Source organism: Wolffia australiana, chromosome 6 (assembly GCF_029677425.1).
Source record: "Wolffia australiana isolate 7733 chromosome 6, ASM2967742v1".
In the NCBI taxonomy this organism is placed as follows: Eukaryota; Viridiplantae; Streptophyta; class Magnoliopsida; order Alismatales; family Araceae; genus Wolffia; species Wolffia australiana.
Window position 1 is genome coordinate 1,931,425 of NC_135840.1, and position 138,576 is coordinate 2,070,000.

The following is a 138,576-nucleotide window of genomic DNA, read 5'->3' on the forward strand; positions in this document are numbered from 1 at the left end:
CACCATGTTCTTTAGAAGGTGCAAAGGACTATGTGAACTATTTCATAGAACCTTATTGTTACCGGTTATCGTGCATGTACAATCCATCATTTTCACTAGACTCCCCGCATGGATTTAGGTATGTAAAACCATAAAACCCTATACAATCATTCTACCTTTTACTGATGGGTGAATAAATCACCAGAGAACAAAATTTTTTGATATTTGAAATACTTTGTCCTTGGATTTAGCTAAATTGTGTTCCTTGACTCAATCTCCTCTTATACCGAGGGAAGATAACCTCGCCTTGAGAAAAAAAAACTTCGTGGACTTGTTGCTGCATCGATGCTAAGTATATATGGAATACCATGATTAGGTACTTGTAGGTCATACTCAAATCAGAATCATCTGTCCACTAGATGTCTTTGGTGTCTCCATCTAATGACCACTTACACAACCATGACATGAACCAACATGATTGATAGTTAGGAATAAAAGCATTTGGGGATTTATACAGATGACCCATCCTCAATTAACTGTACTTCTTTTCCATAATGATCACCCACTATCTATCATTTATGTCTCCACACTAACAGCTACAGGATCCACCATACTTGTCATATGATTGAGACTTGATAGTGATATTCTATCTTTGAAGTATCCTTTATACAGGAATATTTATAACACACATTTAAAGATTAGTCATAAGTGTATTATGATCTCATCAAAATTTTGTTATTCACTTCATGTATTCATGGACTTCATTAATAATATCAAACAAGAATAATGATCAATATGACTTTATTTCAATGAACTTAAAATAAGGCATAAATGTGATACGCTTGTCAGCCATCAAAATCCATCAAAAGACCCATGAAACCCACTCCTTGAGCTCCACCACCTCTCTCCTCTCCTTTGGTACCCTTATCCCAGGGCATGACGGTGAATGGAGGGAAGATATGTAATGATCTGTGATACTACTAATCAGGAATAAGAAGAGATCTACCACGCCAAGGGCTGTCTAGGTGTTTCTAGAGTCTAGGCCTTTGTGTATAATGAAATAAATAAATCAAAAAAATTGCGGGGCATCTGGTTTTTGCACAAGATGATATTACCATTATTTTTTTGTTTGAGTTTATGCAAAATATCTGATTAATCTGTTCTTATTTCCACTCCTGGAATTCTATTCAGAAATCAATCATAGATAACCCAATAACTTTTTTGGTTCTTAATTCTTATAGCATCAATTTAAAATCATAAATTAGTTAGAAACTATATGAAAATAATATATTAATTATCCATTTCTCGAATTTCTACTATTTTGATATTACAAAATCATAGGCAGTTAAAAGACCTTTAACATCATTTTCATAATATGTTCCTTTGTGTAGCCTATTGGTCAGAGACGTGTTCAATCTGTCTGCACCATCAACATTGACTTTTCTAGAAAGATTATGCAAAAAATGTGATTTTTACAAATCATTATGTTGATTAATTCTAGATATCTCAGTAAGGCCCTTTAAAACCAATCTAAATATACATCTCAGCCCTTGATTTTCTAGGGGACCAAACCTTTACCAAACTATTGTCTTCCTAGTTTTCATTTTTATCCTAGCTATTTTTTGATTAAATAAGAACAAGGATCAACTAATCAAGGGTAACATGTAATTCTTATCTGCAATTTTATTTGCCAACTACTACCTTACAAATTATTCCTACTTCTATGGCTCTCCTTTGAAATGCCCTCTATTTTCATCCCGAAGACAAAAACCGTCCCGTCCAGAGCCTCGTACGTTGGACGAGACAGATATTTCTCCCGTGACAGTTTTTTTTCTTTTCGGGACGAAAAAACCGTCCTGTCCTCAGGCCTTGGATGGAATGCGGGACGAATGTCCTATATTTTCATTTTATGATTTTTTTAATGAGATTTTAAAATTTCTATGAATTAGAAAAGACAGTTCTTGAAGGAGCAGTTTTAGGACGGGACGGTTTGGGACGGGACGAAAACCGTCCCAAACCGTCCAAAAAATGGTACACTGTCTTAGTTTTAAAGAAACTCTCTATTTTTAATTTTGAACCACAAAAATTAACGATAGGTCCCTGCCGACGCTCTCTTGTATACAAAATGGTCACATCCTTAATAATATTACAAACAGGGTATGCTAGTAAAAATATTTGTTCATTTAAAGTCGTTGCCTTGTGTCAAGTTTCCATGCTCTCTCTCTCTCTACTTCTCTCTCTAGCTCTCTCTATCGATCGATCGATTGATCTCGAGAGAGTTCAATCTCTGAGCTATGGATCGGAATGTGATTGTGTTGTTGTTGATCGTTCTCGCAACGATTGTATTGGGCGGAGTTGAGGCATCGATCCATGTTTACGGCGGAGATGTGTTTAGAGAAGTCGGTAATGCATACCTTCTTGCTGGGGGCAGCGAGGGGATCTTTGTGTCGACAGTGGCAAATCCAGGCGGAGAAGACGTTCCAGCCGGAGTAAATGATGGAAGGGCTTTTATTAGGTACTGACAAAAATTGTTACTATTTTTCTGTTTTTTTTTTGTTTTTCGCTGTGATACAGATCAAATTGTTGCTCTTTTTCTCTTTTTCTCTCTAGGTATATCGATTTGTTCATTTATTTTTTGGGACTTGGATGATGGCCATAATTTCGTTGTTTTTTATGCTTTGGGTTCATGAATCGTGGGTTATTTATCTGGGATTCTTTTTCGTGATTCGTTTCATGGTTCAGATGCTGGGTTTATGGTAAAATTCATGAATCGGCAACGGAAAGGGTCAGGAATTGGGACCTTTTCGTGGATTGGAAGCTTTTGAATCTGGATGCGGGGCAAAAACCACCCAGATCAAAGATATTTTAATTTGAATGGTCTCACTTCAACATTTAATTGAACTGAATCTCGCTGTACTGACGTTTCGATTCCAAATATCTCCTCTTCAATGTGGGTAAGGACTCTGGACAATCAATTCTGTTCTCGTTTCCACAAGAAAAAAAAAAGCAAATACAAATTCATCTAGAAATCTATCACGCATTGATATCATTTTTTTGTTTGTCACCTTGAGCTCCATTTTTCTTCCATAATTTTCTATCTTTAGAACCATTAAGTTAATGTTCTGGCCTGAATCCAGTGATCATTTCCCAGGTTTGAGCACGTTACCTTTTCAAGGAGCAAGGAAGCTTCCTCTAAATATTTGCCAATGGAACACAGTACAGGATTGGTACAAGCCATTATTTTTGAAGCTGGTGATAGGGATAACATTGGGGGATCTCTATATGGGGGCCAAAAGGCCATTTGCTGTACCCCTGATCTTTCTAAATTTGAAGGCTGCCATCCAGGGGAAGTACTGAGGAAGCCTTCTTCTGTTGACTCGGCATGGCCATACGTCATTTACACATACTTCAGCGCTAATCTCTCATCAACAGAGATGGAGGAAACAGTTGTAGACATCACTAGAACAGGAATGTACAATCTCTTCTTCATCACCTGCGATCCGAGACTAAGGGGATTGAGAATGAGCGGCAAGACTGTGTGGAAGAACCCGACGGGCTATCTCCCTGGCAGAATGGCTCCATTGATGAGATTTTATATCTTCATGCTTCTGGCCTACGTTAGTCTTACTGTTGTATGGTCTGCACAGTGCTTTAGATTTTGGAAGGACATGCTTCAGATTCAGTATTATATAAGTATTATTATTGGTCTGGGTTTGCTTGAAATGTGTCTCTGGTACTTTGAGTACTTAAACTTTAACGTTGGCGGCACAAGGCCTGTGGGAATCACTCTGTGTGTTGTGACTGTTGGGGCTTTGAGGAAGACTATCTCCCGAATTCTGATTCTGACTGTGTCCATGGGGTATGGGGTGGTTCTTCCGACTCTTGGTGGGCTCACTTCAAAGGTGCTTCTCCTTGGGGTAACTTATTTTTTGGCGACTGAAGCACTTGATATTGTGGAGAATGTTGGGGCAATCAATGAGATTTCTGGGAAAGCTAGGCTTTTTCTTGTCCTTCCAGCTGCATGTTTGGACGCATTTTTAATCCTTTGGATTTTCACATCTTTGTCACGTACCCTTGAAAAGTTGCAGGTAAATTCAGTTCAGATTACGTCCTCCGTTGTTTACTGTATTTTGTTTTCTTCAATTTTTTTCTTTTTTATGCACAGGCAAGGAGAAGTTCTGCAAAGTTGGACGTTTATAGAAAGTTTACCAATGCTCTAGCAGTGTCAGTTATTGCCTCAGTCGCCTGGATAGGATATGAGGTGACAATATGCTTATGTTCTATTAGTTTTGTCGATGAGAATTTTTGTGTCATTAACAGACATGAAAGTTTCGCAAGATTTTTCATTTTATTGTGTCTTTCTATCGTCCTTCTTAATCTATTAGTTTGATCTTTATTCCTTTTTTGAGTGGTATAGGAATATGTCTCATAGGGTTCATTTATTTTTTACTAAAAATTGAGTTATGCTAAATAAAAATTATTCCATTGAAGTTCTATGGAAGGAATTTATTTATTTATTATCTTATCTAATTAAAATAAAAATAATTAAATTTAATCTTTTTTACTACTTTTAAATAAAATAAAGAATTGCCTCTCATTTATTGCCCTGTTAATTGATTTGAATCGCATTTGTCACCTTTTTTTCATTGTTTTACAAGGATAGTTCAGTAATTCGAGAATCTCTTGCTCTATAGTAGATGACTGAAATTGGCCAATTTTTTAGATTATTTTTTTTCCCTTTGGTGTTGAAATACCTGGGTATCGGTATTCCTTGTTCCCCTGATAACAAAATTTTGCCTCTATTTACTATCCTCTTCATTGATTTTGACTCATCTTTATTCCTCATTTTTTCATATGTTATTAAGGAACTCAGTAATTGGAGTAGTTACATATCTAGCAAATAATGTGGTGGTGGAAAATCAGATTTATCTCTCTATCACTTCCTACAAATGGATAAAGAATTTAGGAAAAACCACTTTCCTTTCTCTCTGTCAATTCATGAGGTGAAAACATGGTTATGATCAAAACCTCTCTATTTTTCTCTCTCTATCTTCAGGTTATATTCCATAATGAATGCATATTTTTCTACCAAAAGAAATTGACAAAAAAGTCTCAATTTTTAGGTTTATTTCAAAGCGACAGATGTCTTTAGTGAGAGGTGGGAGAGCGCGTGGATCATCACTGCATTCTGGGACATCCTTGCATTCTTTCTCCTCTGCGTCATCAGCTATCTGTGGGGCCCATCTCAAAATTCCCGAAGGTCCTTTCTCAAATCCATTTAACTCTGACATCCAAAGGAAAGGCTGTTATAATATTATTATTTACAAGTGTATTTCCCAAAAAATTGTGCATAAATTTGTGGTTTTGGTGCAGATATGCCTATTCTCATGAACTTGGGGAAGATGCCGACAATGAAGAGACGCAGCTGTTGACCAGTGAGCAGCCACGAGCAGAGGTCGGGATGGTCAATCAGGAGAGAAAAGAAATCAAATCTGATGACAATGACGTCTTCACTCTTGAAGATGAACCAGAAGAAGACAAAAGAGAATGATCTCAACCGGATGATCTAAAAAGCAAAAGGAAAAGGATTCTGGTTCAATTAGGTGAATCCAATTTTTTTTGTTTTACTTGTTTTTCGTTGGGATTTTGATTGGCATTTTGAGATTTTGTACATAAATATTTCAACCATATTTTGTCTACCATTTTTATGATATATGTTTTTTCTCTCTATCTTGCTTCCGTGATGAGAGCAGGGTAAACATTTGTCGAAACAAAATTGATGTTCTCTTTTTTATTCATGGAGATTTTCTCCGAATGTTTAGATCATCTGGCCCTGTTTTTTCTCTCTCTAGTTGAGGGGGAGCGACCCTTTATTTTTCTCTTTTTTCAATGGTCAGACTTTCGTTGCTATTCTTGGATTTTGTGTGCATAAGAGATAGTTTCTCTCTCTATGATGCACATGCCATTAGAAATGGGTAAACCTTGTTGAACACTATGGATATTCAAGCCTTTGACATTTTATTGATGGAGTTTTTCTGTAAGTTTGGATGAGCAATCCACTGTTTTTGTTTTTGTTTTTGAAGTTTTGGTTTACATTTTTGTTAAATTGAACATGGAAAATACTGCTCTCAAGTCTATATCATTTTCATCATCTATTTTCTCTCATTATGATACTTCTGCGGTGAGGGCTGAGTCTATGCTCACTGGGAAATAGGGAAATTCGATTATGTTTTCTCGTACTCAAGGATTTTTTCTCAGGATTATTGGATGATCTTGCACAATTGTCTCTATTTTTACCTGAGGTTTTGCTACTAACATTTTATTTTCGTTCTTATGGTTGTGAATTTGGTTTTGGATGTATATCATATTTAACGGTTGTTGAACAAAAAGTGGGTTTAAGTAGAGATTTTTCAATATGATGTTCTAGGGTGTTTAATATTCTTAAAAAAGAGTTCTAAATATGAAACCCTTCTTATAGGTGGTATATTTAGATAGAAAATCCCTATGGAGATCTTAACAAGTACTGTTATCCTCTTTTTATTATTCTTATGGTCTTAAAACTTCTCAAAAACATCCTTCTCATAAACACTTTACATGATTTTCTAGCTATGGATCATTATAAATTCTCTACTACACTACTTGGGAAGTGTCAATGGAAAATTCTCGAAAGATATTTATAAATGGAGCAGAAGGATCGAACATAATGATAAATGAACAAATTAAGCTGGTGAGAGGTAGTTCTACTATATATGATAAGGGTTCTCACTTTGGGAGTTGACTTAGGTCCTTAGTTCTCTATCTATCTCTTGCATGTTCTTTCTAAGCTAAATACCTTCTACTTGTGTACAAAAGCATAAATATGTATAGGCAAGTTAATGGAGGTAGAAAGAATGAATTTTGTGGTTGATCTTTTCCTACAGATTGCATCTAGGCTCTAATACTGTCTTTAGTGGTTCCCTTTCCCACAGCCTCTACAAGCTTCCATCAATAGTATTGGACACAAAGCTTTGCCCTTGTTAATGTGGGATGATAAAACTTTGGGGTTTTATGATAAGTGGTAAGTGAATCTACCAGGACATCTACAGTCATTTTCTCTATATTACTGAACTCATTTTTTGCGATCTTCATGCTCAATTCTTGTAAAGGTGAACTCAATTATTTTTGTTGATATCAAAATGAGAATTCGATCCATTCTGCCCATCATTTCTTTCTCCTTCTCCAAACTTGGTCATAAAGGTAGAACTAGACATCTTTACCATTAATGTTCCGACATGAATCTTGGATTTTTTGATGTCTTTTTGATATTGTTATGTGCCAACAACATTTCATACTCTTAATTGCACCATAAAACACAAATTGATATTAGTTACCCTTAATTTCTATTGACTATCTACCTCTAGTTTCTGAACAACCTTACAAATCCCCATGACAAACAATTTCATGTTATCTCTTATAGATATTTTGTAATAAAGATTCTGTAAAACAAAATCAGACTACTAGATGCTAATTTAATAATTAATTTGAATATGAAGGATTTTTTAAATTTTATAACTGAAAGTAATTAGAATTGGTTGAAAAATGTTTGGCTGGAGCTTGGGAGACAGATTTTGCAAGCAACTTTGCTCTCTGGGGCCGAATTTGTGGGCGATGGCCAGACAGCAGGCAACATATTTGGGCAATGGCATGTGGTTGACAAAAAATGTTGTAACTTTTGCTCCATGAGATTCTAAGAAAGTCTCAAAAGAGGCTCCAAAAATACAATAATCATCCATAAAAATGTCTAGAGAATCACCTCTTAAATAAAGAAAACATGGGATTCATACATCTATGAAATTTGGCAGGAGCATTACATAATCCAAAAACCATTATTTATAAAGTGTAGGTTCCTCTTAGTTCTATATATATCATGAGGATGAATACTACTCTGATTATAACGTGAATAAAAAATAAAAAAATAAAATAATACTTGTATGAAGAGGATTCAATCTCCTTTGAATCTCTCTTGATGACCTGATTCCATCTTCAACCAAAAATCTATGTTCATATATGTGATAAGGAACTCATTTAATAGATAAAAGGTAGATCCTATAGGTGATTTAAGCATCTTCAAAATATTTAAGAGATCATTTTGTTTAAGGGTTAAATAAATAGAAGTAACACCAAGCCAGAGAATGCATACTTCAAAGACAAAGGCAAAGGTTTAAAATCTTCCATTTTGTTTGAAAATGATTCAGGAAATTCGTTTTTTTCTTTAGTTGACTGCTAAACAAAATAAATTTCTACTACAACATTGCAGAACGAAACTCTTTACTGTTCACATGGGGATACTCCACGAGTTTGGCTATATTTACATTTGATGTTTCATCCCCTGCTTTTAATTCCACAATTACTTGTGTCCCAATCTTTACTTGCTTGAGCTGTGACAAGGAATTTTGGGCCAAAATTATACCAGGACTGCCCAAATTTTTGGTCTCCTTGTTATCCGCCACAATGAAGTCCATTAGAAGTCTGCAATTTCGAACTAAAGTAATCATATATTCTAATTTCTCACGAGAGTGGCTAATTGATCCATACACCATTTGCAATTATAGAACTATATATTTTAAATATAAAGTTTAAAATTTATCAATTAGGGATTTTGGCATGATATTTTCACTTGCACTGAATCATTTATAGATCATAAAAAATATCTTGCTTTCCATTTCACATTTAATAAAATGAAACCCTGGATACCTTTTTTATTTTCAGGGGACCGATCCTTGAGAACAGAGCTAACATTTGGAGACAATGTCAGCCTTTTTTCCCACTAGCCGTCCATATTTCTTTCACATAATTACAATCATTAATAAATTTAATTTCATATTCAACAGGTATGGAATTAGAGGCTTCTTTAAAATAAATTAGAAGTCAGTGGTTTAGAACATGAGGTTTTGAAATATTTAAGGCATCAGGAAGGGGAACATGAGTTTGATTATCTATAGGGTATGGTTTTTTTGTTTATTTATCGCTTCATTTTCATCAATAATCTCATTTTCATTTTCTAAGTTATTTTCAAACGGGTAAGAGAGCTCTTTTAAATTTCTTAATTTAGCTGTAACAAGGATTTCAGCATGATTTTCACTAGCAGAGGGCATGGAAGTGAATTCAATATAAATGGAAACATACCTTTTGGCTGGAAATTGGCCTCTTTGGGAGTCTATCTTAACTCCCTTACCCCTTATCTGATCATACTAGAGTTGGCTATAGTTTTAAATTTTTATATGCATCTTTATTTCTGCTTCATCATTTATTTTATTATATGTTTCCTAGATCTAAAAAATCTTTGGTTAGTCTCACGAGTAGATTGAAATTTAGGTTGAGACAAAGATTGAGCTTGAAAGTTTGAGAATTGTGACTGGTGCTGAAATGGAGGTTGATGTCAAAGCTTGAAGTTGGTATACCGTTGATTCCCTCTAACATTTCATTGTTTTTAAAGTTGATCAAAATGCATGACATTCACCACTTCAACCTCCTAGCATTCTCCATCCACAGTATCATCATGTAAGCAAACAGTAAAGATGGATAATTTTGCACGTTAGAAACATTTGATCTACTCATACAATTTTGCATCTACTCAGTCAGTTTCTCTATTTATTTTTCCAATTTACTGGTGATTCTCTTCATCCCATCTATAATGAAGGCAAACTACATTGTTAATTTTACTGTTGTTGTAAATTAATTTGCCCAAATAAAAAATGAAATTATGTAAACTCAATGAAATATGTGTATAATGGAAGTGAGGTCATCTCCACAAGGACTGAACTTTAGAGTTTAATCTAATTATTTATTTAGGATAATGGAAAATTTAAGATGATAATAAGGGTAGTTAAAGAAATTAGATTGGGGTTGATTAGAAGAAGTGATAATAAGAATAATAAAGATAGTGAAAAGGTGAAGATAAGTATAAACTAGTAGATAGTAGTAGTGAAAAGAAGAAGTGAGATAGTTATAAGTGAGAATGTTAACTATACAATTTATTAGGATTACTATTTCTGTGTATGTTTGATTTAGTAATTAAGATGAAGTTTATTTATAGTAGAATGAATGAATATATTATGATAGGTACTGGAAGATGAAATAAGATTAGAAAGCTAGAGAGAATAATAATGTAAAATTCTTTGTAGAAGATATGAAGGTTATTTATTTAATTAATTAATATTAATTTATGTTTCTGATATAATATATATATATATATATAGTAATGATGGGCTATTTACTTATAGGTAGATTAAAGGGATAAAAAGATATAGATGCAATTATAGCTTAAGGGAGATAGATGAGAGAATAGGTGCAGTCCAATTTTGAAAGAATTATTTAGTTAGATAGAGAGGCTATATTTTAATATTAAAATAGTTTAATTAAGTTAACTGGATAGAGATAGGGGTTAAGAGAAGAAAAAATGATAAAGAAGATTAATTATGAGAAATGTAAATGTGTGTTTTTAGTATTTTATGTTCATGATTATCTTAGAATAATAGAAATTTTATTTATATAGGTAAATATATTTACTAGATATTTTTTATAAGAGAAAGCCGAGGAAAGCTTCAAAGGCTCAATTAGGCCGGTTTATTAAATCTATGTGACATCCAACTCGATGTGTGATATTATAAAAAATAATGTAAACTAACATGTTATATGACACATTATCATCCAGATTGAATTGCAGGGAGGTACTAGATCTGCCCTGATTTAGGCCAGCAGGGGTAAGGGTGTCGTTCACCATCCCCTATCGTCGGTATGTGTCATTGGTCATCTTCCTCTGTGCTGGTGCTCATCTGGGTCTTCCCCAATTCTTCCTGGTGACATCCTGAGAGGTTGAAGCCATTAGAGAAGTGTCACACTCCTCGTTTCACTTGCCCCACTTCCATAAGGGTCCACCATCCTAGCTGTCACTCATGCGATGTGAGATGTCCAATTAGGCATGCAAAATTAGCTTTTAAGGGTCAAGAGAGAAGTTCTCTCGACCCTCTACTAAATAGCCCTGACCCAACAGCTCTTCCAAACTGTTGGATTGATTGATATATGGTCCCCCCATCGTGGGCTTCCACCTGTCCACAAACAGGGATGATGGTTGGTGGGTAGCGAAGGACAGGTCAACCCTCCGACCATTTGATCTCCAAGAATATTAATCATATTAATCATCTTTATTAAAATTTTAAATTTTATTAAAATTTAAATATTAATCATAGCCATACATCCTTTCGCTATGGTGCACTTATCATTGCCACATCATTGGCCATGTCATCAGCTCTGTCAGCCAACCTCGTCAGCGCATCGTGCCCTGATTCGATGTTCTCTGGTCCCACCATCTGTGTTAGTGGCTGAAGCCAATTATATATCTGAAAAGAAAAAGAAACAAAATTTAATAGAATGAGAAGGATCTCACCGATCGATATGCCTTAATAAAATCAGATGACTGAGATTATATCCACTCACTTAAAGCTGCCTGATATGACACGAGCCTTGGGCCAAGTCAGCTCGAAGCCGGGTTATAATTTCTCTTTAATTTATTAAGGTCATGGCGCAATGCACCGCAATCCATTTCGTTGTTTACCGGCCTAGCCTGATAAAATGCTGATAGAGGTTATCCCATATTGATAAGCTTTAAAGTTGAGACAATATTTAAATGCCGAGTGGAATATGTATTGAATAAATCAAATACTTCCCCTCTCACGAGTGTGCATGGGCCATGACTTCGTGGAGATCGGGCCTCTTGAATTTGGGCCTTCAATGGCTCCTAGTGCAACCTTTGAGGCCTCATTGTGCAGCTCCGTGCGCTGACAAGGGGCTGTCTTGAGCGCTCCTCACTCATCGTCTTTCAACTGGCTTGAGTATTGCTAGAGCCTGGCTCAGTTGTTGTCTCTTGGCCTCTTAAAAACCATTTATTTAATTTTACTTTTAATTCAATTTCTGCCCTGCAAAATGTACGACCCACCTTATCTACTTATTTCTCAAAAAAAGACTCTATAAATAGTTGCACTCTGGATCAACTGTGTTGGCTATCTGGAAATTGCTGGAACATCTAGAGCTAAGGCCAAATTCCTGTTTGAAGTTTCAAAAATAGTTTAATTGGTGTGAGAAAGCTTTTTACCTACATAACTGTTTTTTATCCTTGATCAGTAACTCTGTCAGTGTTTCGGTTTTTTGGAAATGCATGTTCAGTGAGAAAATTAAATAGTAAGAATTATTTTTCTAAAAGAACAGGAACAATGTCAGAGTTATGAAAAACTTCCTATTTATTTATTATTTGAAAATTTTCCCTGTAAATTCTTGAGATGTAAAGTTTTCCTTGGATTCACCCTATTTTATTATTCATATATTTATACCCTAATTATGCTTATTATCTCATATTTATTAAAAAATTGAACGCAAAGCTTCTCCTGATGTAGAGTTTTTTATCATACCTTAACTTCCACCCATGTGACTCTTACCTAAGGTTTAGTTCTTGAGATTCTTGATATAATTATAATTTCCTCCAACATGAAAATCATTTTTCAAAAAGTAGTAAAAGAAAAAGTAAGGTTTAGTTCTTGAGATCCATATATAACCCAAGGGGATTTCACCTGGTATTTTTTTCATTTTTATTCCAATTTAAAGTCTAATAATTTTATTCATACTATTTTATTGAGTTTCAGGGTCTTATGTATCAACATAAAAAACTAACTCTCAAGACATGTTGCATTCATTAGATCACTATCTCAGGGATAAATTATAATTTTTCAAAATATATAAATTTAAATAATGTATAAATGATAGTTTAATGATATGAAAATTGAAACAATATTTTTGCATAGTATAAATGATATAAGTTTTTCCTTTCATCGTAGTAATTTTATAAAAATAGAAAAATATTTCGATAATTCATATGGTTCATTTGCATTATTTATAGACCCAGGCTAAATAAATTGTAAACCATAAAATATTTATTATTAAGTCATTATTTCCATTTACAAGAAATAATTGAGTTTTTGGGAAACTCTATCTCTTCCAATATACTAAGTTATCCTACTCTTTGAAATGGTTGAAACGTATGTATACCAGATCTAAATAAGATTCACAAAGGAATTTATAATAATGGATAGATATCTAAAACATAAACGAGAAAACATTCCAACTTCCTCTCAAAATTTGAAGATTAGGATATTCAGTAGGACATCGAATTGAGAAAGCATAAAATTATCAGGGAATGTGAATTATTCATACTTAAATCAAAAGAGTTAATATATTATTAATTAAATTAATTAATCAAAAAACAACGTTGTTTAACTTTAGATGTACGAATACTCTGTTTGCTACATGATAAAGCTAGGTATATTAAACATTTCAATCCTGATGACCCACCAGTTTTTTAATATCTAGTTTATTTATATTTGTAATCTTAGGAAATATTATAATTTAATGAAATTCATAAAATTGCTTCTAAAGAAAGAACGTTTCATTTTTAGTGAATGTGTCAGAAGATACCTGAATTTCTTATTTCTTGTCTTTCTTTCTATTATAACCCTGAAAGTTCCAATATTGTAGAAATGCCCATATGAGATCTATCTTATTCGATCCATCGTATTGGGTCCCTGAGACCCAATAACATTTTAACCCAATATAAATAATGGAGTTCTAGGATTAAAACAAAGAAGAAGTTTTTTGGTGTTTTGACTCTGGCGGCTAGGGTTTAGACAGGTGGATCAAGGGGAGTGTTTGAAGTCAACATGGTATTAGAGCTCTGGTGAGAGTGATATTTCCCTACTATCTCCAACCACCTTGTTGTCTCCAACCAGCTCAACATCTCCAGATTGCTCTCCCATTCCGCATAGTCCAAACTCTAACTATGTTGGGTCTTGAAGGAGAGATATTGTGGGTGGAGTATCTGAGGTCTACAATGGGAGACAGAGAAGATAGAAGACAACCTGGGAAGAGTCAAAGCAGTCGTAGGAGCCAAGAGGCCCACCAGGTGTATGATAATACAACTCAGATAGTTTTCCCAGGTATTCCAGATCCATTTAGGTATGATGGCCTTAATATTATAAACTTACTCTGAAAGGAAAGGATATTTTGGATAACATTTATACTATTTGTGATCCAATGGAAGAGGGCTCCAAGGTTTGGAAGAGGAAGATGCTCTGATTCGAGCTTGACTCTTGGGTTGCAGGGCTGGAGAGGAGTATCAAAACTTCTTTCTCCTGAAGACTGCTAAGGAGATATGGGATCATGCTCATAAAGGAAGTTCCAAAGGATGAGATTGGCGCATTTACAGCCTGGTAACAAAAGCAGCTAACCTGCTGCAAGGAGAGAAGGCTGTAGCTGCATATGCCAACCAAATGCAAGCCATTTGGAGAGAAATCAATCACTATTGTCCTATTAAAAATCCAAATTTGGAGGAGAAAGGCTATGTTATGAAAGACAGGCTCTACAAGTTTCTGATGGGCCTGAATATGGAATATGAAGCAGTGAGAAACCAACTTCTGAATAGAGAGAAGGTGCCCTACATAGAAGAAGCGATCAAACATATGTGTGAAGAAGAAGGCAGATTGAGAGTTGTGTCAGAACCATCTGCACGGGAGAATGGAACAGGCCTAATGACCAAAACTGTGCTACAGAAGCTGTCAAAGCAAGCACTGTCCTAAGTAGATCAAAAGTCTAAAAAATGGCAACCTAGAGACATACTTTTCTACAAGTACTGTAAGAAGAGGAACCACAACATCGATTAGTGCTGGAAGTTGCAAGGAAAGTCATCTCGTTTAGTCCAAGCGAACACAACTACTTCCCAAGATATGGGCTCTGATGTGCAGAGACAATGTGTGAAGAATCCAGGGGATGAGATAGAAAGTCTCAGGGAGGAAATTGAAAGGCTCAAGAATATGCTTGGTTCTACATCACTTGTTAAATCAGGTGAACATTTAATATCATATGTCTTCTTATCATCATCTCATTTGAGAATGGACTGGGTAATTGACACTGGCAAAACTTACCATATGACTCCTCACCGGTTGGTCTTCTTTCATTATTTGATATGTGATTCCATGCGAAAATGATTACTACAGGGGGAGAAATACTTCCTGTTGTTGGAATTGGCTCTATCTTTATTAGACCGCTTGGATTTCTAAAAGATGTTTTACATGTGCCAAATCTTAAGGCACAACTTATACCACCTCATTAATACTAAATTCCGATGGTTGTTTTATATTGACAAGGTCCTCAACCGAAGGACTGGATTAGTTAAGCTGAGATATGGGCTTCTCCGAATTGAAGATGATCCTGGTGGTGCCATGTTGGTGGGAAGCCCAGAACCAGGGCTTGAAGAAAACAAAGAACCTGAGAAGTTGAAGCTGATCAAGTTGTTGCATTTTCATTTAGGACATCCATCCTTTGACATTTTGGGGAAAATAATCCATCTTTTGTTAAACATTCTGATGCTACCCAGATGTTTTGTGATGCATGCCAAATGAAAGCATAGAAGGGTATATTTTCGTGGGATCAATGAGCGAAGTACCTCACCCTTTATGCTTGTCCATAGTGACATATGGGGGCCATGCAGGACTCCCTCTATCACGGGAAAAAGGAGGTTCTTAATTTTGGCAGATGACTACACAAGGACCTCATGTTTTCATTTGTTCAAAAATAAGTCAGAAGTGCCCAGGTTAATTCAGGACTTTGTCCTTATGATCAAGAATCAATATGGAGTCTCAATCAATAAATTCCGCTCAAACAACTCCAAGGACTTTTTCAACATTGTATTGGCCAGATCCTTTTTGGACCATGGCATTATAAATGAATCGTCATGTTTAAACACCCCCTAGCAAAATGGAGTTGCAGAGAGAAAAATTGGACATATAGTGTCTACAGCCGGGACTCTTTTATTTCATGGTCATGTTCCTACTCATTTCTAGGCAGATGCTCTGCTTACCTTAGTATATCTTATCAAGTGGCTGCCTTCTAAGAGATTGGAATTGCAAAGTCCGACATAGCTAATGGCTAGATATTTTCCAGAATCGAATGTGCACTCAAGCCTCCCTCTCAAGATATTTGGGTGTACAACATATGTGCATGTTTAAAGTCCAGGAAGAAAAAATTCTCCTATGTCTCTCAAGTGTATCGTCCTTGGTTATTTTCCAACCCAGAAAGGGTTCAAATGTTATCACCCTAGAGTGGGACATTCTTTATTTCTGCTGATGTTCTTTCTAAGAAGAAGAGATGTATTATATTTCATTCCAGGAAAGTAATGTACCAGTGCTGAGGGAATTTGATACACAGCTAGAAATCACACTGTTGAGGGACACCTCTAAAGAAGACAGAGTACCAGAGATATCTGATTCTATTGATGTAAGCCCAGAACCTAATAGCTCCCGGGAAAATCCTAACAGCTTCAGACAGCAGCAGATACAAAAGTATTGCACCAAATGATTCCTCTATAGGGCCACCAAACTTAGACGATGATGGACAGGGGGAAAACTAGATACAAGATGATGGTTTGGGCTAACCAATAGTCTTGATGAAGGGCAAGAGATCATGCACCCAAAGCAGCAGCTTTCCAATATCTTATGTTGCTAGTTATGAGAAACTCACTCCTTCATATCAAGCATTTATCTCCCATCTGGATGAGGATGTTATTCTGAGATCTGTAGAAGAGGGTATGAAAGATGAAGTGGAAAGTAGCAATGGACCTGGAAATGGAAGCATTGGAGTGAAATTATACCTAGGAAGTGGTTCCAGTACCACAAAACAGGAAAAAAAATTGGTGTAAATGGGTGTATACCATCAAGTCCCATTCAAATGGGTCACTAGAATGCCATAAAGCCAGCTAGAGGCCAAGGGTGATATTAATCCCATTCAAATGGGTTACACCCAATCATACAAAATTAATTATGGTGAGACATTTGCCCGAGTAGCAAAATTGAACACAGTGCGTATATTGATAGTAGTGGCAGCAAAATCAGATGGCAGTTACGAGAGTTTGATGTAAAGAATGTTTTTCTTCTTGGTGAACTAAAGGAAGAGATCTTCATGGAGCTACCATGAGGGTATCTCCCTCATACAATGGATTAGAAGGTATGCCAGTTGAAGAAAGCACTATACGGTCTGAACCAGTCTCCGCGCACATGGTTTGGCAAATTCTCTCTAGCTATGAAAGATCTGGGATATAAAAAAAATAATCGGGATCATACTCTCTTTCTTAGGCATATCACTTCAGGGGGGGTTGTAGCACTGCTAGTGTATGTTGATGATATTATCATCACTAGCAATGACGAGGTAAAGATCCATAATTTGAGCACTTAGTTTTCAAATTTGTTCGACATCAAGTCTCTCTGCCTATTGTAAACCAACCGCTATTTCTATTGACCCAAATATGAAACTTGGAAGCTATGAAGATGGCAGTAGTGTGAACAGAGATCAATATCAAAGGTTGATTGGAAAACTCATATATCTAAGCCCTACGAGGCCAGATATCTCTTTTGTTGTGGGGACCCTAAGCCAGTTCATGCAAAACCCAAAAGCTGCTCACCGAGTACCAGCCTACTTGAAAGGTATAGTGTGACAAGGCATGCTACTCAAGAAAGAAGGTGACATTTCTCTAGAAGTGTACACTGATGCAGACTATGGAGGGTCTGTCGTGGACCCGAAATCAACATTAGGATATTGCTCATTCATTGGGGGAAGCTTGGTAACTTGGAGAAGTAAGAAGCAAGATGTGGTTGCAAGGTCCTGCGCCGAAGCATAATTCTGAGCAGTTGCCAAAGGGATTTGTGAAGCTTTGTAGATTAGGGGAATCCTTACAAATTTAAGATTATCCCAAGACAACCCTATCATACTACATAGTGACAGAAAGGCTGCTTTGACGTTGCCTACAATCATGTTCAATATGATCGTACCAAAAATGTTGAGATAGATAAGCACTTTATTCGTGAGAAGATTGACAAGGGTATGTGAAGATACAGTTTGTGCCATCAACCAATCAAGTGGCTGATATCTTTACAAAGGGATTGGCTGCGAGCACATTTCACAGGCTAGTTGGCAAGCTGGGACTTCATAATATTACCTCCCAGCTTGAGGGCGGGTGTTAGAAGATACCTGAATTTCTTATTTCTTATCTTTTTTTCTATTATAACCCTGAAACTTCCAATATTGTAGAACTGCCCTTATGAGATCTATCTTATTGGATCCATCTTATTGGGTCCCTGAGACCCAATAACATTTTAACCCAATATAGATATTGGGGTTCTAGGATTAAAAGAAAGAAGAAGTTATTTGGTGTTTTGACTCTAGCGGCTAGGGTTTAGACAGGTGGATCAAGGGGAGTGTTTGAAGTCAACAGTATGCCATGAATTTATCAAATGAATGATTATGTCTTGGATTTAGACCAAGTGATGTTATGCTCCATTATCCTACATTCAGCCTTCTGAAGATTCTTTCCAATGCAGTTTTGAGCATGAATTGTTTGACTGAAATTTTTATTTATAAGGCCAGTCTCAGGTAAGGAGAAATCCAAGTACTTCTACAAAAATAAGGATAGGGTGCCATATAGGTTTATTCCTTCAAGAAATACTTCAGAATGGGTGTTCACTACAATTGTGTCTGCTCATTGATAAACTCAAATTTAGGATTAAAATTACGTAGTTGAGAATTTGAGTCTAATCATTATTTTTATAAACCTTTACTCACGAATAATTTGGCTAGTCAATGATGAGCAAGGTTTGTCTCCACAGGGAAAAAATTGTGGGCAAAAATTTTCTCTTTAGGGTGAAGTTGAGGGGGCAAGAAGGGGTATGTATAGTGTAAGAGGTACTGCTAGGATGAATATAATGGTCAAAGAAGGCATAAAAATGATTTAAGAAGAATGAGACGAGTTTTATACAAGTGGTAGATAGTGGATTGTAAGTGAAGCTAGTGAAAACAAAAGGTTATGATGAAGGAGGATGTGAAAGGGTAACAATAAGACGAGATGGAAACTAATGATAAGAACTATCTGATTTAGGGTTTATTAAAAGATTCAAGGATGTCAAAGCGAGGTGGGATGCCTGAAATGTGGCGATGAAAGTGGTCCAAGTACGAATAGAGTGATGAATGAAATGGAGGAAGATGGTGGCGTCAATATTCTTAGATAAATAAAGGGTGGAACACCTGATCAAATTGTGATGGGATAGGTGATACGTGAGGTGAATGGTAGATGATGATATATAGGGATGGATGATGGATGATGAGAGATAGTGATGATGAGTAGGATCTATCTAAATGAATGTGTTGAAGAATAATCAATGTACGACGAGAGGCTAATCTTAGATATGTATGCAGATTGGCCAGCCCAATTCTCTGTTGATCTTCTTCAAGCACTCAAGATGGCAAGACTTTCTTGATGGACCAACAAATTTTCACTTTCTCCAATCTGCCTCTATAGGAAAAAGTGAGCTTAAATATTTTTCTAAAAAATATTGGCGGCTCAATTTATTGATCCAACCATATGGATGGATAGAGGACAGAAAAACATGTATAAAGCCTCAAAGTTGGACAATTCTCACGTGTCAATTTAATACAAATATTTATCTCTCCTCATCATCGTTGTCACTGTTGCCACACCACGTCTAGGGTTTTAATGCTGGAAAATTCTCATACTTCTTTAAATGTTGGCATTTAATTCAATTATTTGCCCACATTCTTCCTCATCATTCTTGATTAATGGCTCCCATTGTGCCACATGTTACCTCTTGGAAAAGACAAAATAAGAATATAACGGTTTAATATTATAATATTTCTATTAATAAAAACCTAAGCATCTGACATGGTGGGTTGTCATCACATGCTACATCAGTACACTTCCTTTAAAAACTAAGGAATAGGAGACATGCGTGCCATGTGTACATGTTTGCGCTTCATGTACACGTGGGACCATGTGTCTCAGGACACATTAGACAGCGCCATCACTGTTGACCAGTCCAAGTATTGAAAAATCAATATTTTAAATTTTAGAGCATCAATCTATGCATTGCATTTATCACAAAGAAATGTGCTTCTTTGGGCGACGCGACCCCTTTGATAAAAAATAGATTTATTAGCAATCAGTGCCATTATGGCATCGCTAATTTTGATATCACAATGGTTTGCATTTAATGATTGGCTGACTCCAATCATTAGCGAGAGTGAATGATTGTATGACTCTGATCATTGGTGAGGGTTAATGATTGGTTGTCACCAATCATTAACCATAATCATTAGTTGTAACCATTCGCTGAATCAAACAGTGACCCGTGGCATGATAGAAATAAAAACCTAGAAATGTCTTAAAATTTATATAAAATTACTTATAAACCCTTAAAATATAAATTAATATGTATTTTGACTTAGGAAAATCATATCTTTATGTATAAAATGTCTAACAATTCAGAAAAATCATATGGTGACTCAAAAAATTAGTTTCTTTCTTGTAAAAAAAAATTCCTCAAAATACTTTAAAAAATCACAAAGTTAAAAATATCATTTTAAAATTGGATTTGATTATTTTAAGCTTGATAACATGCATATATAACTAATTTAATTTGAATAAATGTAAAAATATCATCCTATTAACCTATTAATATTGTGTGTTATCAGACCCCCCAACTTAAATCATTGCTAGTCCTTTAGCACTGGCATCTAAAGTCACGTGGATAATCCATTCTACAAGTCAACCTAAAAACATGAGCATGAAATCATTAAGTTATCAACCATGCCTCTAAGTATTATTATACACATGTAATGCTAGAGTGCACATTTAAGAGTACACATGCCTTATGCTTTTAGAAAGCACTAGTGTTCATGTGGAGTCAAGCCTAATTCTCTCTAGGTATGATACTATATTCTAAGTGATGCCCTCTCTTGTCTCTTCATATCCATATCAATCACCTAAAAGTGGTGGTTCCCCACTAACTTTCCACCCACTGAAAGTAAAAAATGGTCATTCTTCTCTTCTTAACCAAGCACAGAATATTAACCCTGTATCAAGGAAACATGTGTGGCGAGGCTCCTAACCTAACTATATGTAAAGACAACAGAATGATGGATGACTCAAAATAATGGATGAAGGGCATGTAAAGTATCAAGGATGGGCTTATAATACTCAGATAGCTTACTCCCATGATGGACGAAATAAAAAGTAGAAGACACCTAAATGGTGTGAGAAGAGTAGTGAAGAAGAAAATCCAAATTTCAAAGTAGTGCATATAATAGTGTGCACCTAAGCGTGGATGATTAATTGATCAGAAGGTCATCAAGGGAAACATTACATGCTTCCAAAGACAAGAAACCCCAATATATATTTTTTCTTCCATTTAATTTTATTTCCTTTTCCCCTTTTTTTTACCGACGGTAAACATGAATGGAAGCTTACTATAAGAATAAATAAGTGTTGATCAAATACACATTATCACATTCATCCCTTGCTATTATGGAAAAGATGAAATAAGGCGAGAAGACGTAGACAAAAACAAAGAGGGGGGACAAGGAAAAGATATTATGAAATAATGATATCACACAGGGGAATAAGAGAATGAAACTTAGGAATAGGAATATCATAATGATTAACGGGGGATAGATGGGTACCTTTGGGATTGAGAGACAATGGGTCAAATGGTGAGAACTAAGCTAAGAAAATGGATGAAGAAGATACCACATAAGTTTCAAAGATGGCTCAGAGTGGCTCAAGGAAGGTTGATTACATGCTTAAGAAATGAATATTTTTACCCCAAGAAGGATTCAGTTAGCGGAGATTATAACTCTAGACTTGATTCACACATTGAAGGGTGAAGGATGTGTGGCCTCACTTAGCATTCCTCTAAGCTGATAGTACTTCAACCCTTTGATTTTCATGTCTTTTCCACGTCCTACCAGATATAGCCACTTGGAAGAAAAACACATGAATCTAGAATATGGTTCATACCATTAAGAGATGTACTTGATCTGCTACACTAACCTAACTTCTATACGCATATTGGTAAGATATGGGTTGAGGCATTCTCCAAGATGTCGATGATTAAATGTATATTAGAGAATGCCATGCGCCAACTTAAAATGATGCAAGGAATACAAATTTTTGGAACCCAAATTTTCCTCCCTTCGTACTTAAAACATGCATTGTCCCTAATGCAATCAAATTAGGGAAAGATAAAATGAAACACAAACCATGGTTCCATAGTCATTTGGCTTGGAATGAGTTGGTACTTGCATTTCTTGTAAATCCTCCTGATGTTCAGCTGGTTCTTACCTTGTTGGAGCCCTATCAATATTAGACTTTCTAGAGAGAAGGTCATCGAAGATATGTATATGATAGCCAGTTATTGAATATGAAAATAAAAGCAATAGCAAGATAGCTTTGAAGGTAAATGTCAAGTTTAAATGTTCAGAAGCAAATCTAGTAATTAGGATGATTGACCATTGTGAGATCATGTCACAAGCTCATGGTGTAGGTCCACTATAACTTCCTTAGGTTGAGGCTCACGCTCCAGGTATGGCTTCAATCTCTAACCATTTACTTTGAATTGCAAACCTATATTTGGATCTGACAAAACAGCTCCATAACCAAACAGTTTTGTCTGACTTATTTTGCTGTCACAAAAATCCTTCCTTTTTTATTTATAAACCAGTGAGCTTCTGGAGTTTGACATAAAAAATTTTACGATTTCTAATTGGTTTTAACAGCATAGCATCATTCTTTTTACGCTTCACCATAGATTGACATTTTTAAAAAACTCTTACATAAATCAAATGAATCTCTAATTAGTATTGGCCACAAGAAATCACATTGAAGAACCTTAGGAGCTATAATTTTAATAGAGATAAATATCCGCCACAAAATGGTTAATGACAAAATTAATTGATGATTCTATGTTCTTATTCAGGCACACATCTCGTGAATATTTGGTCCACAACTATGTGAAAAAGTTCAGGATGCTACCAGGAATTTCTTTTTCTCTTGCTCATTCCATTGATGGGGGTGGAGGGGTTTGTACTGAAAATAAATAATTGACTATATGTGTATGGTTTGTGTGTTAATCCTAATTATATGTTCATCGAGATAATTTTCATAAATAGGTGTTGCAGTGTTGATGTGTAATCTAGATAAGTGATCGTCAAGAAATTTTTTTCAATCCACATCTGTCTTTTATTTCATTATCAAATCCTTGCATTAATAAAATATATCTAAATAACCTAGGTTTTACTTATTTCTTATTCATCAAATATCAATTGGATACATGATTAAAAAAGACAACTATTTCACTTCCTAACAAATACAATCTAAAATTATCTAAAGCAAAAACAATACCTAGCAGTTCCTATTCAGCTGCGGTGAAATGTACCTGAGTATTCACTAAGGTCTTGCTAGCATAATAGAAGGCTATCGGAATCCTTTTGATTTGACGATGAAGAACTGCACACATCACAAAGTTGAAAGCATCGTACATAAGCTCAAAGGGAAGACTCGAGTTAGGGGCTTGTAGATTTGGATGTTTCACTAGAGACTCCTTGATGTGCATGAAAGCTTGCTTCCCAACATTGTTAATATGAAAGTGTACATCCTTCACTAATAAATTGGCCAAGGGCTTAGACATTATAGCAAAGTCTTTAATGAATTGTCTTAGAAGCCTGCGTGGTTAAGGAATCCTATACGTTCTTTGGTGTCAATGGAAGTGGAAGATTCAGGATCACTTTTGCTTGGGCCTTGCCCAGCTCTAGGCTACAGCTACGGACTTGATGCCCCAATACTTTCCCTCTTGAACCATGAAGTGGGAATTAGGAAAGGTCATGCGGTCCGGTCCAATTTTTTCGGCCGGTGTGCAATTTTTCTGATTGCACAGAAGCACAGATCGATGTGCGGTCTGAATTAGTGCGACAAAATCGAACATCTGAATGTAAAGGGACGGTGCATGATTTTATTTATAGATTTCCCCTCCACTTCTCTCTCCTCCATATTTCCCTAAGGAAAAACCATAGGAGAAATGAAATTAACTGGATAAGACCCTTTAAATATTTTTTGAAATTTATTTTTTATTTGAAATATATCCGGAAAAAAATTAAAAATTCAAGAAAAATAAAAAAAATTCAGTAATTTATCCCCACATTATTTAAAATTAATTTTTGTTTTCTAAACTACGATTTTGATTTAAGAAGAGTTATTCCAAGCTTCAATAAATTCCATAAAATTCAAAAAAGAACATAAAAGTTATAATGAAATCTGAATTAACTTGGACTAATGATTAACATGTAACTAAAATCCATAAAATGGTTTAAAATGTGTTAATTACTTGAATTAAACACCGAATTTAGGGAGTTATCAGCTTTACAATCACTGAATTTGTACAACCCTTCAAGTAATGAATGAGAAAATGAAATTATGATAATTCATTAACTCTATTTGAAACTAGAGAACAATTATCATGGGTGTAAAGCTAAGGACATTATGCTAAGAATTTTAGGAACATTGTTCATTGGGTGTTGGGTGGGCTTATTATTAAGAGAAGTAATATGATTTTGAAATTAAATTGCTCATTAGTCAATTGGATCCTAAAGTAGATAAAAAAATATAATGATTGTAACGCTTAGTCCATTATGTTAAAATTTTAATTTTATCTGAAACTAGACAATAAATGTTGTCCTTGTAAATCTAAGCAATTTTTGTTATTAGGTGTAAAGTGGGCTTATTATTAGGGAAAAGAATATGATTTCGAGATTAAATTGCTAGTATGAGGAAAAATAATGCTTGTAAATCTTAAGGCATTATGTTGAAAATTATGAATTGTTTACAGAAATGAAGTCAAAATGCCACTGCATGTCACCAAAAAGGGTACAACACATTGTTCCAATATGTCATCATGCTAATCAACCTTTGGATCCTCCTTGTCGTCTTCGTCATCTCTGTTGCTACCATCATTGACATCCTCCTCCGCTCGCCACCAACACTTCAGTGTCATGAGTAGCTAGATGCTTTCCGCTGTCAACCTTGTTCGCTTGTAGTTGATGATGGCACGAGGGCGCACTTGTCGCCGAGACTGATAAGAACTCCTTTGCATTTACTGATAAACCAGGATACGAGTGCTCACCTCTGACCTTCCACTAGTGTAACGATTTCATCCTCCTAATAGGAGGTGAAGTAATGTAGACATCTAGCTTGTGCAGTGGATCAGAAGTTGGAGTGTGATCATTATCTAGCAACAATTCATCAAGTGCTTTGCTGAAAAAAGCTGTCGTTGTCCAAGCGGGACGAAAACACCTAGAGGGAGCTGAATCAGTCATAGATTGATCATTTCTGTTGTCAGGTGTAGCTAATAAATTCCTTACATAACTGATGACTTTGTCTCATCAGTCACAGTCGATTAACCGTCCCTTCATGGATGGATCAATGAGCGCAGCAACGGTGAAGGCCTGGCTACGAGTGAGGATGGTTAAATATTTATTCAGCTTGGTATTCATCACTTGACAAGCATTGTAGACAGAAGTCTATTGGCGCGATGATATAACACTATTCACTTGAAACAAGGTTGATTCTCAGATTCCTTGCATGATACTATCAAGATGTTTTGTTATCGCTCTGAGGATGAAAATTGCTTCATTTGCAGTTGGTGACTTAGATTGACAAGCTAGGGACGCGGCCATCACAAGGGGCTGCAGTATCCCTGCAAAATCTTTGATCATTTACCAGTCTTCATCAACCAGCATAGGCTTCTTCAAGACATTTACCGCCATTACATCAAGAATATCCCTCTTTTCGATGCTTGCGACAACCATTTCATACGTTAAATTCCACCTTGTCGTGCAATCTAAGGGGCTCTTCTTATGGTTCGATAATCCAAACTGCTTGCATAGTGATACAAAGCACTCGGCGCGTTATGTTGACCCACGTATTGCAGTCACAATGTCCCTCAAGCGGAGCATTGTGTCACCCAGAGTGGATGAACCGAAGTCATCAATTAGGGTGCACTCGTCACTATCATTGGCGTCAAGAATATAACTATCATCCAGAATGACTTTCTCACATGGTGCCTCCGTAACCTGTAGCGAGCTGAGCCTGGCCTGGACTACAAGGTTGATTACGTGTGCCACACATAATACGTGCCTAGTTGCAGTGAAATGATGGTTCCCTTGCTTCAATTCATCTTCTAGAGTAGCCATCATCTTCTTGTTATTTGATGCATTGTATGCGGTCACTGCGCACACCTGCGTTAAAAATACATCAGGAATGTGAGAATGTCACAGCAGAAACTATTATTGATTACATTGTTATGCATACATTTGACTTTAAGCCAAACTCTGCCAAGATTTGGAGGAGAGTTGCGCTAAGGTTTTCCCCAGTGTGCGGTCCTTTCAATTGGCGTATCCCAAGTACACGCTCACACAGTTTCTGCTCCTTGTCCACCCAATGCACAGTCACCCCTAAGAATGCAACGTTGTTTTCAAAAGTCCACGCATCCAATGTTAGTGATATATGAGCAACGTCAGCCAGTTTTTGTCATATGGTTTTTTTTCATATCTTTGTAAAGAGTATGTGCTTTGGCTTTGACAGCCCTTATAGATGGGATATATATCTCTTCTTGTGCGATGTAACGGAGAAGTCTTATGGAGTACTTCTTCCTAACAATCGCCCACGGTGAATCAGATAGACATATGAAGCGCACAAGTTCTTCCTTTGTATTCTCTATCATACGACCAATATACTATTGTTTCTTACTACCTCTTGCATCAAAATATTCAGCCACTGACCTCTCCCTTCCCACGATGTTCCTCTTGTCCTTCAAGGATGCTAAAACCTTTGGATGAAATTTTTCCAGATGTCTCCACAAAGGAGTGCTGCTCAGATATTTGCTGTGGTCGACAATTACAGTACATCTGTTGCATCTGAATTTTTGTTTTCCCTGAGATGTGAAGTACCTCAATGCATCGCATCTATTAACACGGGGCTTCTTATAATCTCTGTTTGCGCCACTATTTGATGACTCATCCTCCACAAACATAACTGTGAATTCTAGGCCGTGTGATGATTCATTGTCTTCCATCCTAATATTTAAAAGGAAGGTGACATGGATAAAACATCTGCCAAGTGGTCAGTTCAGGTTCTCTTTTCCCGAAGCTTTGTTATCCACAGAGGAGGGGGCAAATCCTCCTCAGTGATGCTTCTTTTATGAGGGGTAACTCTTTCCCCACTAGATATCTAGTAAGGGAAGAGATGAGAGTGAGTCAATAACAAATAACCGCATACCCAAATAGCGAATCCAATGAATAATCTTGTTCCCTTGGGGCACCACCACAAGGGCACTTGTGACATTACTAAGATGTAAGGTTTTAAAAGCAAGATATGAGAAAGAGAGGAGTAAGAGAGTCATATAGAGGAAGAGAGTGAGAAATAGGGGTAATAGATAGTGGGAGTAATTGTGAGAAAGAGAGTGTGTGTGAGAGAGAGAGTGAGTAATTGAGAGAAAGAGAATGAAGGAGAGTAAGAGAGTCATTGAGAGAGTAAGAGAGTGAGAAGTGATGGATATTATGTGGCCGTCAAGCCAATCACACTACCATGATTATTTAAGTTCATTGAATAAATTATTTGCATTCATTATTATTCTGTGTGATGTTTATAATGAAGTCCATGAATACGTGCAATGACAAAGTGGATTATGATGAGATCATAATACAGTGATCACTAGTCTTTAAACATGTATTCTAAATATTCCTATTCGAGGATAGTCGAGATGGACATCGAATTATCCGGGTAGAATAGCACTAGCTGATCCTACTTATTCGATAAGTATAGCTGATCCTGTGGCTATTAGTGTGGAGACACTAAGGACAGATAGTGGGTGCTCTTTAGAGAAAGAGTTCACTGAATTGATCCGTATGAATCCCTGAATGGTATTATACCTAAACGTCAATCAGGTTGATTCAAGTCACGGTTGTATAAGTGATCCACTGACCTGAGACACCAAGGACATCTCGTAAGCGGACGACTACATTTTGACTGTGATATATGAGTCTCTAATCATGGGATTCAAATAAGTTATAGATTGGATGTAGTAAGAAGCTTACGGAGATGATTGAGTGGTCAAGACGGGATCATCCGCCCTCGGTATAAGAGGAGATTGACTCGAGGAAGACGATGCAAGAAAAATCCCTGGCCAGGGTAGTAAGGATATTGAAGAAGGCGTTCTCCAATGATCCCCGTTACGCATCAGTACTAATCGAATGACGGATTAGAGTTTGACGATAAACCATGCTCTAAGTCGTTCGAGAGTCTCGCGTGGATGATAGATTATACATATACGGAAACCGATGACGATAAAGGTTCCATGAGAGAGTTCGAGACTACTCGGTATCTTCTAGAGCACGAGGTGTAGCTTGGCACCCCACGGGCTGGAAACTTAAACTATCGATTGGGTTAAATCGATCCTTATTTAGTTAATCTATATGTTGATATAGTTAATTAATAAGGTTGGTCAATAAATGTTATTGGGCCATTTAAGTTATTAACTAGAATGATACATGGGCCTAGAGGGTCACACGCACAAGGTCATAAGGGCATTGGTGGATATATTTTTCTTTGGAGGGTTTTTTGAGAAAAACCTTAAGTGAAATATAAAGGGGGAAAAGGGTCTCATTTTAGATACCCATGCAAGTTTAATTTGAGAACCCCTCCCCTCTCCACTCTCTTCTGCACTTCCAAGGAAGAGTGTCTTCATGGTGAGGAGATCTTCAAGGTTCTCAAGAAGAACTGAAGAAGAAGAGGTGGAGATCCAAGCTCCGAGTGATCGCGTGGATACTTCTAGAGGCTGGACGCGTGAACGGCTTCAGAATGATCTCAGAACGACAAAGTCAAGGGTGGAACGTGTTCCCCAAAAGGTACTACAACGTTTTGTTTTATAGATCGATTGAGAATCGATCGACCGTGCTTCCGCATCCATGGAATGTGTTTTTCATGGATGAACCAAACTACATAACCCAACAAGAAGTAGGGGTAAGAGGGATTAAGAGAGTGAGAAACAGGGGTCAGCGGGAATAAGAGAGTGAGAAATAGGGGTAAGAGGGAGTAAGAAAGTGAGCAATAGGGGTTAGAGATAGTGGGAGTATTTGAGAGAAAGAGAGTGAGAGAGAGGGAGTAATTGAGAGAAAGAGAGTAAGATATAATAGGGAGTAATTAAGACAATGAGAGAGAGTGAGAGTGTCATTGAGGGAGTAAGAGAGTGAGAAATAGGGGTAAGAGGGAGTAAGAAAGTGAGATATAGGGGTAAGAGGGAGTAATAAAGTGAGAAATAGGGGTAAGAGATAGTGGGAGTACTTGGGAGAAAGAGAATGAGAGAGAGAGGGAGTAATTGAGAGAAAGAGAGTACGAGAGAGTAGGGAGTAATTGAGAGAAAGAGAATGAGAGAGAGGAGTAAGAGATTCAGAAATAGGGTGAGAAACAGGAGTTAGAGATAGTGGGAAAATTTGAGAGTAACAGAGTGAGAGAGAGAGAGGAGCAAGAGAGTAATTGATAAAAATAGAGTGAGAAATAGGGGTAAGAGAGAGTAGGGAGTAATTGAGAGAAAGAGAGTAACAAGACAAAAGATAAAATGAAACTAATCTTGGTTATTTTTCAGGAACCAATCTACAATTCTCCATTTTTCAGAAACTAAACTAACCCAATAATAATGAAAAAATATGATAATTTACCATTGAGGCGTCTGTGGATCCTGAAACTCATCTCCATGACGTACCCAATACGTATGCAAAAACATGATACTTTATCAATTACCATTGAGGTGTCTATGCTTCATTGAGAAGCCAAGAGATAAAATAAAAATGATAGATGTTTTTCTCACGCAGGTATGTGATCTAAATCATTATCGGGATGAAATAAATATCTGATCTAGTATGAGATAGCTGGATTGTGTGAAGTATATACATGATACCTTGCAATGGAGGCAATTTTGGCCCAAAATTTTTGGGAGTGAAGAGGGAATCCAAACTTCAGTCTTCAGTCTTCAGTCTTCAGCCGGAGGCCCAGAGCAATGGTCAGAAACTCAGAATGAGAGTGAGAGAGAGAGTAGGGAGTAATTGAGAGGAAGAGAGTGAGAGAGAGAGAGGAGGCCCGACGGCGGCCGACGGAGACTAACGGAGGCCCGACGGAGATTGACGGGGGGAAGTCTTCACAGTCTTCAACGAATGCCCGAGTGACTCTTCAGCCCGAGACCCCAAATGCCTGATGTCCTGACGGCCGCTACAGCTCAAAGACCCTTACTCAAATTTTTTAAAAGAAACCGGCCAAAATCGCAAAATCGCACCGCACACGACCGTGGCCGATGTGTGGTGCAATTTACTGTAACTCTGTCTGATGTGCGGTTCGAAACATCGAACCGGACTTCACACCGGCCTAAAATAGCACCGATCGCACCAAAGGACCAACCCTAGTGGGAATTTTCCCAACTAAGCACTTGTTTATTTTCACGCATATCTCCAAAATAAAACTAAGAATATATGGTAGAATTCTCAGGATTTTGATTGGAAATATGGAAGTCTCATGAATGAGATAGGGTAAGTGTTAACACTTTGTTGAATTTATGGTCAAAGAAAGGCGGTGCTACCTGAGATAACCTACTCCTAAGATTTTAGAAGAAGTGGAGGATATCGAAAAGATGTGACCAATATGATGATACATACATGTAGAACAATATGACCATGAAGGGAATATTAACAGAAGAAATTCATACACGTCCAAACCCCCCTTTTTTTCAATATATCATTTTTTCTTCTTTTTTTTACTAGAAGAAGGGCATGACAGAAAACACCTTCATCCTATAAATGGTTTCTAAACATCTTATCACAACTAGCAATGAATGACATAACAATCACATTGGTCAAGAAAGAAGGGACAGGAGAATAAGATTGACATAATGCATAGTGAAGCATGGACAAAAAAAGATGCGAAGAGGCGATATTGGAGTGATATCGTGGAAAGGAAGATAGACGTACTTGGGAGATAGATATATCCTCGGTAGTGGAAGTAAGTTGATGATGGGTAAGACTTAAAGTATGTGGGAACAATGAGATCATGGAAGACGATGTATTCTGTGCATAGGAATTGGAGAATGACTCACTCCTATCTTGAAATATGAGTAGGCTAATGGTGAGAAAAATACTTAAGTGGGGTCGGTTACTTTGATCTGGTGGAATGGGGGACCTCAATTCACTCATCACTCTACCAATGGAGCATAGAGCTTCTACCCTTTGACTTTGCATCATCAAATCACCCACTAGAATCTCTCCCCAATTTGAAATTGAACCCACATTGCTCAAAATCAAACATTGCTACACCTGAAACATGCTCTTAATCAGCTCTAAGAGCTTAACTTCTCTACACATGTTCCCAAACCAACGGATGAAAAATTTATTGAGGGTTGATTATGGTTATGAGCAGGTTCAATTCATGTAATATTCCCCAAAATTAATTGCATAAATCACAGTTTGCCATATAAAATGAACTATCTTTCCTATCCCCCACCCCCAACTAGAGCAAGCATGGTCCTCAATGCATAATTGAACATATAACCGAAAGGAAAGTCGAGGGAGAGGATCGCAAACAGTGGGGATGGAAGTTGTAGCATGCCATTGAGAGGATAAAAGTAAAGATCCGTGAATGCGTTGTGGCTGCATCATATGTCATAAGTGCTTCAACTTGGTCAATATTCAAGACTGATAGAGGCTCCACATGAACAAAATATTCCAAATTTTTAAAGAGCGAGAAAATTGAGAGGGAAATTAGGTTGAGGACTTAGGTCGTAAAAGATCAGGTCGTGGATAGCTCTTCCAACCCACTCCTCCTTATGGCATGGTTGCATCCCTCAATTCCTCCTTCATGTGAGTGTGACCTACTTGTTATGATAGCTAAAGAAAATACAATAAAATACATGAAGGGGAACTGGAAAAGCATCCCAGTTCCCATTAGGGAAAGGAAAATAAATCAAGCTAAGGATTATATAAGAGCATAAGGCTACATTCAAAGCATCATGTATGAGAAACTCAATGCCCATGTGTATGTACCAATATTTAAGAATGGGTTGCCTTGTAATTTTGGCCCACAAAAGTAAAACATTAAAGGAATCTGACATAAAGAAATCCACGCTAACAAGTTGCCAATTCCACTCAAAGAAATAATTATGCCAAATGTAAAAAGAATTTTGCACAAAAGGGTTCAACCTCTGCTTCATTACAAAAAAGAACTACCCTTGTCCTAGGTTGAATTTTGAATAATTCATTAGGGGTACTGCAAAAATCCCTTTCAATTTTCATCGTCATGATCCTCATTGAAGCCTTCTCATAGCTGTTTTCTTTCACACGATTTATATCATCAAGAAACAACATGTAAAGATCAGATATTATTTCATTTAGTTCTTCCATTGAGAAACTTGATTCCCCAAAATTATTCCTCCATAATTTAATGAAAGAATTATATCTTGAAAATTCAATCATCTCTTCTCCACTCATGTAGTATGCGGGTTTATGTGCAATTCCATTATTCAGTGCTTCTGGAAAAGGAATAGGAGGTTGATAGTCTTAAAGATGAGGATGGGTGTGTTCAGCCTGACCTTCCTTATCTCTACTCACATTTTCTTCCATATCATCCTGAAACATTAAATCAGAAGCAGTATAGCATTGTGATTATGATTCCTCATACAATTGTACTTCATCCTCATGAAAATATACATTAAATATTTCAACAATCTCCAAATTGATAGTTTGAATTTTTCTGACAAAATAATCTTCCTCAAGGGGACCGCTTTCTGCTAATAAATCTTTCAAATATTTACAAACATCTTTCTTCATATGGAAAATTCTTGAGAAGTATTCTCCCATTTCCCGTAAATCATTTTTTCTAGTAGGAAATCCTCTAATCATATTATGGGGTATCATCATGCGGGAAATTATGGTGAAGCTGAGAAATTTTCTCTTGAATCGTTTCAAAGTCATGAACAAACACATGATGCTCTTTGGAAAATGAAGCTGAAGCGTTTTATGATGAACTTGCAGAGGAAGTTCCTAATGATGGTGATTGCCCTCACTCAGAGTGTGGATGTTCCAAAGGGGGAATGGCATGAGTGTGGAAGCCATGATCATGGTTATTATAGGAAGAAAATTTAAGGGTTGTTGCCTCTGTAGATTTCAGATAATACGACTGCCCATGAAAATTGGGGACAGCATCGTGTAAATGTTCACAATCATAAATATAAGCACTGCTATCATTATTTAATTTTTCACCATGATATAAGGAATCTTTATGATTAGGAAAATATTTGGATTGAGAACTTTCATAGAAACAATTTTGATGCAATTCATGATACCGACAACTATGCCCATAATAGTAAGACATAATTGCTTCATATACTTAGAAATGATTGTCTATTATAAGAAATAAAATGTGGTGCAAGAATATATTAGACTAATAATTAGCACTTTCTAAATAATTAAATCAAGATTTTGAAATACGTCCTACAACACTCAATTGATATAAATGAAAACCACTTGAACTTCCTTAGCGTTGCTTCCCCGGAAACGGTGCCAATTGATAAGCCAAAAATAGGGATAAATTATCCAATTAAAATCCCTTATCCTTGTTAATTTTAGCTTACACAATAAAATTTATAAAACCCTAAAGTAAGATGTATAATGATAAGTATGGATATCGTCAAAGGGAAGCTAGTAAGGCAGTTCAAATACTTATCCAATTAAGTTAACCGACCCTAAAGAGGGTTAATTCAATCTTCAATGAAGATTAAATTAACCTAATTATATAAAGAATTTAGAAAGGAGAGTAGAAGAGATGGGAAGGATAGAAGAATTTGGGATCTCTAAATTGACTTTTTTGATCCAAGAAAAAGTACTAAATGAGTCAAGTAGAGGGATTAAGAAGAAAATTTGGTTTTAATTTGTTTTGTGGAGACTGGGAATCCAAACTACTAACTACTATCTTATAACTATAATTCAATCTTTCCAATAAATTAAACTTTTTTAATATTATTTTTTGTTCTTAATTTTGCAAGTGGAATAGTTTGATCAATTTAATAATCTCTGTTCTAAATCCTAGCAAGGGCTTGTACATGCTGCTCAAGCCAAGCGATTTAGAAGTTCACACCAAGATCAACAAGAAAATTCACAAATTTCACTCACAAATAATTCAAATCACAGTAAAATTCACATCCAATGAAGTGAAATACCAAATTCAGATGATCCAGGCTTGTTCTCCTCTCTGTCTTGTAGCTGTGAAAGAGCCCCTCTAGAATAGCCTCCTCAACTTGAATTTCAGATTTTATACTTAGGTTAACTGGTAAAAATTACCATTTTACCCCCAATACGTAATTAATTTTTTATCGATGTAGGCTTGATCTGAATTATCCAATCATATAGATAGAAAGAGGAGGTCGAGATGAGCAAACCTATAAAACTTGAGCTCAGTCTGCCTTCAGGATTAAAAGTTATTGATAAATCAATATTGACCAATCAGAGCTGTTGGATCAATATTCATTTATTTAATTTAAATTTTATTTAATTTAAAATCATGTTGATCCTTGATTGCTTGATGAATTTTAAAGGCGTTTTGGCGCATCCTCTCTTGGCGCACCACGTACCCTTGTCCTGAATTGAAAAGAAAGAAAAAATAACAGAGAAACATTTTAAAACACACTTGTGCCTTTTCCTAGCGCCGACCACTCACAAGCTGCCATGTCACCTCCCGTGCATGCGCTTTGTATGCGCAGCACGAGCAGTGCACTTACTACCCAGAAACTATGCATATGCGGATAGCATTTAGGTCGTCCAATTCTCTTATGGCGCCCGAGATTTGGCCACATGGCCCAGCAAAATCAAGTTCTTAGAGTTTTGCACAAAATTCTCTGATTTAATTCGCACGCAAACAGACGCAGCCCAAAGTATTTGTACATATGCCCATCTTCTTTCTCTCTCCCCCATATTTCCCTTAAAAAACAGAGAAAGACTCAGATTATTTTGATAAAAATCTCAAAATATTTTATATTGGATCTTTACACTTGCAATGTGTGACAGAGAGCTGTTTTAAGGGCATATTTGCAACCAAAATTTCAGAAAAGTCCCTCCAGCTTTAGAAATTGATTTAAAATACTATTTTTCTTGTAATTATATCCTTTTCTATTTAAAAAATAATTTCTCCTTCAAATAAATTTTAAAAAATTCAATAAAAATCTAGAAATTTCAGTAATTCATCCCCACATTACTTAGCATTAAATTTAATTTTTAAATCTTCCATTTCCATTTAAAAAGAGTTATTCCATGCCTACAAAAAATTCATAAAATTCATAAATTAATAGAAAAGTTATAATAAAATCAGAATTCACTTGAAATAGAGTTAACATGTAAATATTTAATCCTACTTTAAAATCTTTAAATGGATAAAATTGTGCTAATTATTTGAATAAAACACCGAATTTAGGGTGTTATCACCATCTCCAAGACCTTCTATATGTTAGCCAAAAGTGCATCAAAATCGTGACCAGAAACAGAAAAGTCATGTATAAAAATCTCTAAGTGATCTCCTACTAGATCTGAGAACAATGCAGGCATTCATCACTAAAATGTGGTGGGAACATTACATAATCCTAGCAGTATTCTCCTAAATGCACATGTTCTAAATTGAGAGGTAAAAGTAGTCTTCTCTTGATCTTTGGGTGAGTTTCTATTTGATTATACCCTGAATATGCAGCTAGAAAACAGGAAATTCATGATTTAATCCTATGAATGTGTATTTCAACGTGGATGGCAATGGTTTCAAATCAATCTTCGAATCAATGATAAAAAACTATACTAAAAAGTGAAACCATCATGTGAATTATGTGATGAGGAACATGTAACATCATAATCAAAGTCATCATTAGAATCAACCAAGAAAATATCTGCACAAGCCTTTTCTGGATATTTCATTAAGATACAAATTTATTTCCATGTTTTATTTCCCAACCTTGAATTCAACAATCTTTTTTCTCAATTTGTGTTTTCCCTAGGTGTGGCTAAGAAAGGTAGATCTAAGATAATAGGGGCATTCCTAGGATCTTCGGTGTCAGCCCCTATAAAGTCCACCAGAAAATGACAGTGTTCAATCATTACCATTACATCTTCCAACAATCCATGAGGTTTCCTAATAGATCCATCCTCTAATTGAATTTCCATAAATATGGGTTAGAAATCTCAAAATTGAAAATTATCGTATAAGGCCTTAGGCAAAATATTAACTATTGCTCTTGAATCAAGCAGTGATTTGGAGAAAATCATTCCCCCTATATCTCACTTAATTAAGGGAGCTGGGGATCCCTACTTTTGCCAAGAGGGTTTTGTAGACTGGAAATCAGATTTTAAGATAATTGGATCCTTTTCTGCTTCCTACTAGGTGTGCACAATTTTTTTAAAAAATTGAGCATACGTGGGACTATGTTGAATTGCTTTAGTCAAAGGAATCTTAAGGTAACTTACTTTAAAAAATTCAAGAAGGTGCTCACCATTAGCACTCTATTCAGCCTTAGAAATTTTCAAAGCATCCAATAATGGAATGGTTGGCACATATACTTTAGAATCAGGTTCATTCCTATTATTTTATATATCCTCATGACATCATTCTAGTTCCTCTACGTCTTCAAAAATATCAGGACGCACTTTTTCATTTCTCAACTTAGAAATTGCATGCATGGTTTCATGATTATTTTGACTTGATATGACTATCAATAGAATATAAATTTATAAGATTCAATTTCAGACTGAGTTGGGAGTCGACCTTGTTCTTGGTTGTGGGAACCATTTTTTGTCCAATTTACCTTTTAGTTTATAGTTCGTCCTTGGCGCTTGCTCTTTTCTCATCTTCTTTATCTTCTTGTTGAATTCTTGCATCATTCCTGACATTTGAGCTTGCATTTTTTGCATATTGTCTTGTTTTTCCTGCACATTCCTATGTAGCTCATCATACGATGGGTTAGTGTTGGACTGAAAGAGTTTTGTGAACCTTTTGGGTAAAAATTCCTTTCTTCTTGATGTTGAAAATATGACTTTAGCTTCTTCTTTAAGGGTAAAGGTACGTGAACGGGTCTCGAGCCCCTTTAACTTTAGGGTGATGCCCCGAGGTGGAACCTAAGGGTTCCACTAGAGGGGTCGAACAGGAGGAGTACGCCATGCTAATGTGCCTTGGATGATCCACATCTCCGGGTCAGACGCTGATGAGCGCATTGAACTATCCATGTGGCTGAGAGCCCTCACATCCCAGGCACAACGACACAATTATCAGGGGCGCGCTCTACACTGAGCTAAAATCCCGTCATGCGGGCCTGGCTAATTTCATCGTGAAACGGCTGATTTTAGACAGTCGTTATCACTATGTCTAAAATCCTGGTTATAAGGGGTGTTTTGTTCTTACGGAACCTTTCCTGTATGTCTATTATACGTGGGGGTACATGGGTTGTGAACACACTTAATATCTGTTCTCATAAAATTTTCTATTCTATTTGACCTCTATTAAGTGTATTTTTTGCATAAGAAGTCATTTGCATTTTAGGTCAATTGTATGCATTATCACTATCATTCCAAGAATTTTAAACCATAGGTCTATTCATCCTTGACCTACCAATAGCAATAACTTGTTCATGTTAAGGAAAATCTACCTCAACATGATCTTGTTGAGATGGTTGAGGTGCATCATGAGTGCTCATCTTATCTAATTCTATCGTTAAATCAGAAACTGCTTTAACTAATTGATCAATCTGTAAATCTGGTTCAACTTCACTTACCTCAATCATTCCACCTCTTCTGGCAATTGTGTTTCTTCCATGACGGTTGAGGGCCACATAATAGCCTTCAATTTCTTAAAGGGTTTATAGAATCTTGATAGCTTCATCTAGATATTTATGCATAAAAGTATCTCGACTACCGCATCGATCATATTCCAATCTGGGTCTCTTAACCCTGCGTAAAAGGTTCAGATGATCTCCCATTCTTCTATACCATGATTTGGACATTCTTGTGTTAATTCCCATAATTTCTCCCATGCTTCTCTCAAGGATTCATTGGGTCCACAGCTGAACCCATCCTATACATGTTAGTTTTTTCAACGACATAATATTTATTCAAGAAAGCAAGCTCCATTTATTTACAACTATCAAAACTTATAGACAAGGAAGTAAACTAACCATGAGCTTTATCACGAAGACTGACTGGAAATAATTTCATTTTGATTACTTCGTTAGTGATGTTGCAGAAATAAAAAGTTCGACAAATGACGGTGAATTCTTCTAAATGTTTATAAGGTTTCTCTTGGGATAAACCATGAAAAATTGGAAGGGATTGAACCATATAATGATGCATCTTCAAATCTGATCCTTCAGCAATTATAGAATTCATTTGTGTAAGAGGTTCATACCCTAGAGGAGTTGAATATTCTTTTAATCATTGTCTTCTATTTACCAGCCCTATGTTTTCACCAATCATGAACCATAATCAATGGTTGGTGGCCGTTCAACAAATCAAATGGTGGCACGCCACATGACTTAAAATTTAAAATTTATATAAAACTTTACAATTAACTATAAAACCTAAAAATATAAATGAATATGTATTTTGACTTAGAAAAATCATATCTTTGTGATTATAATGTCTAAAAATTCAGAAAAAATAATATTTTGACTCAAAAAAATATCTTCTTTCAGAATATTTTGTTAGAAAAATCCCTAAAATTACTTTAAAAATCACAAAATTCAAAATATCATTCTAAAAATGGATAAAGCTATTCAATATCATAAATATAATTGATCATAAACATTAGCCTATTCCATGAACTGTTCATTTTTCTAATAGTAAAAGACTTAATTGCATGCTTTAATAGTTTATTATTGAAGATATGTTCTATTAAAACTAAGAGTAAAGCCAAACCTTATCACTAACAGGGGTTTCCTATAGATGGATCACATTCACCATAGGACTATGAATAAATATATGAAATATTGACATATGATCTATGAGGAACAAATGTGAGATAATGGGAAGGAGAAGGACTGAGCTATGAAATCGAGTTAAATACAATAAAAGCAGAACAAAATTTTTAGGAATATTATGTAATATGATTTTTTAATTTTCATAAGAGTGGAGAATGATATAATTTATTTATAGAGTTTCTATTATATCTATTTGACTCCATAAAATATAGAAATTTAACTTGAGATCAAATACAGGACAGGTTCCACGGAAAATGAGGAGGGCGATGTCTCTCTCTCTGAGGATTCAGACGTGGATGCTTCTCCCCCTCCAGGACATTGTTCAGATGCCTCCCATACACGCCGCATATACAACACCCGATCGAGGGTGCGTCACGTGAGCCGGTAGTTTTATGATTCCAAGTCTTGTTTAGAATTGTAGAGGGATTGGTAATCCTCTAACCCAATCACATCTCCTCTCACTAATAAAAAAGTACAACTTAGGGATAGTTGGGCTTATCGAACCAATGACAACATCGGATCATTCCCAATCTATAGCGAGAAAACTCGGAATGGATCATGTTCATTGTCATTCCTCAAATAAGCTCTGGCTTCTTTGGAAGCGAGATTATTGGTTGGTGCTACTGGCTGAAGGGACCAGCTACGTCACCTTTGACGTACCGTACTCCCCGAAGGCTTACTCGTATACAGTCATTTACGCACTGAATAGACAACTAGAGCAAGAGACCCTCTAGGAGGAACTCGCCTACATGCCCATTCCCACTCACGGCTTGTTGATCTCCCTTGGTTTATAGCTGGGGATTTCAACTGCATACGAGCAGTTAGAGAGCATTAGGGGGGCCGCCCACCTCGGTCACGATATATGCAAATGTTTAACGACTTTATCCATCAGGCGTCACTAGTGGATCGCCTACCATAGGTGAGCAGTAGACCTGATGTAATGAACGTCAGGCGGATGTGCGTATGTACGAACGGCTCGACATTGTTTTACCAATAGTACCGCAGTGATGCATTGCACCACCACGATTGAGATCCTATCGCAATATTACTCGGACCACTTGCGGATCCTCCTTCTCCCAGACTTCAGCAACCGAGTCCACTGCCCTCCATTCCGATTCCAAGCCATGTGGTTAGAGCATACCGACTTCCATCGTTATGTACGAAGCCATTCGCATGGAACGATCTCTACATCACCTATGGAGAACTTCAGTTACAAACTGAGGAATCTCAAGTTCCACCTTAAATGGTGGAACTGACATGTCTTTGGAGACGTACACGCACTGGTCGAAGCACTCAAGCGGAACTAGCTGCTATTGAGTGACAATTGCAAGATGGTTGGACGGACGACGTGGGAGAGCACTAACTTCACCTTAGAGAGCAGCTTGAGGACGCTATGGGGCGCTAGGAGATTTTCTATCTCCAGAAGTTGCGTGTCCAATAGCTACGAGAAGGTGATAGAAACACACGTTTCTTTCATGCTTCGATCCGTCATAGAGTCCATCTTAATTATACGACACTATTAGAGACGTATAGTCCGGACCCCACCCAACTAGCAGCTGTAGGAGTGGAGTATTATCATTCACTCCTCTCCTCACAATCAACTGTTTTGAGTGAGGACATCCTTGCCTCTATCCCTCACTTGGTGACCGACCAAGATAGTTCACTTCTCACAGCCCTTCCTACCCGAGTAGAGATCAAGGAGGTCGTTTTTTCCTTGGGTAGGAACAAGGCCCCAGAACCGGATGGATTTTCCGCAGAATTCTATACTGCATGCTGGGATATCGTAGGCACTGACTTGGTGCTTGCTATCAATGAGGTGTTGACGCGCAAAGTCTTCCCGCAAAGTTGGAAATCCACTTTTCTGGTGCTCATTCCAAAAGTGGACACTCCAATTTCCTTCCGAGACTTTCGACCCTTTTGTCTTTGTAATGTATGCTACAAAGTTGCATCCAATATCATTAAAAATCGACTAGGGCACTTCCTCGATAGACTTATCTCGCCTGAACAGTGTGGTTTTCTCAGGGGTCGACAGATCCATGACAATGTCATGCTAGTTCACGAACTAGCCGAGTCACTAGACGCTCATATTCGGGGCTCAAATGTCATCATCAAACTAGATATGGAGAAGGCCTTCGATCGAGTCAAGTGGGATTTTCTCACCCAAGTGTTACATCACTTTAAGTTCAGCGATGCGTCCATCGATCTGATCGATGCATGCATTCGAGAGAATCATTTCTCTCTCTTGATGGATGGAAATTCCACTGGCTTCTTCACGGCCACGAGAGGTCTACGGCAAGGTGATCCTATCTCACCCACCCTTTTTATATTGATGGAGGAGGTCTTTAGTCGATCGCTCACACGTGCGATCGATCGTGGCCTAATCCAACCATATTTTACGAAAAGGGGATGCCCAATCCTCTCGCACTCACTCTTTGCGAATGATGCCATCCTTTTCCTTAATGGATCCGAAAAATCCATTACGGAATTTATGAGCGTCCTCACTGCGTACGAGCAAGCCTCAGGCCAGCTCGTCAATGCCTCAAAGAGTAGCTTTATAGTTGGTCCTTCCACCACTACAAAGCGCTCTCAGATAATCCAATACTCTACCCATTACTCACGAGGATGCCTCCCTTTTGACTGACTATCTTGGATGTCCTATCTTTCTCGGACACGTTAGACATCATTATTTTGATGCCCTTCTGGCCAAATTGAGAAACAAACTTGAGGGATGGAAACTCCATTTTATCTCTCCTCGAGGACATATCCAACTTATTCGAGATGTCCTCATGAGTATCCCGCTGCATACCCTTGCGGTTCATTCACTATCTGTCACAATCCTCCGCTCAATGGAACGACTATGTGCACGTTTCTTATGGTCCGGTCACCTCGAGGGTGAGATCGCCATCATTGGGTCTCTTAGGAGAAAGCATGTCAGCCGACGACTAAGGGGGGTTTAGGGATCAGACGCCTCTCAGACATCCAGGACATGCTTCAAAAGAAACTCGTATGGCGCATGCGCACCACACACTCCCTATTGGGAAGTTTTATTTTCGCAAGTCAGGCGAGTGGGCCCGTCGAGAGATGGATATCCGGGGCCATCGGAGATGGCAGATGTGGCAGCGATAGTGGCTTGAGATTGCCCAGGTCACATGTTGGCGTATAGGCCGAGGTACGATTAGCGCCTGGTTTGACACTTGGCACGCTGACGAGCCTTTCGCTCGCCATCCCCACTTTGTACCACATCGAGTGCAACTCACAGTGGCCCAGCTGCTTATGGGCAACACGCCCCACCTATGGGAGCAACATGGCCTCCCGTGCGCCATGTTACCCCAGGTCTAGAATACTTCAATCGGGTCCACTCCCGACCGTGCTATTTGGACGCTCACACTCGATGACGCATACTTGTGCAGTTCTTCTGAGGAGTATTTCCGTGAGAAATCCCCCATCCAGCACTGGGGTCGTCCCATCTGGCACCCGGCGATCCTTACGCGCGTCTCTTTTTTCCTCTGGAGACTCCTACACCGTGGCCTCCCAACTGATGATCGGGTGATCCATCTAGGCCACTCTCTCGCCTCACGTTGCAATTGATGTCCCGCATTTCTACATATAGAGAGTATGGAACATCTTTTTTCCATAGTGAGACAGCCATAGAATGTTGGCGCCAAATCATGCACCTTTGGCGCCCACTCCTTCATATTCCACTGACCCCGTTGGAGTGTTTTGGCAAGATATTTCTCTTCCCAATATGCTCTAAATGGAGCCCCATCCTACACATCACCATAGCTTATTTACTATGGGAGATATGGAAGGGGAAAAATTCTTCTCGTTTTTCAAGGACTCCCATGCGCGCCGTGGATATCATGTGTCGTATCAAGTTGTGGATATGATGCACCCACCATCTCATCCCCACTCGCGACCACAGCTCAGCACTCGGATGCGATCTCCTTCATGTTTGGGGCATCCCAGTGACCCTTGCCCCTATCTGCATTCAGCTACAGGTCATCCATTGGCACCCACTGCCAATTGGCAGCCTCAAACTGAATGTGGATGGTGCGTCCAAAGGGAACCCGGAGCTAACAGGGGGAGGTGGTACCCTCCGGGATCACACAGGGAGTATCCTCTTTGCTTTTCCTCTTTCTATGGCGTACAAACTAACAAAGTACCCAAAGCTATGGCGGTACGTGATGGTTTACTCCTCTGCGAGGAACAAAACCTTCATAATATCGTCGTAGAATCGAACTCACAGGTGTTAGTCGACATGCTTCATGCAGGTACATGCTCCTAATGGCGACTACACCGTGTATGGCAGGACATCATGTGGTGCCGCCCTCGCATAACTAGCGTTCATCATCAGCTGCGAGAAGGCAACCAGACAGCAGATGCCCTCGCCAACCACGCGATACACACACAACTCCCTTCCTCCCTTTTCCTTACTTGGCAAGTGCTCCCTCCAACTGCTAGGGATGTTATCGCATCGGACGTCTCATCTTGCCAAACCTCCGCACGCACCGCACACTTTTGAAAGAGGCCCCGAGGGAGTGGCGGATCACGTGGAGCACTCGAGGTGGGAGCGCTCACACCTGATCCGACGATCATGACAGCGGGGTGGACTATGCCCACTTCGAATGAGGTCCTCGCCACACACTTCATCGATGCACTTGTTAAAGGCGGGACAGCTCCACTATCTCTCCACCATCATCATACGGAGGGCTCGTGTGAGGCATCGACGCAAGCACTTCTCGGAGCACCTGCAAGGTATCACTTATGTATCGTTTCCTTTCCTGCACAAGGACGTGGACGAGTGGGATCCGAGTGTAATTGGGATATTTATACTCGCTCCACGCCTATAAACATTGATAAACACTTCACTTTATAAATAAAATCCCCCTGGGTGGCGTCTAGGGTACGGATGGATCGGTCTACGGGCACAACCGTAGGGTTGGCCGTACTCGGCACCATGTTTTTTGCCAAGAAAAAATACAGGACAGCTTAATTTTTTCCCCAAAACTTTAGCTCTTCCTTGATCTAAGACTATCCTTTTGCCAAGTAATTCATGCGGTGATTAACCAAAAAACAGGGAGAAAATTTACTTTGAGGTCTGTTATTTATTCAAAGAAATATATAAATTGTTTCCTTAACATAGGGTGAGTAGGCGTTGAACCACAAGGGCCAGGTAATAGAATATAAAATTTCAGTTCAAATATATTGTTTTATGATTTTTTATAGGATTTAGGATTTGAATTTAAGTAAATCGAAAAAATAAAATTAAACTATTTATTTAGACATTTTCAGGATTTAAAATTTATGGTTTAAAACTAAACTAATTAAATGATAAAAGTATTAATTATATTGTAAAATTTTATTTTCTATATTTCATAGATATTTATGATTACTTTCATGTCAATGAAGTAAAAATGAACAAAAATGACATCTTTTGGTGCTTCTCAATGGTTTGGCACCGGTGGCTCATTGAGATAGCGCTAGCAGTGCGTGAATGTCGGTGGATTAGGCAATTGGTGCGTAAACACAGGGGCTCCCTTGATGAACTTCTGGATTTTTCTAATTTGTGGGCTGCATTTGGGTGCTAGGGGGGTGGCGGTTGTAGGCACTTTTTCTGTGACATCTAGATGAGGTGAGTTGTGGCAGCAGGCAATGAGGTACCTGGATGTAAATTTTGCAACATGTGGACTTTTTGACCTAGAATCTACATGATCCACTAGAAAAATAAACCAATGAAAGAGGCTATGAAAAAAAAGAAAGATCATACAACCCATCAGGTCATGTGGTGTTTTTTCCTCATGACTCTTGATCAAATATTTGAATCTCACACTCTCAGTCTTGTTAGATAAGAATGTAATATTAGAAAGTTCTACTTGACTCAATGGAGTTAAATGGCGGTAGTCTCATAAATCAATAATTAATGTATGTTTTTTATTTTACTATTTTAACCATAAATTATGGTTAATATGTGTGCCTAGTCGAACACTATTATGATTAATATAAAATTTGCGCATAATAGCTATCAATTAAAAGTAGTTATTAGAAGTAAAGGGAAAAAAATTAGGTATTTTAATTAAATTTCTTATTTAGTATTCATATCACTAACTTATTTTTCTGGTATGAAATTCTGAACTTCTGCAGGGCTGGGGCATTGGTGTAGCAGTGTTCCCCCCTCATTTCCCGGCCCAAGCCCATGTGGGCCTAGCTTTATGAACCTTTATAGACCCTCTATACTCATGCGTATCTAGAATAATAGTAATGATAATGAGGACATGAAAGACGATATAATTATGCAGAGAGCCTTCATTATTTGCAGGGGTATAAATATATTAGACAAAAATTCTAAATACATCTTTGTGTTAGTATATTTTAATTCAAAAGGATAGTGTATGTGTGTGTGGTCATCTGGTTTTCAAAAGAGAATATTGAGAAATCATGGGAGATGTGCCAAAAAAAATCATCTTATCTTCCTCAGATACCCAAGCATGCAGACCCCTCTTCCTCCACTTATCCTTGCCTCATCCTTACCATTCATCTGCCTCAAGGGTGATGAGGATGACTAACAAATACTTTTTTACACCAATGAATTATCATCAACCTTGTCCCAGAGAAAGGTCACTGATGATGTTTATATTGTCATCTTCATCATCATCCTAATTAAAACGAGGATGAGTCACCATTGTTCTCTTTGTTCTTATCCAAGGTCCACGGTTATGGAAAACCCTAGTTGAATGCAGCATCTTGATGATGCTGGGAAACACATGCCATTTAATCATGCTCTATTATAAAAATATTCCTTCATGTATCATTTATATTATATTTCCACCAAAATATGGGGAGATAGATTACAATACACTGAGAATGATTGATACAATAATTTTATTCATAAATAATTAAATATATAATTTCGAAATGTGAATATGGCACTTAAGTGTTTGTCTCTCCTCTCTTCTCTAAGTGAGGTGATGTCGAAACATGATGATACATCATATATCATCTCTGGAAATTATATTTTACTTAAAATTTTGATAAGATAAAATAAAAAATTAACTTCAGGGGTTTTATTATTAAAATACTTTATTCTCTTTAAAGGGGATTTGATGAAAAGAATATCATAAATAAATTTAGCATGTCAAAAAATAGGTGGATCATGTCATTCTTTCATGAGAATTTGTTTTATTTACATTGAATCTATCATCACTACCATAATAGCCTATCATGCTCACCAAAACAACCGCTCCTATTTTGATCCCTTTTTTATCAGATATAAATGTTATAGTGGATTAATATAGATCTTGATTCATTCTATTTACATGGAAGGAATAACTCAACATCTTCCTTGGGCGTAAAATATACAAGGGTCATTCCATTGTCAGAAGCGAACACACCCATCATCTTCTTATCTTACAGGATTCAATTTTATGACAATATGAATTCATATCCTTACCCAGGAGTATCAGGAAATTCGTGTAATTTTCATGAATACAATAAGAAATCTTTTTTTAATAACGATTTGAAGATTGGTTTTTCGAAAGGCCCAAAAATATTAAGAGCTCCTTTTCATGCAACCTTAATACCATAAGTACACCACTATATATCTTGCATGGAGTCCAATATCTTCAATGTCCATTCTCTCCCACGTCAGCAAGATGGAAGATAATCTTTGTTCGAATTTGAAGATTGGTTCTCTCTTTATTCTCAAAATACTTGTTATACTGTATCATGCACTCGTGAAGCGCATGTGCAGGTCAGCAGAGTATAGACATGATGACTTGTAAAATTGTTGACCAGTCCTTGGAAGCACACTAGAACATGAAGCTCCATGAACCCGCTATGCGCCACCATGACATTTGACTGTGAACATGGAGAAACCCAAAGACTTAAGGGGACTACTCTGTACAAGACGAAGAAGGCACAGATTGGGCCACTAGAACCGAGAATCCATTCCATCTTCCTCCTCGTCCTCCCTCCTACAACATCATTGTTGTACCAAGGGGAGTAATCCAACAGGTTCATAATGGGCCAACTCGAGGAGTCGACGAAGATGGGCTGCAGCTGGTGCAGAAGAATTGAGTCATTGAAGGACTATTAAGAGAGGTGGAGATCTTATCCCTGCTCTGGCTCCTGCTTATGGATCATGCCTGGGTCCGGCTACGGCAGAGATACCTAGCTGGTCATCAGATTCTACGTGAGCTTGTCAATGGGATATTTTAGTTGTACTTGATGAGCTAGTCTACAACAGCCATACCAGTGCAGTTGCATCTGAGCCATTTTTGCATGTCATGGAGCTGGATCAGAGGCTGACTCAAAGAAGAGCTAGAAGGTGGAGTTCGGGGAAACGCAGTGCCACCACTTCATGTGTGCATGATACGGGTCTACCCAGAATGTATAGAAGGTCAAAGTACTATCCCTCAAGTGAAGAGACTCACAGAAACCAAATAAAGTGAACCCTATAGTAAAGGCGGGAGTCGACAGGGCGGGGATATCATCATTTTCTTGGAGTCAGTTGCTGAGGCAACCAGGGAGGGAGAGCAGGAGACATTCCTGATCCAGAGTGAGGTTAAGCCGATCTGGCGAACCTACCAGGGCATTTGTCGGCAGTATCTGACGCATTCTCCTCTTCCACCCACAATCTTAAGTTCTAAGAATTTCTTCGCTACTATTTACATTGAATTATATTACTCTTGTGTAGGAGAGTAACAGTGCAAATGCTCAGGCACATGCACAAGGCAAGATGGGCATGAAGCATGCAAGTTGCACGAGCACAACCGCATGCATATGCTGTGCTCAGGTGCTCGGTCATGCGTTTTGAAAGTTTTACTAAGTAGCTAAAATGATTCAGATTATCTTTGGTGGACAAGACTTCCATTGCTGGTAAGATTATTTTTGAACGAGTTCCCACAACATAAAGTGACCCGTCCGTGTGGATATTTTTGGCAAAATCTCTACAGGTCCACCAATAAAGTTTGGTTTGCTATGTGATGACGAAGATGAACAATAATGAGAATGAAGGTATTGGCAATGTCTACATCACTCATACAATCCTCTCGACGACGAATTTGTCATTGTCTTGTCATTTTTTTTGTCATCGTCTCATCATAGATTCGTCATCACCTCGTCACTCGTCTCATACCAAAATCTATGAAGAAATTTGGAATGACAATTAAGATGACAATTGTCCCCCTCTACATTTAAACAACGAAACATGAGTTCACATTCACTTGATTCAGTTGTGATTTCTAAGAAAATATACAAAGCTGAAATTTACAGCATTACACCAAGAGGATGTGGAAGGGTCTGCAAGGACCTGTATGCTCACCCATCTAGCCCGTGACCTTTGACTTCCACCCCGAGATAACATCCTCTTTCAAGGCTTGTGTTTTGGTGAAGGACTCCAAGGAGAAAAGTTTCTGAAAAACACCAATAGATATCAATATTTCATCCAAAGTAAGCTAAAAATAACCCGTTTTACTAATATCATTCCTTCTCACATCCACAAGAACTAGAAATTGGCACATTAAGAAAGTAAGCGTAGAAAATATACACCTAAACAGGTCAAAAACTAGCAAAAAGACATTAATGTCTTGCTTTTCTGTGTACCAAAAGAAATTAGAAGTTTGATGAGCAGAAGGGAACTACAAGAAAGAGAAGGTGAAGATACCTGTGTGTAGGCTTTAACAAATGTGAGAGAATCTGGGATGGACCAGCCTTTGTAATGCCCCAACGCGATCTCAAGATGGTAAAGCTTAGGGCCTAGAGAGAGATCTGCCGCAGAAACCCTCTCTCCATCAATGAATGGCCCCTGAAAAAAATTCATGAAATTGTTTACAAAACGAATTTTAACAAATGAAAGAATAACAGCCATTTTATCAGAAAATTGGCTGCTACTGTTTTTTCTCATGTTTCGCCGGATTATCATTTAAAGAAATTTTTATTAAATGACATACCGTTTGAAGAGAATCATTAACAATTTTATTTTACAGAGAATATTCATGATAGATCTCAAGAATAAATCAGGAAACTGTTACTCCATTGCCATTTCAGCTCGAAGCCACCCAATGACCAGTCATTAATCAAGCATACTTAAACTTCAGATCAGTTCATGATATTAAGTGCCCTTCTATAAGTTCCTTGCGAAAGAAACATGAATTTCAAAATACACAGCCAAAAATAGTGAAAAATACAGGAAAAAGAATAGATTTTTACATTGTCTTTGAGATACTCATCAAAGGATGTAAGTTCTGCGACCAAAGCCTGCTCCGTTCCATCAGAAGGATCCTTGCTTTTAAGAAATCCGATGAAGGTAGAGAAAATTTTTGCTCCACTGCAAGGTATTAAAATCAAGTATAAATTGAATTTAAATGTGTTAAACAAATATCGTACACAAATTACTTAATAAAACTATATTAATACAATCAGTATAAGTACTTCTTGAAAAGAACGTGTCAGAACGATGGAGTACAGAACTTAATCTAAACTTGAAAAGAGAAAATAACTACTACCAAATCAAAAATGGGCACATAACTGCATTCCATCAGTTAAAATATGAAAAATAAAATCACTGAGTAATTTGTGATTAAAAAATAGTATGATCCCCAAACCAAGCCCTGGGCGATTGTTTAAGCTCATATAACATGTTCCATAGTCTACACACCAAGTTTGCCCCACAAACAGGCCTGCATGCCAGAGGTTGTGACGTATGCACCGTCTCCAACCCACCATGCAAAAAAACATTGTTAACATCATATTAATATATCTCCCAATTGAATTGGACAACCAATATAATTAAAAATCTCGGAAGTGTTGAGCTTTGCATGTGGGGAAACCATTTCAAAATACTAAATACCATATGCGAGAGTAAAACCCTTGGCCACCAATCTGGCTTTATACCTCTCCAGGGTGTCATCAGAATGGTACTTTAGAGTAGAAACCCACTTTCAACCAACTAACGTCTTCCCGTGAGAGTAGCTCCAGTGGAGGGATGCGGTTAATTAGATGAGTTTCTGCAGTACAGCTTCTCCGCAGAACTGTTCACTTCATTTAAGCCCCAGCTGTCCCCACTACAATTTCTGCAGTAAAGCCCCAGCTGTCCCCACTATGTAGCAATTATTCTCCCTGCTAGGCCATTCAGTAGGGGACAATTTATGCAGGACTCACGGATTATTCCATTCTGGTCATGCAGTTATTAAATTAATCTCTTACATCATCAGAACGGAACAGTCTAACCATTACCCCACATCAATTTTTAATCATCTCCGCATATGATTAAGATGTGTCACTGATCTCAGCCTCAGCCTTAGTTTTAAAAGTACCTTCATTTTTTGCAGAAAGGCCAACACAAATTGTCCTTTGAATCTCATTTGTTTGAAGTAGGTTTGTATAGCCCAGCTCTCTGCGTATTCCTATGCTTTGGCTCAGATAGAGGACTCTGAACGTTCTTCACTTCATTCTTCTTGGCAGAGAAGGTCGTTGCATCTCCCTTTTTAGTCTTCTGGTAGTAGGTACAGTTGACTCTTCTCCTCCATGATAATGTCAATACATCCATCCGACTCAGGTATCTTCTCTTGACCCCTTCATACTCAGGTTGCAGGCCCATAACAAACACATGCCCAATATTACTGCCTTTCTTCACATTGAGGATTCTTCACTAGGCAATATTAATTGATTTATCTCCATTATCAACCTTCCTCCTTGACCTTGCTGAGTCAACTTGCCTGCAAGGTCATACATAAGGCATGCACTATCCTTCTTGCCGCAGTTCAAGTGTATCTTCTCCCATAGCTAAGTCCGTGAACCAGAAGTTTTCAAATGTCTTGGGCATCATAGAGTTAAGAAGTCACCATGAATGAGGGTTTCTTCAACTTCACATTTGTATAAACTTTGGGTGAGCAGCATCTGAAAGTTCCTCGCTCATAAGATTAGCCAGATCCCTCCAATCAGAGTCAGTCTCACAAACTGACTCCATTAATAGAAGTTTCTCGGGAATACTTAAAAGTTTGATAAACAATTACCTTATATCCCCAGCTGAGTCTGAGGAGATTATAGTCGAGGGAGAGTTGACTTTGTGCCCAGAATCAACAACTCAAAGCAACATTAGATGAAAGACCTTCAACACCCACACGAGATAGCTACTAGTGAAGAAACACGGACAACCGTAGGAGCAAGAAACACCTCTAGCTATCAAGATGCTCCTGTGATCCCCTGAAGCTTTCCCACTGGCTGGCGAAGAGCCAACACAAATACAAATTTAAAGTCTATTGGCCTGGTCCACTCCTCCCATTAAGAGGATCCCTACTGGGGAATCATCTTTAGAGCACATTTACAAATCAAAAGAGAAAAGGGTTTTAAGAAATATTACAAATCAAAAGAGAAATTTATTAATAAATAGTATAAGAAGATAATGATTGCAAACAAATATCTTCATTTCTGACTTCCCTTAGGTAATGATGAGGAATAGCACTTCAAAGATGCAAATTACAAGAGATTAGTGCTAATGCTTGGAAAAACAAGAAAGTTGAAATAAACGTACACAGATTTCTTCTCTGGTGGTGTTACCAATGAAGGATTAGGGTACTTCTCCTCCAAAATTTGGGTGATGACATCTGAATCCGGAACCCAATTATCATCCAGTCTGATAATGGGGACCTTGCCTTCCGGACTGACCTTCAAAAACCTAAATAATAGAAAATTAAGCATTCAAACATAATTCCCAGGAGTTGTGTTTTAATCAAAAAAGACAGTGTTTATGGTTACCATTCGGGTTTGTTGGCAAGATCAACCAGTTTTATGTCATAGGAAATATGTTTTTCTTCTAGGGTCAGCAAAACTCTTTGCGTGAAGGGACCTGAAAGACTATGCCATTTCAATGAAGAGTCCTCCCAGTTATTGAGAAAAACTAAGTTTCACGAAAATCTCAAAAAATATGGTTTTACAGACAAATGATCAAGTCTCCTGGAAGGATGGAAAGCCCAAACAAGTTAGAGGTTAAAAAAGAAATCCTAGCAACATAATAAAGAGCTCTAACCTTGAAGGGAAAAAACATTATAGTATAATTAAACAACTCTGCTACAGATTCGGCCAAGAAAAGGTCCCTTACAGTTTCCAATACTGTCAGGGCACTTATCGGATGCCTTGACACTTATTAGAAGTAAAACAACGAAATCTTAGAATCACACTGAAAAGCTCAAACCTAGTACCAAAAAAAACCTAACTTTCTAGCATAATTAAAGAACAATGCAACGGATTCAGCCAAAAACAGGTTCCTCACAGTCTCCAACCCCGTCAGGGTACTTCTCGGAGGCATTGACACAGATTACATATAAAAAAACGAAATCCTGGAATCTCACTAAAAACATCAAACCTAGAACCCCAAAAAAAACCCAACTTTCTAGCATAATTAAAGAACTCTGCAACAGATTCAGCCAAGAACGGATTCCTCACAGTCTCCAAGCCGGTCAGGGTAGTTAATGGAGGCATTGACACAGATTACAAACAAAAAAACGAAATCCTGGAATCTCACTAAAAACCTCAAACCTAGAACCCCAAAAAAAACCCAACTTTCTAGCATAATTAAAGAACTCTGCAACAGATTCAGCCAAGAACGGATTCCTCACAGTCTCCAAGCCGGTCAGGGTAGTTAATGGAGGCATTGACACAGATTACAAACAAAAAAACGAAATCCTGGAATCTCACTAAAAACCTCAAACCTAGAACCCCAAAAAAAACCCAACTTTCTAGCATAATTAAAGAACTCTGCAACAGATTCAGCCAAGAACGGATTCCTCACAGTCTCCAAGCCTGTCAGGGTAGTTAATGGAGGCCTTGACGCAAATTTCGAGGGGTTCATCCTTGGATAACGCGGCTCTGACAGAAGGGTACCGAGCGATTTGCACTCCAGAACGTCCGAGAGAGAATTGCCGCGAGTTCAAAGGGAGGGAGAATCGGCAGAGGCGGCGTGCTGGGGTTGAGAGAAACCCCAGAGAAGATCGAACTGCGGTCATGGAAGTCGTTCCAATGGCGGGTACAGTCGACATGTTGGCAGAAGGGGATGGATAACGGGGTTGTGGACGCGATTTCCTTTAATCAGTGGGGTGAAGGATCCAAGAACATTGAAGAACTTGTCACCTGTTGCAGAGTTAATTTTCTCTCTCTTGAAATTCCAGCTCTCTCTCTCTTAAGTTCTAGCTCTCTCTCTCTTGAAATTCTAGCTCTCTCTCACTAAAAAATTTCACTTTCTCTCTCACTAAAAAAAATTTCTCTCCCTCTTGAAATTCTACCTCTCTCTCACTAAAAATTCTCCCTCCCTCTTAAAATTCTAGCTCTCTCCCTCTCACTAAAAATTTTCTCTCTCCCTCTTGAAATTCTAGGTCTCTCTCTCACTAAAAATTTTCTCTCTCCCTCTTGAAATTCTAGCTCTCTATCTCACTAAAAATTTTCTCTCCCTCTTGAAATTCTACCTCTCTCCCACTAAAAATTTTCTCCCTCCCTCTTAAAATTCTAGCTCTCTCTCTCACTAAAAATTTTCTCTCTCGCTAAAATTTTCTCTTTCCCACTTGAAATTCTACCTCTCTCACACTAAAAATTTTCTCTTTCTCTCTCACTAAAAATTTTCTCTCTCCCTCTTGAAATTCTAACTATCTCTCTCACTAACAATTTTCTCTTTCTCTCTCACTAAAAATTTTCTCTCTCCCTCTTGAAATTCTACCTCTCTCACAACAAATTCTCTTCCCTCTTGAAATTCTAGCTCTCTCACTAAAAATTTTCTCCCTCCCGCTTGAAATTCTAGCTCTCTTTCTCACTAAAAATTTTCTTTCTCTCTCACTAAAAATTTTCTCTCTCCCTCTTGAAATTCTAACTATCTCTCTCTCACTAACAATTTTTTCTCTCCCTCCTGAAATTCTAGCTCTCTCTATCTTGAAATTTCTTTTTAAACTTCTCTCTCTAAAATTTTATCTTCCTCTCTCTCAGGAAATTCTATCTTTCTCTCTCTAGAAATTCTCCCTCTGGAAAATCTACCTCACCTTTGAAATTCTTATCCCTTGAAATCCTATTACTCTCTCAATTAAAATACTCTCAACTTCCTAGTTTGTACTTCATGAAGGAATCAATTGGTATGCTCTAAATATTACAGAACATATTGATTTTTAAAAAGTATTTAGTGTCTTAACTGGGACTTAAATGCTTTAATATACAGGTTCAAATGTTGGACCCAACATTCAAATTCATGACATATATTAGGTTTACAGGGGATTGAAGTACGAAGCATTAACTTAAAAGTCTGAAGTTGATGTTTTATGAATGCTGAAGTAAGTTATTTATTTCATGAATTCCTAAACTGGCCAGTCCATATCTTTGCTAAATAAAATGACATGTGGACAACCATGAGAAAATTTCTAGATCATCTCAGGTGGTATGACCTTTGGATGAAATAAAATGAGTTCATATATATATTCTGTGGATTTTTAGAGGATATTTAACTTTTGACAGCACGGTCAAGATGTCAAATTTCTACTTTTTACCTAATTTTTTTTAGAAAAGCTAATATGTAATTTTGTGTTCCTCAAATTTTCAGGTCAACTAGAGTTGATTTGACTAATGAAACAACAAGAACATTAGGTATAAGTAGGAAAAATTATTTTCCATTTAGAGTCCATATCGAGCGAATGATTTATATTTTTTATGGAGAGAATGTTGGGAAATAAAAAAATTTTGTTAACCTCAAAGTCAACGATAATTAAGGTTATTAATTTGATTTTATTTTTTATGATGTTTTACATAATAGAATTTTCAAAGTTACTGATGTCAGATATATGGGTAGCTTGAGAACAAGCAAGGATTTGCAAGTAAATACAGATTATGATTTTTATTTAGTATTAAGACATAAAATACACACGATAATTTGCTGAAACAAAATAGTGTGGTCATATCATTCAACTCTGTGTACTCCAATAATGTCTATGCCATCCATGTTTTTAAATGACATAAAGGAGATGATATATGGTTACATATAAAGATCTAATGCGCTTGGGTGCTGATCCAGTTTCAGAAATTTATGCACAGACAAAGCTCTTTTGTTTGAACTGCTTAAAACAACTGTAATATTGAAAATACTATTTAACATGGAAAACTTACATTTAAGTCATCCAGTAGTCAACCTGAACCTAAACCTGATGTTAGGGCCTAGTAATATGGATCCAATGTTAGGTCAGCTGCAAAAAAAATTAAAACTTTGGAAGAACACCCCTCTTTCCAAACTTCAAAACCCTGAGTAGCTTTGAGTATTTAAAGGAGATATTTGTTATTTTACTATTTAAACAAGTTTAAAGATGCACCTGGATTCTGCTACCCCATACCCTTTTATTCAAGCTAGCCCCATTTTCCACTAAATATAACTATCATTTTAATTTAGCTGATATTTTTGTTTCAAACATCTGATTATCATTAGTTTAGATACAGTATATTCCAGTTTTCTAGATTGGTGGGCAAACTGGCATAATTAAAAGTATCCAAGGAAAAAAATAAGCTTACTGGGCAGGCTAACCCAGCCAAACCTCCTCACAACCAGCCTTGTTTGGTGGGCAGGCTTAACATACACTAAATGCTTTGATGAAATCTACTATTAGTTTTACACTTCTGAATATTCCCCTAGTTTTACACTGTTTTGATACATATAGTTTTACCCCAAATGTTCCACTACTATCTTATCCCTATTCAAGTACAAATAATTGACTTGTGAGTTGAGAGTGTGTAACTTACAAGAATATGCAGAAAAAGATTTTTTTTTTGATCAAATGATAGGAGAAAGTAGATAGAATGTGAACAATAAGAAAAGCTGGAATGGCCCAAGCCTTCATAGATTCCAAATAACTCCAACCCAGAATAAAGACCAACTGATCATTCATCTGATATTCCTTTCAGTACATTCAAATTTATAGTTGTCAGGTGAGTCCAATGACAGTAGTTACCAGGACTCCATCAGCAACATTTTAAGTAGAGATATGCACCATAATTAAGGAAAAAAAAACATTCTACCAAAGATAACTCCACATCTCCCTCATAACAATGCCACATCTCAGAACAAAAAGAGTTTCTTATTACAAGCTATGGTGAACTTCAGCACACATTCATTTCATTCAATTTCAAGATCACCCTCAGAAGGGAAAGCCATGAAAAATGTACATACACAGGTGGCATTCTTGACTGCATTTTTCAGTGAGAAAAAGAAAAAAAGGGGAAGCAACAGCCTAAAGAATATTACTGAAAATCAAGCCCCACCTGCATAAAACAAGACCAATTTAAACAAAGACCCGAACTGGAGAAAAATCAAAGGAGGGTGATGATACTGTTACCTGTGTATTTTGGCTCTTTGTGTCTCCTTCTGGAACAGAGCTCTTTTATCCATTTTTAGTGACCATTATTTGGAACTCACTCATGTACAGCGCTGTTTGACCAGGAAAAAAACTGAGACAGCGCCATTTTTTAATCTCCCAATTACCATGAATTTGGGCTGTCCAATTAACCCAATTGTTGGGCTTTTCTGGGTCACAGAGAACGACCTCCGGCCCAAGGTTTTCTATCCATCTGGCCTCCGTGGCTCCAACGCGTCTTTGCTCTGAGGTTTTGGAAGGGAATCAACAGGAACATAGACAAATCCCTTGGGCAATCGTCTGTTCTGAGCTGATGCCTGGTCAGAAGTCATCATCACTTCCTTCTGGAAGATCTCAGGCTGCCAAAAAGAAAAGATTGATCAGATTAATTGATCAAGTTATTTTACCTGCATCACATTAAACCAATAGAGTGAATCAACGATAAATAATATGAGAATTGCTTACTCATAATTCACTTACCCTGAACCTATGATAAATATACAAGAGAAATGTTAGACTCGATCAAAAAAAAAAAAGCGAAAAACATAACTCGGATTAACTGTTAAGAAATGCAAAAATTGGCATCAATCAACCAAGAATAAAATATCGAATAAAGGATGACAAACTCTAAGCCCTAAACTCTAAACCACGAAGCCCTAAATTATTGACTCCCATTGATCAACTCAAAAAAAAGAATAAAAGATTCACTTAATTTTAGCCATAAATATATAAAAATAGATGAATAAACCAATCACAAATGAAAGATTGAATGAAAGATGAAGGATCCTATCCACCAAAGCGAAAACCTACAACGAATACAAAGAACTGTTAACTCGATAAAATACAAAAGATGAGAAAAAATAACTCGAATCAACCATAAATAAATCCAAAAAGTTTTGACTTCCATCAACCAAGAATAAAATCTTGAATAAAAGGTGACAAAACCTAAACCAGAACGTACAATTGAGACATGAGGGAACTGTTGACTCGCATTAATGAAAATAAAAGATGACAGACCCTAAACCGGAGCATCCCAAAAATTCCAGATGAAACTGTTGCCTTGCATCTACAAAAAGCTGAGGATGATTAAAAACAATTTTCATTACCTTCTTCGGCTTAAGCTGCTTCTCCTTCCCGGCTGCGGCACTCTGAGAGCCCACAGACTTCCTGGGTACTGACTTCCCAGAAGCCAATGCTGTCCTATCGACCCTCTTCCTGGCAGAAGCTGTTTGAAGGGGTGTGGCGCTGCCTCCGTCTCCCCTCCCCTCAGGATCTCGTTTAAACCCAATCCTGGGTCTGCGTTTTGTGGAAACAGAGCTGTCCACAGTGGCGTCATCAGATCGAATGGATGTCGTGGCAGACTCAGAGCTGATGCCAGCTGCATAGGACGAAGAGTCTACACGCGACGAGAAGGCGAGGTAATCCCTCTTCGATGCCAGTATTTCGTGCGTACAAACCACTACATCTCTCTGCCAGAAAAAAAAAACGATGATTTGCCATGGGTCCCATTGTTAAATAACGATGTGTAGTCATAATCACACAATATCATTAAGCAATTAAGTTTCGCGATTGGTAAAGCATCATTTACCTTTAGTTTTTCCCTCCTGATGATTCTTTCACAAAGGAGGCGGACTTTTTCCAATTCAACCTGCCCAGGTATGTATTATCAGACCCACAGATCATCAGATAATCATATCATTATTGAAATGGCAAGTGAAATAATATATTACCCTGATATGTTTAATGTTTCGGAGCTCCTCAGGGCTGTACTGTCGAAAACCATCCTGAACAAATGACAAAAGAATAATCAGGCCAAGAATTAGAAACATAAGGTGAACTTCCATTTAAAAGAACGTATTTCCCTTTTTTAGATCTAAAAAGCAGCACCAACAAAAAGTAAAATATGAATTAGGAGTTATGGCATAAAATCTCAACCTTGAGCTTATGTTCACTTCCATGTTTCTGACAATATGCGACATGCTGCACCTTCCCGTCGATGTTCCTCACCATCATAACTAGACCAGCCCTCTTAGCACAAAACGGGTGGAAAGATGTTTGGCAGTTTTCCTGGCCACACTGTAGAACAAAACGCGCACTGAAACTCCGCTAAGAAATTATCTTCACTACCTAAGTAGTATAAAGACTGAAATGTTTAATATCCATGATAACTAACCTTTATGCACACGCCAGTCCGCTGATGGCAAATGTCACAGCTTACAGACTCCTTGCCAGATAAAATTGCCTCCTGCAAGAAATCATCGGGAAAGAAATTTGTATCGATCGGCAAAAAGACATGGCTATCTGTCAAGCGAAGGAAAAGTGCTCACCAATCCTTCAACAGGTTTTTCCTGCCCCCTCTTAAATGTCGATTGAAGGATCCACTAAAAGAAAAGTTCGGAAAAAGTAAAAAAAAAAACTGGAAATATGAGAAAAAAATAGACTTTTCTGTAATGGGACAACCTCTGCGCAAATGTTGTGAACCCATCGACCACATGATGCTTTTCTGAAGGCTCCAGCTCTCACACCACAGAGACCACACTGAGCTACGGATGACTCTTCACAGGCTTCACATGACCAAGAGCTTATTGGGTTCTTCGGTCTACGATAACAATCCAAGTGAACAGGAACCTATCCAGTATAAAATTGCATCAGAAAGCGTAAAAGAAACCTTCGCAAATTTATTTGTTAATACCTTGCACCCCCCACAAATAAAAATCCTGCTCAACATCGTCTCTGGTCGTCCACAGATATCGCAAAGATCTTCGTGGGCGTCTGCCCGTTTTTCAGGTGTAACTTTTGGTGTGGCTAACTTCAAAAGGTCCTCCTTCGCTTGAGAAACCAGTACGCCTGGCCTACCTCCAGCACTCTCCTGCAATTATCAATTAACCTCCAACTGAGAACAGCGCGTTGAAAATTAAATTTGTGATTGCGTGTAAAGCGTCAATTTTCTTGTCGAGAACCAACCCTATCTTCATATATGTCTCGATATATCTTGTTACGAAGTTTTCTTATTGCATCTATAACTGCCTCTGGTCTAGGACGGTAATAAAAAACCATGCATTCCAGGCATCCAGAACTCATACCTCGCGCCAATGCAAATGCATAATACACTCATCGAAGGAAACTAAGAACAGGCGAAAAAATACACCTCAACTTGGGGATGGGCTTCGTCCTGAATCTTAATCTGATTGATCTGATCGACATCACATCACAATCTCAGGATGTACGATCCAGTGGTTTTGATCACAATCCAATGGTCTGGATCGATCAAAAATTTTCATCGACTGAGATCAGTCGTTTTGATTGATCATGATCAGTCATGATCGGAAGTTAAAATAACAAAAAAGGAAAACCCAAGGTCTCTTTTATCCTTTTCAATCTCGCTCTCTATCTCTCTCTCTGCCAATGCCGTACCCTCTGATCAATTAGATACGTCTGATCAGATATCATTATGGCCCGTCATATCAATCAGATCAAACCCCTTCAACAGAGATACTTTTAAAAGTTATATTCTAGAGTAAGATTAGAATCGCACCTCTTGTTGAGAGGGGAGACCGTCCATTTTCTCTTTCCTGTGAGTGGAACCTCTTGAAGAGGTTTCTGTTGCGGCAGTTGCAGCAGCAAGAACAGCCTGATATTCTTTGTGTCTTTTCTCCTTCCTTCCACGTTTTTTTGCCTCCTTCAGCTGGCGCATATATTGGTTGACAGCCACCAGATCCCATCTTTGCTTTTTCAGAGAATTAAGCTCTGCCGGAAGAAGCTTGGTGATGCTTTGCATCAGCTTTTCTGCGCAAAAGTGAATGGTGGAAATAAAATTATAAGAGGAAAGCAAAGAAGACAATATTCTCCCCATATGTTAGTAAAAAAAATTTGATGAGTATCAGAGTTAAGAAAGCAAGAACTGTTAAGAGGAACTAAAATAAATGAATTAAAGTAGCAAAACTATATGATGAAATCCCTGAGACTGATCAGCAGCAGCAGGAGATGATTGTGCGAGGGAGATTCTTAGGGCAGAAGAGTAAGATGATAAGGTAAAGGTGTAACGAGCAGTATGAGAGTAAAGGCGTAACGAGCAGCATGAGCGAAGAGGCATCAATCAATTCATTCAGGCAAGTGCCTGATCTATGTGCATATCAGGTTTGGATCCGAAGATACTTGTCTAGGTTCTTACAATGGTCATATTACCAGACGTTACAAGAGTCACAAACAAATAATAAAGTGAAGAGGGTTATAAAGTAAAGACATATGGAAAACTATAGATTCTAACACGGTATTAACTCAGACATTTAAAAGAAGGTTATCTGACCACATCTTTGCTTGATGATGACGACCGTGTCCAGCAGCTTATTTTGCAAGTAAAGAACCTCCCCTTCTAGTTCGTCTTCAGGTGAAGTTTCTAGAATGTCGGCGCACATCGCTGCCTGATCTAAGGTAGTATCATTCAGAGGACGTGCTGACACGTTTGAACAATTTTTCATTGATAAATCTGTTTCCATGGAATCTGTGGCCTCCTCTTGATCTGTTCAATAAAATTAACCACGTGAGTAATAATATAAAAAAATACCCTAAGTAATCTGAATTATTAGACTTACATCTCAAGACGTGATTTATTTTATTCAATTTTTCCTCAATGAATGGGTGCACCCGAGCCCCCAGGGAGGGCTTAGTTATTCTGTGAAAAAGATAAAAATTCAATTTCTGCATCTGGATAAGCAAGAAATTTTGAAGTTAACTTCCTGAGAGTCTTACTTTGATGCAGTAACTTCAGTTGCCAAAGGTTCCCCAACGTCTCCATTGCCTGAATTAGCAACGTCACACTGTTGAGGACGCGCGACCAACGAACTGACCTCTGAACTACGAGAAACTCCTTCCATCTATAAATACAAGGTTAGAAATAAATGGGCAAAACTTTTCAATTCCTTGAAAATTAAAAAGGCGCAAGGGAAAAGTTATCACTAATCAAACGGATAATGATAAAAAGCAAGAATACATTCCACAAACAAAATTGCGAAAAGAAACAAGAAAAATAATGAATATTTATCTCCGAGAATTATTCAAAAGATATGCCGTCCAACTCAAAAGTCACAAATGTCACGAGCGGAAAAGTTTTATGATAGATCTTTTTTTAGTTGAACGGTGTTAAGGAACAGTTTTATGAAAAAAACTCAAAAAAGTTCACGTTAAATATAAGGAATTAAACGCATTTGTAGAAGAGAATTGAGTCGAAAATATACCTTTCTAAGAATCTTGCGCACTGCATTTGAATAATCGGATTCATGCTGAGTAGGAGAATCGTTCTCGACAATCCCAATGTTTTGTCTGGAAGCATTGTCATTGTTGACCAACTTAACACAGTCCTCATCAGAAAAATCATCACCACCTGGGCAAACTGTTCTATGATCTTTCATCACTGTAACTTCATTTTTTGTTCTTCTTCGTGATGGCAATGACTTGAAAAGCACCGATCCCGGCGCCCCTGAGTCCTCAACATTTGCACCAGCTGCACCACTAACCCCTGAATCCGAAGAACTTGCCGCCAATTGTCTCACTGGACCACCCAAATGAACATAATCACGAAACCATTTAATTATTTTGAGCTTCAATTCAGATGATAAAGAAGTAGTTTGACCCTGCAGTTGAAAACAACAAAACTATTGGAATACCTGAACAATCAAAGTTCAAAGTAAGCAAATGATGGAGATGTACCCTGATAATTGATTCCAAAACTTCAAGAGAGATCCCCAACTCTACGGCAACTTCAGACAACTTTAATTTCCCCCGCTCAGATAGCTGCAGAGAAATTTTGTTTCAAAGGGATTCACTCATTGCATTTCAGCGCAAGAGAAAATAACAACAACCGAAAGAAACCAAGAGAGTTTACCTTCTTAAGAATCATAAGAAGATCTTTGATATCAGAGGAACCATTATCCATATCACAGCTACGTTCATCACTCACAATCTCCTCATTCATGGACACATTACCGCAGCCCTCTGACAGAACCCCATTCCCAGAAACAAATACTGCACCCGGATTCTCTTTCCCAGACCTGGTTTCTCTCCCCTTGCAAGTGATTCTTATCCTGGGCACCTTGCTGGTAGAACTTAAAGATAGCGAATGGTCGTGATCCGTCTCGGATAAGTTTTCAGGTGCTTGAACGGATGAATTGTCCTGGAGGCAAGAGTGTTTTGCACAAAACGCAAGTAATTCAACCTACACGCAAGTTTCACGTTCAGTTACTAGCGAGAAAAACCTTTCGTGATGAAAGAAGTCGAAAAAATGTAAAAGAAAGATAGCTTACGTCATTTGATTTACCCTTCCCCCAAACCTCCATCCGTAGTCCAGTATCCCTCGCACAGGCTGGATGAAAATGTGCTTGACATGATCCTGGAAGAGAATGAAATTATTGGCACCATTGAAAGTAAGGGCATCAACGCAGTATTTTTTTGTAGCATCTTCTAGAAGGCGACATGAAATCTGACCGAGACAATCTCATGAGGAGATTATTACAGTGTTATCTCAAATCTTTAAACGAAATCGCTCTAAATTCATCTAAAGACTACCTTTTAATATTACGCAATTTACCCGTGTATAAAACGAGGAAAATAAAATCTAATTTCAGATGTAAAATGACATAAATCGATATAATCACACGATGATGATATTTTTTTTTGAAAGAAAGATAAATGGAAGATCACACAAAGTTGGTGAACCTCTCAAATATACCATGACGATAATAAATTATGCATTCAAACATGTTTATTATCCTCACGTTGAAAAGACGCAATTTCTACGTTCAAGAGGATCACGTATGTTTGGCTATCAAGTCATGTAAAAAGATCCACCGTTAATAACACAATCAGATAGAAATGAGTGACCTTTATTATATGGAAACATTAAATGAAACGCAGAAGAAAGGACAAAAGCCAATTTATGATTCGGCGGATGTATGGATGTTTTAGAGTCGTAGGTATCATCAGTGTCATGATAAAATCGTATGCCGTGTTCTTGGAACGTTTTGTCCATCAAAAGTTTCATCTTTCTGCCTTACATTCATCCCGTTTTGCTTGCCAAGACAGTCTAAAAATAGCTCGCATCAATATTTAAAAGAAAAGCTCGCATCTATTGCGTTCGGATTTCTTTCGTTTTAATTACTGATAAGACATTCTAGGTGCTACGTTCAAAGTCACACTTCAGATTATTTTCTTTCATCATCTCACATGTGCAAAAAGATTTCAAGTTAAGCTAAATTTAATCACGAGATTCTTTAGCTGACTAGTTTGTGAAAGTTTCCGCTATTTGCAGTCAATACTGAACCAAATGAGGCTTCTACAAAGTATAATGACAATATTTAAAGAAAAATAATCGACCACTGTCTAGAAAAGTTCCGAGTGACTTGAATATCGTGATCACTGTCAAACGAAAGAACAAATCTCCTGATCGACGTATGGTAACTAAGCGGTAAGAAACACCAATCTCTCAAAAATTCAGTCAAATACATGACGTTAACCAGACCTGGGAAGTTTTACCTGCAAAGTTATTGTACGAAGTATGCAGATAATAACAATTACAACTGGTCATACATGAAAAATCCCCCCCACCCCACTAAGATCAAGATTAACAGCGGATATGTCTACAGGATCACCAACCAACAGAAACCTGTCAAATAAAAAATTCAACTAAAATACTGCTCTGGGTTCATTTCCTTTTCAGGAGTTTTAAATCTAAACGCCCCCATCACTACAGTTGGAACTCGGGGAAGCCTTTATTTCATAAACCCAGAAACACCCATTAAAGAACATGACCAAGCACAAACAAAACAAAAACGCAAGAATTTCAAAACTACAATCTTGAGCTTTTACATCAAGAATATGTAGGAAAAAGGCCGTACCATGGCCACAGCGAATGCAGGCACCCTGCTTCACCTTACAAATGCTGCAAACATGTCTCTTACTTGTCTCTAGAACTCCATCGGCATTCAAAATCGGTTCCATCGTCTCAACATTACCCACAACAACTTCAGGAATCCAAAGACTGCAGAAGAGATGGGCATATTTTCTAGTTAATCCTCTCTGATCCATATTCAAGCCCACAATCTTAAGAGCCCCACCCTTCTTTGGGCATAGAACACAAGACCCAACAGCATCCTTCTCCTCTGAACTGCACCAAGAACACAGCCAATCCCGAAGAACAGCATCCCTAACTCCATAACACTTCATATGCACCGAAATCTTGCAAGAACCGCAGGTTATCAATCTGTTCTGAGGATCATCATCGTGCCCAGAACAGCAGAAATCGCAAATTCTCGATCCTCCATGCGCATTACTCGGAAGCCGCATCAATCTCCGAAGCTCGGCATCGCCGGCCATGAGTTTACGCTTCTTGCTGGGCCGCTCCGAAGCGACCAGGCTCCTCTGCCTCGAACCCAAGATCCAGTTCACCGAATTATCAACCCCCAATTCACCAATTCCCTCAGTTTCTTCCGACGAGCAGCCATCGATTTTCTTGGGAATGGTGAGCGAAGAATCAAGAAAAGGCCGATTTAAACCCCGGTTTCGAGATTCCAGCAAGTCGAGATCGGCCAAGGCAATGGGCCGGAAGTATTCATCGGTTTCGGTCCACAAACTCCAAGCTTCCTGCGCCTGATGTGCGGGAGGCGCCTTCTTGACGGAATCCGAGAGCAATTTCTTGTGCTTTCGCCGGAAATCCGAGCTTCGCAGCAGAGCCGTGGCCAATCCAACAGGCAACGTCGGCACTCTTGCGATCTCTTCAGGTTCCTCGAACGGCGACCGCTCGGCAAGAACCTTCCTCGCCTGCGCGTAATCGTCCACAGCGCGCGCGGCGGTGCTCGCCGCCGCGTTGGAGTTCGCCCGCGACGAAGGGCACGGCTTCTCCTCCGTCGTCCCCGTCGCCATCGCCTTCCTCCTGTACCATCTCCCGCTGCTCATCTCCCCCACCGCCATAGCTCCATCTCCGCAAACCCTAACCCTAACCCTAACCCTCTCCCCCCCCCCTTCTCTCTCTTTCTCTCTCTTCTGTTACACGGCGGTGCCCCGATCTAGAGAGAGAATCGCGTGCTTCGTAGTCTCCGCTCTGAGCGGTGACCGTAACGCTTGTTTTAGACTTTCGCGGCACCGGGATTTTTTAAAAAATATTTATATTAAAATTTAAAGAAAGCGGTGGGTTGCCTGTGCGGAGGAGTTTTGGTTAAGCTACTTCTTTCATCGGACGGTCGTGGTCGTTTGATTTCTTTGTAACGGACGGTGGAGATGGCGGGGTAGGGTAAGGAGAAAGGGGAATGACGTGTCGGGTGACGTGGCGCTTCTTTTTTGCGCAAACGGTCGATGGCGGGAAAAGAAGAAAAGAAGCGGGAACTGGATAACATATTGTGGTCCAGTGACGTGGCACGTGTCAGAGAACACGTCATCACCATAATTATTTTATGGGTGTTCAAAAAATAATCGTTTAAATGACCATATAATCTATTTGATTTCAAATTATTAAAGCTTGAGCTTTGCTGATACATTATGGATTGCTTTCAAAATTGTGAACATTTAAAATAGTGATATCTATGTGAAATGAAAAAAGATCAATTGAAGACTTATGTACGATCAATTTTTAAGGTAGTTTACATGGATGTAAAACCATTTAAATTTGAGATTTTATAGATACTGAGCAATTAAGGTTCATTAGATGTAGAATGACTTAATATGTGTGTAAGGGTCTTTACCAAAAACTCAAAACTCAGAATTGATGGAAATATATGTTGCCAGAAAGCTAATCACACATTCCCCGTCTGATTCATTGTTTATTAATATGGTATACTTATTATTCCTCTCGTGAGATGCATATAATAAAGTCCTACTTCATTATGATGATACCATAATGTAGAGATCATGTTTTTAAGCATGTGTTCTAAGTATTCATATTCAAAAGATACTTGTGAATGCCATTGAAATATTTGGATAGAATAGTACAATCTAGTCTCACTTGTATGATAAGTATGACCATTAATGTGGAGACACTAAGGACAATTTGTGGGTACTCTTTAGTGAAAGTATTCCATTGATTTTATCCATATGAATCCTAGAATATTATTATACCAATATTTTAATATTTCATTAGGTTTATTTACGTATGAGAGCGCTCCTCAAATATGAGACACTAAAAACATATTGCAGATGAACAATTGTATATTATTGATGCCCAAGGAGTTCTTGTTAATGGAATTCCAAACTATCTTATACTGGGTGCAACAAAAGGTTAAAAGGCTGATATAGTTATTTATTGATTTTCCAGCATATAATTACTTCCTGGAATGATCATTTAGATTTTTATGGCCGATGATACCCTAAGGCTGCACAAGAGAGTTAATACATTATTTTGCATCTTCTAAAGTGCCATGCATAGCTGGCACTCCAAGGATAGGTAACTCAAACTTTCATTTGGGTTAAAGAGGTACTTCATTAACTAATTGAAATGCTTGAAGTCAAACACATGAGATTTTGAGACTATATTGTAATTATACTCTATTTCTAGGGACTTCAACAAAAATTTCCCATACAATATCAAATATGGGTGGGAATTCATGTTTAAGGTGTACATACAAGACATGTGTGGGTGCCTTACCCTCTCTTATCTATCTCTCTTAGGAGGTGAGTTTCAATGAGACTAGATCACATAGAGATTCCATCATACTTCAAGCATCTTTGTGGAGTAATGATGGGAAGACCCAGCAATCCAAAGATTGTGTGAGTACATCTAAAGGTCATACACTTGCATACATATACAATTGAAGAGACTCATCCAAGGAATCTAATCATAGGTAATCTTTTTTTTTGCGTAAGGTGACATGTTTGTCTACTAATTTAGTTTAGCAGTACCATGATCCCTCTTTGATTTAAGCTCATAGGATGAGATGTGAATCAAATATTTTAGAGTATAATTTTGATGTCTTTAAGAAAATAATTTACTAATAAGAAGATAAGTATGAAAATATGATGAGATAATAATATGGAATTTAAATGTATTATTTAGTTATACGGTGATCTAGATTAAACAAAGCAGTGATAACAAAGATGTTTTAGAAATGAGAATAAGAATATTAAGAGTGATTGGATAAGGATAGGGGTTAATATGATTTAATGAGACACGATGGTAAGTAAAGTGAAGGAGATAAGAGATAATACCAGTGATATTAATTTCTATACAATAAATATTTTCTAGAATCATTTCTCAGGAGCAAGGTAATAGACAAGAGTGACGAATGGGTTGATGGATATTATGTGGTTGTTAAGCTAAACAGACCACCATGTTTTTATTTAAGTTCATTGAAAGAAATATTTTTTCATTATTATTCTAGGGCGATGTTTATAATGAAGTCCCTGAATACATGCTATGACAAAGTGATTCCTAGTCTTTAAACATGTATTATTAATATCCCTATTTGATGGATAGTCGAAATGGACATCGAATTATCCCCATGGAATAACACTATATGATCCCACTTATATAATAAGTATGGAGACACGAAGAGCAGATGGTGGGTGCTCTTTGGATATAAGAGTTAATTGAATTGGTCCATATGCTTTGACCACAACTTTCAAGTCTCCAAGTATGGGACTGATATAAGTCTTAGCTTGTACAAATTAAGAACTACATGAATGAGCGTTCAAGATGGGATCATCCGCCCTCGATCTGAGAAGAGATTGACTAAAGGAAGATGATGCAACTATATCCCTCTCCAAGGTTGTGAGGATATTGAAGAAGATGTTCTCCAATGATCCTAGTTATGCGTTAGTACTCACTGAATGATGAATTAGGCTTTGAAGATTAACCATACCCTAAGGCGTACAAGAGTCTCATGCAGACCAAGGATTATACATGTATGATAACCAATGACGAACAAGGTTCTAAAAGAGATTTCAAAGACTACTCTATATCTTCTAGAGCATGAGGTGTAGCTTAGCACCCTACCAGTTGGAAATTTAACCTGTCGATTGGGTTGAATCAATCATTAATTAATTAATCTATATGCTGATGTAATTAATTAATTTTTTTGCTCTATAAATGTTGTTGGACCTTGAAGTTATTACTTAGAATGATATATGGGCCTACACGATCACATGCATAAGACTAAAATGATGTTGGAAGATATAACTTGTTGTCAAGGTTTTTATGAAAAATCCTTAATGAGTATAAATAAAGGGGAACCCCCATTTTAATTGCTCAGGCCAGCGAGATTTGGTTCTCTCTACATCCTCCATTGATTCCACAAGTCATTGATGGTGAGAAGATTCACAAGATCTTCAATGAGTGGCGAAGAAGGAAAGAAGATCCAAAAACTTTCTAGTTGCATCCATACTGCTGGAGACTGAGCAATTGGTCGGCTTGAAGAAATTATCCAAGGAAGGAAGTCAAGGGTGGAAAAAGTACCCCAAAAGGTACTTAATATATTACATGTTTTCAAGATCATTTATGAAACGATCTCATGCTTCTGTTAATTGAAATAAGTTTCATGTATAAAAAGCTATAGCCCCACAACCCAATAGTGGTATCAGAGCCATGTTACAGGGCTATAGTTTCATTTTTAAAAGGCCAAATCCTAAAAAAGACATCCAAAGGTTTATTTTTAGACATCACTTAGGGAATTTTCTGGTGCTAGTGTTTACCGGCGCTAGTGCCAATCACAGCATTGGGCGCGAGTGCCAACAACATCTGTAATGTTGTGAACCAGACCAAGTGCTAGCAACCACGTTCATCGACTGCACAACGGACACACAACGGCCATTGGTGACCACCGCGAGCTATCATTGGCAGCCAACTCCAACCGTTGGTAACCACCATTAAACCCTTGTAGTTGAATGTGCGAGATGGGCAACCGGGCGTTGAGTGGTTACTAGGTGGCTCAAGATCAGCTCAGACCCGATCCAATTTTGGCGGCCACTGACTAGCGCCAACAGGTTGGGTTTGACCAGATCTAGGTTAGTGGGCTCGCAAATTTTCTTCGATCGGATTGGTTGGATCTACAAAAGACTCATTTTTATTTTAATGTGAAAGTTGGAATTCTAACTCAGCTCCCTCACTTTTGATGATTGGGGAGGCACTAAAAAGTGAATCACATTCTCCTCATCAATTCTTTATAGTTTTCCTCGTCTCTAAATCTTGTCCATTAGCTTGGCCTGTTGTTTTGTCATATCTCTAATCATCTACAATGTGGGATCATTAGGATTTTTATTAGTTTCTTGACGAGGTAAAAATGGAGGTTGAAAATGTGATTTTGAGTGGAAGGCTGCGAATATTGTGGCCTAGCCTTGAAGGAGGGCCTCGTTCCATAATTTTTGTTTAAGCTTCACTCAAAAGTATTATTTGAAGTGATAGAAAAATTGGTAGAGTATCATGGCATTATACCAAAGTGTTAATTATGTTGATTCACGATACAATTGTGTAAGTGGTCCATAGACCTGAGACAAAAAAGACATGTTGTGGATGAACAACTGTACTCTGAGGAACTAAGATGACTATGAAATTCACATATGTGTGTCCATTAAAATAAACAAATATGTGTGTTGTGAAGCTTAAAATGATTAAATGTATATTTAATGTGAAAATCTGATTTGAATGGATCTAATAATATTTCAAATGATTTTTTTAACGTTACATTTGTGAAAATATTACTTGTCTGATTCATGATATATTTTATGAAATTTTAGACCTTATATTGATGAATATGTTAATATTTTAAGTTAGAAAGTATAAGGAGGTTTGAAGAATTTTGTCAGATGTTAATTTACATTCTTGGCTTTATGTTTAATTTTATATGAATTTATTTAGGATTTTTATGTTTAATTTTATATGAATTTATTTAGGATTTACATTCTGGGCCGTTCAGCCCGTGCGCCCAGCACGCACGGGCCGTACCTGATCCGTCCCGCCTTGGGCGTGGACGGGCGTGTGCGCAGTCTACCGTGAATCACTACCGGTAGTGGCAATGGCCTAATAGATCAGGTATTTGGATATCGCTATCCATAATGACTCAGTCCTTAGAAATGTCGTGAGCCAAATACAAGGGCAATCCTTCCCAGTAAGCACGCAGGCCTCTGGGCAAGGAATGCCGACTAGTTAGGGGCCTAACACCAAGTCACACAATGATTGTGAAATTTGCTTTTTACTCAAGTGGCACATGTCAGTATTTCTTTTGATGAAATAAAAAAGTGTTAATATGGTGTGTTGCGACTAGTTGCCATGTAGCACAATCATTGACTAATAAAAGAAAAAGAAGACACATGGTGTTTTTCAAGTTGTCATTTGCAAAAGACAAGGAGATTGTGCCAATCATAAATGAAGAATATTTTGGAATTTTCAACCACCAACGGAAAGTGAGGAAGAGACAATATCGTTGACGAAGAGAGAAAAAAATGGATAATATGATTTTATCCAACTTCAAAGCTTGATATCTTACTATCTAGAAGGTCGATTGAGCTGAAATTCAGAGTTTAGCTTCGTGTTTAACCCCTCTTTTCAACTGTGCCATGTGATATATAAATTGAGCATGGATGTTCATATAAATCATCATAAAACTTACTTCATATATTTGTGGTCTTATTGTAAGGTAGTGAGCTTCTGAAATTCATGAAACTTGTTCTTGGTGCCTTGGGTGTGTGAGAGGAGGCCGGAGAGAAGAACTTACCTGCATTTCTTAATCACTGTGATCATGGCAGAACTTAAGGATCTGCAGTAGGCATACTTTCCTTACATTGGTTATCCTGTGATCCCATTAAATAATCGCTTCATGTTTTCATGTATCTAGATAACATCTCACACGTTTCGCATACCCCATTTCTTCATCTTTTCACACATTTTTAGTAGCTTAAGTTTACCATATTCACATGTTTATTTGCATTAAATTAATTCTATATGTGTATAATCAAGCTTAAAATGATCAAATTTATTTTTAGAATGATATTATGAATTTATGCATTTTAGGGATTTTTCTGAAATCTAATTCTGAAAGAATATAGTTTTATGAGTCAGAATATAATTTAATGGAATTTTTTTACATTAAGTTCATAAATATATAATTTCCCTGAGTGACAAAATCATATTTTTATGATTTATGGTCCATTATTTAATTTAATATGAATTTTAGAATATTTTCAACACTTTTATTTAATCAATTTAATGCAAATAAACATGGTAAGGGGTAACGATTGGCTATAACCAATCATTAAACACAATTAATGATTAGCGTCAGCCAATCATTAACCTAAACTGCTGTGGCATAACGATTATCGATGCCATAATGGCATTTAAAGATAATGATTTTACTTTTATTTTTTCTACTTTAGGGTGACTTGGCCCAATAAAAAAAAGAGATGTTTTTTTTGCAATAAATGCAGCATGGGGATTGAGGCTCGAAGATTCAAAATAATAGATTTTCTCTCTTTTTGGCCAACAATTGTGGCTGCACCGACGTGTGAGTGACACATTGCACCGCTGCAGCGTACGTTTAATGATTAGCGTCAGCCAATCATTAACCTAAACTGCTGTGGCATAATGATTATCGATGCCATAATGGCATTTAAAGATAATGATTTTACTTTTATTTTTTCTACCGTAGGGTGACTTGGCCCAATAAAAAAAAAGAGATGTTTTTTTTTGAAATAAATGCAGCATGGGGATTGAGGCTCGAAGATTCAAAATAATAGATTTTCTCTCTTTTTGGCCAACAATTGTGGCTGCACCGACGTGTGAGTGACACATTGCACCACGCGTACACGTTTAGGTTAATGATTGGCGTCAGCCAATCATTAACCTAAACTGCTGTGGCATAACGATTATCGATGCCATAATGGCATTTAAAGATAATGATTTTACTTTTATTTTTTCTACCGTAGGGTGACTTGGCCCAATAAAAAAAAGAGATGTTTTTTTGCAATAAATGCAGCATGGGGATTGAGGCTCGAAGATTCAAAATAATAGATTTTCTCTCTTTTTGGCCAACAATTGTGGCTGCACCGACGTGTGAGTGACACATTGCGCCATGTGTGCACGTTTAGGTTAATGATTGGCGTCAGAAATCACACGATCACACGATCGAATTCGGAGTTTAAAAACTGATGAAAATCTGGTGGTGCAGCTCCGACCCTTATCAAGGGCGGGAGTACTGTCTTCCCCCACTGCGATGATGCCTAAGCACTGAAATCAATATCCGAATTCGCGTTGCGAGGATACACTCGAGAAAGGGAGAGAAGAAGTAGAAAATCCCAAACCAAATCTAATTCTGGCGACGGTGGGAACTTCTCGAGAAAATACTGAGTGGGGAACACTTCGACACCAAAGAGTTCAGGCGTACCTCGGCACCGTGGTGCGTGAAGAGGATGCGGGAAATTCTGATCGTGACGAGGCTGGGTGAGTCCGGGCGTTGAGAGGCCCACTTGATGACAAGATCTGGACATTCTGGGCATTGAACGGCCCTGGTAGTGAGTAGTTGTCGTTATTGCAGAGTCAAGCATAGGCAAATACCCGCGCGCGCGAAGCGCGCGTAGGGTGCGCGGAGCCTCGGCGCGCGTGCGGAGTGCGCGGTGGGCGCGCAGCGCACTCGGAGTGCGCGTAGCGCGCACGGCTTGAAGCGTCAGATGGCGTCGATGACGACCGACGTTGGGGCACAAGCGCGCGCGGCGCTGACCGGCAGCCTGGGGCGCTCTAGGCGGCGGCCTAGGGATGGCCTTGAGCGGCCCTCGAAGGGCAGCCTTGGGCGGCCCTACGTGGGCGGCCAGGGGCGGCCCTGAGGCAGCCCTAGATGGCTACTCTGGGCAGCCTTGGGCGGGCCTGCGTGGGCAGTCTGAGGCGGCCCTGGACGGCCTTGATGGGTGGCCGTGGGCGGCCCTGCGTGGGCGGCCTCGGGCAGCCCTGGGCGGGCCTTGATGGGCGGCTCTGGGCGGCCTTGGGCAGCCCTTCATGGGCGGCCTGCGGCAACCCTGGGCGGGCCTTGATGGGCGGCTCTAGGCGGCCTTGGGCAGCCCTGTGTGGGCGGCCTGAGGCGACCCTGGGCGGACCTTGATGGGCGGCTCTGGGCGGCCTTGGGCAGCCCTGCGTGGGCGGCCTGAGGCGACCGTGGGCGGACCTTGACGGGCAACCTTGGATGTTCTAGGGTAACCCAGGAGGGTGAAGGAGAGAGAAAGAGAGAGAGGGAGAGAGAGGAGGGAGGGAGAGAGAGAAGGGACGAAGAGGGTGGAGGAGATGATCGGGTGGATGGCCGGCACCGACGACGATGGCGGCGGCGGAGGCGGCACTAGGGTAAGAAGAAGGATAGGGGAGGCTGGGCAGTCCTCCAAGAAGAGTTAAACAAAAACTCGATTCTTGAATTATGACTGCCTAAGTGTTTCTTGAAAACAATGGCCTATATATAGGCCTTGGAGGAAAGAGGAAAAGACAAGAAATTAGAGACGAGAAACTAAAGACGTGCGCCGTGTCACGCCAAAGGGCAGTTGTGGATCTACCTCTGGCATCGTGTCATGACGCGCGTAGGGACATTCGCTGGTGGAGACGTGCTTGTCGACGGTTGCAGCGTGTTGACTTTGGTGTTGACTTCAGTTGACCGTGGCGGGTTGACTTCGGTTGAATTTGCCGTTTTTTTCATAGCAAGCGTGTTGACTCCGTTTGACCGTGGCGACGCGTTCGACGGTGATGTGTTGGCATCCTCGCCATCAAAATCCTTACATCTTATTACTAGAAAAAACATTTCCTATCTCACTAAACATCTATCATTATTATATCCACTTCCTATTTTACATATAGCTTATTATGAACTTAATAAGTAACTTCTTATCTCCTATCAATTGTATTTTACTATTCTATCTTATTAACCTTGTTTATTTCTTCCACTACCTATATTAACATCACCTATAACTACAAATTCATTTCAAATCTCTTACTCTAATTACGTAGTTTAGAATATGAGCTTAATCAATAAAATTTACAAACCTATGCTCGTTAATAATTTAGTTAGCTAGTGACATGGGTTGTCTCCACAGGGAACGAATGTTAGGGAAGGAAATTCTCTTGATTGGGTGAAGTCGAGGATATTAGGATTATGTGGAGCGTACAAGTTAGTGAATAGGGAGAGATAGTGTTTATGATAGAGTTAGGAGTCAAATTAGGGTTTCAGAAATTAGGTTGTATGATGAATAAGGTTGGATATATGAAAAGGGATCTGGACGATGCCGTGGTAGGTAGTGGATACGGTGAATGATGTAGTGGTATTGAGAGGGGATTATGAGTGGAGTAAGGAGAAACGAATGTTGGCTTAAATGGAAAAGATAGAGGTACGTGATGAGATCATGATGGTGCAAGAGGGGGTGTGAAATGGGTAAGAGTGGATAATACTAGACGAAGATAGAGTGGATGAGGATGGTAATGGATGAAGATGATGACGAAGGTGGTGGATGAAGAAGATGATTAACTTACTAAATGTCTTGGAGTTGGTTCAATGTAAAAAACATCTTTAAGCTTAGATAACTATATTCCACAGGATCCCGACATCTTCCTGCTGCAGATCAACCTCCCCACTTCTCTAATGAACCTCTTCAAGCACTAGAGACACCGAGAAGCACTTGATGAACCTTCAAAACATCACTTTCTTTCAATCAACCTCTCTTGGAGGAAGTGAGCTTAAAGATGTTTTTTACATAGATCAGGGGCTCAATTTATAATGGATGGACAGAGGACCAAAAGACAAAGCTTCCCTTCAAATTTCAGCTCGATCCAAGTTCTAGATCGTTGAATATCATGCCTGAAAGTTGGATTTAATTTATCACCGATTTAATTTAAATATTTCTCTCTCTTCATCCTCGTCAGCGCTGTCGCCTCGTTTGGTTTGGGTTTTGTCTCATCTGGCATTATTTATTATGATTGGCTGGGATTCCTCCTTGTCATCGATGATCAACGGCTCTTGTCATGCCATGTTTCATCTTGGAGAAAAAGACAAAAAGACAAAAGGAATTGAAAAGTTTAAATAATTGAAAGACATGTGACATGGTGGCATTTCTGCGCACGCCACATTAATACCCTTTTCATTTAAGCAAATGAGGGTATGACACGTGTGTGCCACGTACATACGTGCACGCCACGGGTACACATGGTGCCATGTGTCGCGTGACACAAGTGCAGTAGCTACTTTCGACCATTCCAAGGAGAGAGAAGGGGAAAAAGAAATAATAATTTAACTGGCTCTGCTTCGGTCCCCTGAATGCATTAATTACAAAAAATAATGCCTTTTTCTGATTGGTCCACGTCACCTACGTAGTAAGAGTTAAAAAAGGGATTTTGTAAGCCATTAAATGCAATTATGGCATTGCACAAGTGTCAACTAATCATTATCTCTAGCTATCATCATTCGACAAATCAAATGGTGACAAGTTGCGTCACGAAATAAAGTATTAGAAATAAGTTCTAAAATATATATTTAATAAATAAAGGCCCAAAAATACAAATATATATATTTTTACTTAGAAAAGCCATATCTTTCTGAATTTAATGTTGAAAAATTCCAGAAAATTCAGATTTTGACTGTGAAAATTATATTCTTTCAGAATCAATCATTAGAAATATCTGAAAAAATACATTAGATGCTGAAAATTCATAATGTCAATATAAAAATAAGTTTAGTCATTTTAAGCTTGATTGCACACACATATAGTTATTTACATGATTATTTTAGGTTAAGACCATATTTACATGTTTAATGCAAATAAACATGTAAATATGGTCATATTAAGCTAGTAAAAATGCATTCTATCAGTATATGTGGTCTAAGGACCACTTAAACAACTGTGACATGAATCAAACTAATTCAAAGTTTTATATAGTTCCATTTCAAGATTCGTATGGATCAATTCAATAAACTCCATCTTCAAAACACCAATGGCTACGGGAGTGGCCATACTCATCATATGGGTGAGACTAGATAGTGTTATTGTAGTTGGATACTTTGATGTCCTTCATGACTATCCTTTGAATAGGAATATTTGGAACACATGATTGAAGACAAGGTCATCTATGCATTATGATCTCATTACAATTTGTTAAGTTGGATCATGTATTCATGGACTTCATTATAAGCTTCAGATGTGCACTAAAATGAATACATTTTACTAATGAACATGTGAAGAGATATAGAATGTGTTATTACCTTGTCAACCACATATTTTCTATCATGGTCAATATGGAATTATTAACCGTTGGTATAAGAGGATATGGCTTAAGGAAGATGATGTGATGAAGTCGTCGGCCTAGAAAGTAGAATATTAAAGAAGAGTTCACCAAGAATTTCTAAATACATCTATATTAACTCAGAGGATTAATTAGTATGTGAGAATCGATCATACCCTAAGTCATCGTAGGAGCCTTGAGTGGGTAGACTGTGCGTACAAGTTAACTGATGGCAAAAGGGTTCCATGAGAGAGATATTATGCTCCTTTATATTCTAGAGATCAAGGTCTAGCTTGGAACCTCACAGACTGGAAACTTATCCAATCAAAGGGATCATATTAGTTTGTGATTAGTTAACCTATTTTCTATTATAGATTATTAAGTAGATTTGACTGCATGTTATTGTGACACTGAAGTTATTAACTAGATGATACATGCACCTATGTCACACATGAATGATCTTTTGAACAACAAAATATATACTAAAGGTTTTTACACAAATAGGAGGAAATAGGGGGAAAGGCCCTGAATGAAATTTACCTAGATAGGATTTTTAGGTTCTCACTCCTCATCTCCCTACTCACCTTGGATCCTCTCCCCTCGCGATGTAATGGGAATGATGTAGCGGTGATGGTGGAGCGATAGTAGATATCCTCAATATGGAGGAGGATATTTGATATGAGGGGGAGAAGCGGATATGTCTAGAGGCAAGAAACATGAATATCTCAAAACACCTCACTCAAGGAATCAATAAATCATAGATCCAATCTGTGCCAACATGATTTGATCTTAGTATTTCAAAAATCAGTTCTATTTTCATTACTATTCTTCTGATGCATGAATGGTATAAGTTTCACCTTAATCATAGCCCCATAATTCAACCACTAGTACTCTAGAAAGGTACATTTACCCCTGGGTATGCTCTCTTGTGAAATTCTATTTTCTGAAAATGGTTGAAATTATAATTATTGACTCACCTTGAAGAGGTTAACTTAGGACATCAATTTCAGAAAAAAATGGTTCATTATCACAACAGAAGCCTCAAAACCGACAGTGTAGAAATATCTTTGACAATAAGATAACTACATAAAAATCATGGATAGGTAGGGGAGTTGATCAGTAGATGAATTCAGAAAGTGCCCATTCTTAAAGATTTATTGAGGCCTTTTTATTTTATTTGAGATAATTGTTTAAAATTTGGTCCAAGCATGTCAGATTTTCCTGTGTTTCTTTAGTCATATCATATATCCAGTGGATACATATTTAAGATCCAAATTATTGTATGTGATGCCCAGCTCTCCATGGAAATTTATACATCGGTAAGTCCTATATGCTTTATATCCATATTCAATTTTTCAAGCCAAATAAGAGTCTCAAGAAAAGGCATACATAAGTTTTCTCCTTGAGCACTTCCCATTTCTTCATAGTCTTCATCATATGGAATCTTTGCCCCTAATTCTGATGCACAGATGGCTACGAATATTTGTTGATGAGAAGTGGAGCAAGACGAGTGATGTAGATTTTAATATTGCTATTGGTGGCTTAGATGGAGGCAAATATGTGCCGATGAGGGGACAAATCAGAGGATGAATATGTGAGAGTGAAAAAAAAAGAAGAACACACTAACCTCATCATCACATCCCCAATGGGTCAAGTGGGGCTTTCTCTTCATGAGTCTCTCCATCCTTCAATCTTGGAATTCAAAAAAGGGCCTAAAGAGATTTTGAATGAGAAAATCACTCCGTTAATTATAAATAGGAACACAATCCAAGGGAATTTTTTTACGAGGATGTAAGGTCTTCATAGATCTATGATGGTTGATGGATACTTGAAGTAAAGATTTAAATACCCTCAAAATTTCAGCTTTCAATCTCCTACATCATTAGACATCTTCATTTGAAGTAGAAGCAATCTTAGTTGCCTTTTTTTCTCTCCCTTCCTTGACCCATGTGGCAGATTGCTAAGATGGACCAAAATTTTAGGAAGACCAGCAAATTCAAAAGAACCTTTGAATATTAAAATAAATTCTTAATCATATAAAATGACTCATAAATTATTTTTAATAACTTTCATTAAAACACCATAAATAGGGAAAAACCATAAGTTCATTGTATAATATAATAAACCCCTAAAAAATTAAATATTATGACTCATAAAATTGTTTTTTAAAAATTTAATGTTAGTACGTTCTACTAAAATACCATAAACTCAGGAATAATTAGAATTGCATTATAAAAATTATAATAAACCCCTACGAGTATTTATATAATTATAACACATATTTTCTAACTTATAATCAATGGTGGTATTTCATTCATATACTTCACTATTTGTTCCATCTCCATCAACTATCACACAACATAGTGAAACCATCATCTGACATATTTCATTAGAGTTAATTAGTATTTCGTAATAAAAAATCCACTGAAACCCCAATTTGTTTTATAAGTTTTAAATATTTTAGGTGAAATAGGAAAATTATTTTCTCATCATTATATGATTAAATTTAAATATTTAATTTTATTATACTAAATTTAATTATTGAAAAATAAACACATCCTAAAAAAATTAAATTTAAAATTCACTTATTCAATAATTTCTCCATGCGGATTCATCCCTTTCTAACTCATTGCTTCTAAGGAAATTACAACATCTACTTCATAAAATCATAAGCTTTAAACGACATTGTATAACACCAATTTATGGTTTGTCAGTCTATGAGGGCATGTAGTTATAGTAAATTAAGCAGGATGGGCGTCCATGGGTTAGATAATTTAATGGAGCAATCAGGGGAGTCTGGGCTACAAATTAGCCCATTTATTTATCCCTTTATTGCCTCGTATAATAAGTAAAAAAACTCAAATGGAGCCCTCAACATGTGAGAAAAGTGGGTGAAAATGGCACCGAATGATATGAGAAAACCATGAAGTGGTAATTTTTCCATTTATATAAATCCTAATTCACCTATATTTTCCTATAATTTAGGGATGAGCTCTAGTAGTGGCTATCCAATGGATTAAGTGTCAGATTAGGGGGCTGTTTTTTTTGTGCATCATTAAGTGTCGGACATATGAAATACCTTGTGGGGAACTTTTTTCACCCTTGACTTGCTTCCTGGGAGAACTTCTTCAAGACATTCAATTGCCGAGCCTGTAGAAATACCCACACAACTAGAAGGTTGCTGGGTCTCCTCTTATTCTTCACCACTTCTTCTTGAAGATCTTGTCAATCTTCTCACCATCAAGGAGGGATTGTGGAGTGTGAAGAAAACAGAGAAAGAAGAAAGGAGGGGGGCCAGATCTGACTGTCATGTGCACATAAAATGGATGCCCCCTTATTTATACTTCATAAAAATCCTTATTTATGCTTCTAATATCCTCTCAATCGTATGCATGTGACCCTTTAGGCCCATATGCTGTTCAAGAAAAAACTTTGAAGGAACGGTAACATTTATTGACCAAACTTATTAATTAACAATATCAACATATGAATGAATTAATTATGGTTTAATTTAACCCCAATTGATATTTTCATTTTCCAGTCCTTGGGGTGCCAAACTACACCCCACACTCTAAAATATACAAAGCATTGATTGAACTCTCTCATGGAACTATTATTGTCATCGATTACAATACATATATAATTCCTCATCCATACAAGACTCCGAAATGACTTAGAGTTTAGTAAATCATCAAATTGTAATCCGTTTGATGTTTAGGTATAGTACCATTTAGGGATTTATACTGATTAAATAAGTGAACTCTTTCTTTAAAGGCCACCCACCATCTATCTTCAGCATCCCCATGCTAAAGGCCAAAGGATCGGTCATGCTTATCATATTTGTTTTATATCATGATAGTTTTACATCTTTTTTTAGTAGAGATCGAATAGGAATTTACAAGACACATGCAATTACTAGTGATTAATACATTATGATATCATCATAATCTAATAACTCATTACATGTACTTGGGACCTCATTCTGAATATCACATGAGAGTAAAAATGAACAAATATTTATTTTAATGAACTTAAACATAACATGGTTGTGTGATTGGCTTGACGACCATATAATGTGCATTTAGCATTACTCTATTGCCTCGAACTACTTATATATATTATCACTTGAAACAATCTCTAAAGTAGTTTTAATGACAATGGCAAATTTAAAGTTTCAAATTTGTTTACAAATTACTAGTGATCAGTAAGGTGTTGTAGGCAATCTATGAGGGCTGATTTTAAACTTTTACTTGTTAACGGGGAAGAGGAGTGTTTGAACTAAAGAAAGAAGCCAATAGAACATGACAAGATACGACATGCAAAATAGGATGGAACATCATTCTGGTCCTTCATCACATAAGAGTTAGGAGTGTTCTTCTGTCCCCATCTGTGGGAAAAAATAGGCGAAGAAATAGACTTATGCAGGAACAAATGCTACATAACAAAGTATGCATTCTTTTTCCCATTCCATGATTAGGATTGATAACTAATGATAGTAAGGAGAAGGATACATGGCTGATTGTCCTCTATCCATGAGCCGTAGGTTAAAATTACTTTTAATGGCGACATTAGAAAATGTAAAAAATCATTACAGACTGCTAATATATTTTTGGAAACTTATTCAATCTCCAGGGGTTGATTCAATTTCTTACTTGCTTTAGAGGAAGAGGAGGAAGCCAAAGTTAGACAATCTCCAAGGGTTGACTTTAAATTTCTATTTTGCTACGCAATAAGAGGAAGAAACCAAAGTTAGAAAATATTTAATGATTGACTTTAAACTTTTTTCTTGATATACATGAAGAGGAAGAAGCTACAATTTGCAAAAACACGGTGCCGGTTACTTCCAACCTTGCGGCTATGCCCATAGACCAATCCAACCATGCCTTGGATGCCATCCAGGGGGGTTTTATATATAAAGTGGATTGTTTATCACCCTTTTAGGCATGGAGCAAGCATAAATATCCCAATTACACTCGGATCCCACTCATCCACGCCCATGTGCAGGAAAGAGAAAAGATACATAAGTGATACCTACCAAGTGCTCTGAAAAGGTCGCTGGTGCCGGCGTGTCTCCGGATCCCCCCACGGTGCTGATGATGCATGAAGTGTGTGGAGCTCTCCCTGCCGTCAACAAATGTCGTCGATGAGGTGCGTGGCGGGGACATCAATAAAGTGGGAGAGCGAGCGCTCAGCCTCTCGCACTTCATGCAAGACGTCAACCATGGGGGAAAATCTCCAAGAGATGTATGCGTGCCACCAGGAGTATGGGGAGCTCGCATAGTAGAGTCAATGTGTTGAGTGCAGTCCAACCTGCCATCCGCAGATGTCAGTGTTAAGGTGCTCGGCAAATTGGACGATCAAGCAAGAGGGTGAGTTCTCCCGTCATCATCCCTCTATGCAATCTACCACTCTCGCGGCCTCTCCTTTGATAGTGTGCGACGCATGCGAAGAGCCGACAAGCCAAGGCGTTCCACATGTAAGCATCCACAAGCTGTCTGAGGGAGTTCTTGCTAAGAAAAGAAAAATGAGGTAGGGGTACGTGTGTATACCGCGTGGTTGGCAAGAGCTTCCGTTGTTTGATTTCCCTCACATAGGTGGTGACAAATACTAGGTGTGCGACGGCAGCACTGCATGATGTCTTGCCAGACCCGCTGAAGCTGCCACTGGGAGCATTTACATGCACGAAGCATGTCAACTAATACCTGTGAGTCTGATTCTATGACGATATTGTGAAGGTTTTCATACCTCGTAGAGGAGTAAACCATCATCCGTCAGGATTCTTTCTCAATTTGGCCAATAAGGCATCAAAATAATGATGGCAAGCCCGCCCGAGAAAGATAGGGCATCCGAGATAATCGAAAAGGAGGCATCCTCAAGAGTATCGAGTATACTGTTGGATAATCTGAGAGTACTTTATAGTGGTGGAAGGACCAACCATAAAGCTACTCTTTGAGCCATTGACGAGCAGGCCAAAAGCTCACTTGTATGTAGTGAGGACACTCATAATTTCCAACATAAGTGAGGATTTTGTAAGTACATTGAGGAAAAGGATGGCATCATCTGGAAATAGTGAGTGCGAGAGGATCGGGCATCCCCTTTTTGTAAAATATGGTCGGATGAGGCCTTGAGCAATCGTTCGTGTGAGCGATTGGCTAAAGATCTCCTCCATCAATATGAAAAGGGTGGGTGAGATAGGATCACCTTGCCGTAGACTTCTCGTAGCCGTGAAGAAGCCAATGGAGTTTCCGTCCACCAGGAGAGAGAAGTGGTTCTCTCTAATGCAGGCATCGACGAGATCGATGACTGCATCGGTGAACCCAAAACGACGTAACACCTGGGTAAGAAAATTCCACTCAACTTGATGAAAAGCCTTTTCCATACCCAATTTGATGATGACATTCGAACCTCGAATATGAGTGTTTAAGGATTCGACTAACTCATGAACTAGCAAGATACTGTCATGGATCTGTCAACCCTTCACTAGGCTTTCTTGAGATAAGTCTATCAAGGAAGGTCCCTAGTTAATTTGTAATGATCTTAGATGCAACTTTATAGCATACATTACAAAGACTGATAGGGCAAAAGTCCTTAAATGAAACTGGGTTTTCCACTTTTGGGATAAGCGCCAAGAAAGTGGATTTCCAATTTCATGGTAGAACTTTGCGTATAAATACCTCTTTGATAGCAAGCACCAAGTCTATGCCTACAATATCCCAAAATGCTAAATAGAATTCCACTGAGAATCCATCTGGTCCTAGAGCCTTGTTCCTACCCAAGGAAAAGACTACCTCCTTGATCTCCGCTCGCATAGGAAGGGCTGTGAGTAGTGTGTTCTCCTAGTCGATCACCAAATGGGGAATGGAGGCAAGTAGGTCCTCACTCACGACAGTTAGCTGTGAGGAAGGAACGAGCTATAATATGCAACGCCTACACTCGCTAGTTGGATGGGGTCCTGATTATACATTCCTAATAGTGTTGTATAATTAGGACATGCTCTGTGGCGAATCGAGGCGCGAAAGAAACGTGTATTTCTATCACCTTCTCGCAGCCATTGGATACGTGATATCTGGAGATAGAAAATCTCCTGTCGTTGCATAGCATCCTGAAGCTGCTCGCTAAGCATAGTCTTACGCTCTCTCGTGTCGTCTGTCCAACATCTTGTAGTTGTCGCTCAATAGCAGCTAGCTCCCTCATGAGTGTTTCGACTGGTGCATGCACGTCTTCGACTATATGTCGATTCCACCATTTCAGGTGGAACTTGAGGTTCCTCAGTCTATAACTGAAGTTCTCGAGAGACGAATTAAAGACCGTTCCATGCTAGTGACTATACATAAAACCTTGAAAGGCTTCATGCTCTAGCCACGTAGCCTGGAATCGAAGGGAGGGCGATGGACACGAGTAGTAGAGTTCGAAAGGAGTAAAAGTGGTGTGGTCCGAGCAGTAACATGGAAGTATCTCGATGGTAAGGGTGTAGTGCATCAATGCAGTGATGTTACAAAAATAGCGGTCGAGCCGCTCGTACATACGCGCATCTTCCTGGCGCTCATTGCACCATGTCCACTTCTCACCTATAGTGGGAGGCTCCACGAGGGAAGCCTGGTGAATAAAGTCGTTGAATGCTTGCATAGATCGTGCCCTAGGCGGGCGGCCTCCCTAGTGCTCACTGACTGCCCGTATGCAGTTGAAGTCCCCCGCTATAAACCAAGGGAGATGAACAAGTCTTAGATGGGTCTTGATATGTAAGGTGAGTTCTTTCCAAAGTGCTTCTGCACTAAATGTCTATGCAAGGCATAGAGGACCGTGAGCGTGTATGGCTTCGGGGAGTATGGTACTGCAAAAGTGATGTACTGCGTCCCTTTAGCAAGAAATTCCAACAAATAATCTCATTTCCAAAACCTCTAGAGCTTATTTGAGGAATGACAATAAACATGATCCATTCTAAGTTTCCTCGTAATAGAATAAGATTGATCCGATGTAATCATCGACTGAATAAGCCCAACTATCCCTACGTTGTGCTTATGAATCAGGACAACAAGGTGTGACTGGGTTAGAGGGCTGCCTATCCCTATACAATTCCAAATGAGACTTGGAATCATGAGGCTAACCGCTCGTGTGATGCACCTTTAATCGGATGTTATATATACGATGAGTATGGGGGGCATCCGAATGATGTCCTAAAGGGGGAAAGGTATCCATGTCTGAATCCTCAAAAAGAGAGGCATCATACTTCTCTCCCGTGGAAGTGTGACCACTAGTGCCTCCTCTAGTATCTTCAAAACTAGTGAGTAAAACTTGACGTCAGTCAAGCATTCCTCCCGCTCAAATGGGATATGTGATGGATGGAGGTCGAGTAGGGAGGTGAGTATATCGAGTGGGGGAGGGGGGGCATGTGGCTAGGAGAGGATGGTGGGATGGGGTTTTGAAAGAGTGGAGGAGATGGAGGGGATGAAGGTGGAGCTGAGGGTAATGTAGGGGAGGGGTGGGGAGGTGTAGGTCGAGGTGAATGGGAAGATGTAGGCCGAGGGGGTGACGAGGGGTGGGAGGAGATACGGAGGGGCGATGAGGGATGGGGGGTTGTTGGTTGAGGGGATGGTGAGGGATGGGAAGATGCAAGCCGAGGGGATGATGTGGGACAGGGGGGTGTAGGGCCACAGGTGCTAGGGATACTGGATCGACTCTACCCGACCTCCACGTAGTCTCTCGTGTCGGGTCCTTCTAGTGCATCCAGAAGGGCAAAAGCATTTAAGGTAAGTTCGAGTGCACTTACCTCTTTACCTTTTCCCGATCGGTTGCTAATATAAGGGGCATCCTTAGCTCGGGGTAGAGTTCGCCCGTCCTGATATCTGTTTGATATCCGGTATCGGACAAGTGATATCCGATATCCGAAAAAAATGGGACGGTTCCGGATATTGGATATCAGATATTGTGCAATATCCGTCTAGCAGGGGTTAGACAGATATCGGTACCGGATATCGAGGGGTGAGGACGAATACGGTATCGTATACCGGATATTGGTTTTCCGATATCCGGATTTCAGAGACGGATACTGGATGCCAGATACCGGTTTTCGATATCCGGATCTCGGTTCCGATATCCGGTATTAGGTATCGACCGATAAAAATAAACCACTTTTCACATTATACATGTTCGTTTCAATCGCATTGTTCGGTTTTGATTTATGTTCAATGCCCGTTAATATATAGTGTGCAATTTTTTTTTTCTTCCATATGGGATAAGAGGATTCAAAGTTAATGTAAACTGTGAATCCCGTTATCCCACATGGGAGATTTTAAAAACATTTTCATGTATATATTGAATGAGGCCCCTAAATTATTTAGTATTAAAATAATATCTATATCTATTATCGCTTCTTTTAAGAGCGTTCTAAATAAAAATTAATATATTAATCAATTAGTACGCTGTCCAATAAATAGAAAGAAAAATTTCTATATCTTTCCATATGGGATAAAGGGATTCCGAGTTTAACACAAAACCCGAATCCTTCTATCCCATATGGAAAAAATTAAAAATCGAGAACTGAATGTAAGAGTTGAGATCTACTATCTTACATAAAGCTCTTTCAGTTCACCCGTGCCTACGTACGTAATGCGGGATGTCTTGATAATTAAATTACTTTGATTTATAATTCGATGCGGACATCGGTTTTCGATATTCGCATCCGATATCCGATACCGGCATCTATCCCCTTGAGACGGAGACGGATGCCAAATCGGGACGGATATCGGTATCGAATATCGGTAGTGTAGCAACCGATATCCGAAATCGATATCCGATATCCGGATATCGAAAAAACCGGATATCAGAAATTGCCTTTCTGGTATCCGGTACAGCATCCGTCCCGATACCGGCATCCGGTACCGGTATCACGACGGGCAAACACTAGCTCGGGGTAGTGATTGGGGACACTTCTCAGTACCCTTCTTCACCCACTGTGAAGCTGTAGGGGAAGGCTTAGCCAATACAGGCTTAGCCGACATAGAATCCCGAGGTAGGGGAGGGAACACACTAGTCGTACCCTACAGTGCGAGTATGGGGCGTGTAGCTAGTGGCGGTCTCTGGTTAGGGCGATGCCCTTGAGTGGTGGATTTCACCTCTACTATGTAGTCATTGTAAGGCGATGGAGGAAGAAACTCTTCCGGGGGGGTTGATGTGGCATGTGTCACCTTTTGGCGACACGTGTGAAGCGTATGACCTGGAAGTGTGCAGTGTATACAGAACTATGGGAGGTTCTTGTACACAATGGACTGGCGGATCAACTCATCGCCATTACGAATGAGTATCATGCAATGTATGGGCTCTAGTAGATCTATCTCTACACATACCCTTGCATATCTAGGGCGGATGAATAGATGTACGTCTTTGTCAAGGCGTATGAATGTTCCAACAACACTAGCTAAGGATTCCAAAGCAGTTGACGTGAAGAGATGCAGTCGTAGTCCAAGGAAGCCTATCCACACCGGGACAGAGTGAGGGCAATGATCTCGTGAGCTGCTCGTCTGCTCGGCCGTCCATCGATAGGTATGCATAGTGGAGCCATTGATCGTCCATGTGGTGTGGCTCCAAGCCTTTTTGAAGTCGGCTTCCAATTGGAAGCAAATAAAACACTCTGATGGTTGCGTGCCCCAATAACCACTGGACCAAGAAAGTTCCCTGGCACTAAGTATACCCTCACGATGTCATCAATGAGGGGACGCTTCGGAGCAAAATGCCTGATCAAAGTGTAGGCAAATGGTGCTGCCATTCACGTGATCTCCTCCTTGGAGAATGTAACTACTCGCACGCCCTCAGAGTCAGTATAACCACTCTTCAGTGTCGTGGCATAGTATAGAGGGGGAAGCGTAGTCTTCGATATTGGTTGGATGGTAGTTGTATGCGAAGGTCCCGCCACTCGGGCTACCTAGGTCAATTATGGTAGTGGTCTAGGTGGTTGTCCTTCTAACGCAGAGTCGCGCTTCTCGTCCTATGTGACATGTGCTGCCGGGCCAATAGGTCCCGATACAGGTGAGTAAACTTGATCAAGAGTGGCCGAATGCCTTGCCCAATCCCGAGGTAGAACAGGGGGGACCACCCTAGTGAGAGACCCCAAATCAACTTTGCCCTTATGGGACAAGCCCTCTCGAACTGGCCGGGGTTGGTCATTGCCAAGTGGATCAGCGGTGGTCGGGATGGCCCAGGTTGGGGTGGTCAGGGCACCCGAGTCGACCCGGTCTAAAATGTTTGGCACTACATCAGGGTTGGTCAAGTCTACTTGATCGGAATCGTCCGAGACAACCCGATCGCTCGAGTCCTCGTTTGCCCAACCAGAGTCAACCGGGTCAACCCGGTGGACCTTACTCAGTTCGACCAGATCGATCCAGTCTAAGTCGTCCGGTTCAAACCCGACCAGGTCAACTGGGTCGACCCATTCCGAAATGGCCGGGACGACTGGTTTGGATCTGGTCAGGTTGAGCAGATCGGCCTGTTTTGAATCAGATGGGGCGATCGGTATAGACCTAGCTAGGTCAACTGGGTCGACTCGATCCGAATTGGCTGGGTCGACCAGTTCGGGCTCGATCAAGTTGACCAGGTCAACCTAGTCTGAATCAACTGGGTGGACCAGGTTGACCCGGTCAGATTTGGCCGAGTTGACCAAGGCAAACGTGGCCAAGTCGACCGCGTTGACCCGGTCAGGGTCAGCCAGGTCGACCGCATCGAACCCGGCCGAGTCGATTAGGTTGACCTGGTCAGGGTCAGCCGAGTCGATCGCATCGAATCCGGTCGATTCGATCAGGTTGATCTGGCCAGAATCGGTCAAATCGGACTGATCGACCCGGGCCGAAGGAGTCGAGTCAACTTGGCCCAAATCGGCCAAGTCGACGCGGCCCGGGTCGGCCAAATCGATAGGTCCACGAGAGGTCACGGGGTGCACTGACGTGGTCGCTTGTCCTTCAATGGGTGGATTTTTTTTCTTATCCAACGGTGTAGATGTAGAGGAATAGTCAACAATTGCGATGGACGCGGTAAGTTTAACGCTCACCGATAATGAATTTAATTCGTTGTCGAGTCCATCAGAAGGAATCACCAAGATCGGTGACGTGGCTGATCATGCGGCTGTGGGTTGATCCATCTGGATCTTTGAGTGAACGTAGGCCGTTGGGTCTGACGTGTCAATCTCGGGTTGACCAAAATGAAAAAGGGTATTTAATGAGCCGGTGGCATTAAATGCCAACGCCTCTTGAGTTTGAATTTTCGAGGGGAGCACCGATGGTCCATCGTTTGAACCGTTGAGATCATGATAGCTGTCATGCTCAACGGTTGAGATGGTTGCACAGGTGGCATTTTCAATTGCTGTTATGACCATTGGCGGTGTAATAATTGCATCGTGATGCTTTTTTATTTTTATTTTGTTTTTGTTGTTTTTTTTTTCAATTTTTGGATTTCGAGAGCCGTTGGATGCAGCCAGGCTGTTCGATCCGACGGCCTGGTCGCATTTGGCAGCTGATGTGGGAGATGCACGGTCCACTGATGCCTCAGTGGACCCGTGCATACTCCCCAGGTGGGCTGCCGGTGCAGCCAACCCCTCCGACGTGGCAGCCACGTCAGGCGGTTGGTCTTGGCACCTAGCTGATTTTGTAGCCCGCATTGGATTGGGGGCTACGAATTGATTTACGGTGAATAAGTTAAAAAATTAACAAAAACAGATTAAATCAAGTAAATCATAAGAGAAAAAATATATTGCTAGATGCGTCTTGTCAAGCCGAGTATTTTAAGTATAAATTTCACATAATTATCTCATCGGATTCATAAGATATTGGTAATTTAAAATTTCAATTTAAAAACTTACCTCAAGGATTCAAGGGCCTCAAATACGAGCTATAGGATTCTATTTGGGGCGTTCTTGTAGTCAATTCCTTGAGGCCTTCCGAATCCAATGAAACAAAAATCAGCTCGATCCAAGATGTGTAGCAAAAGTTATAACCAAATCACCAATTTCGGAGGAGAGAGAAGCTCTGCCCCATGTTCAAACCGATAAGGCTCACTTTCTCTCGATAGATTTCGATGGAAGAAGCTAGAGCTAGTCAATCCACATGGTTTCACTTTGAGTTCTTACTTGCTAATTGATATAGAAGAAGAGTTTAAAGTAAGACAATGTCCCAAGGATGATTGCGAATTCTTGTTGGCTAATTGATATAAAAGAAGAGTTAAAGTAAGAAAAATTCCAAGGGTTAATTTTAAATTCTTACTTACTATACAAGAAGAGGAAGAAGACAAAGTAAGACTGTCTCCAGGGTTTGACTTTAAACTCTTACTTGGTAATTGACATAGAAGAAGAATTACAAGACAAAGTAAGACAATCGCCAAAGTTTGATTTTCAATTATTTCTTGCTAATTGACATAGAAGAAGAGATAGAAAACAAAGTAAGACAGTCTCGAGGGTTTTATTTTAAATTCATACTTGGTAATTGACATAGAAGAAGAGTTAGACAAAGTAAGTTAGTCTCTAGGGTTTGATTTTAAATTCTTACCTGATATTCACGTAGAATGTCGGGTTCTTGATGTAACACGATATGCCGGGATCGAGCGACTCATGTTATACTACGAGAATGAACACAAAATGTGATGCAACGAAGTGAAATGATGTAGGATGATTTGAAATAATTCCAAAAGAAGTACGTCAGAAAATAGGTGATCTGGGAGTAACCTAGATGTCGCCACATAGAATGAGTAGTGGCACGTCCAAGCTCCTAATGATCTGCGTGTTCAGTTTGAAAATGGACGGGAGGAGGAAGACCTTCGTCCAAGAGTGTCTGCACCGTCGATGTGAATGAACAGATCTGATACCGTCAAAGAAAATTCACTTTAGCACAAGTACAGTGGCTATTCCTACAAACATATTAATTTCTCTTGAGGCAACTGAGTAATTAGAGACCGACGCTGGAGGAAATAATAATATATGTAATGGGGAAAATATGTGACCTGGGGCTCGAGTCGAGAATTGGGAAAGTCGATTCCGCCGAAGAAGAACAATGAAGTCTCAGTTGTGAAGATGTACGATCAGGAATGATGGAAGGAGTCCGAACATTGGGTTGGAGAGCAGTGATGATTTCTCATAGGTCTGGATGCAGCGAAAGGCTGCTCTGCTACGGAGGAACAACTGAAAGGCCGGCCACCGAATGGTCAAATCGTGGTGGATGGCAAACAGTGGATAGAACTGTTGTTCATCACAGTCCACAACGGTGATGTACTGAACCCTTATGACCGAGTGACAGTGAATTTTGAGAAGGAGATTCCTGGGATTTGAGAACCAGAAGGGACGTCAGATCAGAAGGAATGCCAGATGCCAGGCGGAACCACGACTAGGAGCGACACCGGATGGCCGTCGATTTTATCCGTCGATGGAGACGGGCTTCATATTGATGAACCGTGCTGGGTTGTCAAGAGTCGGAGTGATTGCTTATAACCGTCTATTGTAGGCAGGATTCAACGATGAAATCATCAACCTGTTCAATGGACATTGGCAGATTAGAACAAAAGCAACTCAGATGACCAGTCTTACTTCGGCAGGTTTATGTAGGCGAATTGATTCATGCAAGTGAGTCAGTTTCTTGATCCACACGTTCACATTCCCAAGGCAAAAATGGCGTCGTAGGTTGAAAGGCTAAGAGCCCACGATCGTATTGGCTCAACGAAGACCTTCTCTGGTCGTCGATCTTCTTCAATACTAGGTGCCACTTCTTGTAGAAAAGCAATACGAGAAGAAGAAGGAACTCTAGAGGTAACAAACGATATCTTTTTTTTTCTGTCTGAAAACAACAACTGACTTTCTAAAACAACAAGGCATAACTCCACGTTCACTCCCCCTCTCCTCTCATAGAAAGGAGGGGCAGCTATGGGGTGCCCTAATGGGCCCCTTTTAAGGGGGAAGCTTATTGGGACTCCCCTTAAAAGGGTTCTTTAGGGAGAGAAGAAGCCAAACATGGATTCCTTCCCCCTAAAGGTGCCAACTAATTCAACCAAACAAACAAATCACACATGGGGAGGTCTGTACTCACGCAGGAGGGCCCCCCCTACAATCCAAAGACGATGAGAAAAGACTAAAATAACACAAAGATTGGCCCGTACATGGGAGTGAGCCGCCATAAAACCACAAAGAGACACGACACGAAGCAAAACAACGCAAAATAAGACTTCTCAAAACTGGTAGTGGAAATTCAGGTTCTTCACATCAGCTCGGGCTGCGCAAAGTGGTTGATGACGAGTCTGGACATGCTCGACTAGATGGTCCTCCATCAATTCTGTACCTTGGTTCAACCGTGGAAAACATGGTTTTATAATGTGGAAGCGTGAATCAATTCTCCGTCAGTATTTAAAAGTCAATACATCACATTTACCTTATGGGGATCTTGTTCCACACTTGACCTGCTCTCTTTGAGATCATTCTGAAGCCATTCACATAGCCAGCCTCTAGAAGTATCCACATATCACTTTGCTCTTAGATCTCCACCTTTTCTTCTTTAACTCTCCTTGAAAATCTTGAAGATCTTGTCACCATGAAGACACTCTCCTTGGTTGAGTGGAGAAAAGGGGGGTTCTCAATTCTGGCTGGCTTGGGTGCTTGAAATGGGTGTCCCTTCCCTATCTATATTTTACTTAAGTTTTTCTCAAAAATCCAATAACTTAAAATATATCTACCAATGCCCCTTTGATCTTATGCATGTGACCCTCTAGGCCCATGTATCATTCTAGTTAATATCTTTAGTGGTCCAATAATAATTATTGACCAACCTTATTAGTTACCTATATCGACATATACATTAGTTAACTAAGGATTGATTTAATCCAATCGATAGGTTAAGTTTCCATCCCGTGGGTGCCAAGTTACACCTCGTGCTCTAGAAGATACCATGTAGTGTTTGAACTCTCTCATGGAACCTTTACCGTCCTCGGTTACTGTATATTATAATCCATCATCTTTGCGAGACTCTCGAATGACTTAGAGTATGTTTGATCGTCAAACCCTTATTTGTCATTCGATTAGTACTGATGCATAGTGGGTATAACTGGAGGACTCCTCCTCCAACACTGCCCTTGCTAGAGATTTTATGCATCGCCTCCCTTGAGTCAATATCCTCTTATACCAAGGGCAGATGATCCTGTCTTGACCACTATATCATCTCCGTAAGCTTCTCATTACACCCGAGCTATGACTTGTTTGAATCCCTTGATTAGTGGCTCATAAGTCGTACTCAAAATGTAGTCGTCCATCCACGAGATGTGCTTGGTGGCTCAGGTCAATGGATCATTTCTACAACTGTGACATGAATCAACCTAATTGACATTTAGGTATAATACCATTCAGGGATCAAATCAATGAACTCTTTCTCCAAAGAGCACCCACAATATGCCCTTAGTGTCGCCACACTAATAGCCATAGGATCAGATATACTTATCATATAAGTAGGATCAGTTAGTGCTATTCTATTCGGATAATTCAATATCCATCTCGACTATCCATTGAATATGAATATTTATAATACATGTTAAAAGGCTAGTGGTATTTGCATTATGATCTCATCAAAATTCATTAGGTCATTAAATGTATTCATGGACCTCATTATAAATATTTTATTGAATGATCTGAAATAACATGGTGGTGTTATTTGGCTTGACGACCATATAATATCCATCAAGAAGAAGAGTTCAAAGACAAAGTAAGACAGTCTCAAGGGTTTGATTTTAGATTCTCACTTGATATTGACATAGAAGAAGAGTTTGAAGACAAAGTAAGACAGTCTCCAGAGTTTGATTTTAAATTCTTACTTGCTAATTGACATAGAAGAAGAGATAAACAACAAAGTAAGACAGCCTCCAGGGTTTATTTTAAATTCATGCTTGGTAATATACATAGAAGAAGAGTTTGGAGACAAAGTAAGAGTCTCCAGGGTTTGATTTTTAATTCTCACTTGATATTGACATAGAAGAAGAGTTTGAAGACAAAGTAAGACAGTCTCTAACGTTTGATTTTAAAATCTCACTTGATATTGACAAAGAAGAAGAGTTCGAAGACAAAAGACAAACAGTCTCGAGGGGTTGATTCTAAATTCTCACAGGGTCTAATATATAGGAAGTGGAAGAAAGCAAAGTTGGAGTCTTTGAGGAAAATGGAGGGTCCTTTGACATCCTCTGCTGCAGAGGAGAAAGAGGGCAACTGTGCAAGACCCTCGACATCTTCCTCTTCTCCTCCTCCTTCACCGACGTTCGCTGCTTCATCTTCACAATCTGCTGCTTCTTCTTCTTCTTCTTCTTCTTCTTTGTATAATCGTCAGAAGAGATCCCGTGGATTGCGACTTTGGCGGCGCCGGCGGCGGAAGGATGAGAGTTCTGCGCTGGGAAGTGGCGGAGAGGACGATATCAGAGACCTCGCTCTCCCTCTCGGCATGTCCTTTGCGGCCGTCGTTGCCCGGGTTGGTTTACTGGTGGAAACCCATGTCTGAATTTCTTGTTTATGTCCCTTTTTAAGAAGTAAAATTCTTTTGATTCTGCGAAATGGGTTAGTCTTTGGATTTTTATGCCAACGCTGGATTTTTAGCGTAAGAAGTTCTTGAGTACATAAAAATGTCATGAAAAAATATGTTCTTTCTGAGGATTGTTGCCCAGGTTGGTTTATTTGTTGTAGCTTTTGGTTGAATCTGATTTTAATGCCCTTTTTGTTGAGTAAAACTGTTATTTTTCTGCTTATTGGGTTCAGTCCTGGGCGTGTATTTATCTCTTGCATTTCTTTCCTTGCGGGTTTTCGTTAGACTTTGGAATTTGATCTGATAATTTCTGAAATGGAATTTTAATGATTTTCATTGATGTCGAGTTGAGCGTGGAAATTTGCTTGTTCTTGCCATTTTTATGGAGTAAAAATCTTCTTATACTGAAAATGGGATCAGTCCTGGGTGTGTATTTATCACTTGCGTGATCTGATAATTTCTGAAATGGGATTTTAATATTGTACACTGATTCTTGTTCTGCAACTTGGGTCATGCTTGGCTTGGATTTATCATTCGCGTTTCTGCGAAAAACGTTGAGGGTTGATCTGATAATTTACAAAATGGGATTAGTAGTATTTACTACCGTTGCAATCTGAGCGTGAAAAATTGATTTTTTATTTTGTCAATGCGAACTTCATTCTGCCCTGACTTCGGGAACTCTACTTACCTGGGAAGGACCAAGATAGATATTTCATAATTTGAATGCAATTTTACGAGGCATACCATTATTAGAGATATTTCATAATTTTAAAAACGTTATGGATTTTGTTCTGAATTTTAAAAGGATCCTTTTAATGGGAGTTTGGAGACCAATTTTCTTTTTAGAGGGATGAAGTTAATAATATCTCTACCCTTTCAATGATTCCCTTTATCTTTAAATTTACCGATTTATTAAAGCTCCCCCATTGATATATGTATGCTATGTCCTACTCTTCGCAGGTGCTTGACAGGAAAATTATCGACGGAGAAAAGGTCGAAGCAGGACGCCTCTCAACGGTCAGTTTCATACCTGTACAATGATTTCTTCATTAGCTTTTTCTGTCAATTCGTATTAAATATGTATTAATTTTCAAAAATTGACTCAGATCTGCAGCTTGGCTGTGAGGGAGGCTGTCGAGGATGTAAGGGGAATATCTTTATCTCTATTTTCTCTGTATTTTTAAATCATTCTTGTCCATCTTCATGCTTTTAATAGAAGTTTCACTTCTTTATTTTTACTTGCAGGTGTATGGAAACCGATTTGATAAATTCATGGGGAATTTCCAAAAATCTTTCTCCAGCACATTAAAGACACTGCAAACAATAAAAGAGGAAACCCACGAAGAGCAGCCTACTTTTCCTTCACAACTCAGGCAAGAGGTCAACGTTTTTGACCCACCCTGTGATCAAATCGTTGTGGGGAGACAGTTGACTCGGCCTCTGAGTCGACCCCGTTCGGGGTTTGATCAATCCACATTGACCACCTTGGAGAGGTCTGTGGTTGAGCAGGCCCGTTCCAATGATCTCAAAGCATTAGAGATTGGCCTCACCATGGAAAAACTGAAGCTGAAGAAGTCAGAGCTGTATCTCAGCTCATATGCCAGTTTTTTGGAGAGAGTGAAGATCTCCATGAGCGTAGCAAAGTCAGCTTTCCAAGAAGAGAAGTTTAAGTCAAAGATACAAGATACCAGACATGGAGACCTGGTTAAAACCTGCTTAGATCTCCTAATTGCAGGCCTCATCCTGATGTGTGGTCTTCTCCTATATGGTGCATACACTTTCTCTTTCAAGAGAATATCAGAAGCTACTCAATCCTGCAACTCCGTCTCCAAGGTTAACCCTTTTACTCGAACACTTTCTTCTCCAATAACCAGTTATAGGGTTTGGTACTGGTCAGTGTCATCGAACCTCATTGACTCTGACATTGACAATGAAGTTGGGCAGTTTCTGGGGTGGTTGACGATGACAATGAAGTTGACTGGGTGTCCTGAATGATTGTCATTGATGGTTGACTGCAGCCTCAACATTGCTTCGACTGCCATCGTAATGCTGACGATGACAGAGTCAGGGATCAACCACCATCATCACGCTGACAAAGATTTGGGTGGCTGATGATGACCTTGACGATAACTCGCACCATTGGATGGTTGATGTTGATGACATTATCTATGGATGGTCAACTAGTCTTCAGTGTCTCCACCAACATCCTGCATCAATCTTGTCGGGACCTGTCAAACCCTACCAGGAATTTGAGATGCTCAAACCAAGAACTGGTTTTTTTTTTCAGGAACCCAAGCAATGGTGGATTCCAAAACAGGTGTCATCCTTCAACTCGGGCTTTCTCTCTCTAAGATGCCAAGTGGTGGTCATCAGCCGGATGTGCTTTGGGGTGCTGATGATTTTATCAGTTGCTTACTCGGCTTTTCTCCGGTCCTCGTCAACTGGGACGGCCATGCCAGTGACCTTCATCATCATAATCCTTGGAGCAATATGCGGAGCCGCTGGCAAGTTCTGCGTGGACACGTTGGGGGGAAGTGGAAACTGCTGGCTTTTTTACTGGGAAACCCTCTGCTTGCTGCATTTTATGGTCAATGCCTTTCCGGGCATTATATATTGGGTCCTGCATGGGCCCGTTATCATAACCGTTCATGATCGAAGGATTGTGATGCCTTACTGGATACGAAAATCTGCCTTCTTCGGTACCTTGGTCTTGGTCTTGCCTGTGCTGTCTGGTTTGATTCCATTTGCTTCTCTCAGTGAATGGGAAGATCACCTGGTCAGCAAGCTGTGGTCTTTATTGGATGGAGAGGAAGATTGACCTTTTCAGGTGGTATAAGTCAGAGCATGGACTCTCAGATGTGTGGATTAATTAGAGAATAAGTCAAAGACGGTCAAAATCAACGGATGTCTGTCTACACTGGAAGTGTAAGTTAATCATTATTGTGAAATTTCTCACGGAGATTGTAATATCGTCAGTAGAATATCATGTGAGTTGATTATTTGTCTGTAATGAAAATTTTATTTTTTTACTTCAAATATTTTCCAAATGAGCCGAGCAAGAGCAATTCACTGATTATTATAATGACCTCCCTTGCCTCTTATTGATTTTGTAAGAAGATTTAGTCATTACTTACATAAGGCAGACTTATGCCAAAATTAGTGTGGAGTGCATGAATCTTTTACTCTCTTATCTGAGCATGGTTTTACCTTTTATGATAAGATAATCAGAAGCACAACGTCAATCGTAATAAGGTCCTTTGAAGCGCTGCTATTTCTATCCATCTGCCATTTACTTCAAATAATTGTTTCTGCCATTGTTTATACTTTCGACACATTCTACTAACCCAACGATGGAGCAAAGCTTGATAAATTGAAATTATGTTAATGAGTTTGATGCTTATGTTTAGATTGTAGCTACGCATATTTAATGACATTGTCATGCTTTTTCCTTGATCAACTTTAATATCAAGTAACGCAATATCAAGTGCGATATTTCCATATTTCCATTATGTCAAGGAATTCTGAATTACAAATTTTGTGACGTATACATTAACATGATGGAGCTTATTTTTATGAATTCTACACATTCTGAATTAGTTTCATTGCGACATGACCCATATAAACTCGGAACTGAATCAAATCATTATCAAACCATTATAACCGATGGTGATTTAAGAACCTTGATCAGTTCAGAAATGGATTAAAATTTTAGAAACAATTACTCGGTTCCTCATGGGTACTTTCCAATATCTATTTCTTACGCAAGAACATGTTGTTGTAATTTTCAAGGGATCAAATGGAAATAAAAAATTAAGATGTTATTTAAGATCAACGTTCTTTAATTTATGCACATACCTTAAAATACAGGATAATATTAAATTAATTTCTGAATTACTCAAAACTTTCAGAATAAGACAAGTTTAACCGTGAAAAGATTTATTCAAAGTTGAGGAATTTAAAAGGTCATTTCTCAATTGATTTTAATATATTAAAATATATTAACTTAATATTAATTTAATATATTAAACTCAATATGATGTTTTATAAATTACTTGAATATATGATTTCTTGGTTGATGAAGATTACTGAAATTCCCAACACTATTCATCCAAATTCAAGAAAAAATCATTTTCATGGGATTTTCGTATATTTTCCTTATTTTGAGCATACGATCAAATGTAATCAACATTTACAACTAATTTTAATGTTATATACACTTGATTAGATAGCATTTGATATTTTTAAATATTCATGATATATATGTTATTTTGAATACCTCTTGTGACATCATGCCCCTCATGGGGAAAAAGGATTGTGCAAGATCAATCTAATGAGATTGACATTAAATATCCATATAGAATAACAGAATCTAGTCCTACTCATATCAGGAGTATGGCAGATCTCATAACCATTAGTGTGGAGACACTAAAGACATACATTGGCCGCCCTTTAGCAGAAAGAGTTCATTGAATAGACCCGTATGGATTCCTGAATACAATTATACCAAAATTTCAATTAGGTTGATTCACATTATGGTTGTGTGAGCAGTCCATAAACCTGAGATACCAAAGCCGTTGTGGATGGATAATTATAGTTTGACTATGACCCACAAATTCCTAATCATGGAATTCCAAATTATCTTAGTTCGGTTGTATGAAGAAGTTCACGAGGATGTTTGAGTGATCAAGATGAGACAATTCACCCTTAGTCTAAGAGGAGATGGTTCAAGGAAAATGATGCGATGAAGTCCTTGTCCATGACAATAACATATATTCAAGTAATTAACATATGATGAATATGATTTCTTGGTTCATATTGATGTATTTTATCTATAATCATACGAATTCAATTATTCACACCTTATTTATTTTCTTTACATTGAATCAACTAGAAGTCCTTAAGTCCTACTTACTAATTTTTAGTCAGTTAAATTAAATTAGTGGAATAGAAATGATGATGACCTACTTGGTTAAAGGAGGAGCTGGATATGATGGCTTGGAGTTTTGCATCAATTCTGGGCCTTAATAATATTTGGCTAGTGTAGGTATGTTGAGGAAATTTTCTTCATCCAATCCCTCCATATATAAATGGATGTGCAATGGATGAGCCATTCAATAGCCAAAAGTAACACACGCAAAGGAAAACTATTAAAAAGACAAGCCTGATTTCTATGGACCTGATCTTGATGAAATGTAAATGATTCTTGTAGTTAATGACTTAGAACAAAATCCTAACTACAGGCGAAACCCACCGATCAAATCACTTGGGCACAAATCAGATCAGGTCCTCGAGTGCTTTCTTATGTCCTTAAGTGAGAAATGTTGAGCTCCTCAAGGGTGTAGCATCTAGACATATTCATGTGATCCCTGACATGTCAAATCTCTTTCTTCACCTTGATGAACCCCATTTATGCTTCATCGTTACGCCGCCCCAATCGAGTTGGGAATGGAGAGGGGTTAGAGGGAGAATTGAGAAGAAGGGGAAGATCTTGGAAAGTTCTGGTTTGGTTGAATTGTGTTTAGGGCCTTTCCAGATTTATACTAAGTGGATTTTTTTATAAAACCCTCCAACTTTGTGTATTTCTGACGTCCAAAATCACCATTCATGTGTGATCCTCTACGCCCATGTATTAGCTTAGTTAACAACTTCAGATGCTTGATAACCTTTTTTGATATTCCAAATTAATTTATTATATCATCATATATATTAGTTAGTGATGGGTCAATTGATAAGCTTAATTTTAGTATAATTAACTCGGTTAATTACTATCATAGTTTGTATCAACTTATACCATAGTATTTATAAGGAACTCTCTATTGTACGATGTAAATGATGAGTAGAGGGGTCATCCACAAGGAAACAGATTTCAGGTATTTAATTCATGCTAATTAGAATGGAGTTTTAGTAGATTTAATCTTGATTAGATACAATCTTCAGGGAAGATCAGGTCTCCAAGTTTATAAAGGGATGATCTCTATTGATTTCCGGTCTAAATAAAAGGGTAGATCATTCGAGATCATAAGGCAAAAGAATTGAGAAGAGAGAGGTAGGAGAGATGAGAGAATATGAATAGAATATAGTTCCTCACTTCATTCAACCTGATCCTCAAAACAAGATCCATAATCAGAAGTGTAATTAGATAAGGAGGGTACTCAATATAGGGTTCTAAAACAATAATGGTTGATGAAGAATGTGGGATTTTAGGGTAAAGTAAGGAATAAATAATCCATTTATTTTTTAGAGTATTCTTCTATCTAATAGTAGATTGGGATCATTAGCTAACTTCCTTCTTGAATCGAGACAAGGGCTAGTACATTTCGCCCTAGACAAGGTGATTTAGGAGAACACAAATCAAGATCAATGAAGAAGGAAACGGAAAATAAAATAAAATACCAGGGAAAAAGTTGATCCAATTAGAGCTCCCCTTTGAGTGTAGATTGTCAATCGCTCCATAAAAATGTAAAGATGATACAATGCTGAACAAGCCCTCAAAATTTGAGCTTAATCCAATGGTTGGATCTTCAGATAACAAGGTTTAAATATGCAGCAAACTAAGGGGTTTGATCCTCTTGGCCTTCTCTCTCTCCAAAAAATTGTATTAAACCCCTCCGCTTTTGCAAAATTTTATTTGGATGCCGGTCTAAGAAATATTTGATGCTCCTCCACTCCTATTTCACCTGAAAAATTGTGAAAAGCCCTCTATTCCTCCAAAACAAGTTAAAATACCAAAAACTTCAATAAAATTGGAAATTTACGCCTGCAGAAACTACCGAGAGCAGTTTTAGGGCCATTTTCTTCATGTTATCCTCATAATAATTTCAATAATAAAAATCCATAGAAATAAGTAAAAATCAGAAAAATGGGAGACGATACTAAATACAGATTTGTTTCATTTTTACTATGATAACATGAAATTATAATCATTTTAGTGCAAATAAAATGCGCTATGATAACATGCAATTAAAACTGTAGATTTTCATCAATTTAAACCAATCAATAAGTTGAGTCTCCAACCTCTGGGGTGCCAAGCTGCATTATGAGAGCAAGAAGATACAAACGAGCGTTTATCAACTCACTCATGGAACCTGTCTATCATCAGTTACTGTGTATATATATTCCCTTGTCCACTTGATGCTATTAGGATGACCTTGGGTATGGTCGACTGGAAAACCCTAACAAGACAAGTTATTTCTGATGCATTTGGAAATAATCTGAGAATTCTTCTATGATATTCCACTGCCTTGTCCAAGGACTTCATTGAATCATCTTCCTTGTGTTGTCTCCTATAATACCAATGACAGACAATCCCATCTTGACCACTCAATCATCTTTGTGACCTTGCTGCACCCCAACTAAGAGTTTTTTTAACTACATGGTTAGGAACACTTTGGTCATAATGAAAGTACAATCGCCTATCCACAAGGCATCTTGGGTATCTTAGGTCTAAGGACCACCAAACACAAATCATGTATTCATGGTCTATAATAGTCCTCTTTTGAAGATCACACTACTCTATAATATGGAAAAGGATTGTATTAGTTAGGGCACAAATAAAGATGAATCGGTTTCAATAAATTCAAGTCAAGGGTCACAGAATTCTTCGTGACCCGCTCCTCTCCTCTCCTCTCCTCTCCTCTCCTCTCCGCTCCTCTCCTTAAGTCACCCCTCCAGTTATATCTTTTTATGATGCTGAACTAGCTTGACTTTCGTAACCAAATGTTCTGAAAGAAAGCACTAGCTAAACAAAGTCAGGTTTGACATTGAGAGGCTTCCTAGGTCAACATAGAGAGGGAGGAGCATCTCTATGGGATAAGGTTGTTTTCAAGCGCTTTTACTTCGAAACCACCGGGGTTTGAGAGCCGTGTGATAGGTGGCTATCCTGCACGGTTTGGAGAGCACTTGTATGTAGTCTGTTCTGGTTAATGGAGCCCACAAAAGAAAGATGCGGCTCATCCCACGCACTAGCTGAATTACAGCCCTGATTTTTATAGCCTATGTGGTCAAGTCTAAATAGAGAGAGCTTCAAAATGCTCATAAACTTATATAGTTGGTTGAAAGTAATGTTAAAAGTATAAAGTTTATGAAAATGAGATCTCTGATGAAGAGTCAAATAAAGGGGAATGATGACTAATAATATGCATTCACATCATGCAATTACATGTTATTTATCACCACTTTATCAATACGAGTTGGTGATATAATGCATGCTATCCTTTTTTTACATATTATCATTATTCATGGAGAAACATTTTATTATATATTATTATTTGTTTAATTAAATAGACATATCATGCCTGAATATTAGGCCCAAAATTACTATGGAATTTCCCCACAATAACATAAAATTTCTAGAATATATATTTAAATTATTTGTTTAAAACTATATAATATTTATACATTTTAAAATAATTTTTTTCCACTTATATTAAGAATTATAACCTATCATATCGGTTGACTTATGCTATTTTGATGTAATGCTCTCTAAGTTGATTCATTGTTTAAGTTCATCTCATAATTTTATTCATAAGTTGATAAATGTTATACATCAATTAGTCTATGTATAATTTGAAATTTCTAGTGTGTTCCTGATCGTATGAGTGGTAAAAATTGAGAAAATTTTCTAACTCATTCTTACAGGTTAATTTCAAATTTGAATCATGTTTCGGTTTGGATAAAGAAATGCTTAAATTACCTGAGAATAAATGGAAACAAAGTAAAATATGATTACTAAAAGAAAACCTACCTCTTCCCAGCCTCCTCTCTCTCTCTCCCCCCTTCAATGTACATATTTTAGCTCTCAAAAGGTTCCAAGAAGCTCCTCAGTGAAGATCTTAGTGGCAGCCATACAAGAAAGTGTGATCTGTATTGATTGATCTTCTCAACCTTCACATTCATCATGGGTTGGTAGTTTTTATTTTTGAATCTCTTTCTGGTTTGAAGGAATAAAAACAAATCATTGGTTTTTCGTTTTCCAATATCTGATCCTAGTTTAAATTATTAGAAACCAATTATTGCTTAAAAAAGACACATCCTTCCCCTTTGACATATAAAAGCATTATCGTTGTTTTTTGTTTGCCATCTCGTTCATTTCTTGATCCACATTGATTCATCTGACTATCACAGAGTTTTCCCTATTTCCATCATACAGCTATTTAGATTTCTCGTTCAATATTTCTCCCCATTCAATCACTTTATTATGGCATTTACATTCAGTTTTTCTTTCCCCCAAAGTTTATTCTCAATCAATGTTTCTATTCCCACTCAATATTTTTTCACCATCAATCTGTTTCCCGATCAGTCTTCTTTCTACCAATCAGTTGTCTTTTCCTGATCACAATTTTCTTCTCCCGATCAATCACTATCTTCCCGTTCATTTTTTCTTCCTGATCATCCTACTTCCTCCCCAAAAATTATATTTTCCCTCTTTATCTTTTTCTTCTCTTTCAATCTATACAATTATCAAGGTGTATTTATCTTATTGATTAACTTCTAATTAAATATTATAAGCTGTATTGAACAAGATTGGTTGTTTATATATATATATCACTGCATTAATCACTATCCCTGTTTTATTAACCGTTAATTCTTGATATTTCTGCACCCTTTCGGAATATTACAGAACCTTCATTTCTATTGTTCAATCGATCATGTATCTTCTTGATTATTAATTAAATATCTTCTGATTGTTGAATACTTGATAACTCTTTCTGAAAATTGAACAAAGGCTATAGTGAACAGTCAAGGTCAACATTATCCAAGGTTTCATAAGTATAGGCTAATCAAGAAAAATTTCAACCGTACATCAATGTCAAGTTAAGTCAAGGTCAAACCTAAGCCTAAGGTCAAATATCAAAGTGAAATAAACATTCAGTTTGGGTCGTCGATTATTTGTGAACTGGAGAATTTGTGTAGACCAAAAGTCTAGGGAGTACAAGAAACCCTACCTGAGTTGAGAAACACATCACCTAGAGGCACGATCTCTGCATGATCTCAGCGAGGAGGTCGATCCAATGCAGCCGAAGCGTTTGACAGCAAAAGAGGTGAAAACAGGAGTGGGCAGTAATATAGGACAATAGAAAGTGGTAGGGACTTCCATTGGGGGGGGGCAATTTTATGTCTTGTACTAATGAAGTCCTACAACCCGAGGGAGGGTATTCATAGTAGGACTCCCTTAGATAATTAGATCAATCCTTAAACAATCCATACCTCCATCATTATGATGTTTAAGACTTTTGGGGGACTAAAATATCTTTAATCACTTATGTTTTTGATAATTTGTCTTTTTTTATTTATTGGCAAAAAACACGTTACCGAGTGCAGCCAACCCAAGGGTTGTGCCTTTAGACCAATCCAATCGTGCCCTCAATGCCATCTAAAGGGGTTTTATTTATTAAGTGAAGTGTTTATAAGCATTTTCAGGCATGAAGTGAGCGTAAATGTCCTAATTACACCCAAACCCTACTCGTCCATGCCCATGATGCAAAAAAGAAAAAGATGCAAAGGTAATACCATTTCAGCTTTCGAAGAAGGCCGCAGGCGCCCATAGTGTGCTCGTGTCCCTTGGAGGCAGTGATGCATGGAGTATAAGTGGTCTTCATGCCATGAGCATATATCATCATGGGGGTGCACAAAGGGTACAATAGTTAGGCGAGAGGTCGTGCACTCAGGCCTCTAGCGCCCCATGCAATAGGCCACTTGCGAGAGCCAACATTCGATGGGATGCGACGCGTGAGGAGAGAGGGCAAGCCGCTCTCAATGCGATGACAGCCGCGAGCCTTTGGAGGAAGGTCTTGCCAAGTGATGTAGAGGGAGGGGGTGTGAGAGCATACCACATAGTTGACAAGGGCATCTATTGTCTCGTTCACCTTGCGCAACTAATGATGAATGCTGGTCAAGCGTGTATGACATTGTGTGATGCCTTGCCAGACTCTTTGGAGATGCCACTGGGAGCATGAGCCTACACGAACCATGTTGACCAACAACTTTGAGTCCGATTCTAGGATGATATTGCTAAGGTTTCATAGAGGAGCAATCCATCATGTATCGCCATAGCTTCGGTTGTTGTATTGGTCTATATTACATGGAAAGATGAGAAAGCAAAAATGATATTCCTTATGTGGTCTTGGAGGATACCACTTCCACCTTCTAGGACCAGATTCCCTTTGGCAGCACCATCCACATTAGGCTTTACAAAGCCTATTGGCGGTGGGTGCCGAAAGACAATCTATAGCCAAGTGGTGATGGAAGTCAAAGCCACCAGGATTCCCTAGGTGCGAAGTGTATCTTATGTAAGTGGGGAGCATCGAGCAATGGGCAGTATAAAATGGTGCATTCTTTGCGACCATTTCTTGATGTGTTGCGTGATGTCCAATGCTCTCATGGTAGACCCTACATAAAGAGAAGAATTTCACCTTTTCCTTAGTTCCCATTGCAAGTATGCTATGATGATGTGTAGATAGGGGCTAGGTTTAGAACCTGTTGACAAGATAAAGATCTTGTGAAAACACTCTATGGGTGCGTACTATGGGTGCGTAAGAGCGGACACCTGTGGTGAGTAAATTGGTACGAGCAGTCCATAGCAATCTCACTATGGAAGAAAAGATGTTCCATAGTCTTAACTTGAGGAGAGATTGCGCAATAATGGGAGCGCAAACTAAGTGAGTGACCAATACGATTCACTCGATCATCAATAGGGAGGCCACGGTGCATTAATCTCCAAAGGGAGAATGAGGCGCGAGTAATAATCGCCGGTTGCCAGATACGTCAATCCCAAGTTTGTGTACAGAATCTCTCTCAAAAGTGATCCCAAGACGATCGGCATGAGAAATTCCCATCCAGCGTGAGTGTCCATATATGGTGATCTACGAAGGTCCCTATTGCAATAGCCATAGCCATAGCGTGTGGTAAGAAATCTAATGGAAGGTCATGTTGCTCCCATAGGAGTCGCACACTCCTTGTTAGCAATTGTGCCACTGTCAACCTTTGGAAATTGTGGACAAAGTTAGGGTGGCGAGCTAAGGATGTATCGGTGAGCCAAGTATCATACCAAGCACTAATCATACCTTGGCTGATGTGCCAATGTGTCTCATTGGATATCTCTAGCCAATGACTCTGCCAAGTATGCCACCTTTTGTGGCCCTTGATATTCGACTCCTTACGAGCCTACTCATTGTATTTGGCCGATTTGAAGCACCCCAATGGGGGGCTAATGGTACGCATACGTCACACAAGCCTCTTCTAAAGCATGTCTTAGATGTGTTGAAGATGCCTGATCCCTAGACCCCCCTCATCCATTAGTTGATATGCTTTCTGCCAAGAGACCCAATGGTATCTATGGCCTCCCTCTTTGGTGACCCGACCATAGGAAATGCAGGCACAAGCTCTTCATAGGGTGAAGGACAATGAGGAATAACGAGCGTACCGCTAGAGCAATCAACGGGAAGCTCGTGAGGATTTGTTTTATAAGTTGGATCCATTGAGGAAAAAAATAACATCATGCGCGAATAGAGCATGTGAGATGATTGGGCAACCTCTTTTCGAATAATATGGTTGGATGAGTTTTCGGGCGGTCGCTTATGTGAATGATTGGCTAAAGAGCTCCTCCATCAATATGATCTCTGCGTGCGTAGGAGGGGCCATAAGTATGAAATTTTTGTGGTCGATCACCAAGTGTGGGATGGAGGCTAATAGATCCTTGGTCACCTTAGTCAAATATGAGGTAAAACGGAACTAAAGTATGTCGCTAACTGTTCTAGATCCTGATTATGTGCCCCTAATAGGGTTGTATAATTAGGTTGAGCTCTATGAGTAATCGAGGTGTGAAAAAAATATGTATTTCTATCACCTTCTTAAAGCCATCTCCTATCATCATATGGCCTCCTCAAGTTGCTTGATAATCTGAATCGTGTGCTGCCCAACTACATTAGTCCAAGGTCCCTAAAGTTGTCACTCAATTGTTGCAGGCTTTGTCTTGAGTGCCTCCATTTGTGCAGGCACATCCCTAAATACATGCCTATTCCACCATTTCAAATGGAGTTTGAGATTCCTTAGTCGATAACTGAAGTTCTCCATAAGCGATGTAGAAATCTCTCTGTGCGAGTGGTGTCGCACAAACTTGTGAAAAGCTTCATGCTCGAGCCTCATGGCTTGAAAATAAAAGGGGGCTGACAGACTCTAGTTGATGGGGGATCATTGCGCCAGCCAGAACACACGATGCCAGCAACCTCCCCGTGAAGCCCGAGCTGACGTCCACGACCTCGATTTCAAGTACTCCACATAGTCAACGACTGTGAGCCATGCATTTATTTTCTTGTATTTTGATTTTTCTCCTGAACGATTCAGATTGGACCGTCGTGTTTGGGCTCGTCCATTGTTAGTTTCTTTCATGTTGCTTGATGTACGTTTAAGGGGAAAACCTATCACGAGATGGTTTTCCCCTATTTCTGCCCATTTGGGCATCCTCCCTCCCCTATATAAAGGGACGACATGCCCAAGAAGCCTTGGAGTTCAATTGGAAATTTAACAGTCTTATTCACTTGGGCTCTTGCCACCTCCCTTTGGGAGTTACTTTACAGTTTTCTAGTATAGATCATGGGATCGCATTCAACATGACGCCGTTCCACTACGTTGAGATCACTCCGTGGGGAAATCGCGGGTCATCGCCGCCATCTCAACTTTAGCCTTCCCCTAGGGGGTCGAGAAGGGTCTTTTTGAACGTCGCCACCCAATCGACTCTGGATATCCAAAATCCAAGAATGACGTTCTTTAATGGATCTTGGCATGTGCACCACCCAGTGCGCTCACGGGGCATCCTCGTTCCAACCACAATGCCACACCTAGCCAGAGCGCCACCACACATACACCCACTGCCAACATGTGCCAAACCCCACATCTGATGAGTCCACACACCAACTCCACTTGCGTTCTATCCAAGAACAATCATCTGTGCTGTTCAGGGCGGTGCCCTGAATGCCATCTAGTGCTCCCCACGAGGCATCCTCATTCTATTCGCACGGCCCTGCCCAGCCAGGGCACCACCGCGCACACACACTGCTGCACCTGTGCAATGCAACGCGCGCACATCCTACACATTAGAGCGGCCATTGCGGCTGTTGCGCGCCTTCCCACGCCAATGGGTTTGCTAGCCTGTGCTTCCTTGTGCCTCGTGCTCTCACATCTGTCGACTTGACACTTATGTGATAGCCAGGCCGCCCAACCGCCCTACCTCGTGTGTCCCCCCCCTCGTCTCAAAAATCTTCATTGACATGCTGATTCCCCTTTGCCATGGACTTTGGGTCTACGACCCATCAAGTTCCATCATCTCCCCATTTCAGTTGTTGTATTATTACATTTTGCAATGTTGTTATCGCTATGCTCCTCTCTACCAAGGGTTTACGTCTCAGTAGGATTTATTTCTTGTGGTTACGATCAAGTTCATCTAACAGAGGAAGGTAACACACCGAGTCCCTTCAACAAGAAATTCCAACGAATAATCTCTCATTGAAAATAACCACAACTTATTCGAGGAGTGATAGTAGACATTATCCATTCTGAGTGTACTCATGACGGATTGGGTATTATCCGATGTAGTCATTGGCTCAATAAGACCAACTATTCCTCATTTTTCTCTTATTGATGAGTGAAAGAAGATGGGACTGAGTGATAGGCTTGCTAATCTTTCTACAATTCCAAATTGACTTGGAATTATTGAACTATTGGCTCGTGTGGCGCGCCTGTGATCGGGTGTTATAGATGCGCCATACGTGTGGGGTATCCTAGTGGTGACCGAGGGAATGGTTAGTGTCAATATTTTAAACCTCAGATATGGAGGCATCATACCCCTCCAAGCTCGTGGAGGCAAGTCTAATGGTATCCTCTTAAGTATCATCGCTAGGGATAGATGCTTGGTGGTTGGTCAAGTATTCATCCCTAGCAAATGGTATATAGGATGGGTGCAAAATCATGCAAAGAAATGGGTGGGTTGGGTGGATGAGGAAGGGGTATTGGGTGACTAGGGGATGTGTCGGTGGATGGATGGGGAAGAAGCGTGGGTTGGCGAGGAAGGGGCGTCCAGTGGCTAGGGGATGTGATGGTGGGTGCATATCGTAGGGGCATGGGGTGGCCAGGAAGGAGTGTCGGGTGATTAGGGGCTGTGACATTGGATGAATGAGGCAGGTGGCTAGTGCTGGGGGATGGGGAGAGGAGGCTGGGAGTACATATTTGGAGAGATTTAGGGGGAGACTGACTAACAGCATGGGATGGTGAGGTACGTAGGAGTGAAGGGTGAGAAGGGTGAAGAGGAGAGCGACTTGGAGCGTGACTAATGACAATAGGTACATGACTAGGGCAACTCTCCTCTACCTCGATATGATATCTAAGGTCAAGCCCCTCTAATATTTCCAAAAGGAAAAATGCATTGGAGGTCGGTGCAAGGACCATAGCCTCTTTGCCCTTGCCCGATGAAAAAGCAGCATATGGTACGACTTCAGCCTTGGGGGATTTTTGGGAGGCTTGGCAGCACCCTTCTTCACCCACTGTTGAGCTGTACAAATAGACTTGGCAGGAGCATGGGCTTGATCGAGAGTGGGCGGTGCACTCGGCTGCCCTTGCGGTGCATGGTTTGATCGTGTAGTGGAAGGCAACCTCTAATTAGGGTGACATCCTTGGGGAGTGTTTTTGGCCTCAACAATGTACTCATTATAGGGCAAGGGGGGATGAAATTCAGTTGTAGCTGGTGAGGTAGCTTGCATCACCCTTTGCCGACACGTGTGGGTAGTGTGTATAAAATTTTGGTAAATTTTTTATATAATGAGGTGATGGATCAGCTCATAGCTATTCATAATGAGGATCATACGGTGAAGAGGTTTCAAAAGGTCGATCTCAACACAGATGCGTGCATATCTAGGGTGATTGAACAGATGTATGTCTTTATCAAGACATAAATTTTCTTACAATGCTGGCCAATGATTCCAGAGCATTGGGTGTGAAGAGATATGGTTGCAGGCCTGGGAAACAAATCCACACTAGAACACGATGAGGGTATGGTCACTGGAGTTGCTTTTCTACTCTGCTATCCTAGAATATGCATGCATGATGGATCCTTTATCGTCAATGCGGTGCAGCTCCAAGACTTCTTGAAGTCCTCTTCAACCTGGAATCAGATAAAAACAATGCGGTGGTTGATAGATCAAATAGTAGGTGCTAAATGGCATACTTGGATGAACTATTTCATGACTTTAATGAGCCTTTATTCTCATTAAGGCTAAATCTTCAAAAAAAAAGGCAAGCGAAGTGAGTGACCATGATGAGGAGAAATCAGAGGATTAAAACCTGATTGGAGGACATCTCTTCACCAAGATTGAGGCTGCAGAAAGGATCTGGACCATTCAAGGCCTTGGGAGATCCAAGGGTCATCATTTTTCTCTCGTCCCTATATAAACCCCTCACAATCCAATTGTAATACTCACTCTTATTTCAATCTAAATCCATGATTTAGCGGCCTGTGTGCAATCATTCTTGAGTCCTCTTATTTTTAGTGAGAGTTGGGTCGAGCACGGGCATTCCAGAGCAAGAGCTGCTAGAGAAGTGGAAGAGTCTTGATCACCTTTGGCCTTGGCTGGTGTGTAAAAGAGGCTCGGTCCATATTTCTTCCCCTCATCCTTATCTGTTCACCATTGTCTGCAGGTTAGTTTTGGAGCAGCTAGCCAACATCTAGACGGTTCCAACGCCTCTAATATCTAGATGGTTAAATTTATTTTATTAAACCTATTTTATTTTTTATTTAATTTTAAATTTAAAATAATTCCATAAAAATCTTCAAAATTCCCAAAAATCATACTTTGTCTAATATTTCCTTGTAGGATTAATTTTCATATAGATAAAATTTCTTAATTAGATATTTAAATAAATTATCTTAGTTCTAGTTACTTTTCTTTATAGGTAATAAATTATAAGTATAAAACAAACTTATACAGATCTACCAAAAAATAATTTAAACTTGAAATCCACTAACTATTACTTTGCTCTCCGAGGATCGACCCTTACTCTCCCTAGGCTAGTAAGGTTTATAAATATTGTTTTTTAATTCAAATTACCTGAAAAATATAATTAGTAATTATTTTATTACTAATATACTCCAAATTTTGAGTTATCATTGGTAACAGTCTCCAATGAGGAGACGCTTGGTAGTAAATCTCCCTACCATGCTAAATGTGAAAGGAACCACCATCTACTAGACCTCCTCTTTGGATGCAAGTCGACGAGGCGTATCCCCTTTGATATGGTATAGCTGCAAGTCAAGATCATGTCAACATAGGAAGGGGGAGCGTGATCTTATGCAGTTGTTGGACAAAAGCATGATGTGAGGTATCGGCTACACGAGCTGCCCATGTCATCAATTGAGACATAGTAGAGGGGGAGCCTTGTCTCATCTCTCAACCAGGGTGATGCTGGACGTCGTCGGGGATGTCGTCCGGCCGGTACTGAGTCGATACTCGGGTACCGAGGTAGTGATGTTGGACATCAACGATGTCATCATCCGACCAGATAGATAAACCCTAAACGGGTATATGTAACTATGATGTAATGAGTGAAGCGTCCTACGTGTCGTACGCGCAGGCTCCGATTCGAGGGAGGCGCTGAGCTCTATGCTCCGAAGAGGGTCACCGGGTGATGGTGACGGAGGCCTCTTGAACCTCGTCGAAGGGACAAAGACGTCTACGGCTAAATGGAATCAATCTGTAGGGATCGCACGTAACAGACGGACTCGTCCATACTGTTAAGACACTCACTTGTGTTTGTAGTTTTCTCTCAATTACCTCTCTCACCTACCTAGCCCGAGCGCGGTGGAGTCAATATAAAAGTATACAACAACTGGTAATGTAATGAGCAAGAGGGAGGATGGCGTACGTCGTTGACACATGGCTCGTTGTGCAGAGTCGTCGACAATTGCGGCGGTCAGAGCGGGTGCGGTGGAGAAGTGCCAGAGAGCGTCGGCAGCTCAACAGGCGACCTAGCGCAGGAGAAAGTAACGGAGATTGGAAAGGAGGAAGGTCGGGGGCGAGGATGAGGCGCCCCTCGAACCACACAAGCAGGTCTGATAGTGGGCGCAATGGTGTAGGCAGCATTGGCTCGGCCAAACCAATGCCCTGATCCAGCACAAGAAACAAGTCAGTGTGGCCCGGGGTGGGTGGAATTGCAGGTGGCGTCATCCTAAAAGCAGTAAGTGTGGAGGGGCATGAGTTCTAGTGCAGACAGCGGCTGCTTATCAGATTAAGACCGATGAAGACATCCTTAGATTGGCTCGGACTGCTTCACCAAAGGTCGTCCTTCACGCAATGTGGTGCACACTAGGGGAAGAGGTGCAAACAATGGCGTCACTATCCCTGCATCGACCAGAAAGCCATCAATCGCGGTTGGCGCGGGATCGACCACCTTTCGGCAAGGTGACAAATGACCTGTTGATGGTCAGCACTACTTGGAAAGGAAGTCAACTTCCCATGACCGACGCCATATCTGGTGATCACGAGCGGAAGAATGCCCCGCACAAGCTTCTGGCTCCTGCGGCGCTATTTCACGGAGCTGCACAGATCTGATCAGAGTTCGGTTGTACCAAGAAAGAACCCCCCATCGCAATATGCCCGCATGATAAGCTGATTGCGGCAGAATTTCATGGACCCTTGGGACCTAGCCACGATGGTCGTTGAGGGATCCAAGGTGCCTGAACAGGTGTCAGCAAGACCAGGGTTATTGCACCGTTGCACGTCATCATCGCGGGCATTGCGTGAGGGTCGAGCGTTGACCAGCCGCAATCACGAGGACAAGAGCGGTGTGCCCGTGCGATAGACGTATGCGATCGCGATGGTGGTGCAACTCCACAACCGTGTCGCTGGGTCTGGTTGGCACAATCATGGGAGGGCGATGGATCTTTCCCTCTTCTTACCAAGCTCCTTCCCCCTTTCCTTCCCCTTCTCTCCTCTCTTTCTCTCAAAGGGGTGAGACCAGACTAGATTGAAATAATACTTCCACAATAATTCTTCCTGGTCTACCTTCTCCTAGGGCGGCCCTCTTCCTTTATAAATGGGGAGGATAATTGGGCCCTAGGAGGACAGGAAGGGGGGGATAATTGTCCATTAAGGGGGCCCTTATATAATGGGCCCCCATTACAAAATAAAAAGGGGAAAAAGGCAAAACATAAAATAAGAGAATTAGGGAACAAGGGAGGGGGGTCCAAACTGACTAAGGAACCCCACATGATGACGAAGACATATGAACAGACGACAGATGCATCGCCATGGGACGAAAACAACTTTACGAATGTGAAAAACAGGAAATGCGACTAATGAATATGAGGGAAATCAAAATGTGATAAACAAACATGCTTCACTCGGCCTATCGATGATGGTGTCGACAGCTCAGATGACTCCTTCGATGAGTCATGATGGTGTGCGCCATCATAGGGACTGTCCAGGCCTCTCAGAATATACCGCACCAATCAGGTCGTTCCTGTCTATTGGGGGGCAATGAGCATCCCAGTCGGGGATGTCTGTCCTGGCCCAACATACTCGGGGTCGATCAGTTCTACATGCTCAATTTCCCTCAAGCCAATGTGGGCGGGCTTGAGAAGGCTTATTTGTAGGGGGCTCTCGAGATAGCCCGTACGGGGTTGCACGGCCTGACCCGTTTATGGTTGTTTGGGTCGATCTGATCAGTCTCAGATGTCCCCACCATATTAGGGTTGGTCAATCCATCTTGTTTGGGATCTGTCTTGTTCAGACTGACTTGATCGGGGTTAGGCATGCCCATCCGATCAAGTGTGGTTGATCCAAGCGGATCAATTCCGGTTAGACCGATCTGTTAAGGATTAGTCGATCTGACCCGATCCATATCAGCCAAACCTATTCGATCCAGTTTGGTCAATCCTATAAGTTCAAGATTGACCAAATCGATCAAACCAAGATCAGCCAAACCAATCTGTTTGGGATCGACTGATCTGATCTGTAATGGATCGATCGATCTGATCAATTGTGGATTGGTTGATCTGATCCAACATGGATGAACGTATCCTTCCCAATTGATTTATGTCTAACCAATTTGATCACCATTATCCAACTCAATCCGATCGGGATCGGCTCTATTTATTAGTGCGAGATTCGCCAAACTGATCAAATCAGAATCAATCAAATGGATCTGATTTGGATTGATTGAATTTATTCAATCTGATTCGATCAGTCTGACCCTACTAGGTCTGGCTAGGCCAATCAGATGCTACAAACCGATCATGATCGATCGGTTTGGTCAGAACTTGATTGAGGTCGATTGGTTCGATCCTGTCCCAATCATGCAAATCAATCCAAACGTCAATTAGATCACCTTGATGATGTGTCATGGATGATGGAAATATATGTGGCTGGCAAGCCAATCACACATTCCACATCTCGTTCCATGTTCATTAATAGAACATATTCATTATAGAGCACGTGTGATAAGTATAATGAAGTCCATGAATACATGATCGGACTTAGTGAATTATGATGAGATCGTAATGCGGAGATCACTCGTCTTTAAGCATGTGTTCTAAACATTCCTATTCAAAGGATACATGAGAAGGACATCGAAGTATCCAGATAGAATAGCACTATCTAGCCTCACTCATATGATGAGTATGGCCGGTCCCGTAGCCATTAGTGTGCCGACACTAAGGATAGATAGTGGGTGCTCTTTAGTGGAAAGAGTTCACTGAATCGATCCGTACGAATTCCTGAATGGTATTATACCGAACTGTCAATCAGGTTGATTCACGTCACGGTTGTGTAAGTGGTCCTTAGACCTGAGACACCAAAGACGTCTTGTGGACGGACGGTTGTACTTTGGCTATCGCCAACGAGTCTCTAATCATGGGATTCTAAACGGTCTTAGTTCGGGTGCATCAAGAAGTACACGAAGGAGATTGAGTGGTCAAGATGGGATCGCCCGCCCTCGGTATAAGAGGTGACAGCTCAGGGAAGATGATGCAATGAAGTCCTTGGCCAAGGCAGTGAAATATCGGAGAAGAGTTCTCTGATGATTTCCGAATGCATCAGTACTAACTCGGATGACCGATTGGGGTTTGACAGTTGACCATACCCTAAGTCGTCCAAGGAGCGTCAAGTAGATGAGAGATTATACATACACGGTAACCGATGACGAACAGGTTCCATGAGTGAGTCGATACACACTCCTTTGTATCTTCTAGGACACGAGGTGTAGCTTGGCACCCCACGTGTCGGAGTCTCGACCTATCGATTGGGTTAAATCGATCTGACGTTAATTAATCTATATGATGATATAGTTAATTAATTTGGAAGGTCAATAAAGGTTATTGGGCCGTTGGAGTCGTTAACTAGACTGATACATGAGCCTAGAGGGTCACACGCAAATGGTCGTTTGGACGTTGGAAGATATACTTAAGTTTTGGGGGTTTTTATGAAGAATACCCACTTAGTATAAATAGGGGAAGTCCCTGAACAAAATTCACCCAGGGCAGAATTGTTCAGGGGCCTTTCCCCTTCTTCTCCACTCTCCCCACACCCCTTCTCCATCCCTGATATGATCGGGACGACGTAACGACACTGACGGAGAAAGAATGGGGCTCGTCAATGAGAAAGAGGAGATCCGACGCACTGAGGACCGCATGGATACGTCTAGAGGCTGCACACTTGAGCAGCTCAACTCGTCTCGCTTCGGGATCGAAGAAATCACGAATGAGATTTGTGCAAAGGTACTTCGTTTAATGTTTTTAGTCGATGTGCAAAAAGTCTTCCGCTGCGCATCGTTTTGTTCTGTTCATCCAGATCTAGGCCTCTAGAACCCAACAATGGAGGCGGGCTCCAGTTCCTTTGGCTGTGGTGTCGGCCTGAGATTGGCCAAAGGAGCTTATAGGTCAGCTTCGAGGTGGATTGAATCTCTAGCGTCCAACTCATGGGCCTCGAAGAGATCCAATGATCTAGGATCTGCCAACTAATCAAACAAAGTTGCTTTTTTTGCGTTGATCCCACGGCCACCATCAGCTAGTGACGTGGTGCGCTCAATAGGTGAGATCAATTCTAGTTGTTAGATTGGATAGCTGCATCACACATTCTTTGATGAAAAGAGATGCATTTAATGCAACGCCACCCCTTTTTTTGATGGAATTTGAGTAGTTCATCTCTGAGGCAATTTGAAATCAACGGGCACAATGTTGGCCACGTCGGCAAGTTATCCAACAATAGTTAATGATGTCAGAAGTAGGGTGGGTGTTTTTTGGGTTTTTTACTGTTCATGTTTTGTTTTTTGGAGTTATGTAAGCCATCCGATGCATCCATTTTGTCGTAGCCGACGACTGAATACATTCTTAGAATGCCACAGAAGATGTGCCCTTTCGACACATATGATGTGTCAAAAGGGCCATGGATTGGATTATCTAGGAGATTGAAGCCCAAGGTTGGCTTGCGGACATGGCATGCATGTCAAGTGGGCAACCTTGGGCTCTATCCAGCTCAGCAAACCAGGTTGGATTGTAGTCTGCTTGTTTTTTCCTTATGGCAAATACTGATTTAGGACGTCAAAATGAAAGAAAAATCATACCATTAGACGCACCACTCCGAGACATTGCAAAAACTAAAACCTCAAAATAAGACTTACCTAAAAGCTTGAATCTCTTAAAATTGGAGCCATAGTGATCTTTTTAGGGGGATTTTGGAGACATTTCCAAATTCTACACTTCAGAATCCAATGGAACAATTTTCATAGTGATCGGAGTTTGGATGCAAAAGTTACGAGCAAATTGCCACTTGCGGAGATGAGATAATTTTCTCAGGCCTCGCAAACCTTTACATCTCACCCTTGATAATTAGTTTAGTTAACTTTCTGAGATGCTTCTTCATCTCCCCCCAAAATTATATTCACCATTCTAAAAAACATGAATTTCAACCAATGAAAATTATACTTTAATATATCAGTTAAATAATTATTTTAAAATTACCAATAGAAATTTTGTCCTTCAATTTCTCATTTAATTAGTTATCTTATTTCTATAGTTACCTTGGGCGTAGGATGCTGAAAAACTAGAATTTGGATTAAGCAATTCATTTTGAAGCTTTGATTGAAACAACAATATCTATAAAATTTTCTTCGTATAAGCTAAGGGTCGAATCCCTGTGGAGTAGGTAATAAGAGCAAAATTTTAAATTCTAATACATTTTAAAAGTATGTTTTAGGTGATTAATATTGGTTTTGGATTTAAAACTATTTTCTAAAGATAAAGAAAGAAAGGAATGAAGAAAAAGTCAAAATTATATTAAATAAATAAAATAAATATTAATTTTTATGGATAAGTTCTACTTGTTTATTATGATTTTTACGATGTATTTGGGATTTTTAGGGCAAGAAAAAATTTACGGAGAAATAGAACATTTGGCCACCGTTCGGGAGGTGAAATCGATGGGTGACTTCGCTGGCATGCATGCAACTTGTTGGTAGTGGGTGGCCGTCGAGCGGCAAAATTGAGCAACGATGGGTAGTGGAAAAATAAGCTATAACTTTTACTACAGGAGGAAATGAATGTATTTTTACTATTTTAAGATAACAGCAGTTAATGACGCCATGGAGTTTTTTTCCTTGAATATCCATCTTGGTAGATTTTCCTTTCCATAATAGTGTTTTTAATGAGTGAAATATCCCATTTTTTACTTAAAAAACCAAACTGAAGTCAGTTTCTGAATTTTATGTAAAAGTGAAATTCCTAAAGATGAAGATAAAACATGAAGTTTTTATTAATGTATGAAAAAATACAAAATAATGTTGGAATGAATAGAAATAAATAAATTAAAATATGTTAAATATTTGTTTTTTTATGATTATCGTTTGGTATAATATTTCACATTGATAAGGGGTTATCTGTGGGCTTTTATGCAAACATAAATTTAAACATTTCAGTTTCTTTGTTATCATAAAAATCACAATACACCTAGAGGGCGATGACAAAGTTCTTAAATTTTAGACGTGTAACAACCACCATCCTGCTGATTGATGTCATCATACATATCCACTATAATGTTCAATGTTTTAAACGCCTCAAAAAAATATTACATGAACTGAATAGAAATGCCGCTAAATGAACATTGAATTCCATTTTGTTTGAATCAGAGGAAGAGGAATTTATTTAGTACCTAGAGGACATTGGGATTAGTTTCTCTATCCACTTCTTATGCTCCAATTAGCAGTCAGATATGTTAGGAAACAGCACAACATCATGGAGGACATGATGGTTCATGTTAAAACTACTACGTTACAATTTCATTTATTGTACTATAAATGAAACAGTAAGGATCTCATCCAAAATCCTTATATACAATGTAGACCAATATTTCTAGGCTGATAAATAACTTAATAATGTTCCATGTAACATGTATCCCATTGGTATTCTCAGGGATTTAGCATAATATGATGATGCCGAATGTCATCGAGGACGTCGTCCGGTCGGTTCCCAGTTGATTGCTCGGTAGCTAGATAATGATGTTGGACATCAACGGAGCCCTTGTCTGACGGATAATTAAGACCCTAAATGGGTGATGTAACTATGATGTAATGAATGCGTCCTACGTATCGTAATTGCAGGCCCCAACTCGATGGAGATGCCGAACTCTGAGCTCCAAAGCCGGGTGACGGTAATGGTGGGCTCTCGAGCCTCGTCAGAGGGGACGAAAGTGACTACAGCGCCGAACGGAGTCAATCTGTTGGGGCCCGCATGTAACGGATAGGCTCATCCGTACCAGTACAGACGCTCAATGATTGTAGTTAACTCTCAATTTTCCTCTCTCACCTATCTAGCCCGAGCGCAGTGGAATCGATCAAAAGTATACTGCAAAAAGGTAATATAATGAGCGACCGGTGAGGATCGAGGCGTGAGGCTCGTTGGTGCAGAGTCTTCGTCAATTGCGATAGCCGGTGGGGGGGCGGGTGGAGAGGAGCTCGTGAGGGGTGACAGCTCGACTTGGCGGTAGAGCGCAGGAGGGGTTGGCGAAGGTCAGAGAAGGGAGAGAGAGTGAGGGTAGCGGCAAGATGGCTCTAGTAGTTGGCAATGGTTGATACACGCAGCCTGCAAGGGTAGGGCGCGAGCGAGTACCAGCAGCGGTTGTGAGCGGTAGTGATGGCACGATGAAAAACCCAGTCTCAGGCAATAGGGGGGCAATGTGATCAAGCGCATTGACGGCCCGAACCACCAACCGATCGGGCGGATGGAAGTTGACAAGTCGAACTAGCCCGGTGGCTCACCAATGCAGGTCGGCATGTACATGCTACCCAGGCGCGGTGGAAGCTGCCACACGATTGGCATGGGTGCAGAACCTTTCGGCATTGACGCCGAGTTTTGGGAGATAATGAAGGCTGGTATGGCATAATCAATAGTGTCCAAGGGTTGTCGTGTAAGCTCAGTGTCCAGGGAGACAAGTGTCCCCATCCGATGGTGATTGGATGGACCAGATGCTGCCGGGAATCGGCATGCAAATGAGTCATCGGATCCAACACGGGGACACAAAGTCCGTGGGCAGCGGCAAAAGGACCGACGTAGGATATGGGGACACCCACGAGTTTCTCCACAGATGTTGGATCCACGGTCAAGGGGCTGACAACGTGAAGGTATTCGGTGTCAGTTAGGCATCCATCGGATGGCACGTACCCCGCCCCCCTCTGGTCGAAGGAGTGTGTGGTTCTTACCACAATGGTGGACCTGGTGGCCCTTCGCCTGGGCGTGGTCGTTGCCCCCACAGTAACTGCTCCAACTCGATGGAGAACTGCCAGAGCAGAGGGGCGGCGCCCGAACGCCCAGAAATTCCTCCTCCGGTAAGGGGGAGTGGGGGAAAACAGTGAGAATCATCCTCGCTCGGGAGGGCAGAGTGACAATTTCATACTGGGGGCACGTTCTTGTCATGGTGGCCGAGCTGTCATACTCGATTGAGAGACCAATTGGAGCTCAATCAATCGGAGTTCCTTCTCGTCCCTCTCTCTCTTCTCACTCCTCCATCTTCCCTCTTCTATCTACAAGGTGAGACCAAGATAGAAAAAACAAAACTCACAATTCTTCTTCTTGGTCTGAGTCTTCTTCTAGGGCGCCCCTCTTCCTTTATAAGGGAAGGTTAATGGGCCCTAGGAGGATTCATAAGGGAGGGGAATTTTGTCCATTAAGGGTGCCCTTATATAATAGGCCCCCATTATAAGAATAAGGGGAAAATAAAACATCAAAGGAAGGGGGGAAAGGGAGGGGGTCCAAATGGCTAAGGACCCCTCCCAACACAACGACAAAGACACAAAAACATGGATAAAACAATGGACACAATACGACGGTGACTAAATGAAGGGATGAAAGAAATCAAAACATGATAACGACGAGCATAATTCACACAGGATGTCGACGCCGAGTGTCTCCATTGGCGCCTTGGCATGTGGGTCGTCTGGACGCGGGTTGGCGGGCAGGCGACGATGATGGCGGCGGCTCGGATGACACTTTCGATGGGTCAAGATGGCATGCACCATCATATGATCATGTAAAAGAGACAAGGACTGATGAGAAGGTATATCCATCGATGCATCTCCGTTCGCGATTGAGACATCCGTCACCACCGTGGCTCCCTTGTGGTTCCCCGATAGTCGTGACTCGCCTCGAGTGTCCAGATCATGGTTCCCATGTTACATCTCCTACCCCTCTATTTTCTTTATTATTAAGTCCCTCAGTGATGCCCTTGACTGTTCCCTTGCCGAGAGTTTCTTTCCTCAAAATCATAAGGCTAACTACCGAGTTCATGTAAGGGCTTTACTTTCTTGATCAAGAAGGCAATACAAGAATCAAGAGTGCCATCATCGAGTTTAGAAACTTGTGTGATACAAGTTTCTCCACCACAGGGAGACAAATGGGAAATCCATAAAATTTCCCTCTCTCTCTCTCCCTCTTATGTTCTCTCTCCTTCTCTCCCTTTCACGGTTCTCCTCCATCTATTTTTTTTCTCTTACAATCTGCTATTTCATTCTCTCAAATACCCACCATTGTTGGCTATTCTACCACTCTCTTCCCTCAGTAAATCTCTCTCTCTCTATCTCTTCTCTATAACTACCAAATTCGACTTTTCTCAAAACTTCTCCCCATTTTAACTTTCTCCCCCGACTTTCTTCTACGTACTCAATCTTTTCTCTTTACCACTTTCTATTGAAAGATCCACCTTTCATTTGCTTTTGTAACCGCATGTTTTGTTTCCCTTTAAAAGGGCTAAAAGTGTGTATGTAATCTAACCTTTTGCTTGAGTTTATTATGATATATTGTTTATTAGATAAGAATGATATTCTGGTGATAACGATAACAGAAGAACCTATTGCGGCATCTCGTCTCCAACAGCGATCAGCTCCTAGTGGATTATACCTTTCTTACATATCTTATCCTCTTTCATCATCTTATTAAATTTTCACCAATGACATCATGAACCACACACACACATCTCACGTAATAATCTCCATCTCACCTCTCATTTTTCTCCCTCCTTCACATCTTCATCCCTTCTCATTCTTTATCCCTTCTCATGCCTTATTCCATCTATCTTGACTTCCCTTTTAGCACTTGACTTCCACCCTTATCATAATAGACTTCAATATCTTCTCTTCTCAACCTGATTCTTTCACTCCATCATGTCTGGTTCCCACACCTTCCAACTTTTTCTTCCATACCCTTCCATGAAGCTGCAGATTGATGAACCAGACATTAAGGTTAAGTATGTCTTTTAAGGCTTGTGGTTTAGGCAACAATATTTATAATATCTTTAGGAGCATAGAGCGAGTAAGGGTCGAATCCACACAGAGAAAATATAGAATAGGTGAATTTTTTTCTTTAATTTCTATTTTTTAGAATTTATATATTGACTTAACGAAACAAATCTAATTTAACAAAATAAAACTAGTGAAAATAAATTAAAACTAACTATAGGAAGGCAAGAAAATATTAACGCAACTTACCATAGTTTATTCAGATTTTATAGAATAATCCTGAGAATTTTAATATGACCTTTTAGCAGAAAATGGTAATTAATGCTAATTTTAAAATACCTTAGCCAACACTTTGGGAGCCTTGGGTGATGGTAGATGGAGATGGATGTGAGTGGAGTGGATGAAAGAGATACCGTGCTGATAGTAACAAAGATGATAGCGGATACGCGCCAACGACTGGCAAAGCGGGGGAAAGTGATGACGATTTTACCATCATTGGTGTGACGAAGATGGAGGCGGATAAGCGCAGACTCGTGTTGGAGTTGAACATGAGAATGTAAATCTAGGCTATCCGGCAATGATAACCTAGGAAAAAGGATGAAGACCCAAGTCAGAAAAAGACGAAGATCACACTATTCTTGTCATCATGTGCCCAACGAAATTGGATAGCTTTATTATTGTTAGGAAAAAATAGTTCTGGGATTAATAAGTCCAAATTTATGGGTTTTTATCATTGTTTTCATTCAGACTTAACCAACAATATTTATGAAATTTCCACTTAAATACTCTATAATTAATATCGTAATTTGTCTCAAGCTTGGAATGAAGGAATTGAGTTTAAAAAGATTGTCCCTAATTTCTAGATTTTGTGGGTTTTTAGTCAATTTATATAACTTTATATGACTTAAACTGAAGCACAAATACAAAGAAAACACAAAAAATAGTTTTTTCTAATTTTCCTAATTAACACCATAAATCAAAAATAAATATTTTTAGAATTTTTGCTATTTAATTTACACCAAAAACCACAAGAAATATTAAAAAACGAGAGTTGGAGTTTTTTAAGAATTATTTTAAATTTTAAATTTTTCTGATTTTTTTTAGAATTTTTGAATGCAGAAAATATTTTTTCCTAATTTCCCCTGATTTTCCTAATTTTTTACAACTTTTAAATGCAGAAAATGACAAAATTACCTGTTTTGGTGATCGCCGACGGTGGCAGCGGTGGAGTGGCGGCAGAGCACGGCGGAGCTGTGGTAGAGTGCAGTGGAGTGCAGGCAGTTTGGGCCTCTGGGGTTGGCGGGCTCGGTCTGGCCAATGTAAGGCAGCCTAATGGGTCAGCCCACTTAACTCAGGACTTAGCCGATTTGGCTAAGTCCTGCACAGGGCGCTCTTTTTCCCGGCGGGTGTGTGCGCTGCCTGCACGCGGACCAACGGATGGAAGAGCATTCTTGCTGCACACATGCTGCATGGCAACGTACTGCGGCAGCAACAATAACACAAATCCAAAAAATTTAGCCTAAATGATAAAATTCCTGTGCAATGTTTTTGGAATTATAAATGAGAAATGATGGAGAATCTAGAGAGAGATAGGTTTATTTTAGAGAGAGAAAATGTCGAAATGAGGAGATAGAGAGATAAAATGTCAAAATGAGGAGATAGAGAGAGAAAATGAAGAAATGGTGTGGAGGGAGTTTCAGATGGAATTTGAAGGTTCAAATGAAGGACATTTTTATGAAATTTTGAGGGAATAAACTAGGGATATGGATGAAGGTCTCCAGAGAGAAAGAGTTGATTCTAGAGAGAGAAATTAGGGAAAGTGAGTGTTTGGAGTGAGAAAGTGATGGATTTACCGAGAAATGGACAGATAATGATGGGAAAATAGAACTCTAGGTTCTTAAAACCTCACAAGTCTGGTGAGCCCACAATGATTCCTCTCAATTCTGGATCCTTATAATTTTCCAGGATCAGGCCCTTTTCAATGCAAACAACAGAAGAGATTGAATGAAAACTTGAACAAACTTACATTAAGCATGTTGAACAACCTGGATTCTGAAAATGCTTTGTTCTTCTGGCCATCCACTTACTAGAGCACATCCAGAATGAGGGGAAAGGAGGGAGAAAAAGAGTATCTATACATAGGAATAATTACTAAAATACTGCTTTGGGCATTTTCTATTCTCTTTTCCTGCCCTTTTGCCTTTTTTTCTCCATGGGTTGAGAGCTTCCCCTTGTAATCTTTAGCTTCTTTCTTTCTAAGGATTTTGAGAGCCCAATGGGCAGGTCAGGTAGTGGCCCATTTCCCTCTGATTTCTCTTTTGAAGGCCCACAACAGTATTTGATCATTTCCAGCTCCTTTGTAGAATCACTAAGCTCCCAAAAATTCTCCAACTCCTTAGGAGTTGTATCTTCTCATTCCTGTAATTTTCTGCACATGTGGAGCTATGAACTATTCATCAGTAATTAAACTTCTTGACTTCAGAGAAGTCGAGGAGGTTAGTTAAAAATAACCATAATGTGCAGAAATTGGAATTTTTAGCTAATGCACAAATATTCATTTAATTCAAATAATAACATGATAAATGGATACAACATTTTGCAACTAACTGGTCATAGTTGTAAAGAATAATGAAGTTTTACATAGGGATAAGAGGTATGAAGAACTTCTAGATGAATGTTTCCACATAGTACTTGAATGGGTATAAGTTAATCATGTGAACACATAACAACATTGCTTCCCCCCGAAAGGTTTTTGGTAGCATACTCTGAATGGTAAGAGCTGTTATTTTTTTTTATAAAATGTGCCCCAAGTAAGAGCTCCATTCTGTCGCAGGGCGCAATGGCATGCCAATTAATTAATAATTTACATTGAAAAGAGATAGTTGAGTTCATGATAAATGAATTTCCGTATATTATCATTGTGAAATCATTTAATTTAGGTATTGAACTGAGAATGAATCATGGTGATGAACTCATGAGTAATAGCCAGAACATTGGGTTTTAGCTTTCATGAGATGAATCCAACTGATGGGACTCATATCATCAATAAGAAAGCCAAAACAGCTAGAGCCATTATATTGAGAAATGGAGGGGATCCCATGATGGAGCGTGCCAGCCTGTTCCAACAGAGACATCTTCAGAGCCACCATCGTCATCATCGGCAGCCCCACCGGTTTGTGTCCAGCCCCATCATTGAAGACACCCGGGGTCAAATACCGTGGGTGAAAGCACGTCCGTATCTTTGTCGCATTATGATTTCGTATCGCCTTCGTCGTTTTTACCAGGTTTGAATGTTTTTTTCATCGCGTACGTATCCACCGTGTCATGTTTGTATTCGTATCGTCACATGTTGTGTTGTTTCGTGTCATCGAATACGCGTCAAGATCCATGTTTAATTTTTGTATTAAGGGGGGTCCTATGTATAAGAGGTCCCCCTCTCCCCCCGTCTCCCTAGTAAGGGCACTAGAGCAATTTCTAAGGGCTCTCCTGCCCTTACTAAGGGCCATCGTGCCCTAGAATCCCAGACCAGTTTTTATCAAGTGAAAGTTTGTTCATCTGCTGGTCTCAACAAGAAGAAAGGAGGAGAAGGGGAAGGAAGGAGGAAGAGAAGATGGGGTAGGAGGGTCAGACATCATCGACCACCACTACCGAGGCCTGTGCCGCCATCAGTTGCCGATGCTTGCTTGCGCACAATCACCCACCACCAGTCACTGAGACGCCTTCAAATCTCGTGTTTGTCAGGACGCATCGCACGATCGAGCGCCCGACGCACCAGCCAATGTATGCAAGGTGACACTTCCCCAGCGATCCCCTGGGACGTGCCATTTGGGTCTTGCACCACCCGTTTGTTGGGTAGGTGGCCCCGCGCATGGTCAATCTTCGGAGGTCAACCCCTTGACCGTGCAAGCATCGGTATCGACACGGGTATCAGCCGGCCGGTCATCCGGTGTCGTTTGGCTTGCTCACCGGCCAACCATGATGTGGCCGGGGTCATCCACTGCAACATCACACGCTCGCCGACCTTACGCATTTTGAGTATCACCGCGAGTGCCACCTGAAGCATCACATGCACCTCTTAAATGCCTCTGCGCCACCGATCCTTGCACACGCATCCTACAACCTAAAATGATCAAATGAGTCTCCAACTCGTACTTCAATGACTCCCCTGATTCGCTGAGTAGTCCATACATGTTTAGGTGATCCTGCCTCGCCCGTAAGGGGTGCAACTGCTCAGCTACGTGACGACATCGTGGTACCACGGGGTTGAAGTAGCGTGAGCGCGTCGACCTATCAGAGCCCATTGGGGATTTCCTGTGCAGCCACATGCACGACCGTCTCGTATGCTCCACCGTGTTGCAAAACGCCTTCGCATCATGTCGCAGCTGCCACTTGCTCCGATGCCTTCGAACGTGCACGCTGCCCGTCTGATGCCGCACGTGCGCGTGTTGCCTCACCCCGATCATCTGCTGGCGCATTCGTGCCCAAGCTGCCCTAGGAGTTATCCTTTCTGCACATGCACCACATGTTCGGCTGTGCTCCACTTAGGGTCGTAACGTTCGCTGCTCCTACCCGCCAGCACACCACCTCTCAACTGTCTATTGGTGCCTCGACCTGCACCCTGCTACCATGCCACCTACTGTCGCTCGCAATGGCTATCTATCTCCGCTTGTGCCGGTCCACCATAAGATCGCGTCCGCCAAGCTCAGACGTATGCTTCAGCTGACTTGCCGTTGCTCTTCTCTCCTTTCATTCTCTCTCTGACACCTTGCTCTAGGGCCACGCCGTCGTCGCTTGTCGAGTTTCTCCGGGCTCCTTCCCAACACTCCTCCACTGTACCTTTCCGTACCGGCTCCTATGCACCGACGAAGACCCCGACGATGAATGCTGACACCGATGAGGTACATCGTTCCCCTTGCTTGTCAGTTATATTATGTCTGTCAGTATATTTTCGGCTGCACTCCACCGTGCTTGGGTTCCAATTAAGTGAGAGTTTATATCTTGAAAACTACAAGTTGAGTGATTTCCTAGGTACAGTCGAGCATGTTCGTTACGTGTGAGCACCAATGGAAATATTTCATTCGATGTCGTAGTTGCCGTTGTCGCTCCGACAAGGGTCAAAAGGTCATTGTCACCGTCACTGGTCACCCACCTTGGAGCTCGGAGCTCGGCAAATACCCATGAGTCGGGGCCTGCACGTACATCGGCCTAGGGATTATCGCATCATGTAGTTTCATATCCTTAGGGATTTATCTGTCGGATGACTTCATTAACGATGCCCGACATCATCTTGGTATTTGAGCATCATCTCGGTACCGTCAGACGACGCCACCAACGACGTCCGCCATCATCCCAACACATCATAGTGTATAAGTTCAAACATTTTTTTTTAGAATGAGATGGGGGAGAAGACAAACAATGTGTTTATGTCTAGATAAATTACAAATAAATTATCCACATTGTTTATCTAGACATAAAACTATCTACATTTATCTAGACATACATCAGGAAACATCATTTTGAATACACAGAAGGAAGGATTACAAAGCTGCCGACGAAGAATCTTGAGATGCCCCTCCCTTGATGTTGCACCACTAGATACCATGTTGGGTGTAATTAGGTTTGGAGACAATGTAATTCAAGTAATATAGGCTTTCTCTTATCCTATCTACCCTATGCTTCCAGCCTATGACCTTGGAGCATAAAAAAATATCAACCCCATCAAAGATGTGAACCAATTTTCGGACAGATATTAAATTCACAAATAAAAAGGAATGTGTAAGACATTGTTAATTATTCCAATTGGGTCAACTTCCACACGACCAATACTGGCCATAGTTAGTAAGTTACCATTGGCAGTTTGGACTTTCTTAGTTTGGCTACATGGTTTATAAGATTTATTCCAAAAGTCAAAGTTATGTCATATTTTATGAGAAAGTGAACGACAAGAGAATACCAGATTAGAGCAGTGATTTAGACCCAATAAGAACTGCAACTGCATTGTCATGTTTTGATAACGTGACCTTGCAGTTGCAGTTCTTTGATTTTTTTTCCATATCATTGGGTGGCCTCGTAGTGTTAGCATAGTTTGCATCATCCTTGTCTTCTGATACATGAGTCATAATATTTCTTTTGCTGATAGGGTTTGATACCAAGAAATGTTGGTCATGAATCTTCTAGCAAGTGTCCATGTTGTGTGATAAAATCAAATTAGGTCCATAAAATATGATTTTGCACTTCATTTTACCACTTATTATAAGGTTTTCACTTTTATTATTCATCATAAGGATAAAATTAGATATTCCTCATTTATTTTCCTAAGCTCTATATTTATGTATTTTATTGATTTCTAAGACTAACCCACTTAACTCCTAAGTGTCAAATGGATTTTCCCACATCTTCTTGGAGTTTAATTTGAAATACATGTCTTTGGTGAATAATATGGTGAACTTTGGATGCAAATTGGAGGAAAGAGAAGCCCAAAACCACTTTGATGCAAATGGGAGAAAAATAAACCCAAGCCATGCCCAAATTCATAAAAAGAGGCCCACTACACAAGAATTCCATTCTTCAAGCCCAATTAAGCCCTTTCGAAGAATCAGGTCAAATAAAGGCCAAAATGGTGGAAGTAACCCATCATTTGACTTTGAAGAGTCCATTTTTTATACACGTGAACGAAGGCATGTTGATCAACACCAGAAATAAAGTTATACTAGCCCTCCAAACTCTTGGAATTAAATGAATATGCTTGGATAGTGAGAGTACTCTTCTCGCCTCACTTTGTTTTCCATCTTGGATTTCTTCTCTCAAATTATTTTTGGCAACCTAGTGCATCAGATTTCTTTGATCAATTCTTTTTCTACAAGGGTGTGGGAGAGAGGGTTAATATTTGATCAAGATTCTTAGAGAAAAAGCACCACTCAGCTCTTGGGCAAAGTGACAATTAAGTTTGTGATCTGTAATATGTTTGATTTGAGTACTAAATAAAAATCTTTCCAACACATCAATTCACTAAAAGATTCCTCATGTAGCAAAAGTTGCCACATTTTTTTCTACCCACTTCTGACACATTCTGATGGGGAACAAGTGTCAGCCAACTAGCAGAACCGCTCGCATTTTACCGTAGTGTGCCATCCAAAGGTATTTAAATTCATTTGAATTTATTTTATCCTCTTTAAAAGCCCCAAAAAACCCTTAAAATAATATACTAGTAGCAGTATCTATTAAGAATAAAAAATATTTATTTTATTTATTTAAAATAGTTTTAACTATCTTTCATTCATTTTATTGTTTTTTTAGAAAATATCTAAAAATCACAAAAGTATAAATATACATCATAAAACATCTTGGATCCTCGAGTGAGACGCACTGAGCTGCTCAAGTGTGAAGCCTCTAGACATATCCACATAATCCCTATTCTTTTTATTATCTTCCTTCACATTGAAGAGCCCCATTCATTTTCCACTATCAATGTTACCTTGTCTCGATGGCATTGGGAAATGGAGAGGAGTTAGAGGGACAAGGGAGATTGCATTAAGGGCCTTTCCCTATTAATACTAAGGGAGACTTTTTTTCTAAAATCCCCCAAAACTTTGTGTATCTTCTAATGTCCAAAAATCATCAAAGAACTCCTCTGATATTCCCCTTCGTTGGCCAAGGATTTCATCACATCATTTTCCTTGAAATCTCTCCTCTTATACCAAAGGTAGACTGTTACATTTTGACCACTCAATTGTCTTATTGACTTTCTTGTTGCACCCAAACTAATCTGTTTAGAGTTCCATGACTAGGAACACAGGTCATAATCAAAGTACAACAGTCTATCCATAAAATGTCTTTGGTCTCCTGCATAAATTGACCGCTTTAGCGTCCCATGATGCCAATTTAACGTCCCAGTGCGAATAAGAAGGGAATCATAGTTTACTGTTTGATATGAATCAACCTAATAGTGCACCTTTGTTTTAAATTTTCGTAGGACATCATTTTTCATGTTTTACTTTTTAGATGAAATTACAGAATTTAGGAAACATCAAGAATTAAGGAATGGTATGAAGAACCAACACTGCGATGGTTAGGGAAGAGAGTGCATAAATTAATCATGCAATGATCCCAGATGCTGAACCGCTATTACCTGCCAGAGTAAATTCATATATATTCTTCTGATCATACTCTACTAAGGAATAATGGAAGTTATTTTAGAATTCCTCAACACTCAGCCACACTGGTAAGTTGATAAACACTCTCAATCTCGAGGTTCTAAATGTCCAACTGTTTTAATAATGCTTCAGTCTATTGTTTACATGAATGTTGAGAATTGATGATATGTTTTTAACAAAATTGAGGACAACCCAGTCAATAACATCCATTAAGATATTTGATTTTACAAGATTTTGAAGCTATAATAATTGTTCTTCCTATTCGAATTTTCCACTAGCTTCAAAATCTATCCATATGAGGGCAGGGAGTAGAGAGAGGAAATTTGAAATGAACAAAGATGAAAACAATTTAAATTAGAAAAGGCACTATACTCTTATTTCTTACAAGCCTCTACAATTTGATGCTGTAGTCAACAATAAAGCAGATTGTGGGATTTTTATAGTATTCTTTTGCTCCTCGTCATCAAATTTCGTCATCAAATTTCGTCCTCTACATGCATCATTCTCGTCATCAAATTTCAATGTGGTTTTTGTGCCTCAATGCAAGTAAGCAAACTCTCAAATCCCACGTGGATTAAACATAATTAAGAGACCATGCTTGGCAGTAACTCTCACTCTAATACCATATACATCCCAAGAGAGGGAGAGAAAAGCATAGAAAACCTAATAAAATAAAATAGATAGTGCAATAAAATGATAAAAGAATACATGCATCTCCTGCCAGGGAGACAAAAATGAAAATTTCAAGGGCCGTGCCCCAACCTATCTTTTCCAAATAACAAAGAGTATATAAAGAGAAAATTAGAAAACACATACTCACATTATGCTAATTGGACAAGACAGTGAGAAATTCCTCCTTGCCACTGAAACAACCGAGAATGAACAATCAGGCAGAGCTGGCGGGGCCCTGGTGGATCCCACCCTTCTTCTTGGACGGACCTGATTTTGCCACGTCCACAACAATCATCCACCCGTTGATTATCTGTCAATTTCAAGAGCCATAAATAAACTGGCACCAAAAGAATGTCGACAATAACAAGGATGACTCGTCATTGACCTCGTCTAAGGCTAGAATGACTAGGATGAAATCATCCTCATCATCATCATCATCCTAGCTAAAGGCGAATGATGAGGAAAATGACGACTTGTCATCGTCCTCCGTCATCTGAAAGAGTAAAAATGATAAGATAGTGATAATGGGCGATCGTCATCATCCATCAACAATTCACGTACTTAAGACGATGGCGAACTAGTCCCCACCATCTCAACAAATCCTCTCTAGAATTCGGGCATTCAATGAAGATGAAACAAAACTCAATTAAACTAAAGGGTTCCCTATGGTTATATCGGGATAAGAATGGTAGAAAAGGGAAATTACAAAAACAATCCTAGTCCTAACAAGGTAAGATAAAAAAAGTCGGCAGATTGATCACCTTGCCATTCATCTCCTTCATGGCCATTGCAGCGGCCTCTTCAGTGGTGTACTCAATAAAGGCATAGCCTTTAGATCTCTTTGAGATCGTGTCAATAATGATCTTAACTTTATAAAGATAAATCCATCGGCAATGAAAAAAATCGATTAGTGATGAACTGAATAATACAATGACTAGATGAACCCAACTTTCTCTCCTTAACCTCAGATAACATCTTGGATTAATGAGTTAGGAAGCTTTTACCTTCTACAAGATTGCCAAAGCCCTCGAACGCCTCTCGTAGGGTCTTTTCAGAGGTGTAAAAAGAAAGCCCTGCAATATAAATGCCAGAAAAAGTCATGACTCGTTGTGGTCTGATTGAGTAGATTCAATCGATTGCATGGACCATAATTACATTGGATTGATCCAATTGAAAATCCAGTCGACCGCCGACTCCTATTAGGATTAGGGTTCGGCAATTGGATCAAATCAGATCTAAAGATTTGGTGGACCGGTTGGACCTGATTGCGAACGGATTTAATCCAAAAGATTAGGTTGATCTGATTAAAAATCAGAACGATCAGAGACTACAGGGTGAAATTGATTTCTAAATCATAAATATAATTCTCCTTCTCAGTTTGATCACCATTCTTGGGTGATCTTCCCTCTTTTCTTGAAAAAGAAATTTCCAGAGAAGGAGCTAGAAAAATCTGGAAAAAACCAATTGTTTTGGTCAACGAAATTCCAAATTTTCTCATACAAAAACATTTTGTTCTTCAGTCTCGGCCGGGACAAATCATTCGCAGACAAATTATTTTTATTTAAAAAGAGGCAAATGAACTGCCAGGATGTATATATGTAAAAAGAGCGCCTGATGTAGTAAAAAAATCTTAATCAAAAAGCATCGAACTGATGACAATAAAAAAGGCGTACCTGCTACAAAGAGCCTTTTCGTTTTGATAGATGAGCTCTGCTCATTATCTTGTGCGTTTGATGATTTTGAACTTTGTTCTGAGTCATTACCTAAAAAAATTATACGATTAATTCAATTAACCGGACATGGGAAGGGAATTAAAAAATTAAATACTCCATGGATTTTATTATTTGAGGATCCCGAGACACAATAATATCACAGTCAATTATTATGTTTCAATTTTAGAAATAATAAATGAAAATAGTGCAAATTAACATACCGCCATAATTTTTATAAATCGAGTCCACATTCTCATCGCAGAGAATGCTACGGACCTCCTGCAGGTCTGACCACACATTGTAGAAAATGTTAGAATCTTAATAAACTTGATTCCATTTTAAAAAAATTAGGGATTGGCTGAATTACCCGCCAATCGTCGCGCACATTCCTCGTCAACCTGGCAGCAGAACCCTAAATCTTTCTCCCATGACAAGTGATAAATAGATGATTGTGCATCCCTCACGCTGCAATATATTTTTTACAAAAAAAATGAAAATTTTAAGATAAAAAACAGATTGCATCAGCGAATGATGACAAAGAGTTCTCAGTTCACCAAAAAGCCACTTACTTTCCTAGAATTTTGGCTAACGTCTGGGAATAATAATCCACTATCTGAGCCCTTGTGACGACTTCAACTCCTGGTTTCCGCATTCTCACTATCCAGCTACTTGAATCACTACTAGAAACAGAAAATTTGGGGCTAATTGATTGAGACTTGATGCCTTCATCTGGTCTTACTGCTAGGACATTCCCCAAACCTACGATGTGAGGAACAACTCATATGAATTCAAAATCACGAGGGCTTAAAAACTTGTTCTATCATAAATAAGATAAACGTATTTCATCCCCAAATAGCTCGTGGAAAGATTGTGCCATTTAGATAATGTATTGACCGATTATTCCGCCTATAACATATAATTTTTATCCTTTCCCTTTATCTCTTACTCTTCTCACTATAAACTCTATGTTTCTCCTCCTCCATGGTTATCACTCTCTTGCTCCTCTCTTCTTCATCTATCTCTCTCTCAGAATCCTTGCTTTAAATATTCTCTTTCTATCTCTCTCTCTCTAAATCATTTTCTTATCACTCTCTCTAAATTTTTAGCGCTCAACCTTCTCTGCGTCTCTCCTTCCTCTGCCTCAAATATTTCTCTCGTGCATTTATCCTATCTATCTCCCTCTCTTAATTCCTCTCTTTCTCTCTAATTTCTCTCTCCATCTAACTCCCTCTAAAAATTATTACTCTCAATACTTTCTCTTTCTATCTCTTCATATAAGTCTTCTCTCACATCACTACCTCCGACTAAATCTTCTTCCTCCCAACCCTCTCTTTCTCCCGCCTTCGTCTGTGTAGCTTATACTTCTCACTTCCTTTTTTCTCCTTTTCATTTCTAGTTATTCTTGCTCTTAACCCTTTATTTCTCTCCCCTTCCAGGTTCTCTCTCTCTAATTCCTCTCCTTCATCGAATTCTCTCTAACAATTATTCCTCTCGATACATCTTTCTCTCCAATATATATGTATCTTCAATATCTCTTACTCGTTCTTCCTCTTATTCTTCACCATCTCTCGCTAGTTTCTCTCTCATTCAAGAAAACCTCTTCCTAATTACTCTTGGCCTAGTACTACAGTACTCAAAAAAAAGAAATAAAAGAAAATTTTAGAGCATAAGGAACCTGAAAGAACCCTATAAGATTCCTCATCGACTTCGCAGCGGAAGCGATATGGATTTCCCCAAGACGCATCGTAAATACAAGACTGCGCCTCCTTCTCACTGTTCAACAACAAAAAATCAGCAGGAATTTGTCCCATAAACAAAGCAAACTCACAAAATCATAAGCAAAAACTACATATGCTCGGAATGAAAGCAAGAAGACTCACTCTCCAAGAACCCGAGCAAGAACCATGACGTAGTAATCCACAACGTCAGCCCTAGAAAATCCCACATCGGCTGGAGGATCCTCCATGTCGACACAAAACGAACGAGAAGACGTCGAAGGCAGAGAAAAATCAGTTTTTTGCGATGCCGCCAAGGATTGGAGCCCCCGGCGATTCATTCGGCGACAAGTCTCGGATCTCGCAACCCAAATCGACCCACAAATTTCTGAAGTAGATCTTACAGACCCATGTAATCGAATTGGCGGTAGACATCCGCGGGGAACGATGAGCTCCATTCCGGCACCCACTACACAGCAATTGGCATATGAAGAAGAAGGATACTTTACTCAGTACTTCACTCTTTTGAAGTTATCAAACATAAATAATTAAATATACTTCCCGGCCGAATTCATTTCCCCCTTCCAACCCAGTTCAGACACTAAAATAAGCCCATACTTTTAATAAATTCATTAGTGTTAAGAAATCTAACTTTTGATATCCAATTAAGTAGTGATTAATTTATTATTGGATGTTATTGATTATATTCATTAGAGTGTCATTAGTTGTGTATTTCCTTTATATCAAAATCGTCTCTTTTTCATCGTCGTCCTGTTCACTGTGGGTGGATGAAAATGACATTGTGATGATTTCTTAACATTAGAATGTTAAGAAATCTAATCTTGCTCTATAAATCAGCAAGGATTAGTCTAGTCTTGGTTTTATTGCTTATAGTGATTAAAATATCATGAATACTGTATTTCCTCTATCTCAAAATTGTCACTTTATCATTTGCATCCACTAAATATGAGCTGGATGATGATGATGATAAAGTGACAATTTTGAAATAAAGGAAATACATAGTTCGTGATATTTTAATCACTATAAGCCATAAAACCAAGACTAACCAATCATTACTGATTTTGAGAGCAAAAACGGCATTGCCCATTCGTCATCCAACCACACCTCTATCTCATCCAGACCAATTGGAATATGAAGAGGAGAAAAAAAACTGCATATATTTTTATCAGATGACAACTAACCTTTAAACAATTAGTAATAGTTTAGTGTTGGGCTTTAATTCTTATTATAATGTCATCAACTAGATACTTCCTCCATCCAACCCAGTTAAATTCATATATAAGAGAAAGATGCCAACAATGTTCCCTCTTCTGGCATCTAAATTTTCTTTCTTAAACAGTTCTAATTTTGGTGGTTATGGATTTTGCTCATAACCATAATAAAACATGGCATAGGTTTTGTAGTTCATCCATCCAACATCTTTCAACTGCAATGTTACGAGATCAAACGAACAATTTCCTTACACCCAACAAATAATTTTTACTGTTTAAAACAATATAATTAGTGTAGTTATGGGTTTAATGCTTGTAAATTAAAAAATATCTGAAAACACACTTCATCCATCCAACCAATTCAATTGCAATATAATTAAAATACAACATTTCCTATCAAATGAAATCATTTGTTAACTCTCTGAAAATAATAGTGTAATTTGGGTTTGTTGGTTACCAGAAATAAAAATATAATTTTTTTTACTTGTTTCTCAACTCAACCTAGTTCGACATGAATGTTAAAATAGAGTAGGCTACAATTATCTGAACATAATCTTCACCCTCTTAAACAAGTAGTAATTTTTTTGGCTCTTTAAATTAGAATAATAACATATTAGGGGCCAAATTATTTCTTCCTTCTAACGCAGTGCAGTTCAAACAATAAAGAGAAAGAAGCCTTTATTTTTTTCTATGACATTGACAAGTAATAATCTCTTTAAATTATTCATGGTAGTTTTTTTATATTTATTGGAAAATAATTACCAGAAGAGATTTGGTGTTTTGTACAATGAACCATGTGCTGTTCCAATATAAATAAAAGAAGATATTCTTTTTCAACCAAACGGAAATATCTTCTTGACCCTCAAAAACAGCTGTAAGAGTATAGTATTGTGGTTCATTCCTCACCAAAAATCAAAACTCGGCTTAAATATCATTCACTTTGTCAAATACAGAGCAATTAGATTATTGAGATCAACAAACTAATTCTTTTCAGTCGTATGGTGAAAATCTGTTGGTATTTTTAAAATAAATTATCTGCACTCTAAAGCAAGAATAATAATATAGTTAAGGCTTGATAGGTTACAGATTAACAAAAACATGCTAAATCATTTATCTTCTGTGTCCAATCTAGTGCAGGATTGCATGGTGAGCTAGAATAACTCTGTAAAATTATACTCATAATTTTTATTATCCTCTCTCTTTAGAGTATGCCAAGAAAAGAAATTATCTGCTACAGTCCCCCCCCCCAAAATGTGACGTTCTATCACTTAGGAGTGTATGAATTGTTCTCAATTTGCATATATTATGAACTGAAAGAAAAAAGAACTCTATCGGAGATTATTTTGTCAAAATATCTTTAAAAATTTATCCATTCTACTATGTAAATAAAAAATGTGCAGTTAAATTAATACATACTAAAATATCAATACAAAATTTTCAAGTTAAACTTTAGATCATGTTCTTAGGATTTCGAGGATTAACTAATGTGGATATGAACAAGAGTCAAATAACATTTGGATTTTTTCCTCCCAGTATCGTAGTCATTGCAGATGTCCCAAAGCAACCCTGATTTATTTATGGGCTTGGCTCTTTATGCCCATTGAGACCCACAAGTGATAGCTGTTTGATTTGATTAAAAACTTTCAAGTTGATGAGTTAATCTTTTAATGCGTGGGGCACAACTAAAGGCGCAACTTTAGGAGCGATGAAGCTGTGCAAGTCCTTTCAGGTTGGCTTACTGAAGACTAAGCCACCACAAGCGACTTATTTCAAAAACATTCTCAAATTTTCAATCTTCTGATGCGAATTCTAGTTATTGTAAGTTTCATCCTGAAATACAACCCATACTCTTATCTCTGCATCTTTCTCGGTTAACTTTAATAAAGTGATAACTCCTAATATCATATTACCGCTTGATCTATGAACCATTTTCCTTGCTTGGCACCCTGGCATTCTAATAATTGGATATTTTGAAGAAGGCAATCACATATCTAAGAAAAAAGCCTTCCGATTTATTCCATTGAATACTTCAATGCACAGAACACTGAAATCATGGTATGTGCGCCCACAAGCAAATTGAGCGTAATATTGTGAAAATACCTATGTGGAAAGGTAAGGGGAAAAAAGTTGAGTCCAAAATTTTAAGATAGCACTCCTAGAATGCGATCAAGCTTGATTCAATGTATTACATCATACATCAGTAGACAATTAATTCTTAGAAATCTGGTTCTTCCTACTCACTCTCTTCTACAATCTGCATGAACAAATAGATCAGCATCCATCAATAGACCCTGCATACCCAACTGCCCAGGAAATGACACGAAAAACAAAAAAACAAGTATATGCTTTCGTCGTATCAAAAAGAAGTTTACCGTGCTTTTCTATGTAGGTAAACAAATGAGTAACAAGAGGAAGAAAAAAAACAACTACAAGCCGAAGCCTGTTTCTTCCGTTACCACTGTTCTCCCAATCCATCCCTTCTGAATCTCACCAGCCTGTGAAGAAAAAAAATTTTGAAAAAAAAGACAACCGCTGGGCTCAGGGCTAGCCCACTGTTGAGATTTATTGATATTTTTTCACATTAACCCTGAAGCAAGAGGAAGAAGCTAAAGAAGCAAAAACTCATGCCCATCTCACCAAGAGCCGCATAGCCCAGAAGAAGGCTAGTCGTGCTCTCACATTGGCATCCAGAGAGAAGAAAAAAGTCAACAAGCGCCGCCTCCCATCTCAGTCAACATGGCCTTTGCCAGCAGGAAGCTGCGGTGACAGCTTTCCGAAGACGGCCGTCGCTTCTCATACTGCATAAATAATACAACACAAACAATCAACAATTGATTCATTTCTGCAAATTTTCAAATTTTTTAGAAATGTGGCCAAACCTCTGAGATGAAGGCATCTATTTCTGCTGCTGTCAGGCATTCCTCTTCGTCTCCGGCATCCTCTTTCCAGCCCAGGAGATGGAGAAGTCTCTCCTCTGCAGCAGGATCAAAAACCATGCTTTTATTTTCCTGGGTTGGGCTGCATCCAGAATTAATTATTGGCTCCTCTCCCTTCCCCAGGGTGGTCAACGCATTCTTGCTTTTGTCCGAGGACGATGCAGTTGAGCCTTCCGAGGTCTTCTTCCGAAGGGAGTTGAAGAAATCGTTTCTGTTTTGCTGCGCAACTGGCTTTCCGTTGGGCTGGGTGGGCTGCGGGCTTTTCAAAGAAGAGTTGACTGAGGCGGCAACAGGGGTGGAGGTTAAGGGTCTGATC

General features: G+C 39.3%; 6 protein-coding genes across 13 annotated transcripts in view; 2 read left to right on the plus strand and 4 right to left on the minus strand.

The window, feature by feature from the left end:
* The first annotated feature begins 2,199 nt into the window (after window positions 1-2,199).
* On the plus strand, window positions 2,200-5,707 carry LOC144704590 (uncharacterized). Of its 2 annotated transcripts, none has more exons than XM_078577061.1 (5): window positions 2,200-2,494; window positions 3,131-4,067; window positions 4,145-4,240; window positions 5,103-5,239; window positions 5,353-5,707. In XM_078577061.1, exons 1-5 carry the CDS (start codon window positions 2,274-2,276, stop codon window positions 5,528-5,530), a joined length of 1,569 nt encoding a protein of 522 aa, XP_078433187.1. In that variant the 5' UTR covers window positions 2,200-2,273; the 3' UTR covers window positions 5,531-5,707. The 2 variants fall into 2 exon arrangements, with proteins under 2 accessions (XP_078433187.1, XP_078433188.1); XM_078577062.1 differs by lacking the exon at window positions 2,200-2,494 and adding an exon at window positions 2,769-2,933.
* A 42,443-nt stretch (window positions 5,708-48,150) lies between these two features.
* LOC144704493 (putative glutathione S-transferase DHAR2, chloroplastic) lies at window positions 48,151-53,126 on the minus strand. Of its 2 annotated transcripts, none has more exons than XM_078576933.1 (6): window positions 52,774-53,126; window positions 51,741-51,831; window positions 51,517-51,660; window positions 49,194-49,311; window positions 48,649-48,789; window positions 48,151-48,397 (listed from the first exon to the last, which is right to left on the minus strand). In XM_078576933.1, the coding sequence occupies exons 1-6, from the start codon at window positions 53,018-53,020 to the stop codon at window positions 48,311-48,313; spliced, it is 828 nt and encodes a 275-aa protein (XP_078433059.1). In that variant the 5' UTR covers window positions 53,021-53,126; the 3' UTR covers window positions 48,151-48,310. The 2 variants fall into 2 exon arrangements, with proteins under 2 accessions (XP_078433059.1, XP_078433061.1); XM_078576935.1 differs by lacking the exon at window positions 52,774-53,126 and adding an exon at window positions 52,428-52,569.
* A 2,932-nt stretch (window positions 53,127-56,058) lies between these two features.
* On the minus strand, window positions 56,059-65,352 carry LOC144704267 (uncharacterized). 2 transcript variants are annotated; one of them, XM_078576624.1, is made up of 19 exons: window positions 64,243-65,352; window positions 62,653-62,738; window positions 62,235-62,564; window positions 62,060-62,143; window positions 61,588-61,983; window positions 61,103-61,227; window positions 60,946-61,025; window positions 60,660-60,872; window positions 59,889-60,139; window positions 59,046-59,222; window positions 58,814-58,981; window positions 58,681-58,734; window positions 58,527-58,598; window positions 58,289-58,429; window positions 58,084-58,137; window positions 57,942-58,001; window positions 57,460-57,822; window positions 56,336-56,712; window positions 56,059-56,261 (listed from the first exon to the last, which is right to left on the minus strand). In XM_078576624.1, the coding sequence occupies exons 1-18, from the start codon at window positions 65,312-65,314 to the stop codon at window positions 56,560-56,562; spliced, it is 3,879 nt and encodes a 1,292-aa protein (XP_078432750.1). In that variant the 5' UTR covers window positions 65,315-65,352; the 3' UTR covers window positions 56,059-56,261; window positions 56,336-56,559. The 2 variants fall into 2 exon arrangements, with proteins under 2 accessions (XP_078432750.1, XP_078432751.1); XM_078576625.1 differs by lacking the exons at window positions 56,059-56,261; window positions 56,336-56,712; window positions 57,460-57,822; window positions 57,942-58,001 and having other exon boundaries at window positions 58,289-58,448.
* A 28,343-nt stretch (window positions 65,353-93,695) lies between these two features.
* On the plus strand, window positions 93,696-97,107 carry CPR5 (protein). Its single transcript, XM_078577085.1, has 5 exons — window positions 93,696-94,027; window positions 95,039-95,095; window positions 95,185-95,220; window positions 95,324-95,911; window positions 96,366-97,107. The coding sequence occupies exons 1-5, from the start codon at window positions 93,725-93,727 to the stop codon at window positions 96,894-96,896; spliced, it is 1,515 nt and encodes a 504-aa protein (XP_078433211.1). The 5' UTR covers window positions 93,696-93,724; the 3' UTR covers window positions 96,897-97,107.
* A 33,583-nt stretch (window positions 97,108-130,690) lies between these two features.
* Window positions 130,691-134,612, minus strand: LOC144704700 (organelle RRM domain-containing protein 1, chloroplastic-like). Of its 2 annotated transcripts, none has more exons than XM_078577215.1 (9): window positions 134,258-134,611; window positions 134,053-134,150; window positions 132,947-133,136; window positions 132,745-132,842; window positions 132,599-132,664; window positions 132,339-132,428; window positions 131,670-131,738; window positions 131,427-131,533; window positions 130,691-130,975 (listed from the first exon to the last, which is right to left on the minus strand). In XM_078577215.1, the coding sequence occupies exons 1-9, from the start codon at window positions 134,548-134,550 to the stop codon at window positions 130,880-130,882; spliced, it is 1,107 nt and encodes a 368-aa protein (XP_078433341.1). In that variant the 5' UTR covers window positions 134,551-134,611; the 3' UTR covers window positions 130,691-130,879. The 2 variants fall into 2 exon arrangements, 1 of the variants encoding a protein (XP_078433341.1); XR_013581888.1 differs by having other exon boundaries at window positions 130,941-130,975; window positions 131,427-131,528; window positions 134,258-134,612.
* A 3,055-nt stretch (window positions 134,613-137,667) lies between these two features.
* Window positions 137,668-138,576, minus strand: part of LOC144704488 (uncharacterized) — a 3,740-nt gene continuing 2,831 nt past the window's right edge. For 3 of the 4 annotated variants that reach the window (XM_078576928.1, XM_078576929.1, XM_078576930.1), the window contains 2 exons: window positions 138,204-138,576; window positions 137,668-138,122 (listed from right to left, as the gene is read on the minus strand). The exon at window positions 138,204-138,576 is cut by the window's right edge and continues 242 nt beyond it. In XM_078576928.1, the coding sequence (XP_078433054.1) occupies window positions 138,030-138,122; window positions 138,204-138,576 (466 nt within the window). In that variant the 3' untranslated portion in view covers window positions 137,668-138,029. The remainder of the gene's footprint in view (window positions 138,123-138,203) is intronic. The other variant, XR_013581823.1, reaches the window with a different exon arrangement.

Excerpts from the sequence above, each read along its gene's own strand:
- LOC144704590 (XM_078577061.1), top strand. The coding sequence starts at position 2,274 with ATGGATCGGAATGTGATTGTGTTGTTGTTGATCGTTCTCGCAACGATT. Across the intron at positions 2,495-3,130 it reads GATGGAAGGGCTTTTATTAG|GTTTGAGCACGTTACCTTTT; the intron begins GTACTGACAAAA and ends ATCATTTCCCAG. Across the intron at positions 4,068-4,144 it reads GTACCCTTGAAAAGTTGCAG|GCAAGGAGAAGTTCTGCAAA; the intron begins GTAAATTCAGTT and ends TTTTATGCACAG.
- LOC144704493 (XM_078576933.1), bottom strand. The coding sequence starts at position 53,020 with ATGTCGACTGTACCCGCCATTGGAACGACTTCCATGACCGCAGTTCGA. Across the intron at positions 51,661-51,740 it reads CTTGCCAACAAACCCGAATG|GTTTTTGAAGGTCAGTCCGG; the intron begins GTAACCATAAAC and ends TCTATTATTTAG. Across the intron at positions 49,312-51,516 it reads CCACCAGAGAAGAAATCTGT|TGGAGCAAAAATTTTCTCTA; the intron begins GTACGTTTATTT and ends AATACCTTGCAG.
- LOC144704267 (XM_078576624.1), bottom strand. The coding sequence starts at position 65,314 with ATGGCGGTGGGGGAGATGAGCAGCGGGAGATGGTACAGGAGGAAGGCG. Across the intron at positions 60,140-60,659 it reads CATCATCAAGCAAAGATGTG|AAAAGCTGATGCAAAGCATC; the intron begins GTCAGATAACCT and ends ACTTTTGCGCAG. Across the intron at positions 58,735-58,813 it reads TTCACAACATTTGCGCAGAG|TGGATCCTTCAATCGACATT; the intron begins GTTGTCCCATTA and ends CTTTTCTTTTAG.
- CPR5 (XM_078577085.1), top strand. The coding sequence starts at position 93,725 with ATGGAGGGTCCTTTGACATCCTCTGCTGCAGAGGAGAAAGAGGGCAAC. Across the intron at positions 94,028-95,038 it reads TTGCGGCCGTCGTTGCCCGG|GTGCTTGACAGGAAAATTAT; the intron begins GTTGGTTTACTG and ends TACTCTTCGCAG. Across the intron at positions 95,912-96,365 it reads CCTGCAACTCCGTCTCCAAG|GAACCCAAGCAATGGTGGAT; the intron begins GTTAACCCTTTT and ends TTTTTTTTTCAG.
- LOC144704700 (XM_078577215.1), bottom strand. The coding sequence starts at position 134,550 with ATGGAGCTCATCGTTCCCCGCGGATGTCTACCGCCAATTCGATTACAT. Across the intron at positions 134,151-134,257 it reads CTTGCTCGGGTTCTTGGAGA|TGAGAAGGAGGCGCAGTCTT; the intron begins GTGAGTCTTCTT and ends GTTGTTGAACAG. Across the intron at positions 131,739-132,338 it reads GAAAAGGCTCTTTGTAGCAG|GGCTTTCTTTTTACACCTCT; the intron begins GTACGCCTTTTT and ends TTTATATTGCAG.